Source organism: Daktulosphaira vitifoliae, unplaced genomic scaffold (assembly GCF_025091365.1).
Source record: "Daktulosphaira vitifoliae isolate Bord-2020 unplaced genomic scaffold, ASM2509136v1 Scaffold_1, whole genome shotgun sequence".
Classification (NCBI taxonomy): domain Eukaryota; kingdom Metazoa; phylum Arthropoda; class Insecta; order Hemiptera; family Phylloxeridae; genus Daktulosphaira; species Daktulosphaira vitifoliae.
Genome location: NW_026099572.1, coordinates 77,941,604 through 78,056,405, shown reverse-complemented (window position 1 = coordinate 78,056,405; position 114,802 = coordinate 77,941,604). Strand labels below are relative to the sequence as shown.

At 24.6% G+C, this 114,802-nt stretch overlaps 6 protein-coding genes and 1 long non-coding RNA gene across 11 annotated transcripts; 2 read left to right on the top strand and 5 right to left on the bottom strand.

The window, feature by feature from the left end:
* Positions 1-1,217: 1,217 nt before the first annotated feature.
* LOC126896013 (ankyrin repeat and death domain-containing protein 1A-like) lies at positions 1,218-35,528 on the bottom strand. 2 transcript variants are annotated; one of them, XM_050668421.1, is made up of 14 exons: positions 35,138-35,528; positions 22,378-22,508; positions 21,082-21,185; positions 16,248-16,346; positions 15,649-15,747; positions 11,916-12,119; positions 8,278-8,475; positions 6,139-6,237; positions 5,936-6,034; positions 5,694-5,792; positions 5,207-5,305; positions 4,930-5,146; positions 3,353-3,481; positions 1,218-2,150 (listed from the first exon to the last, which is right to left on the bottom strand). In XM_050668421.1, exons 2-14 carry the CDS (start codon positions 22,481-22,483, stop codon positions 2,065-2,067), a joined length of 1,638 nt encoding a protein of 545 aa, XP_050524378.1. In that variant the 5' UTR covers positions 22,484-22,508; positions 35,138-35,528; the 3' UTR covers positions 1,218-2,064. The 2 variants fall into 2 exon arrangements, with proteins under 2 accessions (XP_050524378.1, XP_050524377.1); XM_050668420.1 differs by having other exon boundaries at positions 1,219-2,150; positions 35,142-35,528.
* LOC126896015 (uncharacterized) lies at positions 18,541-20,656 on the top strand. The gene is made up of 3 exons (XR_007701756.1): positions 18,541-19,381; positions 19,541-19,622; positions 19,718-20,656. It is a non-coding gene; the product is annotated as an uncharacterized LOC126896015 (long non-coding RNA).
* Positions 25,971-28,508, top strand: LOC126895616 (nardilysin-like). Its single transcript, XM_050667710.1, has 3 exons — positions 25,971-26,628; positions 27,282-27,610; positions 27,800-28,508. The coding sequence occupies exons 1-3, from the start codon at positions 26,173-26,175 to the stop codon at positions 28,506-28,508; spliced, it is 1,494 nt and encodes a 497-aa protein (XP_050523667.1). The 5' UTR covers positions 25,971-26,172.
* A 5,464-nt stretch (positions 35,529-40,992) lies between the features above and the next one.
* On the bottom strand, positions 40,993-63,207 carry LOC126894017 (neuroendocrine convertase 1-like). 2 transcript variants are annotated; one of them, XM_050664639.1, is made up of 14 exons: positions 63,099-63,207; positions 59,763-59,859; positions 59,519-59,635; positions 59,355-59,459; positions 57,980-58,096; positions 57,189-57,338; positions 56,548-56,713; positions 56,230-56,402; positions 53,160-53,372; positions 43,397-43,497; positions 43,054-43,272; positions 41,638-41,798; positions 41,445-41,578; positions 40,993-41,179 (listed from the first exon to the last, which is right to left on the bottom strand). In XM_050664639.1, exons 2-14 carry the CDS (start codon positions 59,856-59,858, stop codon positions 41,084-41,086), a joined length of 1,848 nt encoding a protein of 615 aa, XP_050520596.1. In that variant the 5' UTR covers position 59,859; positions 63,099-63,207; the 3' UTR covers positions 40,993-41,083. The 2 variants fall into 2 exon arrangements, with proteins under 2 accessions (XP_050520596.1, XP_050520597.1); XM_050664640.1 differs by lacking the exon at positions 57,189-57,338.
* A 676-nt stretch (positions 63,208-63,883) lies between these two features.
* Positions 63,884-71,523, bottom strand: LOC126893713 (neuroendocrine convertase 1-like). Its single transcript, XM_050664151.1, has 14 exons — positions 71,402-71,523; positions 70,561-70,737; positions 69,952-70,056; positions 69,402-69,545; positions 69,010-69,159; positions 68,641-68,809; positions 67,907-68,079; positions 66,038-66,247; positions 65,539-65,639; positions 65,242-65,463; positions 64,996-65,159; positions 64,775-64,908; positions 64,575-64,700; positions 63,884-64,120 (listed from the first exon to the last, which is right to left on the bottom strand). The coding sequence occupies exons 2-14, from the start codon at positions 70,726-70,728 to the stop codon at positions 64,076-64,078; spliced, it is 1,911 nt and encodes a 636-aa protein (XP_050520108.1). The 5' UTR covers positions 70,729-70,737; positions 71,402-71,523; the 3' UTR covers positions 63,884-64,075.
* A 14,804-nt stretch (positions 71,524-86,327) lies between these two features.
* Positions 86,328-102,051, bottom strand: LOC126910293 (synaptotagmin-4). Its single transcript, XM_050692733.1, has 9 exons — positions 101,885-102,051; positions 91,753-92,006; positions 91,572-91,681; positions 91,249-91,365; positions 89,637-89,853; positions 89,142-89,300; positions 88,161-88,290; positions 87,579-87,772; positions 86,328-86,956 (listed from the first exon to the last, which is right to left on the bottom strand). Exons 1-9 carry the CDS (start codon positions 101,958-101,960, stop codon positions 86,834-86,836), a joined length of 1,380 nt encoding a protein of 459 aa, XP_050548690.1. The 5' UTR covers positions 101,961-102,051; the 3' UTR covers positions 86,328-86,833.
* Positions 102,052-104,557: 2,506 nt separating this feature from the next.
* On the bottom strand, positions 104,558-112,739 carry LOC126895641 (tropomyosin-1). Of its 3 annotated transcripts, XR_007701687.1 has the most exons (12): positions 112,588-112,739; positions 109,576-109,715; positions 109,385-109,510; positions 109,194-109,327; positions 109,020-109,137; positions 108,887-108,957; positions 108,745-108,820; positions 108,620-108,682; positions 108,477-108,546; positions 105,653-105,818; positions 105,546-105,578; positions 104,558-104,813 (listed from the first exon to the last, which is right to left on the bottom strand). XR_007701687.1 is itself a non-coding variant. In XM_050667766.1 (10 exons), exons 2-10 carry the CDS (start codon positions 109,687-109,689, stop codon positions 104,731-104,733), a joined length of 855 nt encoding a protein of 284 aa, XP_050523723.1. In that variant the 5' UTR covers positions 109,690-109,715; positions 112,588-112,739; the 3' UTR covers positions 104,558-104,730. The 3 variants fall into 3 exon arrangements, 1 of the variants encoding a protein (XP_050523723.1); XR_007701686.1 differs by having other exon boundaries at positions 105,546-105,818; XM_050667766.1 differs by lacking the exons at positions 105,546-105,578; positions 105,653-105,818.
* Positions 112,740-114,802: the final 2,063 nt, after the last annotated feature.

Below are 114,802 nucleotides of genomic sequence, written 5' to 3'. Positions count from 1 at the left end.
AATTCCTAACAAACATTTAATTGCTAGTTGGTGAAATTGACGGTCAAATCATTTTGCTATGGGAGGGGAAGAAAAATACTGATATAAATCATCATAGAGACTGTGTCCCCATATCACAATTTTATTTGAATTTTATTCAAGATGTTACCATGTACTATTAGATTATTATTAATTAAACAAATATCAAAGAAGAAACATTATTTTTTTTGTATATTTACTCTTTTTTTTTTACATAAATTACTTTGAAATATTTATTTAAAAATTCAAATTTTAGTAATCATAAAACATTTGTGAAAAAAATTATTTTCTATGCACTGCATTATTTACAATGGAATTTCTAAAATAAACTATGACAGAAAATTGATTCTATTTTTTCTTGTATAAGTAATATTTCAACGTCGATTTATATAAAAATGAATAGGCACATAAATAAATATAAATATAAACCATAAAATATTTATATATTTTACAGAGTACGAGAACATCATGAATGTAGGTAAACATTTAAAGGATGGAATAGGTTTGAGTGAAAATGGCACCTCTGAGACTATAACAAACGATGTACAAGAGAGTTATATGTATAACGTAAAACCTTACAATATAATAGAAAATATAAGAACTTGAAAACGAAGTGTTAGTATTTTTATTACGTTAAAATTTTTCGTATGAAAAAAAATAAAACTTTTCAGTGCGAGACAACTTTAAATAATTTACAGTAGACATTATTAACTTATTTAGAATTATTTTTAGAATCAATTAATCATTTTCTAATGCTTATAATAAATAACAGTAACATTACAACATTATTCTATTAAATAATTATAAAATAATAAGGATTCGTAAAAAAATGTATTATAGATTTTTTTAGTATTAATAAGTTATATTTTTTGTTAAGAAACATTATTTCCATCCTATAAGTCTCTCTTAAGAGAGCTTTGATTTTCAAAAAATCAGACATCAATAGTATTTTTAAGATATTTTTTTTTTTTTAAAGAAAAATTTGAATATAATGTCATAATACTCATAAGTTTATATAAATATTATTGAATGCTAGAAACCTCAATTTATTATATTGTTTTAAATTTAAAGTAATAATTTTTAGAAAAATATGAAAAAAAATTGAATAATATTTTAATAAATTCAAAAATTGAGCAATCGTAATTAAATATTATTGTTATATAATATTTTTTTAATTAATTAATGCTTTGAATTGCTAAATAAATAAATGGAAATCTATTGGTTTATACAAAGTGGTTAATAAATCAAAAAATAAAAATAAAGAAATTTTTTTTTCTATGTATGATTATGTATGGGTTATCTTAATTTATCAATCATAAGCTATTTTCATGTACATTCTTTATATCTTACAAGGACGTTAACTTTATTTTTTCAAATAAAAATATACATTATTACTAGATTAGTTAATAGATTATAATTTATTTAGAAAATTATTGGCTGATAACAATGTTTAAACTAATATTTCGGAAGTTATTAACATTTTTATATGTCAGTGAAAGAAAGACTTAAGCATCGAAATTTCTAGTGATAAAAATAATTACACCAGCGACTCCGCTATCATTTTAAAATCTTAATAATTTCCGAAATAATGGTCTAAAAGTTGCTATCAACCAGTCATTTTCTTAATTAATTTATTATCTATTAAAGAGGCTTGTTTATTAAAATTAAAAATTTAAATTATATATAATATATATGTTTTCATTTGAAAAAATGTTACATCCGTATAAAAGTATAAGGGATGAAAATAAAAAATATCTTATGATTAATAAAAAGCATGTACCTAAAAGATACAAAAAAAAATTCTCTCTATCATTTTTTGATTAATCAAGTGGTTCATGATGAATAAATCAGTCTGTATAACACCAAAATATTAGATATCGATCACACACAAGTATTTTAAAGAGGATTGAACATTTAATTCAACGCTTTAACAAATAATGAAATAAAAAACAATTTTTTATACATTAAAATACAATAAATTCTTTACAAAGTCAAATTAACTTTCTGTACAATAATAGTGATTAGATAATTGTAGCGTTTATTTGATTATGAGATATTGCAAAGCTTATCTTCAAGCTTGGAGGCAGTCTTTTCTTTTTCTTTTTGTCGTAAAAGTTTTTTATATATGGCATCTGTAAAAATATAATTTACATCAATTATAAGTTATTTTTTATAAAATAATCTCAACATTCATTAACTTTCGAGTAGTTGTTACATTAAAAGAACCTCTCTAAACATCTACATTAACTGAAAGTTTATTATTATTACTATTATTATTTTTATTGGTTAAATTAATATCTTGATATTCTTTAAAACTAACTCGCAACAACGTACTTTTAAATTTTTATTTTCATATCCCATAAAAACCATTTAAGCATCAACAAAAGTAAGTATATTTTCCATAGATAAAAAGTAAAAAATGTATTTATTATTTCTCAGTTTATCAGAGAATTGTATTTAAAATGAAGATGAATATCAAAGATGACATAGCCTCTACTTTTGTACATTTGTTGTACAAAGTTCTCTCAAGGGACTAATACAAACGCAAATATAACATTTCATACTCATTATCTTTCAAAAACGTGGATAAAATTTTAATTTCATTCAATATAATTCTAATGTAAAATTTAAAACCGTCGGGAAATCAATTGTTAACGTTTTTTAAGTTAATATGAAATATGATTCTGGATCACTTGATAGCTCTCCGATTTATAAATGAAAACCAATATACTGTTATTGATATCCATACATATTTTTATTGTAATTCGAGTTAGAATTAGTGTAATTTAATAATTAGAACAATATACATTCTATTAAATTATTCGTAATACAAAATCTAAATATAAAAATTTATTGATTTGATGGTTTGAGAGCCATAATTTTAGTATGTTACATGGATACGTCCTATATATTTTAATCTTGGATATTGGGGGGGGGTAAACTATTAAAATAATGAAATTAGTATGTCACAATAAATAAAATTTTTAAATTAATCTGTAAGTTAGCAGGAAAAATGTTTCTATTTCTCATAAAATACTAGTTTACGGGGATAGTGTTATTATAATAGATAGATCTAAATTTTATACTTTTTAATAAATAGGAGGAAGTCAAAATTTACTTATTTTAGTATAAGCTAGTTCTATTGACGTTTAATCAGAGACTTGAAATTATTTGCCTTTACAGTAGTTAGTTTGTAAACAGTAGTTTAAAAATATCCTTTATAAACTACAATAGCGTGTATACAATTAAATATGACAAGGTATAGTACCACACCCTAATTTTATTTCATAAAAAAAAATATATATGAAAATATACTACATAAAATATTTATTACCAGCCAGAGTTTTTTTTTCTATAGTATTAAGACTGTCAATGAGTTCGTCAATTGGATCAAGATCCGGGCCCAAACTATCAACCCAAATTCTTAACATTCTGTAACCATGTTGTTTATAACTAGATGGCCCTGCAAAAAAAAAATTAACATTTTTAGGAAAAGTGCAGTAAACATGCTTGGAATCAATAAATTGGATGTAAACATTTTATGGAGCTCTTATTTGTATTTCTTTAATAAAAAAAATAATTATTCGTAAATTATACATGCGATGTTTCTTGAAGCACGATAATATCCCTAGTGCAAAAACATAGTTCCAATTAAATAATAAAAATCTTCTTTATATTGATTTGATATTCTATTAAAATTAAGTAATTTAAGTCTCTATTTAATGATCAAACTCAGCTAGATAATAATCATGCATGTAACACTTAATGCTAATTTTCCATCAATAATGATTATAATTGTAAAAAGTTTAATGTGTAATTTTATGTTCACATTGATTGAAAACCAAAGAACATGTACTCTTAACGGTTACATATTATTTTTCAAATTTTTTTAGAAGCAGTTAGATTGATTATTTTAATAGATTTATGTAACTGAATAAGTACAATACCACATGTACTCATATGGTATTGAATTCACCCAATAAGTTTACACAAAAAAAATGTCCTCAGATTTTATAGAAATTGAATGTATTCCTTTTATTGCTTTCTTTTGTGCAATAATTAATTAACCATTACAATTACAAATATTACAGCGATATGTGACAAAACTTAAATATTGGTCTAAAAGGGTAGGAATATACAGAAGATAACAGTCCAGCACCTCTCTTTAAAACAAAATTGTCTTTATCTTTTTGACTTTCATTTGATTAATTTTGCAAAAAATATTATATAATTCTAAAAGGTGCTTCATTTTTATTGACACAAAGTACACAAATACGTGTGTACACAAGAGGGTAGACAAAACTGTGTCATTCTCTTTATTGTCTTTTAAAAATAATTTTTATATCGTATAGTGTATGAAAATAACTTTGGGAAAATACATTGTTGAGGCTACATTGACTATAATATAATATGACCCTAATACAGATAGACTATAATATGCACCTGCAAACCTACAAGTCTTTCGGGAACAATAATAATGATAAAGTAACGAAATTCGACATAAATAACTTCAGTATAAATGTTATATAATAATCAAAAATTGACCTCACATCTCTATTTGTACTATGTAAATCATTAATTATTGACCAATGAAATTTTAACGTCACGCAATGTTACGAAAATAATTAAGATGGGTGTATAAATTAGACTTATTCCAACACATTTATTTAGATAAGATAAAAGATAAATAAAATTTATATAGAAGTCCTAACACTGGTAATAACAACACTATTACACTAACACAGTTTTTATTTTTATTGAGTACTGCAATAATAGAAGAAATTATATCATGATTATAACTACAATAATAATTACATTATAAAAAAACAATTACACTATAGAAATATTTTTTATCTAACACTCTTTTATGTATTTTTTAAGTGTTTCCGCTGATCGTCACGTTATACATACCTATGTACTGATGTTCTATTGCTTTGATTTGTTCATCAGTAAATGCCCACAAATGAGCTAATTTTTTCCATTCTCCTGGTCCCAATTTTTTATGTGCCAACTTTTGTAGTATAATGTCCAAATTTTCGTCAGTCTCTTGCAACGTTATAGAAACATCTAAATCTGGATTACATCTCCATTTTCTTCTTTCTTCGGGCGTTTTGAGGCCAATCCCTTTCTATTTTGGCAGGAAATAAAAATTTAATAAAAAATATTTTATAAAAATTTAACATGATACCTTTTTTGGCGTGTATTCCAGGCGAGCAGTTTTTATAATCATATCTACTATAGCTGTAAAACTCCCTCTAGCTGCTATGTACAATGGCGTTTTTCCACCCTTGATAAAAAAATTTAATTTAATTAAAATTTAAAAAAAAGTTTAGAAATAAAAAAAAAGAAAAAGTATTTTTATTTTTATTTTATTTTTGGTCTTACGATTAGTTAATTTTCTATTAACTATACTAATAATCAAAATGTATCAAAATGCATTAATATACTCAAAAAAAAAAAAATGTATATATAGATCACTAAAGGGTATCACTACTTTTGTTGTAGTAGGTGTCTGAATCAATTTTTGCTCTGAGACAGTTGCTTTTTTTCAAGATATATAAAAGTTACATTTTTTTTGTACAATTTTGGAAATATTTGCTTGTTTTTTTTAAATATGATGAATAACACTGATATATTTTTAATTTTACAAAGAAATACTATAAACATTAATTTACTTGTTCTCTTTGTTCAATGTTAGCACCAGCACTTAATAATAATTTACATATTTCTGAATACCCTTGTTCCGCTGCGATATGTATTGGCGATTGTAACCTCTGTAAAATTAAACATCATATAGTAAAATAAATAAATTATATTATAGTTTATACATAATAATCCGTTTTAATCAGATCGTTGTTTTATATTATTTGGTCAATGTTTGAATCATTAAACCATTAAAAGAAATATAAGGTAATACCGTATTCAAGGCGTTTAAATTTGCTCCTTTATTGATTAGTATTTCTGCAATCATTACATTATTGGACAAGCAGGCCATGTGTAAAGGTGTGTTACCATTCTATAAAGTAATAAACATGATTGCATAAATATTAATTAAAATTTATATAATGATAAAATTGCATAGTTTTTATGCATTTTAAATATTAAAATAACAAACTTTACTTTGCTTTGTCGGTCGATATCACAGTCTGTCGCTAAAAGCATTTCAACTATCCCTCGACATCCGTGACTACTAGCTATATGCAGAGCCGACAAACCTTTCTAATTTTACAAAAATAACTTTATTAGATACCTGTTGGATAGTACTATTAAAATATCACAATTTATTGAAAATATATATTTTGCCAATAAAATTTTTTATAAACAAAGTAATTTAAATTATTTAAAAATAATGCAATCAAATCAAGTAAAAATTGTACTGTCACATAACATTTATACACAAATATTTGTTTTGTAAACGCATTGTTATACAAATATTTTTACATATTATGTTATTCAAAATACATATAAATTTATTTACAGAAAAATACTTCCTTTTTTATCCTTATTACCTTATTTCATATTCTTGTTTGATGTCAGTTATTATTGGCGTATTTTAATAATAATAAATATGGTTCAAAAATTATTTATATTAAAAGTTCAATATACTATTTTATTGGCAGTTAATTTTAAAATGTTATGTAAATAACTAACATGAATAATTTTTAATATCTATCGATTATAAATGTTTAAGATTATAATATAAATACAATTTTGTGTTGTTAAAGAAATACAATAAAATGATTGAGAGGCTAAATGGTATGTCAGAATAATTCCACTTTTTTTTAAAAAATTACTTTTTTATTGACTATTGAACGACAGAAACTATTTAATGTATAGCTGAAACAAACAATTACGCCTAAAAATTATGTTACTGAGTTGTAGCAAAAAAACCATAACATTCTATGCATATTAATATAAAACAAATTAAGAATGTTTTTCATCTAAAAAGTTTTCAAATGTGAAATTGTTAGGTATTAGCAAAAAATTCTTCAATTTAGGTTAAAGAACACTTTATAAATTAATGAAATATCTTAACATGATATACATGATAATCAAAATAAAAATAATTATAGTGATTACTGTAACAAGCATACGAGTAATTCAGGACATATTTAATTTATTTTTAATTATCCAAAATAAACATAAATTATTAAAATCACTTTTATAAAGTTTGTGCTCCATGATACTCTATGTCTACAAATAAATTTTATTAATTATAATTTTTAATTTTAATGGCCAATTTCATATAAACAAATCATTGAAATGATTTTCATTTTTCAACTTATAGTACATTGCATGGGCGTTTACACGATATGGGTTTTAGAATTCCCCATAAAGAAAATAAATATAGTAAAAATGTATTTTGATAGGGTAGTAAAAAAAATTCTAAAATTTATCCCTCCAAGACAAAAAACTTGGAATTACCTTTATATATTGAGCTATACAATGTTAAATTATATAATATGAATTTTTTTAACAATAAATTTTGAAATTTCGTCAATTTTATCATCATATAATTTTGCTTGTATTGTATTATAACTCCTAAAAAAGTTATTATTAACATATGGCATTGATTAAATACAGTAGATAGATTATGTAATAAGAAATTTTGACAACGCTTCTTTTAGATTCCGGCTGTAAGTATCGATTGGATAGTGTTAGGTTTCGTGTTGATTCGAAATTTCCTAATGAATGGTCAATCTATTCTCATTTAATCAATGCCTATAGAGATGAAACAAAAAACTCCAGCATTTTTGAATTGCAAGGAAAAAAGGATATTGATTATTGTAGTTAAGCAATGTATAGGTTAAAAGGACTCCTCTAAGTACTTAGATTAACTATTTGTTTTTCAAAAAAATAATGTTGAAAACAAGCAAAACATATGAAATATTTTTAATAAATATTTCGTTATGATCTGTACAGAGTTTTTAAAAATTTGTTTTAGTAGAAAAAAAAGAAAATATAAAATTTAACAGTTCTCAACGACTGTATTTTTTTTTACATGCATTTCTTTAATATGGAGGTTTGAGGTAATTTTATCAAATTATAATACTAATAGTCTCAACTAAATTAGAACTGTCATTTTTTGACGTATCGTTAGCAACATTGGTTTACTAAGACCGGAATATAAATAAAGACAAACATAAAAAAAACATGGAATAGTAAAACCACACATCAAGCTTGATAATTAATTTGTAAAATAAGAAGTCGACAAAAGTCATAAGAATCTATTTTTTAGATGTTTGTGGCTTAACTTACATTATTTTCTAGATTTGTAGGGTTCCCTGCTTCTAATAACATTTGAACAACTAGAGTTTGCTTATTTTCCACAGCAACATGCAACGGACTATTTTGTTCTTCATCCCTTGCGAGCATATCGGCACCATGACCGAGAAGAAAATCAACTACATCTACATGTCCTTTTTCACAAGCCGAATGAAGGGGCGTTTTACCTTGCTGCAAAAAATATATGGTAATTATTTACTATTTTAGTTGAAATATTATAAGATTATTAATTAATAATAATTTTTTAAAAAATAGAATAATAAAATATTATTTCAAGAACGATGAAATTTAAGTTTATAAATTATTTTAATAGTTTATTAAGTTATTTTTATTATTTTAATGTATACTAGTTTTATTAAAATATTAGCATTAAAATTTTAATGAAAAACAAATTTAATAAAAGCTTTTTATAAAAAAGTTTGAACTTCAATAAAATATTAAAGAAATATAATTTTTTTTTTAATGAACGTCGCTAATTAAAGTTCATTTAATACTGAAACATTATTGAATTATAGTTTTGACTTTAATTTCAGAAGTATATAGAGTGCATTTAATTTTAAATAAATTGCATTCAACAATTTTAACTAAGGAAAGTAATGAAATATAAATGTTAAAAATTATTGTACAAGAAATTAATTTAATTTTTAAATTAACAAAAAAAAGAAACAGCAAAAATTAATGGTGTCTGGAAACTGATGTAATTATTGTAGCATTGAGTTCTATCTGATAATGTACAATCAATTTTTTTTTTGCATTCATATAATAGAAATCTAATTTGAAATATTGCTTCAGCTATATAGCACCAAAAATTCAATACTTGAGAAATACATATAAAATATATAAAAAAAATCTAATTTAAATTAACTAGTTATTTATGATCGAATGCTATATATTTATATGTACTTAGCTTATCACATTATTTATAGTACATAATTACCCTAGACGCTTGTAAAGTATATTTTATATCAAAGCATCGCCGTTAAATTTCATCAAACTCTACAAGCAAATCGTTTTGAATTACAAAATTTATAATTACTGTTAGTCTAACATTTGCTGTATTATCTACGGTAGTAGGACTAATTATTCACCATTGTGTGGGTCATATTACTTTCTTAAATTTGAGTGCTCGTAGAATGTGTTGCATCCCTTTAGTATAAGAACATTTTGACCTACTTTCCTGTGATATAATTATACTATTATATAGTATATTTATAGTATACTATAATTATGTTATACACATCTATAGTTATATGTATTTAATTATTTACATATTTTAGTCTTCTAAAAAAATATCATTAATTTGATATTTATTTAAATATCAGTTATTTTGCTAGGTTTATTTAATCGAATAAACCTACATATTTAAATTTCTCGTTGTCTCTTTTATTTTTGAATATAGTCATTCTTACCTTATATTTAATTTTTTTAAAAATTGTATTATTTTCAAACTATAATGTGTATTCTGGTATGTAATTATTCATTATATTATAATGAATAATTTAGAACTATTTATAAAAAAAAGCTACAATCATAAAATTATCTTCCCAAAGTTTTCTGGGGATTTTTAAATATCATATGATACATGAAAGTTCTGAATTATTTGGTGAATCTGATTATTTGTATGAGAGGTATTTTTAAATTTAGTATTACATTTTTTAAGTGTTAAAATTTTTTTATTTTTCTACCAATAATTTTTTTGATTGATATTAATCTAAAAGAATTCAATATTAAATGTATTACTGATAGGTGTTATTAATTCACAATGATAAGTTTTTATGAACATTATTCTTTTAATTTTATATTTTTACATAAGTTAGTTGCGTGTTAAATGCGAGGGTTTTTTTTTATCAGATCTTATTTTTACTGACCATCTTTTATACTTTATAAACACGAAACTTTAAATTCTCGAAACTATATGACCTAAATCATGTTTTTCATAGAAAAATTCACCACCTTTTTGTTGTATATAAATGTATTGTTACGAACACGGTGTAACGAAAAACAAAAAACGTTTAATAAACACAATAGTGAAATAAAGAAAACTATTTACAAAACAAACGATATATATAATTATAATATAAAATGTAATATACGTGGGATTAACACTATATAAAACGCTGTTGAAAAACTTCTCTCACAGTTGTCTCGCGAGAAACTCTTCTCAATAGGATAGTCCCAACCCTACTCTTTACCCCTTAAGGATATTTGCCGTTTTATAGTGCACAAAACTACAATTGACTGTTTCGTAAAAAACTCAAATTTTTCCTAATTTATGGTAAATAGAATTATTTTATTTTTCAAAATAGGTAGGTGTTCCCTATTCTAAGATTTGTTTTAACTTATTAGTGGCTTTGAACAATACTTTTTTTATGATAAAATTACATTAACATTTTAAAATTAATAAATGACCGATGGAGTGTCTAATGAATTGTTTTAAATGTTAACCTAATCTTTAAAATAATATAAAAGCATTACAGTTTAAAAAACGACTAGTTTTACGATTTTTGAATAAAAATAAATCATATATGTAAGAAAAACAAGGCATTTGAAGATAAATTGGTAAAAAAATGAAATAAAAAAACCCAGCACAGGGGGGTCGCGGAACAGTGGTGACGTGGCATAGTTGGATTGAGTATAATGATATCTGACAATGATTAAAATCGCTATCAAAAAAAAAAACGCTTCGATGCAAATCTTTAGATAGTGTTTAATTTTAAAAAATTGGTGGATTATTCCAAAAGCTACATGATTTGCTAGTTCCTTATTAATATCCTGATTAAGATAAAGTATGTCGAATGAAAAAGGGATTATTAAAAAATATTATTTCTCATAAAAAAATTATGTTGATCCATACACTTTTCAATATGTTATAGCATTATAAAGTTAAAAATGTAAAAAATAAAATCGAGAATTTTCACGGTGAAGACAAAATAAAGTCCGAAATTTTTTTTTTTTTCATAATAAAGTATATTACATTAGCTTTAATTTAAGATATATATAAAAGTGTCAGACTTTCCGGAACACTTTCAAAATTTAAGTTGAAAAAGTAAATTTTTTGTGAAAAAGTTGTCATTTTGAATGCCTTCCTGTAGGCAGGTAAAGAGTCAGATATAAAAAAAAAATATACCAAATGATAGGTAAAGACATCATGCATCTATGTAAAAAAAATTATATTAATTTGGTTATTTTTAAAAAAGTTATAGCATTTTTAAGTAAAAAAAATTAAAAATTTAGCGATTTTTAAATTTGTAATTTTTTTGGAGGGAAATGGGCATTTACGGGGAACGAGAAAATTTTTTTCAATTTTTGAGGGTAATGTCTTCAACTAGATACGATTTGTGATCTTTTGACGTATCATTGAAAGAAATCGGTTCGGTGAGAGCTGAGAAAAAGTGGTAACAGACACAAAAAAAAAACACATCATAGTAAAACCAATACCTTCTTAGCTTTGCATCGAAGCTTATACTATAGTGAATTTAATCATTGTCTAATATCATGATACTTGACCCAACTATGCCACGTCACCACTGTACCGCGACCCTATGTGCTAAGTTTTTTTTTAATTAGTAGTAAAAGATTAATCTCATAATTGATTAAAAAACATTTCTTACTTTATTTGTGGTACTTGTATTCGCTCCTGCGTGTACCAATCTTCTAACAACATGTGTATGACCAGAAATCGCAGCATGATGAAGAGCAGTCTGATGATCTGTGTCAATCGCATCTATGTCAACATCTTCAATTGTGTCCAGCAAATAATTAACAACAGATAGTCGATTATTCCTTGCAGCACACATGAGAAGAGTATAATGTTTCTAAAATTAAAAAAGATAAATTCAATTATAATATGAAAGTATTATAATTAAATTATTTAATTAATCAAATGATACAAAAATGGTTGCAGCATAGGTGAAAAGTGTAGGTGATATTTAACATATTAATGTTACTATCGTAAAAAACGTATCGATGCAAATGTGTAAATAGTTTTTAATTTTTTGAAGAATTTTTTCAAAAGCGACATTTCATCCTTAATTATTCTGATCATAAATTTTACAATATAAATAAAAATTAAATTATTAAGTAATAAAAACATATGATGAAGTGGAGTAATTGTAAATTTATTTTTTCTCTTAGAAAATAAAGCAGATTTTACTTTAGATTGAAAAGACCTGCTAATTATGTATATCACTATCATATTAAGTCCTAGTTGGAAATGAAAATTTTTTCATTTATCTAAAAAAAATGCATTAACAATAACACCAATCAATTACAATTAACTCATTTCATCCTAAAAAATATGTTTTATAATTGTAATGGATAGGGAATTCTTTTTATCATATTTTATTTAATATAATTAAAATATATTTATAGTAAGAAGATATTTTTAATTTTTATCTGAAAATAACTATAATTTATGATTCAAAAAACAGAGATGAAATTTAAATTGATATATTTTTCTTTTAATTTGTAGTCAATGTAAAGTTAAAGGAATTGATTTTTCTCTACAAATAGGTTACTACATAAACAAATTTACTTGTGAATAAATTTTGCCATTAGATGTTTTATCAATAATAACAATAAATATTGTTTAATTTATTTTTACTTAAAATCTATTAAACTTAGATAGTTGAGTTTTAATTTTTATGAACATAATGTTATGTAATATTTGATATTATTAGCATAATAATTAATGCTTTTAATATATAAAAAATATTTTGTACAGTCTTGAAAATGAAAGACTGCAGGCCTGCTGTAACTTGATAGTGAGGTGACAGCTGTTTACCCGCCCTATTTACTTGGAGACATTGGCTCGTTTCTATATAAATATATAAATATATATATATATATAATTTAAATAAAAAAAAGTTAAGTATAGTCAGAAATGTTTACTTAATGTAACTTGTTTATTAAAATAAAAAATAATAATAAACTTATAAATAATAATTTTTAGCACGATAATAACAACAAAAATGATAAAAACAAAATAATAAGACAAAAAAGAAGAAGAACAACAACAAAAATGATAAGAACAAGTAAAAAACAAGCTAGTCGTCAGTGTAACTCCCACATTCGGTCTAGTAACTTGAACCTACGAAGATCCTCTCTTCAACGTTTTATTTTTACTTTTATAAAAATATATCGGAAAGTATTTTTAATGACTCAAACATAGTTTAATGATAAATTAAAATATTATTATTTTTCGATAGAACATAACAACATTTTTTTTAAAGAGGCAGTGTTTTCTTTATTAATATATTTAAATTACTATAATTATCACTATTCTAATTTGTTTGTTATTTATGAATGTATATAATTATTTTTACAATACTTTATGTTAAAATATTTTTTAAGGTCAGGAAAAATGAAATTGAGCTATACAAAAAATGTATTCTAGATCTATTTGTAATAAAACTCCAGAGGTCAAGGATATATATGTCAATGATAGTCCCAGTCTGTCCTATTTTGTTAAAAACCAATATAGGAGGTAAAAAAATTGAAATATTAAGCAAGGGTACAATTAACTTAGATTTTTTTAAAAATAACTTCTAAGTAAATAGCAACAGATATATAATATTTAATACATATGTATAGAATATTTTCAAATGATAATTTTGTGTTGTTGATCAATTTTTTTCAATTTAATATATAATTGAAAATAAAAGAACAAATTTGTTTTATTTAAATTATAACCATAAAATATGTATCTTAAAACCGGAATATAGCTTCAGAGAATATTGTACTATTAATTATAGGAATGCACCTAATGTAATTCGAATAGGTAATAATTTCATTTAATGGAAGACTGCCAGTGCAAAATAACTATAAATTTATTTTATATAGGACAACAAATTAACTTTGCCAATGAATGTTCTTTTATACATATAACTAGAATTGAATTTTTCATTATGTGTATGTATTATGGTGTATTGTTTGGGTCATTTATCAGTTCAAATGTCGTAGTTAGTACCTGTGCATATTTAAATGGCCTCGTTTCGCATAGAAATAAAGCTAACATGATACTCCTTATTGGACTATCGTTGAAATTAATGACATCATAAAACAAACCATAGTGATCAATCTTCATTTTTTCTACACTTGATTTATTCTGAGGAAATCTTAAGATATGGTTTTAATTTAATAAAATACGTCAACTAATTCTACATTTCTTTGTCTTTATAAAACAACAATAAATATGTAAATAAGTTTATTCGTGGTACATATTTTTATTGATGAAATACAGAATTTCCACACAATATTTAATATTATTTGGCTATTAACGTTTTAAAAAGTTACTTTTTTATTAGATGAAACAATAAAAAAATTAACAAGTTAAAATAAAGCATTTGATTTATACTGTCCAACATTAGTTTATTCGCAATTACTGCGTAATATTTACTTGTATCCATATCGACCGCCTTTTAAAGTTTATCACGTGGTGTGTTTATAACCGTTGTGCTAAAGATAAATAAAAAAAACCCATACATAAAATACTATTAAGCATAAAACTGAATTTACGAGTTTCATCAATTTTAAGCTTATTTCATAGCAACAAAATAATAACTTCTGTGCTAGAAAATATTTTATTTCTCGATCAATTTTTAAAGTGATATTTAGATGTGTGTTCGGATAAAGACTCATAAAGCTACGAAAAAAAAAACGCGGTTTTCATAAAAAATTAACCAATGATATGACTATTATTATAGAATTTTCAATTACTAAACAAATCAAATGTTTATACAATCTCTTCATCAATATTGATAAACATGTGCATTTTCATTCTCTATTTGCTGTGTTGTATAACTTTAATTTGCAAAACAGTTGTTAAATAGTTCAATTCCAAACGACTAAACCTTTACACTTAACAGGATTATCTAACAATGTCTGGTTAGTTCCGTTAGAGCGATTAATCTATTTGTTAAAATTGACTTCCATAAATTACTCAACATAAAATTTTTTACCAGCATATTGTATTTTTATCATACAATCTAGAAATTATTTTACACGCGAATGTACTTCTGCTTTAATGGTTACATTTGATACTACTTAATGTTATAGTCTTTTTAAAAACATACTGCATTATTTTATCTTCTCAAAAATACTTTTTTTATTCAACCTAAACTAGATTACTTAGTCTATATTATTAATATAAAACAAAATTCGAATAAAAAAAAAAAACAAACAAAAATTGTTTGAATGTAGTTATATTTCATCTTAAAATTAAAGACTTCAATTATTTTTCATACATTTAAAATTATATTATATTAGCTATTTCTGATTACGAGAAATAATATATAATATAATACTTATGCTTTTAACATAATAAAAATAAATAAATATTCTTACTTTATTTATTGTATTAACACTAGCACCATAGTTGATAAGCATTTGTACTGCGTCCGTATGGCCATGCCACGCTGCCATTAAAATTGGCCGCATACCATACTGTAATATAAATAAATAAAACGTTATTTTAGTAATATAAAAAATAAATTTTCTTCAGTAAACTACGACAAGTTATATATTTAAAATAATAAATTAAAAAAAAGAAAAAATTCTTTTGCCGTTTAGGGTATTTTTTTAATAAGTACATAATTTATTTAAAACATGATAATATTTTGTTTTAAATATATTTACGTATGATTATGATTTTAAGATCTGACATAGAATATTCGTTAATCTTCGATTAATAATTTTTAACTGTGCGAAAAATATTATTTAACTTTTAATAATTCATGTTAATCAATTTCAAAATCATAGTTACTTAATGAAATATTATTTATAATAGTTTAAGTGTTTATTTGTATAAAATATTGACACAAATTTTTTCACCTAGTAACAATATTAACATTTTAGAGAAAAAAATGGTAAAAATATACTTGATAAATAACGATAATACTCGATTAGGTATGTTATTTATGTAAAAATATTGTGATTTATATTACTTTGTCTTTAGCTTCAATGTCACAATTTGCATTGATAAGTGTTTCCATAATTTCAATATTTCCCCTCGAAGACGCCCAGTGAATAGGAGCTCTGCCATACTAAAAAATAAATAATAAATCATGTTACATATAATTTTTTTCGTTGGTTGAGAAAGCTTGGATAAGTTATTGAAGCGTATGCCGAAAAAATTTACATAAAAGTCAATAGTTCATTCAACAACTAATAAATACAAATAAACGTAAATTATTAACTAGAAAGTCATAAAGGAGTTCATATTTTTAATTTAAAAAGTATTGATTTATATTATTACATCCTCGTGAAAAAAATGGTTTAATAAGTTTTTATAAAAACTAACTTTTATCAATAAGAATTTTTTCAGAAAACAGAAATGTTTATAAGAGTTTTGTCGACACATTTCAAAACAGATTCATCAAAGAACAATTCATAAAACACAAATGTAGCAAAAATTGTATTGCTTGAAGTGTTCCTTTTTACACATTACTAGAGCTATAAAAAACGAATTACATCTAAAGACATTTGAAAAATTGTTCTAAATGAGACGAAAAAACGTTAATATTGGATGATTCATAGGTACTGGACGGTTGATTAAGATTAATTACTATAATTTCTATAAAACAAGATAATAAACCAATAGTTAATGTAAGTAGCTTAATAAAGTCATTTCGCTTACAGCGTTAATGTTAAATTTAGTTGACTGTTATCAGAATTACAAAAATAGAATTGTTACTTAGAAATTATAAAATAATATTCATTGTTATGTAAGCCTTTGTTGGTTACAAAATAAAATGCTATGAAAGGATTTATATCAACAATAAACTGAAAAAAATCTCAACAGACTTAAATTATTTAAATTTATTAAAAAAATTTCAAATTAATTAAAAGTTATTAGAGAAATATCATTCATGTGAGATTTTTTATTAAAACGCCTTAAGAGTTTCAATGTGTTTATATTAATTTTTTTTTATAGTTTTTTTTATTATTGTTAACTAACTAAAAAAAAATACTTTTTTATATTCATAACTATTATAGTTCCACCACCATCGCTAATTTATATTATAAAAAAATCGAAAATCTCTTTACGGGCCTATTAAAAAATAATTAATATCACATGTCTTATTTGGTCTCATCTTGAAAACTCATTTGATAATTAACATTTTAAATTATAACTATGTAAAAATAGCTTTTTTAAATTAAAAGAGCCTATTAAATTAAAACAAAGCCACTTATTGTGGTTTTTTGAGTTAAACATTTTTAATATATTTTGGTTTTAAATATAGTTTAAATTTTAAATGATATTAGCCACAAGTGATCAATTTTTATTATATGATATTAAATATTATGGAGGGCTATAAGAAAACGAAAATGCGTAAATGATACATCACTTAAATGATAAAAATATTTAATATTAACTATGAAAACGTTATTTATAATACACTATTAAAATATCAATTATACTACATAGTATTCATTTAATATAATTGCTTAAAAGATGTAATATCGACTTATATAAATCCAAAGTTAATCGCGAAACAAATGTTAAAGCGTTTTAATTTTAACCATAAGATTTCAACTTTTGAAATTTGATTACAAAATGAGATGATACTCTTTTAAAAAATGTTATGATGATATCTCCTAAAATAATCGTAAAAATTAATGAAAATCTTATTACTTATACAATTGTTGACAATCTACGCTTTTTTTTTTATTTTCCGGAATCCAATTAATTAAAGCAAGATAATATTCTATGTTTTGTACATTTAAAATAATTGAACGACAATATTGTGCGTCAGACAAAAGTAGACATTTATTTATAGCAACGCGACTTTATTATTTCATTATTGTTGCGGTTTTTGTTACAAAATTATAGGCACTAAGATTCTACTTGAGAGTTATTGTATTTAATGTTGTAATTAAATATTAATGTCGGTATTGAAAAAAAAAACTCTTTGTAACAAATTTTACAAAATATAACGGAATAACAATGTAATGAAGTTTTTCATTCGATGTACAAAACGTTGAGTAATACAACTAATTAAATCATATTTTTTTATTAATAACTTTTTAATAATTGTACAGAAAAGCCGTTAAACATTTTTAGTTTCCTGATTCGTTCAACAATGTAAAATAATAGGTTCGACATAAATTATTAACTTTCCTTGTACATAAGTAATAATTTTAAAAAACACTATATTTTTCAGTGGTTTTTAATAATTCACTGAAAATGTATAGAGTAAATTATTGAAAAACTATTACATAATAGTGGTCTTTTAATATAGTCTTTATATTATTTTCAGTTCAAACGGTAAATAATAAATAGCACAATTATTATTGTTGACAAATTTAATAAATAATAATCTAGTCAACTATTCTGTTGTTCAAAAGCCTTTGTTGAACGGTTCACGTTTAAATGCGCACTTTTCAATTAAAATATTAAAATAATTCAAATTAGAGATTTTTGTTTTTACCAGTAAATTCTTATCAAAACAGTTCGCTTTTGAACAACCACAAAAATAATAATTATATTTTTGCTGTAGTTTTTAATCGACATATTTGAAAAATTATGAGGGTAAAGTAAATCGATACAAAGTGAGTTCTTACATGTTAAAGTTAACATTAACGTTTTTAATTGCGTAAAAAAATAAAAATAAACCTGAGCAATAGAATTAATGTGCAACGCCTATAATTTTCTCTACCAGCTGTGTGCGTTTATAAATTATTTAGCATGCATGGTGGATCAATAAAAACACATTAGTAATAAATTAGTAGCATTAAACTTATTTTTTCATTTGAAACGTAAATCATTCGATGAAACAAGAGAATTCATTAAAAAATGTACAATAATGTACGAAAAATGTGAATACAACCACAATGTTATAGTTTATAAATTGTTTACATTAGGATTGATGTGATTTTTTCAATGTGTTTACTGGTGTACACCAGGAAAAGGATGCTGCTATATGATGAAATTCCGAAACAAAATCAACCAAATATGAATTTCCGGAAAGTCAGTTTATTTCAATTTTATATCGGATATGTCGGCTAGTTTTCTGTCTAAAATGAAGTATTTTCTGTTTGAGCAGTAGTAAATAGCACCGATTTGTCCCTAAAAATGGTAATATAATACTCTGTCTCTAAAACACTTTATCTCTAAAAAAAAAAAAGTGTGTCATAATATACGCCAATTTCCATCGATTTTCTCCTACTCAACTAGAGCTTATTTATTACAAATATCTGAAAATAATTTTCACTTCGGTTTTCCTTTTTTTTTTAGGTAGTCAAAATCGATTGGCGTTATATCACAAGTTCCGTCCGTTTATTTTTCTTTGAAACTAAAAGTATCTTATGTCATTTTGGTAAGCCCAATTCGCCAAGAAAATATATTATTATTGCGATAAAAGTTTGTCTATAAAACCCCTATACATTTATGCCTGTATCCATATGTCCATAGAATCCATTGGATTATGTAACGTAATTTAAAGTCTACATCGAATACGATAAAAATATATGCATAAATCATTTTGTGAATTACACGTATGAAACGTTTTCAAGAAACTATTGAAAGTTAGAATATTTTTTCAGGTAAGAGTAAGTATTAAATAAGAGTAATACTAAGTAAAGAGTTAACTACTATTTAAGCTAAATGAATAAAATAAATTTCGTATACGAATAAGTTATAAACGATTTACTTTTCAAATAATTACTATTTGAAAAATCATATTAAAACATTATTCCCTATTTCAGTAATATGTTTTATGCAATGCTCACTTAATATATTGTGTACCTAAGATGATTTTAGGCATACTGTCAAAATCAATATTTGCAATATCATAATAACTGTGATATTACACTAGGTCAATATTTATTTATTTTGCATGATACTAATTCTAGTAGCTCAAATTTATTTTGACCTGGTTATTTAAATTTTTAGTTAAAACGAGTTGTGTATACTGACGTGTTATTGTTCCTCTATTGGTGTTGTAGCCCTAACACTGTTGCAATAACTTTTTATGTGCAGTCGTTTTTTGTTAATTTAAAGCATATTTAACAATATTTTACCAACACACATTTTAAATTCACTAATTTATGCATAAAAGTACATGCTTCTATTTTTTTTTTTTTTTTTGTTAAAATCTCTTCATTTGAATTTCCTAATCCTCTGTACAACAATATTAAGCACGTTTCAAATTATTCAATTATTTTTTATACAGCAAATCCACAATGTTGTGTTGATTTTAAACTTCTCATAAATGTATTATCAGTATAATATGTTTATGTAGTATATTCACTTGAATAGAAGATTTTTGAAATTTTTAATGGCTCATTAGTATAATAATTCTTTAATATTTAGTGAATAAGATATTACTGAATAATTTTTAACAATTTTAATTGTATACTTAGGTTCTAATATTTTTTATCATGACATAATATTGAATAAATTTCTATAGTGATTTCATTTCATTTACTGCCATCGATTTAGTAATTTAAATAATTATATGATAGTAAGTAATGTTATTTTTATTTCCTGTTTTTATTTTTATGAACATACGATAATTTCTTTTTAATAGGGTAAAAGAGAAATTAAACTTTTTATTACCTCTAACTTGCGTGTTTAATATCTATAAGTAACATCTTACACAAACAAATTTTATAACAATAGGTATATTTAATGTATGTTTCCATCTATTAATCTTGATAAAATAAATATAATAGAGAATACTATTTTGTGATAATTATATTTAAAAAATTGGTTAAATTTTTTTAAAAGACATTTATTTTATTAATAAAATAACTTCTTTTAATTGATATACTTACATTGTTTCTTGAGTTTACATCAAGTGGCTCTTTAATTACTTTTTTAACTGCTTCTAGGTCATTTTTTATGACAGCTTCATGAAGGAGTAATTCATTTTTTAAGACTAAAAAAAAAACAAGAAAACAACGAGTAATTATTGTGTTTTTATCCCTTACATTATATCTATAACTTTTCTTGGTATTATTACCACAGCTTTCGAGATAAAAAAAAAATGTATTTTGTTATAATTTCTTATACAATATTCAACAACACAATAAAAATATTATAAAAAGTAATTGATTTATCTTGATACACTAAATTTCTCCTAAATGATAACAATGCAAATATTTTTTTCCATTTTTAAGTGTTTAAATATTTTTGAAGGCCATCTCTTATCCCATTTTAATGTAATTACTTAATTTTTTTTAAATATTCCATTTGCATTTAACTAACTCGTGAAATAGAAAATTATTCAATTAAGTAATTGACTGGTCGATAATAACTTTCTAATCAGTATTTTCGATGTTATTAACACTTTAATATATAAACTAGTGAAGAGGTATGGAGGTATATTACTTTTATTATCACGTGTTATTTTGCCGCCCAGGTATAAAAATATTTATAACTACTGAGCAACTGATTCAAAAGTTATTTTAAAGTTATATTTTCTTAGTTTTATAATTTTGTGTTATATGAGCTAGATTGACATATATGTAATCAAGGAAAAAAATTAAATTAATACCTTTACTAGGAATGGACCTAAAAATATTTAATCGCTTATGAATCGAGATATTATATTATAGTAATATTAAAATGTTTTCTACAGCTTAGTTGAATTTTCCAATCTTTTGTGCTAACAATATACGTTTACTATTATCAAGCTTTCTAAGCCATCAGTTTTCAATAAAACAATATAAAGTGTTTCTAAAACTTTTTACTTTCATGAAATTACCCTTAAAGGTTAAAAAATCTCTTCTACTTTTATCGCATCAAATACAATTGAAAGCTGTGCTGATTTATAGCTAAAATAAAATTTATATTGACTGTTTTAGTCCTATTCAATAATAAAAATAACTACGTTAATTTTTCTTAGTAAGTATATTAATAAAAATAAATAATAGTATGGATTTTAAAGATACTATGCCAAGAATATCTTTTAGATTTTTGGTTTCAGAAAAATTTATCCTACATCTTATATCCTCTGCCTTGACACAATCCTATATTAGAGTGTATCATATTTCACCTTAATATAGACAATGACTTTTGTATTATCAAAAAACAATGATTTTTATTTTATTAATACATAAAAAACAGACCACTGCTTGCGCGTCTATTTCCTGCCTCAGTCGGTGGCTCAGGATTTTCTTCTCCTCCTCCCATTGACACTCGCCTAAGGACTACACAATCGTCCACTCTCAGCATGTTGCCAGCATTACTTTGATTCAACCTAAAAGTAACAAAAAAAGTATTAAATGATTTATACGTCCATCATAACAACTTTACAATAATTGTTGAAGATAAAATTTGGTTATATTCACGAAGGTCAAAATTTATGAATATTTTACGAAATAAGACACTTTAACGATTGAAGAGCGAAATTATTTAAAAACTAAAATAAATTTTAATTTTATATTGTTTGAATAAAAATTAGCCACGTATAATACAAAAAGTTAAAAATAGCTGCTTTAACTTTTTACTTATTTTAACTTTTTTTTGTTTACAGTTAACAATTTATAAAAGAAAAAATGAAAAACTTTTATAAAAGTTTTTTGATGATATTAAAGTTTCTTCCGCATTCTCGGAAATAATGAAAAATCATTTACCGTAATTTGTAGAAAAATATTTATCCAAATTAAATTTGTTTGTGTTTTAGTCATGAAATAAGTTATTACCCTGTCTACTTGATAAAATATTATTGTAATGGTTGATTTGTTAGATTATACTACATATTTTTAGCAGTAAAAATTAACATCGAAATATAAAAATTCTCTCTGAATATTGTAATATTATTTTATAATTCACTAAGATGTTTAATTTTAGTTTACCAATGGTTTTTTTTTTTTTGCTATCATATAAACATGTCAGCAGATTGACAATAATACAAATATGAGTTTACACTTGTATTTTATTGTCATAATCAGAAGTTTTCCTATTATTTTTGTAGCTGCTAATGGGTTTACGCTTATTCTTTTGAATAGTCTTAGTTATAAATCTTTTTGAAACATTAAAGTGTATAATCATAAAAAAAGTCAATGAAACAGTAATAAAATCAAAGCTATGAATTCAAATGAAACGAGCTGATTTTTTACAACTCTTTTTCAAAAAGAATACCGATAACATCCATTTGATGTTCATAGGCGTTCAAGAAAACTTTACAGGGACATCTTTGCCTTCTGAATTTATTCAGCAATTTTATATTTACAACTTGATAAATTTCTTCATGGAAAAACTCTGAAGGAGACTTAATTTCATAATACTCCCTATTTTTCGTCTTCTTCTATAGTACTCAAGTAAAAAACATATTTAGTCTAAAATATGTTTTAGCATTATGCTAAGCTGAAAAGTATTTTTTTTTGTGATGATGTGTGTTTTTTGTCTTAAATGTCTCAATTCTCACTGGATTGGTTTTAATGACCACAAAATAACATGATTTTAATTAAATTAAATTTATCGTTGCCAAAAAGGGGGAAAACCATCAATTTTAGAAATTAGAAAAATATTTCAAAGTTACGCTACTGTAATGATATTTTCCATTTTTTTTTTTGCATATTAATATTGCTATACCCTTAGCTCTGATCCTAATATAATTTTAGTAGGGCATACTAAAAATAAATTTACTTTTAGTATGATTTTATAAAAATTCAATGAAAAATCAAAGTTAGTAATGGTTAAAAAAAACCATACACGCGTGTAAACAATTTTTTTCAAATACATTTTTAAAAGTGTTCCGGACATTTGTTCTATTTAACCTATATTAAATTTGAGCTCTTAAAGTGATCTACAGTATTAAAAAAAAAAACTATTCCTCGAAAGTTGGGAAAATTATAAATACGTATACACATTATTGTGAAATTTAATAAATACGCAACGAAGCGTTTTTCTGACAGTGGTCAATAAAATGACATGGTTAATAAAAAAAATGTTTTATGATTGAAGTAAAACTTCAGATTCTTTTGAAAAAACTTATCTTTATGTCGAAGTAAGCATTATTTGAATAGCGGAAGAAAATTTTGTATATTACACTTGACATGCTTTGCTGTAATCAGTAACTTAAGTTAAATACATCACTTATTTATACTAAAAATCAAATATTTTAATAATTTTATCTAAGTGAATACATAAATCATTTTGGAGTAGATAAAATTGTTCTTGAATTTCCAATCCCTTATTCTTAAATTACTTAAATTTAAACATAAACTATTTTGAAAATAATGGTAAAATAGCTTATAAAATTTAAATTATATGAATAAATTATTCTCTATTACAAATAATATACGCAATTGTTGATATAATATTTTAAATGGAAACGTCAAATTTAATTAAATAACTGAATACGTTTTATGATTAACATTACTTCTCAATATGTTTCTTGGAACTTAACGTGATAATGTCTTTTCTTCGTTTTACTATAAGTTTTTCTTTAGTGCCCGTTAGGCATAGAAGTTTTAGATTTAAACAATTTGGAACTGTAATCCTATAACTTAAAAAATCAATACTTAATGTTCTAAAAAAAAAAATCAATGTATTTTTATATAAAGACTTTTTTTTTGTAAAAGACAAGTACAGAAAATTATCAATTTATTTGAATATTTTATTGCAATAACACTTTTAATAAACTTTGACACAGTTTTTGGAGGAAAAAAAACCTTTAAAACTACACAGAACAAAAACAACACAAAAATTTAATTTGTTTACACCTATTACCAAATTCATGTTTTATGTAGAAATATTCAAAATTAGTTTTTTGAATAAAAGTTTATGTTTATAATAACTAATTTATTTTAAAAAATTTAATACTTAGCGACTTAACAACGTTTGTATGTAAGTGAAGTAAACTAAAGGTCTTCAATGTTCTTTATTAATTGTTATTAATTAAATAAATTAAGCCAATACAACATTAAAATTAACATGACATAAGAACAGTATTAAAATTATAAACTTCTTGACGATATAATGTTTTTGTTGCTAACAATTTAGTATTTTTAGATATAAACATTGAGAAGATAGCAAATTTAATAAAAAAAAAAAGTAAGATGAAATCTAGAAATGTTTCCCATTGTAAAACAAACACGGACGTAAAACGTATTTCAATTAAATGAATCTAGAATTTAAATTTAGATAAGCTTATTTTTCTATTTTGTCATTGTATATGAATTCAAGTTAATTAAATTCAATCCTAAAAAACATTAAGCTACAAGGCTTAAGATTTATTCAAGTTGCAACATTATTAAACACTAAATAAAAAAACCTTCATTATTGCAAAAATATTTTCTTAAAAAATCGTTACCAAAAACTTATTTTTCAATAGTAAAGAAAAGTTCACCATATATCTATTTTGATAATCCATTAATTATTGGATATAATTATTAAATATAATCAAAAATTATCTCACCAGTCTCTGTGATGAATGAAAAATAACGTAAGTACGGAATAACTCATTAATTGAAAGCAAATAAGTATTTTTTTTTTTGTAAAATACATACTAATCAAACTTTAAATATCTTACTCGTAGAAAAAAATATTAACTGATATTTTTTAATTGTGACATAAAAATAAACATTTTTTAATATTTATATTTCTTAGATATATTGTATTCCTGGATACTATGTATATCAAATATGAGTAGATTGAACTTTTTACTCCGTTATTTTTATGACAAGTTTAAATCGAAGACAAATTTTTAAAGTTATAGAACACTCAGATTAAACTTTCAATTTAAGCTGTAACTAGCTTTTAATCGTCACTATTATATCGTTTTCTCATTCAGCGCTATTTTATTGAGCACAAAGCAAACACGTTGGCTTAAATTTATTAATTCATTTCCTGTGTATTTCTATAGTTAAAATCAATAATGTTTGTTGTGTTGCATGTATAAATATTTTAAATCGTAAATGATACGTGGGCTTATGAAAATACGTTGTTATTCATTGGCATACAATGTAATTGATCCTCCAGTTAAACACATAGGTGATCCCAATTTGTACAGAAATATAATTTTGTCTAATAAATTGCGAATTTGTGTCGTGTCAAACGTTCAAGACGAAAGTTTATCTGCTTGTGCACTATGTGTGCGTGCGGGTAGCTTTTTTGAACCGGATCACATACCCGGACTATCTCATTACGTTGAACATCTATTATTTTTGGGATCAGCAAAATATCCGAAACCCTACACCCTACTGAATGAATTGGAAAAAGCTGGTGGCTGTTGTAATGCAACTACAGATGCCGAGCACGTCACCTATTTTATGCAAACGCCAACGCATCTAATGAGTGAATTTATCGACCAATTCGGTCACATGTTCATAGATCCATTAATTACTCCTCAAGCGTTAAAATTAGAAAGAAAGGTATAACCGATGAATAACGAATAAATTAGGCTTTTAAACTGTATAATCAATAACTATTACCTCCATTAGTACATCATTTATAATACGTGATGGATTGTTATTTAATTGAATGGTTATTTTTATTGATACGCGTCTCAAAAATAGAATTTAAAAACAAATTACTTAATTTATGATCGCTTTGAATAATATTCTATTAAAATGCATGTTTCATTGATTGACAATGATTTATTGTTTTACATATTGAAATATCTCCATTTCCGTCGTTAATTTATAAAATGATTTCCATAGAGACAGAGTCTGAGTTTATTTCCAATCATTTTAAAATATTAATATTGATAAAATCAAACAATAAAACACTGTTCAAGTATATCGTAAATTTGTGAACTTGTTAAAATGTTATTTATAACAGTATATTTGCATATTACTACACACAAGTAATAAAAACAAAGACACGTTTAAAGTAAATTTTAAATTATTTAAAACAACAGTACTAAAAATATTTTACCCATTATGATGAAATAATTAAATATTTGATAAAATGGATAGTGTCCAAAATCTCACGACAAAATACTTCATAGTTCATTATAAAAGTAACAATTGTCTTAAGACTTAACTTTTCATATTGTTAAAATATATTCATTGTGTTCTTTAAGCGAGTGGACAAAGAGTTTGGGCAAGTTATTTCATCGGATCAACTAAGAGCTGAACAAATACTGGCAACGGCAGCTTCTGTAGGTCATCCTGCTGGTAAATTCACTTGGGGAAATAGAAGTTCTATCAAACTTGGACCTATTCTGAAATCTGCTGTACTCGAATTTATCAGCAAATTTTACACCGCCAATAGGATGACGTTGGTCATTCATTCGCCGAAAAAAATCGAAAATAATATTATTGAAATAGCTATCAAAGTATTTTCTAATATAAAATCGAAATCTAAAGACAATGACATTTCCTTTGATCGAGCAGCATTTAACTCTAACAAGTAACCTTTACTATGACATAAAAATAATTCGTTTGACATATTATACTTTCTACGAATGTATTACGTTAAAAGTCCAATTCTAAGGACATTCCTAAATTACTGTAACTGTTTTAAACATGAAACGTTCTGCATCTTTATCTAATTTATGTTAAAACTAATTGAATTTAATACACTGATTTTGTGATATAGATTTCAAAAGTTGTTTACGGTTAAACCTGAAGCAAAGAATCTAAATGAAGTTCAGTTGAATTGGCTTGTACCTTCAGTTTATCCTCACTATAAAAGCCGTCCACTAGAGTTTGTCGGCAGGTTATTTAATTCACAATACTCGGACAAGTTAAACCGTGATTTCAAAAACCGCGGGTGGTCAGTTGTGAGCACTTGGGCAGGGGTAGCTCAACAGCAATTTCGTTCGAATTCTTGGTACGCAATTTTTACGATACACTTAACGTTGTTGGATATAACAGCCGATAACAAGTTGTCAGACATTGTTCGTCGAGTATTTGATTACATGGCGACAATACGCGTGACAAAAGCACAATCATCTTGTGTTTACCGTCGCATTATGTCAGACGTATTTCCGTATCCCATGCATTTGGTACCTCCACTAAACGCTGCCATTCGCATTGCAAAACATATGCAATACTACCAGCCTCGTGATTATCTCGAGCATTTCGGGGAATTTGTTCCTGATTTTAAGTCAATACAAAATTATATGGATGAACTATTAGCAGACAAAGTTTCTATCACAATACAATCGCACCGTTTTGCAAAACACTCCAATTTAAACATGATAGAGCCTTGGTTTAATACCGAGTATAGAATTGACGAAATACCACAATCGTGGTTGAGTCTATGGCGGAAAGCCGCTTTTGACGATTCATTTTTAAAAAAATAATTTATTTTTAAAAATTTCGTATAAAGAACTTAATGCCTTTTTTTGTAATATAACTTCTACGAGTACACTAGAATAAAACAACACCGCGTGAATTTATGTTCATTTTCTAAATAATTCATGCAAATTCTATTGGCATACCTAACCCGATTTATTTATCACTGACATCTAGGTCGGAGTAATCACAGTAGGTTATTACCCGCCTAGAATAAAAATCAAGCTGAAAAACTAAATCACTTAAGCCTTTTAAAGCTCACAATGACAGCGTTAGTTCTTAATGGATCGTTAAGCCGAGAAAGAATAATGTTAATTAAGTTATTATAGTACCAACAAAATTATATTTCGGGAATTTTTGAAATTGAAATTAAATTTCTTTCTGCTCGTGCGATTTTCCAATTAAACTATATACCACAGTAAATAGCAGAAAAAAATCATTTTTTTGCAATTTTTAATTTCTCACGCTATAAATAAATAATTAGAGTTTTATAAATGTGCATTAAAATAAATTCATAAGCATTAAAAACACGGATAAAATAAAATGTAATATTTTTCAATAAATAAATGATTTCTATTAAATTTAATTTGCATTAGTGAAAAAATTATCAATAACTGAATTGTATTACATTGAATGATAACATTTTGGTAATTTTGTAAATTTAACTCACAGTTAAGAATATAAAAAATTAATTAATTTATATAATAGTAATAATTATGTAGTTTTTATTATTCGTCTGAAGTTAAGGTGTAAAAAAGTCAAATCTAGGGCAAGGAGACGGTCAAATTCTCCTTGGCCATGAATTGTGAAGGTGTGTTTTATATAATTTATGTTACTAGGGAAATATTTTGGTAAACTAAATGGAATAATTTATAAATTTTAACAGTTTTTAAAATGTTCCTTTATTGTACTGTTTTTTAAACAAAACTTAATCTGATAATATGCAGGAAAATGCCATGCAAATTCTACTTGCAGCTATACTTGACGAATAAAAGTGTGACTAATTTTTAGTGACAGTGATTTGTATGTTTTGGAAAAATAAATTTTATCTATCCACTGTCAATGTTAAATATTTTTAATGATACCGAGAAACTCTAAACATTTTTATTCGAATCACCTTAATTGGGTATCGTTGTTCAATGTCAATCTTCCATTCGGTTGCTGTTTACATAAATTTATTGTAATGAAAAACACCTTTAAAGGATATTTAATTTAATTAACTTGATTATATCTGGGATAGTACGATACAATTTCAAACCTGCTAGCTTCACGATTCCATACAATCTGTATTCTGAAATATCACAATAATTTGTCATGACATATTTTTGACTTAGTAGTGTAAAAATCATTAATTTTTAATTTGATGATAATAATATTAATATAACAAGTTTTCATTAATGTAACAGTAATACACTCAAGTTGATAATGAATAAATTGAAATTTCACGCTTAATTTCGACAATTAAATTATTCAAAAATGAATAAATAAATCATTTGAATACACTTTTAATGCATTATATTTTCAATAGAAGATTATTTAAGGTTNACAATTAAATTATTCAAAAATGAATAAATAAATCATTTGAATACACTTTTAATGCATTATATTTTCAATAGAAGATTATTTAAACGAAATAAAGTTAAGTAAAAATAAAATTAAGTAAACGAAATACGGGAATAAAATATTTCATTTATGTTTATGTTTGTAAATTCGACCTATTATTATAAGAAAATCTTAGATTTTTTTTTTGTAATATTATTCATAATATTTCATAAGAATTAAATCCATATAAATATGATAATAATAAATGGTACATGTATTATTAATATGTATATTAATAATCATATCAATAATATTAACTTTCTGTACAGTCTCAAACTTTATTAATCCATTATTAAATCATAAAGAATTTTTTCATTTCTTTTTTGACGATCTAAATTAAGTAACATTATGTGTAAGAAAAGCCTAAGAATTTTAAATCACTTAATATGAGTAATAACACTGAATGAAAAATGTTGGAGTGTTTAGGACAGATGTCAAGTGTCAACAGCTGCTAGTGTATAAGTTTGACGTCTACACAAACAACTCAGTAGACATCTTATTAACACCGTAAGCTAAATACAACAGTTAAAATTAAAAGCACGTTCAAATTAGTTTTGGAAAATAATTTAAACTTAACATGTGAAAATTTCATAAAGTAAGCGTTTTGCTACTAATCAATCACTAAATGATTATTTTAAAAGTTTTCAAAAAGTTGTATACAAACTATTCATTCACTAAGTATTTCAAATTTTAAGTTTTTTATTGAGAAATTACAATAATTTTTTTTGAAATTGAACAAAACCATTGAGTTTCTTAATTTTGGACTATCAAAAATTCTTTAAACTGATAGAGTTAACTTAAGGAAATATTCGTGAGGTATACGTAGTATTTCAATCAGCCCATTTGTATTGTTGATGTTTTTGTGAATCCAAAAGCTCGAGACGGCTCACATCAAACATAATAATAGTCCCTATTTTGCTTTGTGATAAAATTGAAGTGGTTTATAAGAAAAAAAGTCCTATTTCAAGATTAGTGTCCTCTCTCAGGTATTAAACAAAACAAATTTATAACATCAATGATTAATGCGTGAGTATTTTTCATGCCAGTGGCAACAGTTGTTCCATTGGGAGATTCAAACAAATAGTATTTTGCCTTTCTATAAGTTATATGTAATAACTTTTTTGAACGTGTCCTACTTTCTAAAGAAATAATTCTTATCTTATTTCTTGTATTACATGTCAAGTAAATGTCAAGATTATCTTTCAATTGAATAAAGCACTCTACTTTTCTACTTTCTTTTTGTAAATATAATTCTATAAATAATTCACAAACAATTGAATATTCATTGATGTCTCGGCTATAATTTTTTTTAAACATATTCATTTAACAATAAGTTATGCATCTCAGGTTGTTCTAGTATAATTCTAAAATTATATAACGTGTGAATAAGTTTTATGAACATTATTTCGAGTGGATAGATTTTAAAACTAATATAAATATAATCAGTGAATACTTAAAATCTAGTACATTAGTTTTTTTTCTTTAAAAATATAGGACTATACGAGGGGTATTATTACTATTATTATGAGGGGTACTAGAAACAAATTATTCTTAATAATAAACCTAAATTATTTTAAATTAAACTTTCAATATATATCTAAAACTAATAAATCAATTTAAAGTAATACAAAAAAAAATACTAATATTTATAAAAAGCTAAAATTCAAAGAAATGGACAGAGTACAGTTTACTATTTTTTTTTATATCTATTATTAGCATTTTGATAAGAATAGAATTTGAGAGAAAAATTAATTTAGAGTTTATTTTCGAAACGCCCTTTTTCCATTTTTAATAATTAGTTATTTAAAAAATTTTTTTCCATTTTTAGTCAAAAATTATAAAACTTAACGTCGCCTGAAAAGGGCAATTTTAATAAACAAAATGATCATACATTTATGGAACCTACAATTTTTTTTATTGAAGTTTTTTTGTTGTATTATAAATATAACAAATTCATTGATCGCTTAAAAGAAGTGTAATTAATTTTTTTAAATATTTATAAACAATTTTTTTTTTAATTGCGTTAAAACTTTATCATTTGGAGGTAACGATAATAAGTAGATAACAGTGTTAATTTATCAATTACATAGTGTAACCTTTATTATATGAAAAAACCTCAAATTTTTTCCATTTAAATATTACAACTAGACATGAGTGGGTTTTTTTTTATCATAAAACACTTACGATATCGAAAGTTTATATAACCATTAACTGAAACGTGACAAAACATAAAATCAAACTTTTAGAAAACTTAATAATACCGACAAACGGGTCAATTTGAGACAGTTAAATGTTTTACAGATTTTATTACTTAATTTTTGTCAACAAATATTTTTTTGTGTTCCTTAACATTAAACATTTTGCTAGTGCTGTAGATTATTTGGCTGAAATGATAATAAATATTTAACTGTCCCGAGTTGGTCCATTTGACGATACCTCAGAATTCATAATAAAAATATCATAGTATTGCTCTATCAACTCTGTCTCATAGTAAATATTTCATTTTTTTTACATTTTTATATTATATTAAAAATCAAGTATACACTATATTCTTTTTTATTGTCACTGAGTAAGCAAAAATCAACTGCTCTAGGCAGAGTATAATAAAACTTCGATCAAACGAAAAAGACTATGTTACGCAATCTCATGTAATAAAAATGCGCGTCATGTTGTTACAAATTCTCTTATCCTTTGAATCAAATGTTGACAAATATAATCTATAGACCAAAAATCGTAAATTAAACACTTCACATACAGAAACGACCACGCAAAGAGAATATTAATAAGGTAACATTATACTAAAAGTGAAAACGGTTTATGTGGGTTAACAGGTAAATACGTTCAAAGGGCATCTCTTTAGACTAATACAGACTTAAGCTCTTGTAAACATTTATAATTGTTAACATTTATCACGTTTATATCAAATTTAAACCTATCGTACAAAATGTATGCAAATATCGACATTGTTTACATGAGTGTTGAAGAAATGCCTACACGTAGTGCCGCGTAAAGACAACGTATTATTCTTGTGTAACAATTGAATCAAAAATCATAAATTAATCAATATACTTTTCTTCGTTCATATTTAAAGTATTTGAATTTTTAAAGGTCTACCGCTATAAAAAATACAAAACAATGATATTAAATTTTTCATTTGTATTTTCATACGCAGAAAATGTATTTATTCATTTTATATTTACAGGTATTGTAGTAATCAATAATAAATTTAAATTTCTTTCTTCAACAACTAAATAATCAATTAGTTTACCCTTATAACATGAATCACAAATTGATATTAAATGCATAATAAATTTTAGTTAAAACCCAGTCTGGTGCAACAGAATGTTAACTCAGTTAGACGATGCTGCACTAACGTAGATCTCTAGTATTACAAAAACACAAAAGAGTTTTTCAATAAAAAAATTGTTGTATATTGATAAGTCGAAACAATATTTTCTTAAATTCACTTTAGCTTTACGTTCTATTAGCTTTACACAGTTCAAATTATAAATAAACCGTTTATTTGAGAAACAATGTATTATGTTCTTTATGAACTAACACATAATTTTTAAACAAATGAAAAAATCTATAAGTTTAAAAGTTTTTTTTTTAAATTCCATATGATTACTTGTAGAAGATCGAACATAGTGTACATTTCATGCTATGTGATTAATGATAATATCTCAAAACCGAAATATCTTAAATGAATTTTGAAAACGTAGTCTGAAAGTGTGGTGTGATAACTAAGTGTAAGTGTAGTTAGCATCTGCGTGTAATAGTAATAAAACAATTGTCACTTTTTGAAATTTTAACATTTTGGCAATAGTGTTAATAAAAAAAAACATAATTATTATTTATAAAATAATTGTAAAATAAATAAAATAATAATATATTTCGAGCATATAAAAGTAATTAAAAGTTGTTGGCTTTATATATTTAATGATGTTTGTGTAATTTATCATCTGATATTATAGTTATAAATATTTAATTAAAAATCTATTCGGGTAAAATAAAACGTTATAACTTGCCAGGTTAATATTGTTATTTAAGTTAAAACCGCTACGGAGGTTTCTATTAATGAGATTGATAAAATAATTCTTAGTTTAAGACATATTTTTAATTTAATATTTGTTAATTTACATAGTTTATAATAAACAATGATAAAACTATTTTAATTGAGAATGAGAAATTTAGTAACCTATGCATGTAAAAGACAAAAATAATGTTTAGTGGTTTTAAATATTCAAATAGGATAAATTTTGTTGAAATCAATTAAAATATTTGCTTTAGTGGTGTACTCAGACAAAGTGAATAATTCGTTTTTTTTTTTTTAATTTTCTTTGATTAATTACCATTTTTTACTAGTTTCAGATTTTGGACTTGGGTATTTTCTCCAATATGTGGTTCAAATAATAACGCAACTGGGTCACCGTGTTCTTAATTTTACTGATTAGATAAACATAGGACATGGCAAAATATTTAATTAATTTTGTTTCGATTGCACGCGTTTAAAACATAATTTAATCTCAATCTTGCTGACACCGTATATGTATTCACTTGTACACAACATCAAAATATTGCTATCGAATTTATAAATGGCTAATAAATTGTGATTTTTTGGCAACTCCGATATTCATTTAATTACGCAACACCTTCTAGCTAAAATGGAAACGTCCATTATGCAAATTATTTTTCAAAAGCACATTACTGTCAATGCGTTGCACATTACGATAACTTTTAATACTACACGTCTAAGTCGTTCAATACGTTTTCAAACGTGTCGGATAAAATTAATGGTATGTGATTACTTTAGCAGTATTAACATTTAATTTCGAACAGTGTCGACGGTATTATTCCAGAAAATTAATTATCACTGAAATTTGCTCGCGTCGCACATGTACTGTAACTACCCAGCCAACTTGCAACGTTTCCATAAACTCAACTTTAATAACGCGCCAACATTTTAATATGCACACAAATACAACGCCATTATACAAACGCACAGTTCACTAAAGAGTAGCCAACGACCACATACTTACGGTGCAATCGAAAAGCAACTTGGTCAATGACGAGGCACACACATGTTGAGTAACCGAATCCTATTTCGCCTACATTTTTGTATCGATAATAAATGAACCTTCGTAGAAATAAGAAAACACGAAAGCCGTCACACGCACACAACACACACACGGGTAAGCGTTCGATGAATTGATACGCGAAAATTGTTTACTATTATTTTCTAACTGGACGAGACCACTCGGCGGAATTCATAACGTACCGGATCTTCTGTTCGACGCTCTTCTTTCCTATCTCGTCCTGTCTGTTTACTTTGGTCGTCGCTCGTACCCGGACAGGACAACGTGTACAATGGCGATGGGAGACGGATATTTGTTGTGCGATGACTGATGCCGTGTCCGAAGTAAAACGACGGCGTAGACTAACAGCGAACTCTGTTCAGCGCGACACGCGGCGGCGGTAACGGCCTAAGGGCTGGCAACAACAACGTCGTCGGAAAGGGAATACCGGCCGGAGAAACAAGGGGTCGTTTCCGCGTTACCGGCGTAATCAGAGTGAATGAACAAAATTTATAAAGCAATCACCATCAAAGAACGCGTTGCCCGAATACGTATAAATTACTATTACCGAGTTAAGTCACTTTTGATGGGCCCCGGTCTTAACGGTGAGATCGTTTTTAGAATTTTTTATGGCTTCAAGACCATAATCAGTTGGCCCGATAAGTAATTGTTAAATTTATTATTAAAATGTTAATCTGCTCGTTTATTCAAAGCCAACTCGGCTGGAAAGAACCTCATCTGTTGGTATTATATTGCGAGAGAAAAAAAAAACACACGCGCACACATACTAGTCATGTAATTAGAAATTGTACTCGTATTGCAATAAAGATGCGTTTCAAATTGTAATCGTGTTAAAAATGTATAGCGCGTTTTTTAAACGTTACACATGACGCGACGCTCTTTTATTAGGGGACATTGAAAAGCTGCAAAAAATATATATCAAGACTTAAAAAAATATTTCCTTCTTACTCGAGATTTAAGTTGAAGACGAACATTTCTAAAAAAAATTCATAACATCAAATCAAAAAGAACAAGTGGCTATTTTGAACGATATTTTGTAAAACTTCCTCGGCAATTTTTCAAGTGCAATAATTTGTTGTTTAAAAGCTAAGTAAAAAATATTATACCAAAAAGTGTACTATTTCTAGTGTGAACTATTTGATGACGTTCAACCATTTGCACAACAGCATCTGCAAGGCTCTTGAAATCACATTTGATAAGTACTTTGCCGAACCCATTCGTTGTAAAAGTTAACCGCGTTTTCTTTCTAGACATTGCTGTACATAACGACTACAAAACGTGTCGTTATCCATTAAAATAAATTGGGATGAACAATTTCATCTCTGTTTCCATTAAGGTGGATTTTTTATTTTCTACAAACAATAATCATAATAATATATGGAGCCTATTGAAACTTGTATTTATTTTTTTTTTATGTAAATGCAAATCTCGTTTCACGAGATGATACACAATGAAAAAATATCTACTTTTTGAAAACATATGAGCTTTTTATAATGAAATTTCTAAGCTACTTTCAACGTTGATCATATCAAGAAAATGGTCTAAAAATTTGAAGAATCACAGTAGAAACATATTTTGCTTATTCTATTAACTTTGTTTACATTACCTGTATTTCAAACTAAATAAAAAATTAAATATTAAAAAAGTAAATAAGTTCATATGATAATCTTCACTAGTAAAAAAAAAGTCTCAAAAATAATCATAAAAAGATTCCTTTAAAGAAATCAGTTACCCTAAAATATTCAATATAATTTAGCCGTACTACAATTACAGTTTGTAATTACTTTACAAAATAAAATTCAGTGATCAGTTAAATTATTTCAGGGTATCTAATTGATTAAGTAATGAAGGTAATTATTACTTTTCTCATAACTAATTGTGCGTGCCAGATTTTGATATTTTGTCAGAATAAAAAATATTACTATATATTTTTCACAAATGCTTTCGTAAATATTTTAAAATACAACTAATACATCCTTGTAATTAATATCTTGTACAACTCCATGCTTCTTTTTATTAAGGCAATGTAAATTATTCAAAATTATAATTTTAATATTAATAATTATAAATAAAACAATATTGAAACACAAATTATCTCATTTTATCTTAAATATTCAATACAATTAAAAGCAAGAATTGTACCAGCCCGTTAAATCTCTAATATGATCGATATCAAAATAAATTTGTTATTTATACTAAGTATTCAAAAGGCAAGGGAAAATATTTCCATTATTCATTATATTTGTTTCCTTACTTATTGAATATCATATCTTTATCATGCTTTTGTAATAAAATTGGACCGATGCAAATGTTTTCATAACATTGCCAATCGACCGTTTATTTTTAGTTCAAACAATTATCTTTGTATACAAATTTTACATAAGTAATTAACTAACAGTTAAAAAATAATAATTAACAGCAAGTTATTAAATTAATCCATTTTGATGCGTTTTCTCTTCGGCTTTCTTTAGCACTTAAAATTCATTATATTATATTTATAAAAGCATCTATATGTGTCGAAGTTTTAGTTGTTATCACCAATCTTCACGAGTTCGAACCATCAAAAAGTATCTCTANAATTCATTATATCATATTTATAAAAGCATTTATATGTGTCGAAGTTTTAGTTGTTATCACCAATCTTCATGAGTTCGAACCATCAAAAAGTATCTCTAGTTCAGGCTAACATAAAATATCAAAATATATATGAATTGGTTTTCTTAGAGTTTTAAAAGTATCACTTATTTACTCTCTCTAGTAAAAACAATCGAATAAAATATATTCAATTGTGTGTCTTGAATTATAACATTTTACACAATGAGGATTAAGTGTTCTTTTTTCAACCATTTGTGCCTTTGAGAGAAAAATACGAAAATTAATTCAAGAAATGTAACATCATTTTTGTACTTAAATGTACAACTAATAAGCAGTAATTATATTCCATTATTTTCATTTAATGATGACTGATGGTACAGAAAAAATATTTATACTAACGAATAAAAAAATTATTATTTTAACTATATATATATAATAAATATAAACCGATATATTAAATAAAAAACGGACAATTTTGTAGTTACGACCCTTCTTATTTTCCTAATATACGAAAATTACTGCGAAATTTTTAGGTTTTAAATTATTAAACATTAAATAGATACTAACAAAAATAACTTGTGTAGTATTGAAATGTAGTTTAAATAAAACATACCTAACAAAATTTAATTATTTATTAGTTTTTAAGTACATAAAAGATTGATCAAAGTTTATTTAAAAATGATTATATTTTTAACAGTTTATAGTATTCTAATAAGATTGAATGTTTAACTTTTTATCAATCAATGTTTACATATTAATGTTATTTTAGGCGAATGAATTATGTATAAACTTATTCAGCTGTTCTCCTTTACATTATTTTTCAAAAGTCATGTTCGATATATAAAATAAAATAATAAAAAGCTTTAAAGTTTTAAATTTTAGATAAATACCTTTTTTGAAATCTGCATGTTTTATTTTATATGTTATTGAACTAAAATAATAAACTCAATAATACACAATCATAAATGGATTCACAAAACAGTTCTAAATTATTGAATAAATAAACTGGTTTTTAAAGACATAATTATAACCTTAACTGACTGAAAAGAAATGTATTCAATTTTAACTTGTAATATTATACCATTGAAAGGAAAATTAAATCCCAAGAGTGTTGGAGGCGGCAGTTTAAAACCTATGATAATATACGTTATAGTTTGTAAATGACATCGGGGATCACAGTATTACTTCATGAATGTGCTATGTTTAATAATGTGGTATATGCAAAAGTATTTATGACATACTGCTATATTGTTTGTTGTAATATTTATGTAAAATTACAGAATTTTATCTTCATTTTCAATTATAAAATAAGCTAAGTTAATATTTTAAAATTCTTTAGAAATATTAGATCCCGATTTTAACTTTAGAGGTTATGTGTTTAATAAAAATTAGGCATTGATATTCACATTTTAATATTACAAAGACAAAAAAAAAAATCAAATTAGAACATTGACACATTTTCCCTGAGTCAAGAAGCTTTTTTTGAATATAAATTGAAACTTGATCATTGTTGATATTACATTGTTATCTTTAACTGAAAAAGCAGTTTCCATTTTGAAATAAAATACAAAAGACATGATTCAAAACTGATTATGTTAAAGGAGCTTAAAGATCATAAAACCAAATTCTTAATTAGATAATTTTTCAATTTATTACTTTATTACTTTTAAGTATCAGTCTAAACTGATTACACGGTCTCATTTATTATTGAGTTTAATCCTTTAAACCTTAAATAGATAAGTTAATATAAATAAGATATCTTAATAATTATTTTTAAGTTAGGGTGAAATATATTACTCTTTAAACATCTCAAGTAGATGAAAGTTTTTATGATTATAATATAACGGCAAAAAATATTAACCTGACTTGACCATTTTTCTGTAATAAATTTTATTAATCAACTTTTCAAAAAGTTTTTTTAATTAATTTAAAATTAAATAATACATTATATAATAGTGCCTTTCCGCTTAAAATTAGTAAGACAAATTTCAAGATATACACAAAAAAAGATATCCACCTGACAAGTATACTATATTGTAATAAAAATGCAATTAATTAATTAACTTAAGAAATAATTTATCTAAGTATCTGATGGTACTCATAAATCAGGGTATCATTTTTGCACCGATTATGAAAATATTGCGTTTGAAATACGCGTATACACTGATTTCTCAAGTGTATTTTGTGGTGTTGACTTAATTTTATTTATTTTTTAATTCATTGTCCACAAATAATCAATTATAAATGTTTTGGATTTAACTTGATTAATTATTTTTTAATAATTAACTTAGTTGAAATTTTTTCTTTTCATATTGGCGTCTATTAATAAACTGGCACAAAATAAGTTTTACAAAGTTTATTTATACAAACAGACTTAATTAATAAATTTCTCAGAAAGTCTTAACGTAATCGTAATAATTTATTTTTACAAACTTTTTTCTACAACAAACAAGAGAGACAATGTATTATTGTTGAATTTACAATTAAATAAAAACTAAGTTTACGAGCTGAACTAATGTAATTTACTAGATCGTTGATTGAATTAGTTAAATTAGTGATAATTTCAAAATTTGTCCATTTTCAATCTAAGCAGTAACATTGGTACTTATAGATTTACATAATTTTACATCAGACAAAATAATAGTAATAATATCGCGATTATAGAATATTTTTTTTAATATAATATCTTATATATATTATGTTGGTTAATTATATTTACGAGTCAATATTAAAATTTTAACATTGTAAATATTTCTATAAAACTTGCAAATGTTCAATTTTACAAAAATAGGTTCATTTTGATTACGTAAAATATAAAATGGAAATTTAAAAAGTATATTTCATTTTTAGATTTTATCAATGTCTATTATTGAATAATTTCTATTATTATCAAAATAAATAGAAAAAAAAAATCATTCCACACTATAAAACTACGCTTTCTATAAAGCGCAAGACTTTCAATTTGAATGAATTCAAAATATAAAAACTTAAAAAAATTAAATGCCATCATACTGAAGTTAAACGTACTATCACATAAGGTAAAAAAAATCATCATAACTTTTAAATAGTCCCTCCGTTGTAAATATTAAGAGAGCCTCAAAAGAGAGCACGCAATTTTTAGCAATTGTCATGTTTGTATTTATTGGTAACTTAAATAAAAGCCGTAAAAATATTCAGGTGTGACATTTTTATACGCATAGTTTAAAACAGAGTTTATTATGATTATTCTTTACATTACATTTATATATATTATAAGTATTTCGTGTGTAAATTGACCACCGTCACATAGATCATTTATCAAAGTTGTAAGGGTATGCTTTTGTTCCGTGTAGTATTATCGTGAGATTTTGAACGGATCCGAGTAAATCTCTATTTTTATTGGAATTCTAAAAATAGAATAAAACTAATCATAATCTATTTGGTATTTTATATAAAACATTAATAGTACTGAAGATATGTTTGATTCACGTAAAAATAATTCATTGACTAGTCGTAAATAAAAACTACAATATATTGTATTGTTTTTAGCGACCAAATTTCTTACTCTTTATTATGTTTACATTTAACATAGTTTGCTAGTTTGTACAGATTTGTTTATTGTTATGAAATCGAAACTTATAATTATTATAGCAGACTTAATACTGTTATTACCTGATCCTTAATTGAAACTATCCAGAAGCCTGATGGATTTTCTCCCCAAAATTGAAGAGATTTTATTTTCCATTCGTTAAAACCACAATCCGATGTATCCAATGGTCGCGATTCCATCATTTTACATTGCGTACCTACACAAGGTGTAAAATTTCATCATAATTTGATAATGAGTTGAAAAAACGTCATTTACCATTCGGCGATATTAGATCCACTTCAATCATACCTCGAATTGGATAATTAATGCTAATACTCAATTGAACATGTTCCAAATATTTAATACATCCATTACACCCGTTAGACATTACAGAAGAAGTAAAACTCACGTTCCGTCCAATATTGTTTTCGTTGTTACTGAAATCGGTAATTTCGTTAATTAAATAAGGATTTATATAGATTAAACATTTAAGCTCTGCAAATACATTTTAAACATTAACATATAATGAAATAAAGCTTTACGTAATATTAGTAATAGTAGTAAAACAATGTCAGTGATTAATGAATTCAAATATTTCATTTACGATTTCACTACCAATATGTAGTGTTTTAAATTTTTTTAATAATACAAGAGTACGTTATTTGTAAAGATACTGCATATAATATGAGGAAATTATTCACGATTTTTTTTTATTAAATTGTCGATGAAAAAAATGTAATATTACTATAAATACCATTGTAACACATAATATTTCATTCTGCATTATATTACAAATAATTTTTACGAAAACAAAAATAAAGAGATGTTTTTTAAATATATTTAATGATACAAAAAAAGCAAACAGATCAAAGGAAAATAAAGTACCATATTATTTGTAAAATCTACCAAAAGAAAACGTATGCCTTGGAAAATATTTAAGTAAAACTTTCAAATAATATAGAATATTAGAAAAAAAGTCGTTTAATATACCTTCTTACATGAATATAACAGTTATAAAATAAAAGTAAGATATAAAATATCATATAAGGTTAAACGTTTTAATATTACAGTAATCAACTAAAAAGGTAAAAGTATATTGGATCCAGTTCTTTTATTAAAACTTTGAGATCAAATTGAGTGTTTTTTATTTTTTAAGTTAAATTAGAAAACTATTTATAAGTTTCATTGCCTCTTTTACTATTTAATTTATTGTTAACATTAATTTCATAATACAATAAGTCAGAAGTAAAAATGACCTAATTAAAAAAAAACATTAATCCATCACTATAAAACAATCGATTTTTAATGGAATTTTGTTTGTTTATGTTATAAATAAGCAAAAGAAATAAAGATTTTTTGAAATACTATAAACATCATTTAGCGTTTTGTTAATATTACGAAAAGTTAATTTGTATATAGTTTATTATAAATATTTAAAAAGCCACTGAACTTAATTGAATTCTTCTTATAAACTTAAAATAATTTAACTGCTAATTTATATTTCGATCTCGTAAAATACCAACTCGAGAATTTTCACAGATTGGCTATCAGTACAGCTTTATATTTCTATTAGCCTTCAAGTATTTAAACCACACAAAAGATTAAGTATTTTAAAACTAACATAATCAATTATAGCACATTCATTCAAAACGCTTTCCAAAAGTATACAGAAAACTTTTCGTTTATGTTTACCTTATTAAAAAGTCAACTGCGCACGTAGTTTTTTCAGGAACATTTATCCAACCCATTGCTTCTTTTACCAGCTTATACGCATTTATCAATCCAAATCCAAATTGAGGATTAAAATTATATCCCGCAGCATTTTTCAACCAACCGTCATTATGCAATAATGGCGTGACTTCGCAGTTTCTTACTATCAAATGTTGAACATCCCTCCAAGTCAAATTACCACTGTACTGACAAACAAAAATATAATATTAATGATTGTTCTTTAACTTAAAATAACTTATTTACTAGGTGTAACTGTCTTTTTTTATAATGATCAAACAGTATAACATTAATAAAGTTAGTTTACTTGGCTTCTAAGGCCAAAGCAACAATGCCAGAAACCAGAGGCGCTGCAGCAGAAGTTCCAGTATGAGTAGTTGTACATGTGTTGTTCAAATCCGATGTTATCTATATAAAATATTCTGATAAGTTAATTGTAATATATTTTACTAACATATGATGATGAATGTTTAAATTCAATCAATACATTATTGTAAACTCATTCCAAGATTGAATTAAATATACATTAAAACTTCATCACAATTTATAAGTACTAACTGTATAATAAATACTTATAAAACAAGTTTTATAATAATTAAATAAAATATTCATGTAAGTAAATATATATCACTGGGTTATTGTAATAAAAGTTGTAAACAAAGGCAACCTTCGTGTAATAAACCAAAAAAAAAATAAAAAGAAGAGTTAAATAATATACGATAGGGTGTAAAGGGTCAAATGTAATAAAATAATATAAGTAAAAATGGGGTTTTAGGAAGATGAGTAAACGATGGCTGAATATATAAGGACAATAGTCAAATAAATAAAATAAACATAAACGTTTATGGCACAATAGTAGATTGATCTCGGGGGTGTACAATATTGAATAAATTATGTTAAATATCTCTACAAAATTCTATAATTTATCTTAACAGTTTATTACGCAATAGATTTATTTGTGGTTTGAAAGCAAAAATAAAACTTATACTTAACTTAAATCCTATGTCATTAAACGATATTTTAAACAATTTAATGTTGATTCTGAATTTCACACGTCGTATACTACGCGCTGTATTGTAAATAGACTATTTAGAAAAACGATTTAATCTTAAATAATATGAGATCGTACACAATGTCTATGACTTGTTTTAATATGTAAACGATTCTAAATACTCTATATTTGTATTATGAATATAAATTTAATAATGTACCCTTATTTCATTTTTATTGAATAAGTATCTTTTCGAGAAAGTACATTCTATTGAGAGATCGACACCAATATTTATTTAAAACTTCTTCTGACCAAAACAAAATTCAAAAATATTTATATTTATGTAAAAATTGTATCAAGGCGGTATTGTGGTGGTACAATGTGTCCCGGTGTTGACGCTTTTAAAGGATGCAGCACAATAATCACTAAGACAAAAATTAAACACTAAAAATATATCAGTAAGTTCTTTTGCGTTGTTTGCTGGCGCAATGTTCGTTAGAACAAAGTCATTATCAACGAGACTATCTACTTAGTATGAAAAGCTCATAATGAATATTTAAAGTTGGGTTGGGTTTATTATAAAAATAAAATAATTTAAAAATGTTTGAGGTTTAAGATATTAATTGACATTTATTCCATGATAAGAATAATAAAACATTGTTATTTATTGAACAAATAAATTTAAAATTATAGATTCATGAAAGCAAACTTCACTTAAATTTACTCTAAGTTTCGTTTAATTTGAAAGAAATATTTAAAATCTAAGGGAAATACTAAGTGTTTTTTAATTGAAAAAAATATTAACAATATTATTATAAATCCAAATTAAATGGAAAATAATTAAGTATAGAGAGTGAGAATATTCAATAAAGTGCCACAAATTTTTAGTATTTTAAAATTATCGGAAGAATTGATAATAGTAAGATAAAACTAAAATTTAATCCAATACTTTATAACTTGTTAATATTATCAATTAAATTATTAAGACATTTATCATGTCCAATATTTTTTACATCTGCAGAATTAAACAAAGGGTATCATAGTGTGGCACAGTGTGGACGTTGCATAGTTGGTACAAGTATAGATAATAACTGCCAATGATTAAAATTACTCTCATAAGAAACGCTTCGATGCAAATCTGTAGATAATGTTTAATATAAAAAAATCGATGGATTATTAAAAAAGCAAATTGAACTCTTATTTCCTTATTTATACCCTGATACAAGGTTTATGATTTATTAGTATAAATAAATATTTATTATAGAATTTAAATAATTTATGAAATTGAGATTTAATAATTTTGTATTGTAATTTTTATAAAGAAATTATAAATTAGTTATTACTTTTATGACAAACGTGTATAAAAATTTAAGGGCTTGACACAAAACTTTTTCGATAATAATTTGTTGTTAATAAATTAATAAATGGTATACAAAGTATTTTCATTGGACTCAAAAATATACTTTTCTACCAATTTTTACACCACTTCAAATCTGCCATTAGAGATTTTCATATTGTCTAAATAATAACAAGATCTTTTAATTTATTATAACAAATATTTATGTCTGATTATTAGGTTACGTATGAATAACCAATAATTATATCTTAATTAAATGAATATGTAACAAGCAGAATGTATCATGTGTAGTATATCAATATAAATAATTATTGAAACATCAAGAATTACATAGAAATGATTACTAAGAATTCAATTTAAATGATTTATTACAATAAATATACAAAAAATGTAATTTTAACGAGATTTAGAGTTTTCCTCATAAATTTTATGTCAATAGTAATTATGTAAGTTTCTGATCACATATTTAAAAAATAAAATATCTTATTCCTCATAAAATTTTCTTATTAATTATATGAATTCTAAACTTGCAAGTTGAGTTAAAATTGTGTTCTTACACTTTTATACTTAGTCAAGAGAAGGAATGCGACTGAAAAATGTCTTTTGGATAAAAATAACATAGCCTGCACCCTCACCACGAATCTATGTTTAAAAATATTAACTTTTGAAATACTTATTAACTTCTTTAAAACAAGTGTTATTTTACAAGTTCGTATGATGCTTTTCATGTATAAATAGCTAATAAATATCTATTAACATGAATTTTTAAATTATTGAAATGACATTTGTATGTAATTTTATAATAGTAAATAAATTGTTCATTACTAACATAATTTTTTTAAAAATTCCATGTTTGACCATATTTTTATTTAATATTTAAGTGTCTTCAAATTATAAAATAACTAAATTAAGTTGCTATGGATTATTTAATATAAATACACTAATGTTTATTTTCAAATTCATATTTGTTCGTTGTTGAATTTTGGTCGAGAAGAGTTAGTTTTTTGTGCTTTTATACTATTACTGACAGTCAAAATAAATTGTGAAAAAAGTATTTTGATAAATTGATTTCTTTGCAAATAATCACATTACAATGAAAGTAAAAAGATTCTTTCGTCGATTGGCGAGAGTCTTCACGTGTTGTCTCTTCAAAAAGGAGCATATATAAATAGTTTAATATCTTAACTTAATCTAGCCTAGGTATTTTTTTATTAAAACTTAGCTTAACACGATAGATAACAAAAATTCTCTAGGTATCTAATGTTTTAACGCGTACAGAAAATCAATACACTCATTTATTTGAACATATAAATGTAGTGTAGATTTACATAATTAGTATTAAAAAAATCATTAATAATTTTTTTTAAATTAACTGTAATTAGACTAATTATTGTTGAGACGAAAAATATTATTGCAATTTACTATGTAATTAATTAGAAGCTGAGGAGTGTTACTTAAGTCTAGTTAGTAATCATGAAATGAAATCTAACACAATGCAGAACAAGGATTCAGTAACTAAAATCATGACGGCGTTATAAGATACAAGAAAACAAAGAATGAATGCTGAAAACAATAAGCTTAACAATATTCATGAAGGATGTGAGAAGTTCGAAGAAAATGTTCACGAACTTGGTATGGCAAAGCCTAAAATAGCAGCTATTGAAGGAGTAGCCTTCGTGGAAACTCATTGACTTAAAGAATGTGCTAATGCTTCTTTGGGAAAATGAGTAATTTTGGTAAGATTATTACAGATAATGGGGAATGCTATAAATTCTATAAAGTAAGCACATTATTTTTTTGTCTTTACTATATGACAAAACTGGGTAATCAACATTTTGATATTTTATTTTGGTTTTATATATATATATTTGATATTTACATTTATTTTAACAAAGTGCTTTAAACTTTGAAAGATTTTAAAATTTTATATTCTTAAAAAATCTTTAATATTATTTGGCGTATAATAAAGAATGAAAAAAAAGTTCTATTTTAAGGTATACAAAATAGTGTATTTTTGTTTACCTCAGAATAATTAAAAATATCAAGATACACAGGTAGGCACAAAGAGGACCATATATTAATTAAGTAGATCCTAAAATTTAAAATTATCTTTTTTTCAGAAAGATTTAAATGTAGGTGTTGATCAACATTTTAGATATCCACAAAAAGTGAAGTTTATTGTTGATGATTCAGAGCCTATAAATAGGCCTATGAAGTAGCAATAATTGGAGACTCTTATGTCCAACGGTAATATAAAATGTTTTAACAGCAAAAATAATCAAATTAATATTGTTTTTTTTTATTACAGGAACGATCACCTTGATTTAGAGAACTGTATGCAGTTACAAATAGATTCTTACAATTTTTATTATACTTATATATACTATATCAGTGCAAAACAAGTAGTTTGTAGTATTTATTAAGTTAATGTTTAAATTTCATTATAAGTTCTTAAAATTATTAATACAAATTATGTGTTATAAAGTTAAAACTTAAGATTTAACGTACTGTAATAATATTCTATATTATTGCTAATTCGTGATCAATATATTGTCATTAATTAAATATTCTTTTGATTAACAATATAATATAATAAATATAGATAGATGTATGTTAAAAAAAAAATATTTTTTAAGAGAAGGATAAAATATATTTTCTTTAAATTACAAGTTCAACACTTTTAAACTATAAACTTTCATAAAAATTAACTTATTCTGTCGGGTGTAGTGTGTTTGAGATTAATTTTAATTTTTGAATTTAACAATTTTTTTTTTTTTGAACTAATAGTATTTATTATAATCTTTAATTTGACATATATTTAATGCTCAGAATATTTGTAAAACATTTTCAAAACTTAAGTTGAAAAACTTATTGTGCAGAAATTATTATTTTGAATCCTTCCCTGTGGGCAGGTAAAGTGTCAGATTTTCAAAAAAATTATTTCAAATGAAAGGAAAATATCTAAAGTTTTAATGTAAAAAAATAATTTTGATTTGTTTATTTTTCAATATGTTATGACTATTTAAAAAAAAAAGGGAAAAAATATCGAAATTTACCAATTTTAAAAATCGTTTTTTTTTTTCTGAAATTTTCACCATTTACGGGGAACGAGGGCAACATTTTCAATTTTTGATTTCAACAATTAACAACTAGATTTTTGATCTTTTGACGTATCACTGAGAAAAATTAGTGACAGACACAAAAAAAAAATCACATCATGGTAAAATTAATACCTTCTCAGCTTCGCATTGAAGGTAAAATGGGTTTTTATATTCAGAAAGGGTAGTGTAGCGATTCCTAGCGTGATCTTGAAAGCTAGAGCTATTAATTAATTTATAAATTCGATTGGCTGGATTTAATTGAGAATCTATGTATAGTCGTTACTTTAAATAAGTACAATAATCAGATTGTATTCCCTAGTTAACTGGTTATTTTGTATTAAAAAAAAAGACAGTCCTATTTTGATGATCTTATAAATTCATAATATGTGATTTATATGTACAAACTATAACATCATATTATATTCTAATATTATAAGTGATAACACATTATTACATTCGAATACAGAGTGAAATTTATCTAGTTGAACATATCAAGAATCAAATTGTTGAAAGTAAATTGCTATCCAACCAACAAGTTTTAATCGTTTTAACTCAATTTGCGGCATGTACAATTTAATTTGTGCGAAAGCGATAAATTAGTTTTTAGAGAAGTAATTGTATTTTGGCGAAATGCTAGAATACCTTTTGGTGATGAGTAACATAGCATTTCAAACTTGAAAAATTGCATGCAAACTTAAAAGTACTATTAAAAAAAGTAAACGAGTATAGTGAACAGCAGCCCGATTTATTTGATATATTACACTTAAATGTCCTGGATATGATCACAATTGAGGAAAACAAACAATTTTTACTAATGCAAAGAAAGAAAGGCCTAGTTGTAAGCTTAGTACAGATTATAAATTATTTTTAAAAAAAGCAGAAAGATTTTAATAATTTAAAACTAATTGAAAAACAAAAAACTCTCTTATTCTTACAGTTATATATTTTATTTATTTTTAATTGTACGCTTTATAATTCATCTGCTTTAAAAGTAGATAAAATCGTAGAATTATAAGCGACCAGCAGTCGATACTTCTTATGATGAGATTTGCAATGTCGATTACTCTGAAGAATTAGAGTGTATCCTGGTGAATCAAGATTACTACAAAACAGATCCATCAAAAATATGCAGGAGAGGAACTTCAAAAGTTTTTACTTGTAAACTACTAGCTGCGTTGGATAAGTGCAAACTCAGTGATCGTGATGTGATCCATATAATTATAGGAGCTGCTGAAGCGTTGGGTAATGATATTTCTAAGTTAGTAATAAATAGATCGACTATCTAAAGTGACAGAAAGTTTTTTAGAGAAAACAAAACTAGTGAGTAAAAAAATTTTATTGTTTGATAAAGATAGTCTTGTTTTACATTGGGATAGTAAAATAATCCCTGATGTAAGAGGAAGAGTTACAATAGATAGAATACCAGTTTTAGAGTCATTCGAGATAGTGACTCAGCTGCTCAGTGTTCCAATCTAATGCAATGTATAAAATATTAAATGAATGGGATATTCCTAACAAAATACAAGCATTATGCTATGACATAATATTTTTTGATGATCGAGTTACATCAGAAATAAAAACTAATATACTACAAACAACTAAGGAACTTATAGATTCAAACGAAATTAATACTTTTACATAAAAAGAATTTAACGATTTTGTAAACATAGAATCGCTAAATTTTATTTTTAACATTTAAAATTTCGTATGATTCTTTAGAACTTCATCTTAACAGTTGAGGTGAAAATAATGCTTAATTAAAAGTAAATTATATTATTAAAGTTACTTGTTGTCAATGATATTTCAAAAGGGTAGTCAAATTAATACAAGAGTATATTAACTAAAGATGAAAACCAAAAGCATATTTTACTACAAGTTGTTAATGATTACTGCAAATGTTATAATGATTGCAAAAAAAAGCACATTGATGAATCAATAATATTAATTTAAAATTATTCTTATAGTTGGATGTATTTTTTTTTTTGCTGTGAATTATAGTTTTTTTTATACTTTTAATAAAATAACCCAGTGATATTTTTTTAACTGCAAAAATATTTTTTATAATTATTATAAAAAAAGTAAAGTTTTATAAGTATTTATTATTTAGTTAATATCTTCAAAATGTGATACAGTTTTAATGTATATTTAATTAAATCTTGAAATAAGTTGAAGATTGAAACATTTTTATTGAAAATAAATTTAAAAAAATAAAAGTTTAAACAACTTTTGTATGAAACACTTTTCTGTATAACGAAGTCAAATATATTAATTTGAATAAAATAACCCATCTTTCTCGTATAAATAAAAAACTGTATAATTTTTATTTTTTATGGAAAATTAATAAATTTAGAACAAAACATGATAATATTTTTTTTTATACACAAATATTATGTTTCCTTATTATATCCTTTTAATTTTTGTCATAAGAGTCCTAGTTTTTGAGATAAACAAAAAAAACTAAAAATCCACCCTCAGGGTATAATTTTCAAAGTTTGAAAAGCCCCAAGAGATTTGAAATTCAAACCTCTCGGGGCTCGTTTTAGAGTTTATCAATTTTGACCAAATTTTGTAAAACTTATTTTTTTTTTATATTCCAACAAAGTAGGGGATGATTAAAATTCATATGATAATAATTAAAGGCCACCTTATTACATATATTATTTCACTAACTATAAAGTAGATACCATTTATTTAACTTTAAGGAAACATACTACTATACTTCAGTAATTTGAGTAATATACTTAATTGATATAATTCTCACAATCATAAACCAATTAATTACATTATTATACAAAATATTTACGAACACATCATAGTAAATACTGGGTTAATTCAATAGTAACAGGGATACGAAAACCACAAACCATATAATTACAAACTTGAGTAAATAAATACATGCAAATATGAGAATTAATGTACTACTTAAGATTAAATAATACAAATATTTTTAATAATGTTTATTAATTTCGAGATAAATTAAAATCTCATAAATTCTAAATGTAATGTTTTCGTAATGATTTAGGCCATTAGTATCACTAAATATTTAATGTGATGTAGTTTAGCATGACAGTAAAAAATCTGTAGTAAAAGTTGATAAGAAAATTTAAATTTCCAAACTTATTTACATAACTCGAAAAACGCAAGATTTTAAACAAGCAAATTGTGTCAATAATAATAAAATCACACTCTCAACTTTAACGAACATAGTAACACATTCTTTAAAAATAATTGGTGACTTCTTCCAAAACAATATCAATACTACAGTTGAAATTTATAGATATTGAAAAAAAATACAATACTAATAGCGCATTTAAGGAGCTTGGGAACTAGGGGTTAAGACACCACTTCAATTGGTGTTACATATCTTTTTAAGTATTTTTTAGATGTTTTTTCAAACTAAAATTTGTTATTTTTCAAATAACTAAATTAAAGAAATTATTAAATTATAAATTTACCGGATAAATTTTTAAAAAGCAGCAATGTAAGATAGCGGCATAGTTGGTACAAGTATAGATGACCAAAGGGAATTAAGGGGCCATTGCACCCAAAGAAAAACCTCAATCAATTTTGATAGAGAAATTTTATCAAGGGTTTATGATAATGTTTTATTAATACGAACAAAATAATTATTCTTATGAATAATTATTGTTCAAGACAAGAAAAAAAATTATCATATTGATAAATATATCATAGATTCAATAGTAATGATATATTTATCAAATTGAACAATGAATTTATTATATAGATCGAGGTTTTTTTCTGGGTGTGGTAACGGGTGCAAATGATGTCTGACCATGATTAACAACACTATCATAAAAACCACTTCGATACATTTCACAATGATTTGTATATTTGTAATTTTACTGTGTAATTGAACTGATGCGTTAAGATTAACTTGGTAGGGTGCATTTTATAACCAGGGATCTTTGTCAAAACTAAAAATCGGAGGCTTTTTGTTTTTAGTAAAACCTATTAAAATGTCATTTTGTTTAACGTATTTTTTAAAGTGTTAAACAAATTGAACAAAAACAATGAATTTTACGGAAATTTTGCTATTTTCGACAATAAAGTCAAAAAAGTTTAAAGTTATAATGTAACAGTATAATGTTGGTATTGTTAAAATATCACAGACCGGAGGGAATATTTTTAAAAGTCGAAAATAAAAAAACATTCCTTTGTAAATATCGCTAATATTTTAACTTTGACGGCCAAATTTTATAATAAAACAATCATCGGGTTATTTTTTTTGATATTATAGTACATTTTAATAGTTTTAGTTTGATATAAATTAAAAGTGTTTAGTCATTCCAGAACAATTTTAAAAATTGAGTCGACATTTTTTATATGCATGGAAAATGTGTTTCATACATTTCCTGTATATAAGCTTTTCAATAGATTTTCATAAGAAGTATACTAAAAAATGTTTTTAGTAACTAGTATATTATATTAAAATCTGTATCAGTATTTTTTAAAAATGTCAGAACGGTCTCACATGCTTTAAGGTAGGTTCGAGTAATAAGACCTAATTTGTATTAGATATTGAATATAGTCTATCTAGGCATCTATTTCATACATGACATTTCTTATTTATTTTTTAGATTAAATATAGTAAATTTCTTACGACTTGTATACTGTCCTGACTACCTCCAGAATATGCTGTGGCTATAACAGCTGCACAACGCTCAGCATAAAAAGGAGCTTTTCCATCACGTGTAGCACAAGCTATGACTAAAGAATAAATACTTCCCGCGTAACCATCTGCAGAACAATTGTCAAGTAAATGTCGACCATTACCTGCAGCAAAAACGTATATTGATCCCTTTCCACAGCGACCCTTAAAATGAAAAGTAAAAAAAATTAAAAGCAAATAGGAGCATAAAATAGTGAAAGCATTTTGTTTTAAAAACATACGATAAAAATAAACATTTTAATTTGTTTTACAAACAAATTATATAACATCATTTATATACCAAATGTTCATAAAACTTTATTCATAATTTTAATGTTGTATTTATTAAGAAAAATTAAATCCCAGTGTTATTTAAAAAGTACATATTTATCTTTATTTATATATAACGCCTACCTTTATACAAACAATATCGTAAACAATGTAACTATGATAAATTTACTCATTTAAAAATATGCTTATATTTTTTAGCTTAAGAATTCTATCTGACAAATTATATTTTGTAAATTTAATTTAAATGATAAATTTAATACTTCTATCCAAGTAGAAATTAATTTAATATAATTTTAACGTGCATATTTATTAAATTACAATCTATTTTTGAAATCTTCCGAGATCCGGCACTTTTATTACCATAATAAGTATAAAAATAATCGTTGGTTAATTTAAAACCAACCCGATAATAATTACATATGTTTATGTTATAATTGTCTATTTTAGATCAAAGTAACAACATTTAAACTGAATAACACAGTTGAAGAGTGAATGTGTCAAACGTTCTATGTGCTAAAAAAGTGAAAAATTGTTATATTTCTGATTTATGTTCTATGTGCCAAAGGCCACAATCTTGTATGTGTTTCAAATGTCAATTAAACTTTTTACTTGTACAAAATTGCATTCATAGATGGTGTTCGTTATGTGAGACATGCCCATATTACCATTGTTTTTTGTGTTTTCTGAACAAATATGTTTTTGGCACATAGAACGTTTGACACATTCACTCTTCAGTTATTCTGTGGTTGATGTGCAACATAAAAATATGTATGTAAACACAATTAATGTCGGTCAATGATAAATCCACAAATATAATTTCATGTTAACTACACTTATTATGACTAATTTCTAATGTAGACAAAAATATTTCTAAGATTTTTATGACAATAGTAATATAAAATGCATAAACAAAACCATAATTCTTTTATGCATTTATATAGCTTCTTAAAATTTTGAGCACTTTTATGGCTTCTTGAAAATTTTGCATTTTTATGGCTTCTTGAAATTTTTGCATTTCTATGGCTTCTGGAAAGTTTTTGCGTTTATATGGCTTCTCAAAATTTGTGCATTTCTATGGCTTCTTGAAATTTTTGCATTTCTATGGCTTCTGGAAAGTTTTGCATTTATATGGCTTCTCGAAATTTGTGCATTTATATGGCTTCTAGAAAGTTTTTGCATTTATATGGCTTCTCGAAATTTGTGCATTTCTATGGCTTCTTGAAATTTGTGCATTTCTATAGCTTCTGGAAATTTGTGCATTTATATAGCTTCAATGAATGTATATCATTATTGAAAAAATGTTTATAAATTACTACAAAACGATTAATGAAGAAATAATGAATGAATAATAATGAATCGGTGATCACTTCTTGTCTTTGAAAATACTTTCAAACTTAATATAAAAGTTCAAAATAATGAGCATTTTGCTTTAAATGTTACAAAAATGGTGGTCAGAATGCTCTCACTTCACTAATTTGATCAATCTCACTCATTCAGTCGTTCTCAATTTACACTTTGTTTTGAACTCATCATAAATACGCGAAAGATGTTATTTGCCGCATTCATATCGCATTCATAAAGAAAAAGAACGTTTATTTATTTCAGAGTATTTATTGGAAAAATCAAGGTAGGAAAACAATAATTTCATCAAAAATATAATATAATATATAAAAATCAAATGATAATCAATAATAAAAAATATACTAAGTAAATTTAATAAATCAATAATGTTTGTACAGAGTTAGTTGTCATTTTTATCATTTTTATACGTATCTATTTCAATACCATACTACTCTGGGTACACCCAAAGAAAAACCTCAATCAGTTTTGATAGAGAAATTTTATCAAGGGTTTATGATAATGTTTTATTAATACGAACAAAATAATTATTCTTATAAATAATTATTGTTCAAGACAAGAAAAAAAAATATCATATTGATAAATATATCATAGATTCAATAGTAATGATATATTTATCAAATTGAACAATGAATTTATTATATAGATCGAGGTTTTTCTCTGGGTGTAGACACACGAGCTGACTCAATCCCACCTATCATTGATAACCGTCAATATTCGTGGCATAAATAATATTAAAGAGTATGACAATTTATTACAATAAATTTAGTATTAATAAATAAAGATCACTTTATTTTTCAATAATTTCTTTTATCATTCTAACAAACCTTCGTACTCATACCACGAAAAATAATATTATTAAAACAGCAAAATAGTAACTTAGAATGAACCACTAATAATTTTTATTAATATTTTCTTTCTTTTTGAGTTACTACAATGGCTTCTTATATTTTGTACATTTATATGGCTTCTTGAAATTTTGTGCATTTTTATTGCTGACTACAATTTGTGCATTCCTTTTTTCCATTACTTATTATTGTATTAAAAGTTATAAGCGTTGTTAGTTATGTATTAGACACCATGTACACTTGTTTAGTTCAAAACAGTTTTTTAATTGCTTGAATTAATTTTTAATGAATACCATTTACTGTATGTAAAATGTAATTCTTATTAAGCTCTTAAACAATTTTTTCAGTATTATACAGGAGTTATTTTCTTTTTAAACAAATAGTTTTTTTAATAATAAAAAATTGTTTTATTATATATAAATTTATAAAATTAAACAATAATAATTAATTGTACCCATTAATAATGTTATTTTAATATAGCTAAAAATTAATGTTGAGATGTTGAATTAAAAATTTTACCTTACCTTTGAAGCACCTATATCGAATGCCAATTGTCCTAAAACTCCAGGGCCATCAACAGTTTCGCCATTATCTAATGGCCCCCAGGATCCGTTATAAATATCAACCAATTCCAATGCATAATTTACAGCCTTTGCTTCCATTTCATCATTAGTTTTGCCATCAAGCAAAACTATTCCTATAATAAATTTAGTTTTCCAAATTATATATTTTATATAGTAATTTTAATTATGTGTTTATTATTATACCGAAACTCCATATTAATTCTTTCAACAATTAAAACATTCGTTATCAGTAAAATATATTACTTAGCTTACACTTACCTCCTACTTTTGCATTATAAGCAACTCCTACTCCACACTTATTATTATTTGCTGCCATAGCTATTTCTCCTGCGCATCTAGTTCCATGTCGATTGATTGTAGAACTACAATACCTGGGCATTGGATCTGTCGTATTCCAATTTAAGTTGATGCTTATTTTTTCATCCTAAATTAGATTATTTAAAATTTATTTAACTAATGAAAAAATATTTATGAATATTGAATGCAAGTATTAAATTATTAACATCATTTTAAGATGATGGTAGTGTGGCTTTTCCCACCTTACCATCCCAGATTAGATTTCCTAATCTCCAAGTTGGTCAAAAGGTTGTAATTTCAATTCCCTTTCATTTCAACTGATCTACTTTTTACACGTGGCCTATATTACCATAATGCTTTTTTAGAAATCATAATATTAAATATAACTGAATATTATATTATTTTTTATGAGTAATAATATTACTCATAAAAGAAACACAGAGAGCTGTTGGCATATTATTGGATTTTTGGATTAAATTATATTATGTAAATGGTACTATGAAAACTATATGCGCTTTTATTTATGAACAAATTATTAATTGAACTGAAAAATACTAAATAAAATTTTTAATATTATAAGAAGGAAAAAATAATTCACAAACGTAGTTATTTTTAAGATCTTCATGTGTATACTCCAAACCATCATCGATAATTGCTACTCGAATACCTTTTCCGGTGAATTTCAGTTCTTCATATACTGGGACAAGGTTCATATTCAATAATGGTGATTCATTATCAGAACGATAGTCGTGCTAAAATATGTAAATCAATGTCTATTTTTCAATGCATTTATCCATAGTATGTATATAAAAGTACAATAATAATATCTGAATAAAATTAATATATTAATAGTCTTTTACATGAATAAATCATATACAAACAGAATGTGTTTTCAGAAAAAGACACTCTAGTTTGCTCAAATGACCTACATGTATTAACTGTAAATTAAAAAAAAATGTTTATCGAATAAAAATCATAAAGTTTGCACACATATATTACAATGAAAATTCTAATATTAAAAAAAAATGTCACGTAAGGTAATATTTCCAAACACTATGTTTGTACTTAATTAAACTTAATTATTACTTAAACATTGTAAGTACATGGATATAAAAGATTTTTCAAAAAAGACAAATAAGTTTTACCATTATGAAAAAGACAGTTTTATTGTAGAGTTTGCGCCAAAATGCAAATCCTATATTAAAAGTGATTATTAAAGTGAAAATAAAATAATTAATATTAGTGGTTAGGTGTAATTAATGTATGTACCATAAATTTAAATATCCAACGTTACTAATAACCCGAAAAAATGTAAATAATAGACAACCTCAATTCATGATTTATTGCTTCAGTGTGTATTTAACTGTACACAATGTCAGCTTTAGTTATTTACCTCATACCATTGCAAACTCCAAAGTTCGTCGTTAAAGTACCGTTCGTATCTGCTACGGACGCTTGTAGGTCCCCTTTTGTGTAGATACCTCATAAATCCTTGTTTGACCCAATTAATCTAGAAGTTTTAACTTTAAGATAAGTTTTTTTGAAATATTTCATATTACTTTTTATGAAAAATTAATTGTTTATCGATTTTATAGAAAATAAAATAAACAATAGGTATTATCATAATTGATCAGTTATAATAAAGGAGCTTATTTTGATGCTACGTCTTTCTTATTTCAAACAAAATATCACTGAATAACACACATATAACGTTTCAAGGTTGAATTTAGTAAATATTAATAAATAAATATATGTTATGAGCTTCAACTACCCACAACTTAATTAACCTTAGAAACTCTCTTATTACAACATTTGCATATACACACATTTTGTACAATTACTTAACTACATTGACATAATATCACAATTTATATTTTATAACCATTTTTGGTGGGTTACTTCATAAATTTTAAAGTTATTCTCTTCATTTATAAAATATTCAACATTAAAACTACCGTCACTGTGATGAAACAGTTCTATAAAAGATAAAACACTTAAATTATTCATCCAATGTTTGCATAATATTTTGCTACTACCAAAGTATTATACAAAGGGTATTTTTTAAATTATGTTATAAATGAAGCTAATATAGATTTAAATTATGTTACAATTACACTCTTCAAAAAATTTCTCATTTTACAAAAAATGTTCACACATTTTGAAAAAATACGAACAGTAATATTATATATTATATTACAAAATTTTGTAAAAGTGTATATTTAAAAGCTCATTTCAACAATCAGACAAGTTCAACTTTATCAGAAAATAATTTTTTGTTAATTTTGTATAAATATAATTAATCTGCGCAATTCAGTTAAAAAACGAGTTCTATTTTATTATTATTTTTGACGATATTTAATAAAAATAAAAATGTTATCATTAGTTTCAATGACAAATTGTTCAGAAAATTGCTCCTGAAAAATCTCTAAAAGTGAATTTACCGGGTTTCAATTTTGTTAAAAATCAAATAAAATGATCGTATAACATTTTCAGCGTAAACGTAATTTGTTTACAAATATAGTAAAAATTGATCACTTGTGGCTAATTACTGAAAATTAATTTTTGTGGAAGAAATCTAAAAATTTAAAATTAACTGCAGGCCTCTAAAAAAGAGCGAAGACTGGCAGAAATATCTTAATTAATATCTTAATTGATCAATCTTAGAGAAGATACAAACGTGAAATACAATTCATATGTAAATTTCGTAAACTGATTTAGCAAAAATAAGAACTCACTGAACCTAAAATAAAATTGTAAATATTCTGTACCTTATCATGGCTTCTTAATATTTTTGTAATTTCATGATTGCCATCGCTATTTTTTTCAGGATGATTTTCTTTTCTTAGCTTATAAACATTAGGAATTCCTTCAATCTAAAACAAAATGATTTTTAAAACCAAGTAGTTGTTATTATAAATTTATTCGAAATTACCTTTTCTAAAGCTATAAATCCTTGATCTTTTATTTCGTTAAATATTTGATCAGGTTCCTCAGTTGAATAAAAATACCATGTATTTGTATAATGGTCTATTTTTTGAATATCGTGTTCCTAAAAATTTAATTTGTAAACATTAGAAATTTTTAACTCAGAATTTATAATTAAGTAAAAAATCAATTTACTGAATACGAGACATTAATTAAATATTTATTTTTAAGTATAATTAATAATAACTTACGTTTAGCATAAGTAAATCGCTTGGCTGAATAATGTAATCGCAAATAAAAAATTTTATATTACCAAAGAGGCATAAAAAATTAATCAGCATTTGCATCCTACAATAGAAAGTAAATTTTATTTTAATATTATTTTAATTAGCAATTAATTTGAAAATGCAAGTTATTGAACGCATTTTGTATAAGATAAATGATGGAAGATAAGTGTTTAAGTGTCAAAAAAAAAAGATAACCACCTCTAACAAAACCTTCAGTAATTTTTGTATTACTATTTTTCAATTTAATAATCATAACTGTTGTTACAAGAACAGTGATTGCCATTAAGACAAGATAAATATGACACTTACAATACCTATTAAGTAAGTAAAATCCACAACCTACATATGAGATATGCGCTGTCTAATCAAATGAGTAAGAAACCAATAATTTTATAAGTAGAATTTTATGATAATACAATTTCTATTTTACAAAATGATAATCTTGCAATGATGTTAAAATTTTATTTAACAAGAACTATTAACAAACTTGGCCTTGCTTTGATTTAAATATTATTTTACAAAGATATTAACTAGTTAAAAAATTAATTTATTTTTTAACTTTTAAACTTAACTAGTTAATTTTTCTAATTAACTTTTTAAATCAACTAGTTTAATTTATATTTATAATTTTTGGCTTCATGTGGTTTTAAATGTAAATAATCTAATATTAAAATCTGTGGTTTATGTTTTTTGATTAAAAGCCATTACACTAGAATTAATTTGAATAAAATATGCATAATATTAATATAATATATCAACTATTCTTATTATATAATAATATTACTATTATAGAATAAAAATAATTATTACTAAGGCTGCTACCTAAAGTATTATAATTATATAACAATAAATATAATTCTTTGAAATTTTTCGGGCAGATCGAGAAATAATTTTTGAATTTGTAGGATTAGTCACTATAGTTACTAGTGTTACTTGTAAATTAGAGAATCAGAAAGAAAAAATAACAGTTTTTATGATATCTTTATTCCCATTTAAAAAGTGAATAAACTTTTTTTTAATCTATGTTAAGTTAATAATTTTTTTCGTTTAAATTTAACTAGTTAAACTTGTCCATCTTTATTTTTTTATATATCGATTTATTTATTAAGTATAAAATTAAATTATTAAAATAATTCTTTAATACTTTTTTAACTTCGTAAATTACTAAGATTAAAAGAAAAATTGTAACAAAATAATCAAATATTGACGTTTGTAAACAAGAATCTTACTACCAATGTTTAATAAAATTAAGTTAAAAAATTAACAAAGCCAATGATAATGTTATATACATTATTGTGGTAATAATACCACAAGTTTTTATAAGAAAAAATGAAGAAAACTATGGCAAGAATAAATTATACATTATTTCGAAAAATATAAAAATTTCCTTAAAGTATTTTATAAATCAAAAGTGTTTTATAATTTTTTTTTTTGCAAAGTAATCATATATATAAACTAAAGATATCATTTCTATATTTATTATTTAAACAATTTTATCTTTATTTAAAACCAAAGTAAATCTTCATTTAAAATATTAAACTGTAATAAAATAAAAACATATTCTTTGTTCTAATTTTAAAAACACTATAAAGGTTTCTCATTTTTTTTAATTAATAAAAACCTTATATAATGTTCCAAAACAGAAAAACTCAAGATATAAAAATCAGAAGTGTTAGAATTTAATTCAAAAAAAGAGTTATTGCAAAAATGAAAAAAAATTTAATTTTAGCTTCGATCCAAAGCTAAAATAAGAATTAATTTTACTATGCCGTGTTTTTTTATTTTACTTTTTTTTGTGTGTCTGTTACCACTTTTCTTCAGCTCTCATCCGAACCTATTTCTTTCAACGATACATCAAAAGATCACAAATCATATCTAGTCAAAAATATTACACTCAAAAATTGAAAAATTTACTACTCCGTAAATGGTGGAAATCTCCAAAAAAATACAAATATAAAAATCGCTAATTTTTGACATTTTTTCAATTTTGTTTACTTAAAACTGCCATAACTTTTTTTTAATTTATATAAAAATATTAATCCAATATAAAGATAAAAATTAAATTTTCAAGTAATTATAGTAAATACAGAGTAATTATTTCTTGTACACCTATACAGCTATAACTCATTGAACATTGAATAATATAAACAATTTTTCCAAAGAAATAATTTTTTTTTAACTCGAAAAAATATCCTCGGAACAAATTCCTTTTTTATTCAAAACATAAGCTTAATTTAGTATTGGTTTAGATTTATCTGACATTATCCTGGAACATTTTCAAAAGTTGAGTAAAAAAATAAAATTTTATATGCATGAGTTTTCTTATTGAAACTTTTCTTGTACTTAAGTTTATCATTGTATTTTCATTAAAATCATACTATCAATGTAATTTTAAAAGAATTATAATAAAATGAAAAAAAGTGACAAGTTTTAACAGAAATTTTGCAATTTTTAGCTTTAAAGTCAAATAGCTTATAAAAAAATATCGTTGAGACGATTTTTTTATCAACATAAAGTACTATTAAAAAACTTTAATTTTACACATGTTAATTTTTTAGATGTTCCTAAAATTTAAAAAAATTATTTGTATAAAAATTGCTAATTTTTTTTACTTTAACGGCAGATTTCTCATAGTAGAACAATCATCGGAAAATTTTTTTTTCAATGGTATAACCAATAATAAAATAATAGTTACCTCTAATATTTATAAAGGTATTTTGTGAAGCTTAATTAAGAAACCACTCTGTATTAATACAATGCATGTATTCTTAAAAAATTTGATAACAAATACACAGTAAAACGACCATATATACAATTTATTTACCTTAAGCCATGCTGTACTCCCTATAAATACCATAAAAATCTTTTTTCATATGCTTAAAAAAAAGGTATCATCAAATCGATTTAGGATTGTAGGTTTATTTTCAAGTTTCCTATTAGTTTTCCGGATTATTGAATTTACAATTTTCAAATAAAATAAAAACTCTCAATTACGTCATAAATACTCCAAATAAGAATGATTAATCTATTAAACAATTAGTACTTACGAGGCCTCACAAATTTAAAATATTTAAATAATAATATAAAATATACTTAAATTTTTACTAATTATTCAGTTAATTTAATTATTACTTTATATTTTTGTTAGATAAAATAAATATATCAATCTGTTTAATATATTCTATTTATAAAATTGTTAATGTATATCCATAAATAAATATATTAATCATTACTAAACAATACATAGTAAATTTAAATATAATGTTTACACTATAAAATATTTATAAAAAATATATTTACCTGTAAAAGGTTTTGTAGAATATTAATTTATCTAGATAACGAAGAGAAAAATGAACGTTTTTCTGTTAGCAAAACATTGATTGTAACAGCTATTCTCTATGTTAGCATTATGATTTTTGCTGGCATGTTGTTTATTTAGGTGTACAATAATTAGTATGAAGATTAACAAACATTTTGTTTGTATACATAAAAATTCAGTTCCTATAATTCAAAATTCTTTTATATACATTAAATGTTTAAAAAAACGATAGATACGTTAATTCATTCACATACTTTTAAAATCATCAAACGTACACACATATTTTAGTATGACGTCTTTACTATTGTACTAAACAAAGTTTTTTAGAACTTGTTATTCAAAAAAATATATGTTTAAACATTTTATACTTTGTTCTATTAACAATTATGTGATAAGTATAAGTATATTATGTGCAATAATAAAATTTGTTTAATCACCCCAAACTCATCTACAACGTGACAAATTTGAATTTATTTGTTTAAAAACTAAGTAAATTACTTAAACCAAAAACATGGTTATAGTGTTTTTAAGGAAAATTTTAAAGGGCTTCTACAAACGGAAAGGGTAAAAATTTACTACGAAAAAATTTAATATAATATTAAATGTATAAATTTATTTCGATTCAAAAGAGTCTAAAAATTCGTCAAATGCATATCCTTTTCCTGAAAAAATCCTCACCATACATGTGCAATTATTTCCTTCTTAGTAAGTTCTTTTGCCCACTAAGAATTTATTATTATTTTTATGGAACACTAATAAATGCCAATTTGTTTAATAAACACTATTATATTTAAAAATTCAATACACAGTTATTCAATAATGCACGTTAATTTATCAAAACGAGATTATTAATGATACTGAGAAAATATTATATTGCATTTTAACGATATATAATTATAATTTTCGCATAACATTTCATAAGTATTTTTCCATCCAGAAAAGCTGTTATCATCTTCAATTATTCAATTTTTTTCTTTGCATTAACAAATCTTGATTCATCGTTCTGAAATAAGAAATTTAATTACACCAACCAATTAATCTACTATTTATTACTTTATATTTTTAGTAATAAACTATTTTAATAATTTGATCAAAATACTGAATAACTAAAATATTCATTAATGTAGCTAAAATATTCAAAAATTAATTAATTATATTCTCAGAACGTTTAAAAAAATATTTAGAAATTTATGAAATATTTTGTAATATTATCGATTTTTAATCTATGTATTAAATTAAAAATATTTGTATATATATATTTTTAATATTTTTGANCGATTTTTAATCTATGTATTAAATTAAAAATATTTGTATATATATATTTTTAATATTTTTGAAAGTATTCTTAATTAAATATTGACATTTAAGGCACTTTACTACAAAATTTAATAAAATTTATAGCAAAAATATTGTAGCTACATAATATTTTTATATTTCCTCTATATTACAATACTAACAGATTTCAATAATTCAAATGCATCGTAAGAACGGTAACCATTCGAATAATGGCTAGGTGCTTCTTTTGTTCCGTGTAGAGCTAAATTAATTTCTTTTATTCTTCCTTTGTTAGTTGACACGCCCGACTAATAATATATTTAAATCAAATAAATATTTTTAATTTTCACTTTTTTTTATGTTTATTTAATATTTATCATACCTTATCAAAAACATCAATGTAAAAGTATCCTTTAGGTGATTCACCCCAAAAAGCTAGTGTAGTTAAAGTCCATTTTCGTAATCCCTGTACATTCCTATCTTTGCCTCGTTTTTCTAAAAGCTGGCTCGTAGTTCCTGTAATTATAAAACAAATAATGCAAACATTTAAAAATAATAAAAATTATTAGCTATAGGCTTAGTAAAAAATCAATATATTATTACCTTGGGGTGATCTAATTGCTACTTGTATGTCCCCTCGTTTGGGATAAGTTACAGTCAGTACTAGTTGTACTTGTTCTAAATAGTTGATTTCACCAGGCATATCTCTACAACCATCAACATATACTATAATCCGGGCACTTTTATATCTTTCCAATACCAGACTTCTATAAAAATTAATATAAAGCACATTGTGAAATACAACCAATACGAATTTTTAATGAAAATTAAATTATTTAATAAACTTACTTAATGGTAGGCATACGAACAGCACATGAAGCCATTTTGGGTACATTTTTCCAGTTTTGAGCTTGCTTAACTAACTGATAGGCATTAGCTAATCCAAATCCAAAATCGTTTGAATAATAAAAACCAGCTTGATTTCTGGTCCACCCTAAGTTATTAGCTAGTGGAGCAACTTGCGATGTCCAGACAATTAAATGCTGTACATCTCTCCATGTCAACGAAGGGCTGAAATAAAAAATTAAAATTTTTTTTTTTAAATACTAAATTTGTAAAATTATAGTTATTGTTATTAATTCTTACTTAGCTGATAAAGCCAGAGCTATTATACCAGATATTAACGGTGCAGCAGCTGAAGTTCCAGTATGTTTCGTAGTACACCCACCTCTTACATCAGTAGTCACCTAATATATTTAATTATATTAGTGAAAACTAAAAACATACCTTAAATAAGTTGTTAAATAAATAGAAAAAGTTACTGATGATTACAAATTTCCAAAAATTTAATTATTAAGTAGCTATTTTTTTTAACTAAATTGACTCATAATCTTACTTTTTAAGGACTTATCCCTTTTTTGTGACACTTTCTAAACAAATATAACACATTTTTACAAATTAGCCGTTCCGCTAACAGTTTAAGATATTTTAATACTTATCTAGTTTATCTAAAGATTTATTAATATTTATTTAATTTAGCTGAAGAATAACTTTGTTTAAAATGGCTTAGCAATTCGAATGTTCTATTAAACAAAGGTATTTTAACATAAATATATAACATATTCGATTTCTTGAAATCACTTACAATATTTTTAGAATTTCCAGCTCCACTATAAGCTGTAACCATCACAGATGGACATCTCTCTGAATAATGAGCGACACGGCCTTTATCATCACAACTTGCAACAATAATAGTATATATAGAATTTACATAACCATCCGCTCCACAATTGTCTTCTTCCATTTTACCATTACCAGCTGCAAATACATATATAGCCCCTTTCCCATTTCTACCCTATAATATATAAGAAACTATGGCTCAGCAGAAGAAAATGAATAAAACAAATCAATTTTTCAGTTATTCTACAAAATGGTATATATTTAATCAGAAAAAATAACTGTAAAAATGAACTAAAAACTAATAAATAATTAGTTAAAATTGTATTTTTTGTTAATTTTCGTTCTCTTGTTACTAATAAACGAACCAAAGTAGACATAAATTATCAGTACAAAAAATATCAAAGAACAATACATTCAAACGGAAAAAAACCCAGCACAAGGGGGTTGCGGCACAGTTGTGACGTGCTATAGTTGGATCAAGTATAATGATATCTGACAGTGATTAAAATCACTATCAAAAATAAACGCTTCGATGCAAATCTTTAGATAGTGCTTAATTTAAAAAAAATTGGTATTTTATTCCAAAAGCTACTTGATCTGCTGGTTCCTTATTAATATCTCGATAAAGATAAAGTATGTCAAATGAAAAAGGGTTTATTAAAAAATATTATTTCTCATAAAAAAATTGTGTGGATCCATAAACTTTTCAATAAGTTATAGCATTATAAAGTTAAATATTATATAAATAATAAAATCGAGAATTTTCACACGAAAATAGCATTCGGTAGCCATTTTCGCCGTGAAGACAAGTCCAGAGGNAAAAAAAAAAAAAAAAAAAAAACACATCATAGTAAAACCAATACCTTCTCAGCTTCGCATCGAAGCTAAAAAATATTATAAATAAAAATATTCGCAATATATAAAAACTTAAAATAAATAACCTAATTACATTGAAAACAAAATTAAATTTTACAAAATTTATTAAAAAATTGACATTGCTTTTGAAAAATTATCGATTCCTTTCTCTAGAATTGTATTCGACACATAACTTATTAAACTTAATTTACAGATCAGTATATTTATCTTTTTTTTAAGTGGTCAACAAATTTCGCGTTAGATAAATTTTGTTGAAATAAATTAAAATCATTTAAAATATTCACTTTAATGGGGTACTCAGACAAAGTTGAATAATTTTCTTTTCTTTTTAATTTTTTTTTAATTAATTATAAATGAATTTAATAATAAACACTAAAAATATATAATTTCAAATGATTTTACAATATTATTACATATGAAAACATTTTTAATATGAAAACTTCATTCTTTTTTTTTATTGTTATACTTAAACTTAACCTATCCGCTTTGCACTGGCTTCTCCTACATTAGAATCAATATATATATTCAGTGTCTGATGAAGATTCTAGGTATGAACTTACAGAAGTTATTTGTGCATTTATACTTCGCGGGGAATTATGTACTGATAAACGAGTAAGTTTTGAACTTCCAAATATCTCCTTTAAAGTTAATATTAGGTACTTCTTATGATTTTTGTATTAACTTGGTGTAACTCAACAAATACTTTCATTGGTTAACTCAGTTAAACGCAACACACCAATGGTCATTTAAAGATAGTTTTTTACTATTTTTTATTAGTTTTATATATTGGACTTGCATTTTTTTGTCTAATAAGTGATTCAAATAATAACATGGCAATTTTTTTTAATTGAAAACAAAAATTGTTTTAGTAAACTTTCAACTTTAACTTTTACAAATAAGCTAACATCTGGAAATGTTCAATCCCTTATACACACCTACCATTAGATATTATTTTTACCTGATGTATTCCTTTAGAAAGTGAAATTTTAGAATAATCACTTAAATGTTCCAAGTAATCGCCTGAATCTGAAGGTCCCCAAGAATTACTATAAATATCTACCCACTTCAGAGCATGTTGAAGAACACTGCCTTCTCTTATATCTGTAAGGGTATTGTCTAAAAATTTAACACCTAAATAAACACAAAAATTGAAAATTATATTATGTGTGTTTAATCATTGAAACAAAATAAAAGTACCAGATAAGAATTAAGTATTTTTGTCGAATTAATTTGTAAATAGAACTCACAAATTATAGACAAGCTAACAAACCGGTAGGGTAAATGATAGCCATTCCCTAGTAGAAAATGTTGTTTATAGCTTAAAACATGAAGTATTAATAATCATTATTCTGGTAAAGGTATTTCTAATTATTAGTTGTAACTTGTAAGTTTTTAAATGAAATATTTATTATCTACGGTAACAAGTATTGTAATATCTTTACTTATAGCTCACATACATATTCATATATTAAATAAATTTGTCTTATATTATATTTCATATTTATAAAATTTTTGTATTTCAAATTCAAGTAATTTATTTTCTATTAGAAAATGGTAATATAAAATTTTTTTCTTTCTAGTAATACAAATTATTTGCTCTTATTGTATAATATCAAGAGTTGTCAAAATATACCTGTATTCTATTTGAAATAAATCTATTCTAAACACTAATTAGTAGACTAATTGGTTTACCTCCAAGACTAGCTCCATAAGCTATTCCTACGCCACAAATATTATTATTGGGCTGCATTATTATTTCTCCGGCGCATTTTGTACCATGTGCTCTAATAATTCCATCTTTATCAACGCGAGGCAAAATATCACTAGAATCCGTTATGTAATTCCAACTTAAATCTGGATTCTGTAACAACCAAATTATATTTACTAAAATATAAATTATATTTATTTATAAAATCGAATTATTTCGCGTTGATTATTAACGAAATTTTTCTAATATTATTTTAAAAATTATAGTAATGTACATTAATTTAATAACTCTATATGTTTACAGTTATTTAGAAAATAAATTTTAATAAGTTGTTGTTAAATCCTAATACTTACAAATTGTGGAGCTATATCTGGATGATCGTATTGTAATCCATCATCGGGAACAGTAATGTTAACACCGGCACCAGTAATATTTAATTCAAAAAACACAGGCACTACATTCATATCACGTACAGGTTGTGAACTGTCCGTTCGATAATCTTGCTAGATAATATTAATTACAAACACACTTAATAGTTACAGTGAATAGGTTTACAAAATTATGCATAGTTATGATTTTTTTGAGCATATTTGAGTAAATACTACCAAAAAATATGAATTTTTGAGAATGTATCAATCGATTTTTAATTTATTGAACAATTTTCGATAAATTATTAAAAAACTATATAAAGAAATCACTGCTAAATTATGGAGTATAATAGTTTGATTCAAAGTCATTTACTTACTAAGTACCACAAATCTTCCCAATACTCATCGTTAAAAGCATTTCTGTATGAACTTTGTCTTTGTAAAGTTCTTCTCGGTTTTGAACTTTTAAATAAACTGCGCGTATCTCTTGTTTTAAAATGCTCTTGTAATGCCCACGAAATCTTGAAATTATTTTTTAATTAATTACTTTAATAAGATTATTTTCATAAATACAGATTGTAATCTAAATTTTATGAATATTTACAATTTTGTTGTAGATAGATGTCTTTTTATGTGACGATTAAAAACAAACGAAAATAAATAATTATGAAATTTAGGATGAAGCGCTTAAATATATATTTTTTTAATAAGTAATACACTGGTTAATTTCATTGAAAGTAATTGTATTTATATCCGATATTGAACATTTTATTTTTTCAAATATTATATTTTATTAAAAATAATTTTGATTATTATATTTTAATTTATAATAATTTAATTTTCATCAAAAATAAACAACGTACGTAAATTTAAGAGAAAAATAAATTGCAAAAGATAGAAAAAATATAAAATAAGAAATTATCTTACATCTGAATGCTCTTTTAAAGAATTCGTTATTTCTTCGTTTTTTTCAGGTGTATTTGCATGACCATTTTGTTTCACGAAAGCAAAAATATGATCTTTTTTAGTAACCTGCGATAAAAACATATTATACTTTTGAATATAATGTTTAAAAATTTTAAATATTATACTAAATATTTTAAAATTCTCAATGAAAGAAAATGATTTTAGGGGAAATAACATTTTTTATTTTTAAAGTATTCATTTACATGACTTGTTGCAATGTTTGTGAACATAGGGTGGTCCAAAAAGTTCCGAAGAAATTACAGTACTAACAAAACATTTACATACAATTAAGTTTAACATTATAGACCCAAATTTTATTAATTATAAGGCATTTATGATCTCATTTTTAAACAATAGATTTTTAGTAAGAAAAATTCAAGTTTAAAGTGCCAAGTACAATGTGTAACAAGATAATTTCTTCTAAAGGTTTAGTTACAACTTAAACACAATTTGTTAAAAACTAAATAAGTTTAAAAAATTTTAATTCAAAAGTTGACTTATTATCAATTGAAAAAAAAAGATTGAAAAATGACACTGTTATAGCCATTTTTTTTACTAAATGGTACTTACAGGTCCTATATATTCCATTTCAAATTCTTGTGCAATTAATTTAGCTGATTCTTCCCCAAAAGGTACATGTACTATCCATTTATTTGTATATTGATGAGAAGCAAAACAATCACAAATTAAATAGTAAAAGATTATTTCAAACAAAATAAATTGTCGTTTGAAGTCCATGTTTTTAATCTGTTAATGTAACGAAAAAATTATACATAGTCAAAATTAATACAGAAAGGAAAAGGCATGATATCAATTATGGCTATTAAAAATATTTTAATAACTAAACATTTTTAACACTAGTACATAAACACTAGTATCCTTTTTGTATCTCGAAATAGAATTTTAAATTAGAATCAATACTAAATTGTATATTCAAATAAAAATTATATATATTATTACAGAACATTGTTTCTCTATTCTCGTTTTCAATATGATAGTTAAATTTTTAAACTTTGGTTAGCCATGCATAATATATATTTATAATAAATAAAATATAATAGTGATTTTCAAAAATACATTATCATTAAGGTTTGGAACTATATGCATTTATAAAATTTGTTTGAACCTTTTCCGAGACACCAAAACACCATATAAATTGTTCATAGTGATAACAATACCACAGAAACTTTTTTAGTTGTAAAGGAGGATTGATGCTTCCGAGTCCCCCAAAAACTATAATCCTAATTAATACACATGGAATAAGATTGAAAAAACAAAAAGGAATATTTATTTATCACAAATGTACTCGGAATGACTAAAATAAATTTAATAAATACATAAAGTCCTAAACTCTAATTATTAGTAACTTAATTGTAAAAATAAATAAATTTGTTATTCTATTCTAACAAACCTTGAAAAAGTCAACGAACAATATTTTTTATGTTAAGTAATAACACTCCCCACTGCATGAGTTACATTTAAACTGAGTTTGACTTTGATCTTGTCCCTTATATTATACCAAATTTATAAAAACACGCCATTGTGTGTGCCTTTTAAAGTATGTCGTGGATATCGTATAACATGTTAATTGTTACCTTACACTTGTCATTAATTATTATTTAATTATCATTATTTCATTATTGTATGTTTGTAATTTTATCGCGTTAAAAACACATAACACGAACGTGTCACTCAATTAACATGAATTAACACGAAGTCATTCATATTTTATCATTATTATTAACAAATTGATAGTACCATCTAATAATTACAAGTTTATTAATTATAATTTTAGAGTAAATACAATAACACTACCAGCTGTTAACATTTTTATTTGTCACTATAAAGTTTTAATTATAAATTCTTTACTAGCTGAAAATTAAAACTTCACTTTACTTTTTTTTTACGCGCCATTGATTTTTATAGTTTTTGTTTTTTAAACCATACTGTATTATATATATATATATAAATATGCAATGCATCATTGTCATCAACATGATACGCTTAACATTATACTATATTACTAGTATTTTCTTGAATATTCAGTAATATATTGATATTTCACTGAAGTATTATGTTTGTTAAATTTAATAATTTTTGTTAAAAACAAACAAAAACAAAAAAAAAATATTTACAAACATAATCTTTTAATTTTTCATAAATCATAAATAATAATCACTTTTTAATTTCATACGAAAATTTAGTATGCCAATAAGTAGACATATGAGGAAAATAGACCTAGAAAATTCATAATTTAAACACAAAGTATCTGAGTACAATAAAAACACCAAAAAAAAACCAAATGTATTACGAGGGGATGTTTTAGAGGATACTCAACACAATTAACAATACGCATTTTTTTTCTGAATTTTTTCCCCCTACTTTGTTTAGTAATAATATAATGAAAGCATTTTTTTATAGGAGGGTTGGGGTTATTATATTGAAAAACTATGGCACAAATAGCTTGTATATATACGGATACTTATCTACATCTTAAACCCTTTTTCCGCTAACCGCGATTTGATATAATACACCGTTACATAGTTAAGTGTAAAAATATATAGAGAAATGAGTCAATAGTATTCTTTAAGATCGACTTTATTTTTATTAAATATTACTATAGTAGTTTTTGATGTCGACTTCCTTGATTCACTCTCTACTCATTTTTCTTAATACTTTAATTAAAAATTAAAAAGAGCATTACAATCAAGAGTAGGAATTAAAGAATAATAATTTTATAATACAAAGCATTATTGTTTTGAAAATGAATAGCGTGTTTGTTTTTTTTTAGAATTTTTATAACTATGTATAAAAGAAAGTCAAAACTTTCGAAACTATATTTTCTCAAAAACATAGACTTAATCGTAAAATATATTATTTATTTAACCTTCAGAAACATTAAAGCTTATTATTATTCAATAATATCAATTACATGGAAAAATTAATCATATATATAGGTTATAATTACAATACATGTCTTTTGGTAGTACATACATATTATAAAATGTTGAAAAACTAAGAAATATTAACACAGTTTTTTTTTTATATTAATTGTTTAATTATAGTTTTTTACACAATTATTTTAATTTTAAATTCGATGCGAAGCTGAGAAGATATTAATTTTAGTATTATGTGTGTTCTTTTGTGTGTGTGTCAATTACCACATTTTTTGAAAATGTTTCAAGAATACTGACACTTTTACATATATCTTTAATTAAAGCTTATTTAATATACTTAAATATAAAAAAAAAAATTGGAACTTAATATTGTTTTCATGGTGAAAATGGTTACTATATTCAAAAATATGCTATTTTTAAGTTAAAATTCTGGATTTCATATTTTTAATTATATATTTTTATAACGTTTTTATATTAAAATACCTTACAAGGGTTTGCCATAATAATGAGTCTACCGATATCTATAAAAGTTACATAACTTTAATTTCAATTGAATATAAATTTAAACTTATTTTGAATATTTTGACACCGAAATAAAAAGAAACGACTTTTCGAACTAGCTTAAATTGTCAATTTTATCAAAATGTAAGTTTGATGTGCGATTGTCGAGTCGATCTCACTTCATGTTTCACGCTCGAGGTACGTGTTCAAATACCGTCCGACGAATGGCTTTTTATTGCATTTTTTTCTTAATTCTTTTAGAAATGGAAAAAAAAATAAAAAATAATTTGATTTTTATCTAAATTTAGATTGAATAATTGCAATTAGATTTTTTTCTTAGGTTTTTTTTTTTTTTTTTTGATATCACAACTAATTTATAAAAACAAGTATTTAAATTTAAACATTTATTTTAATTTTTAATATGTTAAAAATAATCCGTGCAAAATTTCGACAAAAAATGTCATGTTTAATCTATTTTTGTGTTCCTTTAAAAATAATTTTTATGAAAGTTTATTATTTCAAAATGTTGAACTTTAGACCTTTTTTTTAGTTAAACTTGCAAGTTTAAATTTATTATCATTTAATACAAAATTTTATGAAGATTTTAAAATGGTTTTATTTAAATTGATATATGGTCAAAAACTTATATTACTATTAACAGTAAATTTATAAAGGAAGCCCAAAATTTCGTTGAAAGAACTTATATTTTTTTATTTAAATCGTAATAAATCATTTCAATAGAAATTTTAATTATTTCTATGTAACTCTTCGTATTTAAATAGATGATATAATTGAAATATTCAGAACTATATATCCTATAAATATATATTCATCCTTATACTTATAACCTATAGTTTTTAACGAATTAGTAATAATATCAATCATTTAAGGTGATATAGAAACAATCTAAATACAGACTTAAATTAGCTTAAATAAATGAATAATAAAATTAAATTTTTGAATCTGATGAATATTTCTGTTAAAACCTATAACTCATAGTTAACAATAAATTATTTTCTGAAAAGTGTTGTATCAAACCCAACTTTTATACACGTTTGCCATAAAAAAATGACTACTTCGTAATTTTTTAAAAATTCTCCGAAAAACTAACAATGCTAAATTATTAAATATCAATCTCATACTATATTTAATTGCTATAATAAATATTTATTTGTATATTATACTTCTAAATCAAAGAACTACTAATCAGGAATATGAAAAGAAATAGGAACTCATTTTGCTTTCCGTATATTCCACGAAATTCTTAGAATTAAACACATTCTAAAGATTTGCATTGAAGCGTTTCTTATGAGAGTGATTTTAATCACTGTCAGATATCATCTATACTTGTCCCAACTATGCCAAGTCCACACTGTGCTGCAGCCCCACTGTGATACCGTTTTATTAATTAAATTTCGTCGGATTAAGAAACAAAGAAACGTATAATCAACCAAAAAAAATTATTTTATTAAACGATTTTAATCAATTATTTTTGTTAAATTATATGTTTAACAATGCAGCTATAGAGATACTTAATTAACGCTATAACTTCTAATTTTAAGAGTTCTATCGTCATATCAATGAATTATATGAAAAAATAACCAGATAATTCAATTTTATGCGTTTAAAAATAATTTTGGTTGATCCATTCCTTAGACCGTACACTGACTATTTATCCGATTAATTTTTTACGTTAAAGCAGTTTAATTATTAATGATGAATGTACTTTTGACATTGAGTTAAGTTTGAGGTTCTCAGGGTTTTCCTTTCGGAATCTCAACACCAGGGTTGAATACGTTGAGGGGGAAAAGCTCATCGGGGTTGTTTGGAAAATGCCTGCATGAAAATTCGTTTGAAAATTACATGGGCTCCTGGTATCGAAAGCTCGAATGGTTAAAAGGAAATGGCGGCGGGACACTACGGGATACCAAATGCGATATAGAACGTTGACCTCACTGTTTTGCAAATGAGCGCGCCCTGTGGTGGTTGATGATAGGACCCTGGTACTCGCGTCCTCAGTCGGGGTCGAGGTCACAAGGCCACTTGCGCGCGCCTCAGCTGGACGACGCGGCGCCCGCGTAACGACAACATTTTCATCGACCGTATTTTTACATCCTTGAAATAATAAAAAAGTTTAACTTTAAGTTTTTTCGCTATTTTCAGGTAACTGAATTTTAATCTTTCTGAATATGTTTAAATTCTATAATCAATTTCTTAACACTTTTTGACTATTATCACAAAATATTGTTATAATTTTCTACTCTTAAATTCTTGAATTGTCGGAACGCACTTAAAAGTCATGAGCCAAGCGAATGTGTGCGATGTTATAAAATTTGATTAATCAGTTGACAAATTTATTATGACTGCACATAAATATTTTTTTATTAGTTATTAGATAATAACTCAAATATATTGACTTTTAACGTGTTAATAATACATAAAAAATGAATAAGAACAAAAAAATATACAAACATGGGTTACATGATATTGCACAAAAAGTATCACATTTATATGAAAAACCTAGCAACATGTACATATATATGCATTACTACATGGGTACGTGGTTCTTTATAAAAAGATAAAAAAAAAGAGTTAGCTTATTTGATTATCACCGTAAAGAGTAAATAATAAAAAAAAACGTAAAAAAAAAAGAAATTTTATTTTATTTTTACGCTCTCATTTAAATGCGAAAATTATACTTCTTAAAAAGTAACAATAATATAATCAATTCATTCCCCGGATAAATACATAAATACATTTTGATTATCCTCTTCTAATCAAAAGAAATGTGAAAATGTGTTTTCATTTTATAATTATTACACAACGTAAAACTAAAATATTTGTTTTTTTAAACCTATAAAAACCTATTGCCTACTCTTCCTTTACGCTTCTAACAGATATAATTTGTGTATAAAACTATATACATAGACATGAGTATTGTTTTAATACCTTGTTAAAGTTAATTAAATTAAAAAAAAAAAACATTTCGAAAAACCAGCTGATTGAACATTTTTATTAAGTGTTGGCTCTATTGTAATCTATTTTTTTTACGAGATTCATAAAATATGCAATATTTATTGATTAATTATTCTGTACTTTCAATATTCAATAACAGTAAAGTAAATTATTTAGTTTCATATTTTTCTAATAAAGCTAAGACAAAATAATACTATCCTTTTTTTAATGATAATTTCATTAAAAGAATAAACAGTTTTGTAAATAAAGTAGAAATGGAGGATTACCTCCCTCAGAAATGTTTACCTCGTATTAAATGTTATCCTTAACAATCTCTTTATATTAACTCATTCGTCCCTCCTAAATGATAAACACATCCAGATACAAATAAGTGTTGAATAATATGATTTGTAGTGTATTGCAAGAGACTATGCGTTCAGTCAACAACTTTTGAAAGAGTACTTTAGAATTTATTAACATATATTTACCAAGGTGAGAGATGGAGAGCAACTAATGAATGTCTAATGATAAAAATGGTTATACAAGCTCCTCTCCCCTACACTTTAAAATCATTATATGATATTTATATGTTTAATTTGTTCAACAGTGAATTTTTTTTTACTTAAATTCACGTATAATACAGAAAAATATTATTTAATCTACTTGTTATGAACTTTTAAAATTTACCGCTTATTTTCTTATTATTTAATAAACATTGAAATTTATATAAAAAAAATATCATCATTAACTATCCAAAATATTCAAATGTTAAAATAACTCTAGGAAATCACTTTTTGAAATAACAAGTACTTAAAGAAGAAAATAGAACGGCTATATATCAGTTCAGTAACTTAGGTTTAGCCAATTAATTAAACAAATAATAATAATACTTTATGTAATTATTTGCAGTAATTGTAAAATAACAATAAAAATTTTACAAATTACATGTCATAACAACAACAAAACAAAAATCAGAATAATGACAAATAATCATATAAATAATCAGAATATGATGAAACATAGAGAACACCACAAAGAAAAAATTAATTGCTAAAAAGAAATGTTTAATATATTCTATCGAAAAATACTATGTTAATTTATGATAAAATTATGTTTAAGTTTTATTAGATTTTTTTCAAATATATCTTATATATGTATACATAAATAACTCGTTGAAGAGTTCAATTTCAGGGTGACAGGCACTAGTTCAATGTTGGAGCTATACTGACAACAGTTTTTCTAGTTTTCTATGATAATGATCTTATCATTTTTATTGTTATCATCTACATTATTTATGTTATTGTTGTTGTTGTTTTTCTTCTTTGTCTTATCATTTTTTTATTATTGTTATTCATGAGAAAAACTGGTCAAAAAATTATTTATATCTACATTTACAAGATTTTAATCATTTAATTCTTGAGCTAACTTTTTCTTTAACTTCACCCTTACTCTACTATTAGCTATTACGTTACAATATCTAGTACGTTTGGCATTTTTTTAAAATTTATATTAGGTTACATGGTGATTTTTTTTAATAAAAATAAACAAGTTTAAATTTGATTTATTTTTGTAAACCATTGTAAGTTTTAAGATTATTGTAAAAAAATTATTTCAAAGTATAAATTTTTGGAGGCAACTTTAAAATTTAAATGGGAACCAATTATAATTTTTCTACGTTGTACACTTCTTTCGTCAATATCGCTAAAAATTATATTAACTCAAAAAGTAATGCTAAAAAATTGGTTATCGACCAGATAAATTTTATTTAGACGATTCTTTATTAATAGTAAAAATAAATATAGATTCTATTTAACTCTTGAAAATTTTCCTAAAATCTAAAATATAATATTAGAAATATTTTTTTAGCTTCGATACGAAGCTGAGAAGGTATTAATTATAATATGATGTGTTTTTTTTTTTGTGTCTGTTACCACTTTTTCTCAGTTATTACCGAACCTATTTCTTTCAATGATACGTCAAAATATCACTAATCGTATTTAGTCAAAGACATTACCCTCAAAAATTGAAAAAAATTTCCCTCGTTCCCCGTACATGGAGGAAATCTTCAAAAAATTACAAATTTAAAAAGAGCTAATTTTTGAAATTTTTCAAAAAATTGAAAAAATGTGATTTGTGATATTTTAACGTATTTTTGAAGAAAAAAACGATTCGATGAGAGTTGAAAAAAAGTAGTAACAGACATAAAATAAAAAAATAAAAACATCATAGTAAAATTATACCTTCTCAGCTTTGCAACGAAGCGAAAAATTGAAAAAATTTCGATTTTATATATTATTAATATATATATATTTATGTATTCATATTTTACACTTATAAATCATAAAACATATAATCTGGATAAAAATAAGGAAATAGGAGATCATGTAGCTTTTAGAATAATCCACCAATTTTTTTTAATTAAACAATATCTACAGATTAGCACCGAAGCGTTTTTTATGATAGTGATTTTAATCACTGTCACATATCATTATACTTGACTCAGCTATACCATGTCCCCACTGTGCTGGGTTTTTTTACAATAAACTTATTGCAGACTATGGATCATAAGACTAAATCCGTACACTTTTAATAAAAATATATATTTCTTATCGAAAAAATGGTAGATAATAGGGGAGGAGGCCATAAAATAATCAGTTTTAATACGTGACAAACATATCAATTGGCAAAAACAAAAAAATGAATATTTTATGTCTAATTTTTTCTTATTAAATAATTGCAAAGTCATTAAAGAGCCATTTTTATGAAATTTTTATTGGTTCAGTATTTAAAACCCCCTAGATAAATACTTCATTATTGTATATCATTAAAAACTCTTATAATTTAGATAAGGTATTAAAATATCATTTATCTCATTGTGGCTCCTTACCTTTATTCTTAATAGATTTACATTGTAAATAAAAATGGTAATATAATATACGAAATACGTATACGCGATTTTTTAATAATTTCTGTGGCTTTTTGAGTTAATTTAAAAAAATATTTTTTAGTTTTAAATTAATATTTTTAATATACTTTTAATTTTAAATAATATTAACCAAATTCTTAGTATGCATGTAAGCAACCTAATATACACCTGTCCTATATGTCGTAGTTAACTGACGCGCGTGATACCACAAATAAAAAATATGGTTATATACAACAAGGAGTAATTACAAAACTAAATGAAATTAGTTACTTATATGTTTACACGGGAAGAAAAACGTTCAGTTTAGTTAATTCTAGAGACACTTATGACCTGCCTGGTCATAAGTGTTCATAAGTCTGCAATGACTACAAGACAAATACTTAAAACCAAACGATCAGTGCACAACTTAACAAATAAACTTAAACTTGGGCTTGATTGATGATCAAATGTTACATGAGAAAAATTGACGACTTTAGCAGCCGCGCAACATACTATTGTGGACTTACACGTACTCTAATGGATCAAGCTCTCACAATAAAACGCCTTAATGATCCAACAAATTCAAAAGATCATCGGCAGTAAAATATTTACCGTAGAAGGATGATCCAAGTCAATCAAATGGTAGGTGAAGACCCGCTGATTAATAAATAATAAAAACACCGAGGTTTTGTTCAAATTTGAAATAAAAAATTGGATACTTTTTAAATATGCGCACTGTTTTTAAAGTACGGTTTCATTAAATTTACTATAATTATGATTATTAGATAATTTAACAATTACAAAATTAGAGTTAATGTAATATTAATTTTAAACAACGAAAACAGTTAGCACATAGGAAGTAGCACTTGCTGAGAAAAAAAACAAAACGATGACGAGAAAAACTATTTTTTTGCAATAGTTATAATAATTACTTTGAATGACGGCTTACAAACAAACGAATTTTAGAGAGGAAAGGGAAGAAGCCAAAAAGATACATTCGCGATGTCACTTATTTACAGATAATTACTGTTTGGTCAACGGTAATAACAATTTGAAAATGATAATTTTTATCTAATTTACATTATGTACATTCGGAATCGTACAAATATGAAGGCGCGAACATGATGGACTATACTTAAAAAAAATATTTTCATATTTAAAATGTGTGCATAATTTAGTAACTTTACGCAGTTTTAAAAACTAAAATGATCAATTTTATTATATAGAACATTCACAAGTATATTATCAATCTTTAAACTCACAGATATAACTGTAAATAATACAACGATTCTAAAATTTTAACTCATTCAATCATAAATTTTATTACATTTTACTGCAGTGAATAATTCACTGTAGACATAAGTAAAACTCAATTATTGCGTTTTACTTATTACAAAATTTTATAAAAACTTTTTGATTTGAAAAATTTCTAACTTTTTCTATGATCAAATAAGTTATAAGATGTACGTGAAAAGAATATAATATCTAAGATGATTAAACTCTATTAATTCTAACCGCTTTCAAACGATCATAAGCGAGGACACAGTACGGATACATTCTAATAGAGCCCATTAAAAATATAAAAATAGAGTCAAACACAAAAAAATGTAAATTTTTCAACGCAACTGGAAATAAAAAATTTATTCAATCCCAACAACTGTGTTGAAATAAATTTTGAAAACTCCATTTTCCGAAACTTACATATTTCCTCTACAATAACTATACTCCCAAATGACTAACGAATAGTACTTTATACATAATGAATCTGAGTGAACTATTAATGAAACAAACAGTAATATCGGGAGATGAACCTTTTAAATAAATTATAATCCAATCCAAACTACAAAAATAAATCAATACTTAAACCATGACTAATTTAGTTTGGATTTGTCCAACTATATCGACTGAACCTTAATTTAAAGTTAGCCGTTATTGCGAACTTTAAACAGAAAATATTCATTCTGTTTGCTAAAATGAACATAAAAACTCAAATGATCCATTTACTATACAGCAAACTGAAATTTTTATCAACGTTTTACTATTTATATGATGATATATAATGTAAATGCGTTTGAAATTTCCTTGTCATTTTTCATCTGTATATTGCTAGTACGATACAAATAAATTGATTAAGGAATCCCAATAGAAACTACATATATAATGCAGTCTTCTTGATATGAGACCGAGCTGTCAGAATTCAATGATAATACTGTCCTCAAAACTCCGAAATACGTCGATGTAACTTTAGGTAGAGACTCTTAACATGTAAAACGTTTCTAAGAATAACTAAAAAATTAATTTTATAAAGGTACCAATGACAATTTAGTATCGTGAGTTAGAGACAGTCAAGCATAAAAACAAAACTCTAATCTTATTAAATTCTATTATTTACTTATAATTTTAAAGGAGTAATCGATTATTATTATTTTTTTTAGCAAAGAGCTAGTTATGACACTTTTTAAACCAACTTTTTTATCAATTACATAAGTTGTATTATACAACTTATATGCCTAAGAAAAAAATCTTTAACAAATTTAATTTCTTAGTGATTAAGATTAAAGTTATACAAATAATTTAAAAAATGAAAACTTAAAGGTCAATGAGAGTTTAGACGGAAAAATGTAAACTCTGACAAATTTGGAGATTCCTAAAGTTACTGTATTTTATTTATATTACCGTGAAATTTGTATAGGCAAATTTAATAACTTTAATAAAATGACATTTAATGAATGAAAATTTATTTGCGGTAAGAACTAATAAGATTTACATATATTTAATATAATAAATTTAAAATTTATATTAAAATAATTTGACTAATATCTCGTTAATTAGAATATTTAATATTAGAAAAAAATGAATTTAATTAAACTTGAAAAAAATTGTAAATGATTACTTGTTGGGTTGGGAATCGTCTAGCGATTTTAACACCTGTAAGAACATTTAATATTATGCTCTTACCACTTATATACGTTATGTCTTCATTTACTCAATTCGTTATATATATTAATTGGCACAAAGAGAAATGCTGACAATTCTTCTTGTTAGTAGCCCGAAGCTACTGACGTCGCACTATCGACGGGCTTTTGTGTTTGAATGGTCGATATCACCATTCCGTCATATTTATTTAATTACTTTGTCAATAACTCAAATCAATCTTTATCTCAAGTCAAACCAATTATTTGCCTATCGCCAACCAACTCCGTCTCATTTGAATATAAGTACTAACTAATTATGTTAATTTTCAAATCAGACGTATTGTACATTATACATAACTTATATTTATTGAACATCTAAAATATTACTTCTTATTTCTGACCAAGATTCTGAATATAAATCCTAGCCTAACAAACCATCGCCCCTCTTTTTTTTCTATTTATTAACTAAAACCAGATTACATAAGTTACAATAATAAATATTACAATTAGGCTAAATCCCAATTAATCAAGTTTTATTTTTAAACAACTCTATTGTCTCCCTATATGAAGTTGCTTATAATTATTTACGTTTTTAATTAATTTTAAAGTTTTTATGTCGTTATTATGTACAAATAAATGCCTGCTACAGGAGATTTATCAACTTTTTGGTTTTTAATGTTTTTAAGTGTTCTTTATACATCAACCATATGTTTCTTTTTGTTTTACTTTTGTAACATTTTTTAAAATATGACCCTTTACCTAAATACCCACAGAGGTGATTTAAATCAGCAACTTTTGCATGAAAAGTTTATTTTTTCAACTTAACATTAGAAAATGTTCCGGAAATACTGTGTCTTTTAAACATATATTATGCTAAAGATTATGTTACGTACTGTAAGTTAAAAAAAAAATTGTTTCGACGACCTATTTTTTATGTGCAATGTCTGCCGTAGTTAAAAAAAACATGCTATTATGATGTTCAAATTTTTTTTTAATTTTGACGTTTTCCAAAGTCAATAAAATTAAATATGAAATTGTTTTCTTGTTCATTATATTTTTATCAATTTCAATTTTCTCAGTTATTACATTTTAAAAAATATACAACTTGTCGATTTCTTTATATCATAATACCTCACAAGGATTTTCTATAGTAATGAGGGTACTGATTTTCATAAAAGTTACATGAATCTAACATACATTGAAAATAAATTTAAACCTATTTTGAATATTTTACCTCCCCTAAGTTAAGAAAAACGTCTTTAAATTTTTGAATTAAATTAAATTGTCCTATTCAACTACCAACATCTACGAATGATTTACGGTTGCCAAGTCGGTAACATTACATTCTTTCACGCTCAGTATAAATCGGGTGAATCACCCCGTCGGCTTAATGACTTTTTTTACATTTTTTTCTTAATTCTTTTTGAGTATAAAAACTAAAAAATTGATCGATTTTTATCATATTTATATTGAACAACTTCATTGAATATTAAGGACCTCGCTGTAGTCTCGTCTTCTAAGAAGGAATTTCTTATTCATATTAAAATTAATTTACTATGAATTTTTTTTATGTCTGTCATTCATTTTCCTCACCTCTCACTTGACTAATTTTTTTCAACATACGTCAAATGATCACAAGTATTATCTAATTATAGATATTGCCCTCAAAAATTGAAAAAAAAAATCCACTTATCAAATAAAAAGTTACTTAACCTACTCTCTCTATATAAATAATTAAAATCAATAAATTATATATATATACCTAATTATCGAATTAGGTTTAACATGATAAAATAATTTATTAACTCTATGTGTGTGTCTCAATACCATTCTATAATATTCTAGTCTATAATTTTTTGATAATTCATTACCAACATGTTAATTATTTCTAAAAATATGATTTTGAACTCACCATAAATTAACAATGAATTTCTTTAACAACTTTTTGATTTTTTTTTTTTAGTTTTGCAATTTAACTAAGAAGGCATTGGAGTTGTGATACTGTGCGTTTTTTATTTATATCTTCCCAAAAAAATTCTCAGCTCTCACTGGACCAATTTTAATGATCAACACACCAAAGAACACAGTTTTAATTTAGTTGAGCTTATTATCACCAAATAAAGGGAAAAAACCCTTTGTTTTAGAAATTTAGACAAATATCTCAAAATCATGCTACTCTAAAAAATAGAAACTTCAAAAAAAATTTTTTGAATTAAATATCTCTAAAAATTATAGGAGTATTATACAGTAAAATCATATCTCTAAAATTTTAATAATAATAAACCAATATATACTTTGCTATGCCAAATTTTTACGCTGATTTCAAACCTAAAATTAATCTATCACCTGTTTTTTTAGATTATTAATAATTTTTAACACAAAAAAAATGATTATAAAAAAATTTCTGTCAAGTTATCATTGATAGTTAATATGTTAAAATAATCCGTGTAAAATTCCAAACCAAAATTTCATTTTAACTAATGAGATTTTTTCTAATTTTTTTGATCTTTTAAAGTTGATTTTTATGAAAATTGATTATTTAAAAATGTTGAACTTTTAAAAACTATTTTAGCTCAACTTTCAAGTTTAGAATATACACCATTTAATAAAAAAATTTATGAGGCATAAAAATTGAATTTTTTAGATTGATATGTGATCAGGAACTTATATAATTACAATTAACAAAATTAATTTAATTAGTATTAATGTATGAGGAAAAATCATATAATTTTTATATAAATGGATATCAACAAATAAAATAAAATAATGGCTACCTAATTTATTTTTAGTCCTAATTCTGTCACAATGTTCATTGCTCTGTGAGGGGGGTTGGCGAGCGGTGTTTCCAATCTTGGAAAAAAACCAGAGTTGTTATAAGTAATATCTTATCGTCTATCAAATATTACAAGAATATTATATATATTTTTATTATCATTTTTTTTTTTTTTACTAACAATAATATAAAATTCTAAAAAATCGTATGTATCATTCAAATCTTCATAATTATAAACTTTTTTCTATCATTCAAGAAATTTACTAACATGATTTTGTCATATAGATATCGATGTGTTGTTTCATACAATTTCTTTTGGAACTACGAAAAAAATTAATTAGAACATCTTACTTTTTTTTTCAAATTGCAACTATAGTAATTAGTTTAATATTATTTAATAATGTATAAATAACTTAATAGAATAATATAAAGGAGTACTTATTTTTATTAAATTCTACTATCATCAATAAGTCTAGTTTATAAACTAATCATAAAAGAACTTCTAATTTACTGATTTAAAAAAAAATAAATGTCATTACCCTGATTATTCTACCATTAAACTAAATAGCAAACACGAATATTAAAAATATTAAAACTATTTATTCTTAGTTAACATTAGACGGAAAAAAACATTGACTTACTACATATTAATCTAATAACTAATAATTATATTGTCTATTTCTATTTGTAAACTAGATAATTATGACAAAAAATAAAAATACAGAAAGACATAATTTGTTCAATAGTATAATTAATTAGTAATTTTACAATTTACTTCACAAAAATCTTATTAAATAATCATAATAATAATTTTATACCTTTTAAATATTGTAATCTATTAAAAAATACTTAATTCATGATCACTATTTTAGATTCTACAAATAAAAGCATAAAAATATAATGTATAACAAAATTACTATGAAACAAGTGAAATAAATGAATTTGGTATAATCATTTATTTAATATATACGTTTAATTGTTTATCATTTTTATGTTATAACTCAAAGATATACATGTACACAGTTTTTAAAATATAATCTTATACATATTTATTTTCAGTACTCCTATTAAGTATAATTTTTTTTACAAAGATTTATTGGTCATCGAAACATTAGAACTTAATGTTATTCGGCCTTATTGATTAATACTAATAAAATAATTTAATTTAAGCAAAAAGAATACAAATTTGTGCAAATACATTTTTATAAAGAATTACAATCTAAGAATGCCTTAGATTTACATCCTATAGCAAATATTTATTAAATAAAATATTTTAGGTATATAATAACTTAATAAGCTATAAGTAGTAATATTAATTTGTTTATTTAATAAGCAATATATTGTGTATAATATAATAACTATAAATAATATTATGTAAATTATACAATATATAATTCACAAATATTACTGCAAAATATTTTAATTAAAATTTTCTTGTATGAAAAAAATAATTAAATAGAAAAATAAAACATTACATGCACTATAGGTTAGGTTAAAAAAATATTGACATAATTTTTATTTCATAGTAACCATTATTTTTGTATTTATTTTTATCGCACCCTGTCATACGATTTTCAATTCGCTTGGATGTCAAGACTTTACAAACATATTTTAAAAGTGATTTGGTAATTAACGTACAGCTTGTGAAAATAAGAAGTTTATCAAAAAAATAGAATAATAAAAATTTATATTTATAATAAAATAAATGATAGCGAGAATCGTTACTTGTTCAAAACAAATTAGAAATCATTCACATAAATAAACAATATAAAATATTATACAGTAAATTGAAGAAAAGATATCTGAAATTATAAGTTTCCGTTGATAAAAAAAATATTAAACAATGAATTGGCGGTTATACAATTAAAGTATAATAATACTTTTTATTGTTCACTGCTTAAACAGACAATTTATGCCAATCTGCGATTTGTCTTCGAGGTGCACTCATTACTTCTTTCCAGTGGCGTTCAGCCGTTGCAGATGGATTATTTGAATTGCCCATCAACACTCGTCCAATAATCTAAATTAACGAAAAAAATCAATAAAACTTTATAAATAACACACATTTTTTTAATACAGTTGTATGTTTATAAGAGTGTAATTAAATCATAACCTTTATTTTAAATATAAAACTTATTAGGATGGTTTTGAAGTAGCTAAGTCCCTTCAAAAATATTTACGTATAAAACTAGTAATGTCTTTTTAGCGTTTACTACATTTAAAATTTTAGAAATTATAAAATAATAAAAATAATGAATAATGAAAATTAGTATGTAGTATAATAATTTTATATAATATTTCATTATTTACTATACAAAGAAAAAGGAAGTATAATATTAGAAGAGTTGATATGATAAGTATTTTGTATAAAAATCTAGAGATCTTATAATTGAAATGGATTGTATGTATAGCAAAGGCCTCCCACACACGACTATTGGTCGTACATATTTCATACCGTTTCTAGGGAAAATTTGAAATTGAAACTATCAAAAGAAAAAAATAATTCCTTATATATTGCCTCAATGTAAAATCATTTTTGTCTAAAAATGATTATAAATTATCTACAATTGTAGATTAAAAATTGTAGGTATTAAATGAATTATTGATTTTATGCCTTAAACAAAAATCTAGCATAATCTTACCTCGTTTTTGGTAACTCTATCGTGGTCAAAAACGCAAAACTCTATACAAACGTTTTGCAAATCAACAACAGATGATGGTAAATCGAATACAAACGATTCATTGTAAACAGGATTTAAAGTGCGTTTTTTCATATGCGTTCTTTTTTTCGATATACGTGTACCATCAACCAAAAAGTTAATTTTTACAAATGGATCTGCAATAAAAATACAATAAATAATATTTAAGTTATAATATTATAAATTCAAAGAAACTCACGAACAAAATAACTAACAAAAAAAATCTTTATAGAAAAATAAATATCATAATTAGAGAGCGCATTTATAGAGATTTATAAGTTTTGGTAAGTTATTCCAAACACATCATTACCCAGTATAAATTTTTATAAGTAGGCTTGGAAGCTTAGTAATGTAATCTAACTGGGTTTATGTTGTTAGAGGGGTTAGGAAGATGAAAATGAAAAATATTTCTACATTACTGTATATTCTAATAACAAATTTTAACAAACTTGGGTTATTTTAAAATAACTCAAACAAAATTTATTAATTCATACAAATCCGCTCTATTATGATTTAAATACTAACCAGCTAATCCAGTTAAATCCATCTTGGGTAAATTTCTGGCTTTCAACACAACTACAGTGACCCTTCTTGTAGCAGGTTGCCAACATAAAGAAACTAATAACTCTCCACGATTAGCAGCAACTTGAGTTTGCTAAAAATGAGTAAAATTAAGAAATTCAAAACAAATTTTTTTTGTTTTATTGGTTTTTTAAAATGAGATTTATAAATCAATTTATCGACCATTTAATAAACATCTTAATATTGCATAATATGAATCATGTTTTGGTTGTTATTATTCTATTGGATTTTTCGTTTTAATTTTATGATATCATGTTCAATAAAATAAACGTTTATTTTGATACATTTTTTAAATTATTAAAGTAGCAATATAATGTATTTTTGATACAGAAAGTATCTAATAAATTGAATTTAAGTTATTTTACTAGCGAATAAAATACACCATAGTTACATAAATAACTCAACGAAAATAAAGAAATCTTATATAAAAGCATATGGTTTCCATGAATAGCCAATATTACCTTTTGAACGAGTGATACACTAAAACTATCTATCTATGTGGTATATAGCGGTTTATGACTAGCGAGGAGAATAGCAACTTATTTTAACATAGCCAATCGGCTGCTCGTGATCGAAATTCGAACCGATGACAATGTGTGATTTGCTCTATAGTATTGTCGAATAGGCCACGTCATATTTTACTAAAATAATTTAAGAAAATAATATGATTTGATAAATATAAGTATGATTTTAAGATTTTCAAATTGGAATTTTTTGATCACAAAATATTCATCCAAAGTGTAAGAGAACATGAAAAAACAGTTGTCTTTATAGAAAGTGTGTTAAATGACAATTTAGAGCAACTTCTTAATGAAATCTATAAATTAAAATTCGAGAATTTCATATTTTTCTAGAAAAATATATAAATTGTTACATAACACGTTATTTCCGCTCTAACGTCATATATATATATTTAATGCTTACTTTTAAATTACGCAGAACAATGTCTTTTTGAAATGAAACTTGCTCTTTTTCGATAGCTTCGTGGACATCTTTTTCATTTAGAGTAAAAAATACTTCACCAATTAAGCTATCCCTTGAATAGCGATCAAAACTAAGTATGGCAAAGTGCAACGTCAAAGACTAAATAAAATTAAATATACAAATATAACGATTTTATTATACATAGTAAGTTTTTTACTTTTATGCCTATTAAAATATACTCTATTATAGTTTTTATATAATACAGCTAAAAGTGTCTTTTACATAAATTATTTCATAAAATCAATAATATAATAAATATTATAATGATTGCGTAATTCATAACCTAAATGTAAATTATAAAGTTGTAAATGTCTTTGACATGAATGTAATTTTTCAAAAATACAAGATAAATAAAAAATACTCAAAAGATATATGGTAAAAATATTATACGACTTCTTGAAGTTTTTTAGAAAACGATAACAAAAGAATAATTACTTGAAGTTTATTTGATTGTATTCCGAAAAATGTAAAGTCCTCATCAAACACCGGATTTCTCGATTTTCTTAGTACTCGAGTTTTCACTTTGTGTTCTTTATCAGGCAATAATTGTAATTTAACATACGGATCACTTGTACTGGAACTTTTATCTTTGGGCTGTAAGTCCATGCATTTGTTGATATTAACTAGAAGAACTTTTTTGTCTTCTTTATATCTATAATAATAAAATTACTCGTCCAGGATTGAAAATTAAATAAAATTTACTTAATTTCACAACAATGTAAAATATCATGAAAAAAAGGTTAAAAATGAATCTGTCGTTAATTATTAATATATGTAATAAATATATTTGGTGTACAATTATCATGGTGCCAAATTGTCCGTCGTATACCACGTCGTGTCGTAGATCTCATAATACTAATTTTGAAACCCTTTTCATATTTTTTTAGTTTTTAACTAATTTTGGTGATTTTAAAAAATAAATTTTAAATATTTTATAATGTATCGAAAAAAAAATTAGAAATTATAAAAATTCAATTTTTATGATTTTTAATGATATAGTATACGTTTATGATACAGAAACCGTGTAATGATGGAAAGAAAAATAGTGATATAAAAACTTTTTATTTACATCATACATTTTTAATTTTTAACGCCTATGTTTGATAATTTTATCGGTATTAAATATTTTAATTTAATTCCGAATGTTATTTATGAATGGCCTAACATATCTATTAATTTTAATATTGATTTTTTCATGTTTTTTTTTTATTAATTTATCACACCGGTTTTGATAAAACATTGTACAGAGAAATTCGTTTATCAAAACCCACTTAGTTTTTCGCAATATAAATACTATATTGAAAAAAATTAATTGGGTTTTTAGTTTTATATATTTCATGATTTATCATATATTAATTATCTTTTTAATTCATCCCTTGTACCTTATAAGGATGCCAATTTTATTATTTTAAATGGCAACGTACAACTTTGACTTAGACATAGAAAGTTATCTAATGAAATAAATGTTTGGTCAATCACAACTTTTAGACCCGTATTTAAAATTTATTAATATTTTTATATCTAGACGACAGGATAGGTGTGGCTAAGAAATGTCTAGTGATAGAATACCCAAAACTGTATCTTTTCGCCAGTCCACTTTTATAATCGATTTAACTTACTGAAGTATTGATCTAAAAATTTTTATCGACCAGTCATTTTCTTAATTACATAATTTTCTATTTTATACATCCGTGTATGCTGCTATTTGAAATAAATAAAGTTAACACCCTTATAACGTATAAGAGATAATCATAAAAAATATTTTACAACAAATAAATGGAGATATAATATAAATAATTAAAACAAAAAATAAATTACTATTTTAATAGAAATTGAGTGTTTAGTGTTAAAAGATTCAACTTGTATATGAAATTATGAAAAGTGCTTCATGGCTACGCAATTCCATAATAGATAGAAAACAACTTTTTCTTAAAGCGAATATCGTATCTTTATTCCAATACAAACTATTACCTTTTTTCCTATTAACTAAGTTTATTTTTTATGCGCATAAATAATAATTTAGTTTTATTTAAAACAAATTGCGAACCTTAATTTGAAAAATAAAACTCCATTCTTGCCATTCGTGTCATTTGGACCATTTTCGATATTTTTTGTATTGTTTTTTGATAAAACTTTATTATCTGTTTCATTCTCGTGCACAACTCTATAAAAAAATCAACAAATTTAAAAAGGTTAATATAATTCTAAGGATCAGAGGCATAGATAAGGAAAGTTTAAATCTCTCATCATTTCTAAATTTTTTTACGTGTAATCGAATTTGATTAATAAAAAATAGGTTAGTATATTATGTATTCAACCCCCTTCTCACTCCATTTATACCCATGCTATATATACTACAAAAAAACTTACGATAAAACATGTGTTGGCGGTTGTACGTTCTTTTGTTCACAGGTTGGACTTATACTTGGAGTTATTTTTGATATTTTTTCAGATTCTTCTGGACTAAGACTTCCGTCACCCTAAAAAGATAATATATAATATTTTTATATATCTAGTTAAAAAATTATAACTTATTCAATATAAACTATACTATAGGAGTTTTATTGCCAGTTGGACTAGGACTTTTTTTCAAGTAATGCGTTCCAGAAGGATTCTTGACTGCTTTCACAGCTGTAGTAGGCTTTCGGTGATAAAAAGCCAAATGCGGCTCTGATGCAGCAGTAGGTAATTTGCTTTTGTTATTGAACCATAGTAGTTTCTTTTTGGCACAAATATGACACGCTAACAAAATTATGGCAAAACAAATAGCAGCACTAGCACTTATTAATATAATACTTCCATAACCTGAAAAATAAATTGATAAATTGAATACTATTAATTAAATATTTAAGAACTGTAATGAAATAGTATCTGACATACACTTTAGTTTTAATTATTAAAAGGGTGAGCATAGTCACTCCTCGTGCACTCAGACTTTGTAGTCCATTGTGAGCGACACATTGTAAGAAGTGATATAAAAATTCCCATGCATCAGTATAATATTTTTTATACACTCAAAATTTTACATACAAGTAATTTTGATGTAATCTTCTAATACATTTGTATCAAAATTTGGACTTTGTTTTAAGAATGTAAAATTAATTAAACATTTTGTAAAAATAAAATTGATATATTAAAGAAACAGTATCATGATCTGCATGTTTAGTAAATCTAATTTTTTTTCTTGATTTTATCAAAAATTTACTCTTAGCCCAAAATACATTTTTATTAAACAAAATTTTTGAATAATTTAATTAAATTTAGAAATATATTTTTTAACTTTTGGGGAGACAATAACGAGTTTTAAGCTCTCACCCTATTTACTCCTGTGGTTCAACTCACAAACATTAGTTGTAAATCGAAAATACATTAATGAAAAAATGATTCTGTTGAACATTTCAAATATTTTAATTTTATAATAATGTTATTTTTAATAATCAATATCGTTGATTTTTATCACGCTATGGGGTGATAACATACAATAATGTTTAATCTATTAATATTTTTATAAAATTGTCTAATATTTTGGTTTAGTGTGTAATTGTATAATAATTAACATAATAGTAAAAAGGTTTACTAAGTATTTTACTATTCGTCTAATAATAATTGCATAATACCACTACTCATTTCAGGTCAAACCTCATTTAAATGTTATATGTTGATGATATTTTTACGAACCAAGTCAATTATCTTAACCTGTACTTAAAGAAAATTTTACTAATACAAGAATTAAATATTTTAACGATATTTGATCTATAAATATCATAATTTTAACTCGACGCAAAGCACGAGAAGGTATCGATTTTACCATAATGTGTCTTTTTTTGAAAAAATACTCAGCTTACACTGTTCCGACTTAGTTTTTACGACAAAAGAAAAACCGGTACAAAGGCGAGCGTGCTGAGTATATGCTCCACGTCCTGCGGATAGCAATGGCTTAGATAGGTTTTTTTTTTTTATAATTTATTATACTAGAGAAGATAATTTTTTTTTTTTGGTATACTTTTTAGGTGAATACAATTTAAAAGCTAAATATAGAAAGGGTTTAAATAAAACAAGCAACGCAATCAATTTTTTTATCTTTTAAATTTTTGAAAATGTTCCAGAACGTCTGTCAACTTACAAATTAAAATAAGTGTACTATAATATTAAAACCAAAGTTTGTCCCGACATGGTTTTACTACGCTAAATTAGCCACCAAAGTAAAAATCTCGATTTTCCCAAAAAGTTTTTTGTTTTTAATTGTAAAAGAGTTTTGGGAAGACTAACATATCAAATTATAGCTAATTAAAAAACTGAATATCCCGACTTTTTATTTTCTATTTGTATACGACTGCTAAAGTCTAAAATGTTGGTTAAAATTTTCCATTTTTGTCTTTTTTTATATATACATAATCGTGTCAAATCGTTTTAAGATAACGATGTTAATCACATTTAGATATCAATCTATACTATATTCCACTATGTCGGATCTCTTTTAAGATGAGTCTCAATTATACTGGGTTTTTTTTATATACTTATAGTATATTTAAAAATGATCAGCGACCCACAGTAAATTTTTCGATGATTCACTACGACCACATTTTTATGAAATTAAGAAAAATCTTTTTTTCTTTTAAGTACAAATGAAAATAATAAATTTTTCTCATTACATGCGATACGTGTATAAAGAGTAAAATAATTATATATTTACATTTCTTCAACAAAATTTTTTTAATAGTCACTATTATCATATTAAATAATTATAACATTATGGGTGTTTCAATTAAATCATAATCAGTAAAACAACCTAAAGGATAATGATTTAACTAAAAACAGACAAAAAATATTTCTAAAGTGACTATTTGAATACTTATTATTTTAATACCTTTCTAATAAATAAAGTATTTATTTCTATAAAAAGCATCCAAATAATAGTGTATTTATCTTTTTCCAATAATAAATCATTGATTTTATTTGGAAATTTGTTGAATATTAAAATTGTAATATAATAAATATTATTATCATTTGAACAACTTAAAAAACAATAATTGTAAAGAATATGTATTTTAGAGTAACCATAAAATTAGGACTTTTAAAAATTTGACAATCGTACACCCCAATTATTTCAAAATGAAAAAAATAAGTTCAAAAGAAAAATAAGTCATACATTTTTTTTAAAACAGATCACTTCTAATAAATAGTTAAGGTTATACTTCTAATAAATAAATGGGTTGATGGATAATTATCTAGTTTTCTGTATTTTTCTCTCATAAAAGTATGACTTTTATAACAAAATTGATTAGAATACAGTTTATTAACTAATTTACTACAAAAAAGTAAACTATAAATTTCATCGAAAATAGCTTTTTTTATCAGTAAAAAAAAATTAGCTATTATTCATTTTTAACGGAAATTATAGTTTTTTTTATTTATGATTATAAATAAACAATTTATTCAATAAACAATTCATTTTTTAATTATATAATACAATCAACATTTTTTGGTATTAAATTTAAAAAAAAAATTGTATGGCGTATTTTTTTACGTATCTTATTCTTTTTATTATAATATATTATAATGACACACGTAACACTAATATAGCTTTTTTTAATAACCACACAATTGAAAGTCATTCAAACGTATATAAGTCAACTATAATAGACATGATACATTTTATTGCCCTTTAATACCTTTTATAATTTTCCCATTGAATACGATGACTTATCAGATCATATCAAATAACCTAATTAATTGTCGATTTAACAAAATAATTGTCAGTGTAATGAAATTACTCGGAGAACCTAGTTATTTAGTGGAACATAGGAAGCACTAGTAAACATTAATTTTGACTTGTTATACAATTGGAATATTGTAGGTAGAACATAAAAAATAGATAAATATAGATAATGTAGAATGAAAAGATAGATAAGATTATCAGAATGTATAAAAAAAAAAAAGCATATAGTATTTTGGAGTACAAATAACCCAAAAAAATACAAACTAATTATTTTAACACTATCACTTAAATTATTTTATAATAATTATTATGTTCAGAAAATCCTTTTTAGTATTTTTTAGTTTCATAGACTTCTTCATTTATCAGTTATTATTTACTTTTTTTAATTTATCCCTTATACCTTACAGGGATGTCTATTTAATTTTTTTAGATATCAACGTATATATTTAAATAGCTTAGAAATTAAAAAAATAATCTAATTAAGAAAATGATTAATCGATAACAACTTTTGGATTAGTATTTTGGAATTAATTAAAAATTTTATACCTAGGCGAGAGAAGAAGTTCAACCAAGAATTGCCTAATGATATAAATAGTCATAACTGGTTTCTCCTTCAAATTTTAAAATCGTTTTAACAAGCTCATACAATAAAAAATAATTCAGTTAACGACTTATGGCCTATCATTTCAGAAGTTCTCAACATTTTAAAATATCATCTGGATATGTGTAGGTATGATAATATTTATCATTAGACATTTCTATGTCGTATATCTCCTCTCGCCAAGGCACAAAAATGTTAGTAGCTTTCGAAGGACATTTCTTAATTAAAATTATTTTTTATTTATAATCTAGTTAAATATGTATGTTGGTATTTAAAAAATAAAGTTTATATCCTTATAAAGTGTTAATATTGAATATTGTATGTATTGAAAAAGTAATGAATACAGAAAAAACATGAAATATATGTAACTAAAAAAAATACCAAAAATATTGTTTTTAACATAATTATCATTTTAATTATAAATTTAGTGGCTAGTATTAAAAGAATAATATTGTATAAATAAAAAAAATATGTAGGTATGATGACCGACAATTCAATTCCACCAGTGTTAGAAAAAGGCAAATATATTGCAACTACTTTTCTAAACTTTCATTTATAATATTCCATATAAGAAATTAAAAGAATAAATTAGTTATAAAGAACTTTAGAATCTTATTTTTTCTTGGAAATAATACAAACGAAATTAAAGTGTTTGCACCCTGAGCTTTTCATTAACTTAGATGGATAAAGAAGTAATTTATTGTTTTAAAATGTATTTATTCCGGTAACAATTCAAATTAAAAAAAAAGTTCTTGAGAGATTAAAAATATTTAAAATAATATTTTAGTACGTCATAATTATTGAGTATTGTGTCATTTTTATCAAAGAAAGATTTTAGTGCTCATTTTAATAAATAATTTTAAATCAAAACTGAAAAAATATACTAAAATACAATTACCAGATATTGTACCAAGAAAAATTATGACATTATTTGAAGAATTGGACATTAAAACCAACTTTTTAAGGTCTGATCCAAAAACATGGGATACAAATGATGAATTTACTAACAGTAAAAGTTGTTAAGACTTTTTTTAGTTAAAAATGACTTAGCTGAATGAGGAGTGTCAATAATTTGATTTAAATAATTATGATTCATCTCTTAATATACTAAATTTTGTATAAATTATAAAATCTATACAATCTATTATAAAATTTGAAACACTATGTAATTTGTATTTATAGCTACATTTTTATATTCAAATATTTCGATAATTGTTTAATCAAACAATAATTAAAGTGATCTCATAAAAAAATAATCTTTAAAAATATGAGATAATACCAGATATATAAAAAAAACATTATGTATAGAATATCAAAAATGAAAAAAAACATATCAGTTACTTGTGGATGTAATGTTATTTATGACAATTTATAATTTATCTTGCATAATAAATAGTTATATATTATAAATTCTTATTACGTTTAATAATAATAATAATAATAATAATTTTTAAATTATTATTATTATTTTTTATATTATTTTTAATGCCAATAAAAGACAACTTAAATAATAATAATAATAATGACCAACATTAAAAAGTATTTGATAATTTTATTTAGTTTAAGCAATATTTTGGCGAAATCGTAGAATTTTTCCTTCTGGCCCTTGTATCTTATTATATATTTAATGATAATTTAAAATAACTGTTTTGTCATTTTCAAATAACGACAGATCTTAGAAAATTGTGACATCCTTCTAAACATAAATTTCCATGAGTCTATAAAAATGTTAATATTGTATTATAATTAATTATACAGACGGCCTACTTAACTCAGTCGCGAAACTGTCAGTCCTCAATGCATAAGTACCTGGATTCGACTCCGGTGCAATAGGTTATGTATACTTCACGTCCTTCTTTAACACAAGCCTAGATTTTCAGATATAGAATAAGATCTACTCTATTGTAAACATAATTGACGTATATTTTAAAATATATTAAAAAAACAATTATTTTATGCAACACTATCATTTGTCATTAAGTTATTTTGAAGATATGAATATACTATTTTAGAAAAAAAAAATATGGTCTAAAGAGTAAAATATTTTACATAGTTCTAATTAGATTTATAGTAATTTGAAAATAATTAGAGTGAAAATAACAATAATAATAATTTAAAATAATTTAAAAAATAAAGATAATAGCTATTAATAATCATATAATTTCTGAGTTGATGACAATTATTTGTTAGGAAAATAATAATTCATGATAAATTGCATCATTGGAATCAGTAACAATTATTATTAATTAAGTTATTTCAAATAACTATAAAAGTAGCAAATATAGAAGACCATAGTGATAGATACTAAAAATAAATTATCAATGTGTTACAATAAATTATTGGCCAATAAATTTTGTAAGATAAAATACCTTTGTTAACTTTGAATGTTGTCCTTATTTCACAATGTATTAACGATTACGAAAACTGTTGTAAAGTGTATATTCAAATGGTTTTTACAATTACATAGAATTAAAAATAGCTCTACTAAATAAAATATACAGGACCGGATTATCCTATTTGGGCACAAAGGCCAGAATTTTTAAGAAACTCCAAAAAATTTTTTTTAAAAACACTGCAAACAATGTTTTTATTATAACACAAATAAATACTGCAGTTGATAGCAAAAGTAATCATAATAATAATAAGAATATAATTTTGAAATTTTTAGTTATTTTACTAATTGGGCAGAATAGAACAGGTTTTTTTTTTTGGATGCACCCATTTCTCCTGGGCCCAAGGGCCAGAGCTCTCCTTGCCACACTCCTTAACACCGAGGATATAAAATATAATTATTTACTACCAAAAATTAAACAATACAATTATCTTACATTTTTCAACTATTTAAAGCACTGTTAAAAAAAAAGGTTAAAATACATTCATTTTATTTTTATGAATTTTTTGTCTAATACACCATTTAAATTAATTTTTATTTAAATAATCATTTTTTAAATGTAAATTTCTTTGATACCGCGATTGGCGTAAATCGGCTAAGCAGTAAAAGTAAAGTATCAAAATATCTTTTGTTATAGGCATTAAAATTTTTTTTGAAAAATGATACAATGCCTTATAAAATAAAATATGAGAATATAATAGTCACAGATAAATTTNAAATTTTTTTTGAAAAATGATACAATGCCTTATAAAATAAAATATGAGAATATAATAGTCACAGATAAATTTCCATGCTGGTTCATTTGAGATTTTAAAAATCTAAACTTTAATCATACCACATAGAAAAAATATAAACATAATTTTTGTCATCTTATTATTAACTTGATTGCTAAAAAAAACTGCTGTAATATTACTTATATTTGTTTTAAAATAACATTTTAATAAGTGCAATATTTGTAAATAAATATTTATTAAATAAATTTATTTAATGATTAATATTTAATTAAACATTTTATATTAGTCCAATTATATAATCCTTTTTTATTTTCTGAAATAATTTTAAATTTTATACTTAAGTTAGCAATATAAGTTATATTAAAATTTCAAATTCATAGGAAATTGGGCATGTTTAACAAAAACCACGTAGGAAGAAGTTAAGCATGAAGAAAATCCTACTAAATTATTTTCCCATAGGAATTGAAAACTCCAGTTACATTGCAGACTTTAATGTTTTATGCATTAAAAGATTGAGTAAATGTTATTTAATAAGAAAAAAATAATTGGTTTTTCGGTCACAAATGAGAAATTAAATTAAAATCTCAGGATCACAAATAATCACGTCTTTAGTTTCTGAGAAAATTTTAAGGAAATTCTCCAAATTTTTCAGAAGAGCACTTTAAAAATTGAATAATAAACACGTATAAATTACCAAAAATATTTTATCAAATCCTTTGTAAAAATGTCAAAATCGCCCAATTCTTTGACTTAAGATTACGACATTTAAAATTTTATATTACAGCAAAAATAATAAAATATCGGTATGAATGCAAAATTTGAAAGCTTACAGCTCTTTCAGATATTAACTTAAAAGTCTGAAATTTGTCCGATGCACTGAAATAAATATGTGACATTTTTAGAATAAGATTTACAGCAGTATAAGTTTGATGTTATCAATATTAGAATATTTTTTTTCGCGAGTTTTAATCTTATCTAAATATAATAATAATCATAATCATATCTTCTTTAATATTAAAAACACCATATTAAAACTTTGCAAATTTTATTCTTAAGTTTATATAAATTTATGAAATTTTTTAAAACTTTAAATATGACGGTAATTTGTTTCTTGAAAGTTCAAACTTCAGAAAATTTGAATTTGAAAATTTTGAAAGCTCAAAAAAGATTTTTCACGTGTTTTATAGTTTTAAATAAAAGGAGACACAATGACAAAAATAACAATTTTTTTTTATTTAATAAAAACAGTAAAAAATATTTGAACGAAATTATAAGACAATCTTGTAGATTATACATGGAGTGGTGACTCACATACTTAAAGAAAAAATGTTTTATTGTTAATTACTTAAGAAAAATTCTAGGGGCGTGAATTAAAGAGAAATTAATGGCATAAATCGTTCTAAAACAAAAATATTTACGTGATGAATATATAATTATTTTTATTTGAAAGGGTTAGTAAATAATTTCTTATGTATATCACTCGTAGAACAAAACTCTAATTAGTCCACTGAGAATTCGCCTACATGTTATGCTATCTAGATCATAATATGATCTAGCTATATTGTGGTGAATTAAAATATGAGCAACAATCTGTAATAAAATTAATACGCGAAAAAGTTACTTATGTCCCTTTTCTTGGAAACCTAAAATATTATTATTATACTATTCTAGTTGAGTCCATAAATATTTCGAAAATGCATGTCAATAGTTTATCTTCAAATATATTATTTTACAATTCGTTTCACCTTAAATTTTTTTTTTAATAAACTTCTTATAGATTTTTTTTTATAATGAATTATATTTTTTTATTCAATCGGATATAAATAATAATTAAGTACATAAAATTGTACTATCGTAGAATAATAATACATTATAATACAAATAGATTAAATTCGTTTATATACTATTATAAAATAATCGGGGTACAATTCTATATTTCACCTCCTGGAACAACATTTTTACTACTACTGAAAATTTATCGAAAGACCTTTGTTGCATAGGAATAAACAAAAAAAGAAAGTCTTTTGCTTTGAAAAGTGTCAGCAATTGCTCATCCGTGCTGTTTTAAATGCGGTCCTGGTCCATTTAACGTAGAGTATAAATGGATGAGAAATGTCCTTTTTGAAAAAGATAATGATAATCCTTAATGTTTAAGCATTAAACTTCTTTATATTATTAAAATATATATTTATTTTTATTATTGAATTTATCAACGTAGAATAAAATGTAAAATACTGTTATTTAGTATACTCTCACAATACTATCAACCATTTTATGATAATATAACTAAATTAAAAACTATTTAAACTAGCGATTATAATGACTTTTCCATTACTACAGTTAAAAACGAATATTCTTGTTATTAGTTAATTGATTTTAAAATACTCCATTTCTGTTGATTTTATCTTAATTTCAATATTGAATTTCCATTTTTTCCAAAACAAAATGAAATTTTAAAATTTCTAGTTAATAAAATTAAAAACTTAAAGTTGCCTTTCCATTAAAAATAGTCTACATGGTTTTCCTCTATAAAATAACCATCTGGGAAGTATACTTATGGGTGGATGGCAGTGGGTGGTCGGGTTTCGGAGTAAGTAAAACTAAACAAAAACAATAAATGATAAATTAAATTTATATTAAGTGAAAATATTGTTTCAAGTGTCAAACAACATTTTGATAATGAATTTTTTTTAAATCAAATTATAAATATATNAAAATATTGTTTCAAGTGTCAAACAACATTTTGATAATGAATTTTTTTTAAATCAAATTATAAAAATTAATAATAAATAAGCATCTCGGAATTCAAATGATAAACCATAAAACATTAAATGTATTACTTTTCATCTACCTCGTTTTGTTTTTTAACGTTTGTAACATTTGTTATATTTAAAGATTATGATATAATAACAATTTTTATTTTTTAGCCATTTATATGAACAGATATTTTTATACGCACAATTATGTTTACCTACTAATCCTAATTAGTAAAAATAGAACGATTTAAATCTATTGAATCATTTTTTTGGTTAATAATATAAAAGAAACTATTGAAATAAATTACTGAAGGTGTAATTAATTCTTGAACAACTTATTGTTTAGCGTAAATTATACCCAGAACTTAAGTCACTAATACACAACGATTAAATTGGTAAAATGTGAAAACGAACTATTACGTTTAATTTTGAATTGTTTTTTGGTAATTTCACTCAAGCTTAATTAATATAGAAGTCTTACTCGTCAATATGCCGAACTCGGTTTTCTTAGCCACAGGCTGCTCAAGGTTTTGATGCGCGTAACCCGTGGCAGGCATAGCGGACAAACACAGTGAATAAACGCGTCTAGCTCACTCAGAAGCTATCCAGCGACTACGGTACGAGCTGTGTACAATGGCGGTCTACGGGCGGGGGTGCGTTCAATAAAATGAATGATTCTAGTAGTTGCACCCGGCCACCACCTACTAAAACAGACACGCGCATCACATGCTTAACAGTAAACACACTTGTTAGACCTTTGAAGGTTTAAACGTGGACACCGGGAATGAAACAAATTAATTTAAAAAAAAGGACTTCACGACAATCATTGTATGATTGAATAACAACAACAATAAACTTCAGCAAAATCTGAACATTTCCGTATATTTATGTTAGGAAAGTTAAATTCATTTGGATTTTTAATACTGTTCAGTCTTACGTATTCAATAGTGATAAGTATTTATGTTGTTGAATATTTAATAATTTATTTTTCTAAATTAAATAATAAATCTCGACTAAATTTTTCATATTACAGTAGGATTTACCAAAGTATTTTATTTTATAAGTGATTTTGTTATATTTATAAATTAATTATCAAAAATTTTAGCCAGTAAAATTATACTTCATTTTCTGCCATAATTAAAAGTTTTACTAACAAATTTCCTTACATATTGTATTTAATTTAATTTCCCGATTCATTAAATAATTTTTTGTTTAAGGCTACTCCTTGGGCTAACAAAATTCTACACAGAAGTTTTAATTAAAAAATTTAATGAGAGACGTTACACCTAATCCCTCTTCCAAAACTTGATGTTAAATTAAGGGTAGTCACTTTTAAATGAAATAGCAGATTTTTCGATGAAATAAAAATAATATTGATACATTTTTGTTTATTCTTTTAGTTATATGTTTTCTCAATTTATCAGTTAGTTATTATTTACTTTTTTAATTCATCTCTTATACCTTATAAGGGTGTCATTTTTTTCTAAATATCATCGTGCATATTTAACTACTTTATAAAATGAAAATATTTCAGAAAATGATTATATGACGAGTACTTTTAGATCAATATTTCAAGTTATTAATTTTTTCGACCTAGACAGGATGAGGATTGAAGCTGAGAAATGTCTTGTGATAAAAATAACATAATAATTAATAATAATAGCATAATACATAATAATTATTATCTAATAAAGAAGTTGTATAATTATATGTTTTTATTTGAAAAAATATAGTTAATAACCTTATAAATTCTAAGAGTTGGACTTAAAAATACTTCATAGTTAATAAGTGATGAAAAACTTATATCCTAGGCTTCAAAAAAAAAAAATATATCAATACTATTTTTAATGTTATTTCTTCGAAAAATCAGCTGATTAATTAATTTGTTCTTACAGCAATATAAATTGTATTATTAAAGAGTGTTCAGAACATAAGGAAACGGGTTTCTATTGTTCTCATTGTTTGCAATACTTGACCTGTTTCCTTACTTTTTGAACACTATATATCTGTATTTTTTTTTTTAATAATTTAAATAAATACATGCATATTTTACAGTATAAATAGTATAACACATATTTATTATACAATTTAAAGTTTCAACATATACCAACAAACCATTTGATCTTATAGTATAGTATAAAATTCTAATCTTATTAGATTAGCACGACAAATTGTTTCTAATTCAACGTATATCAAGTATAATAGTCCAATAAAGACCCATACCAACTCAATTATTATACAGCAATAAGCTCATCTTTACTTTCCACAATTTAATTTCGAATCACATGTAATATAAAATTGTATTATGGAATAAAACTGTGTATATTTCTTACACGCGTGTTTAAAGTAGTTATTGAAGAGTGATACAACTTTTAAAGTATGAAAATATTTATTACCAACAACCAAAATAAACATATATTTATTCACGCAAAATTAATTTTTAAACAAACTATACGTTTAGCAAGAATAAAATAAAAGATAATAGTAACAATAAAATTTAACGAAACAAATTGCTAATTAAATTGACATCGCCTTTCAAGTCCAGAAAAACCATAAAACGACTGTCACTTACTTAAGTACAACAATAAAATTGTTTTTCCATAAATATATGACTAGTTACACTCTCTTTCATATTATACACGAATAAATAACGTAAATTTAAAATAATATATCAAATTTAATAGTTACAAATTTCCGATCAAAACTTGGTGACATGATATATAGATATCACTCTCATTTGTATGAGGCATTCACGTTGAGTGCTTTTTAAAGCTTCCAACAGGCATACTACTAACTTAGTTATACAATATCTTTCTTGTGAATACTTAACACTTAACGTATACATAAATCTAATATTATTTTAAAATTAAAGAACTTAAATATTATAGTTTAACTTAATTGAATTACATGCAGATTATTACTGGTATGCACACCTAGAACTGATAATAGTTGCAATATCTACCTAAATTATGAAACCAACGCTTAAAAAATAAAGTAACATATACTTTAATTTAAAGTCAAGTATTTGACAGACTTTAAGTTAAATTTTTTATAATAAATGTACATAATTGCAAAAATTAACTGTTTAATGTATGTTAATGTGTTAATTTTTCACGCGAAATATATATTATTTCATGTTTATGATCAAACTAAATAAACAATTTAACAATCAATTTATTATTTTGTAAAACATTTTGGTTTATTAACAATATTGTTGATGGTAATATTATGTATTTTATTGTATATGTAATATTTTGATAAAACTTTTGTAGATAGTAATATAATTCATTAGAGGCGTAGACCAAATTAACAAGTAAGTCTACAAATTTAATATCCAGCCAATTCAGCAAATGTGGAGTCCATTTCATCAGCCAAAGACTTGTATCGGTCTTTGTTGAGGCCGAGTTCGTCTAAAAATAAAAAAAAATTATTATTTATTCATTTCAAATAAAAATCAAGGAACAAAAATAGAACATGATAAAAATATATTTAAAATATCACGAAATTCAAAATAAACACAATAAGAAAATTTATTAACAATTTTTTATAATTAAAAAAAAATAGTTAAATTTTTTATGTTGAAACAGATAGAAACTTAAACCGAATAGACACCCTACTATATTTTTTCCCGATTACTTCAAAAAAATTATCTGCACAAAATAAGAAATATATTAATGTTAATTGATAAAACTTTTTATTAAAATGTAGCATCTTACTAAGAACATTTATTTTAATATCAGACTTACAAAAGTCTGATATCAAAAGTGTATTTTTCAGTAATTTTATTGATTTAATAGTAGAACTAAATTTGTACTTGAGCATATATTGTATGCAACAAAAATTAAATTATTGGTCATAACTGATTATTTAATAAATCATCAATTATAAACTCTAACTAATTGAAAATTTCAATAGTAAAATTAAACTTAAGAATTTGCAAAATAATTATTTAGTCAGATATTGTTAAATAAACTTTTATTATGCCTTAAAGGAAAAATTTTGAAGATAAACAATTTAAAAGACTGATTTTTGTATGAATGATTTTTTTTTCTAAAGCATATCATAATTTCAAAAATCTTGTATATTTATATTTCGAAGTTAACTTTTCAAATTTTAAAGTAACAATAAATATATTATAATACCTGGTATTAGAGAAGCAATTTTTACAGCGACAACTGAAGACAAATAACAATTAAATGAAGAAAGCTTAATAAAATAATACAAATTAAAATTAAAAAAGCATTATTACTATTATATTACAAAAGCTACTTTGTGATTAAACATATCTCGGTGTATAAAAAAAGATAAATATGGTTAGATAATCATATTTGGTTAGTAGCCTGTAAGTTCAGCAAATGTAGAATCCAAATCATCTGTAACTTCTTTAGATTTTTCTTTCTCTTTGAAGAGATCATCTGAAAAACAACATATTTAAGTGCAAACAAAAGCATTTAATTATTAAACAAGCGTCTTGTTAAGTTCGGTTGGGAAAGCTTTGTGTCTTGGTTATAAGTACCGAGGTTTAATTTTATTTTACCGAGCTATGTATATTATACTCTGAAATTGGGAAAGTGATACCCTCATCTCCCAATGCATCATTGATGCATTGCAATAGTCACCACTTTAACCAGAAATGGTTGCTGTGATTTGGTCCTCTAGGTTGGGGTTTGAGCTCAGGGCTAAGAACCCTGCCTTGTAAAAAAAAACTGTTATGAGACCATCACGGAATCAGCCTCGGATCCAGATAAATGGGATTAAGAATAGACGCTTAATTTGAAAAACAGAATTTAAGATCGTGACTTAGAACACACTGAGCCTTTATAGAATTGGAACGTGTCAAACTCTTGCTGATGTGTTAGAAACATATGGAATATAGTTAGTTGCTCACTATCCAAAATGACCAGGAAAAGGTGAGCTAAAAGTGGGGAAGTATGTAATGTATTTCTCTTGTATGGAAGAATGACACTCCTTATGATGTAGCTTTGCTATGCATGAGACTCTAGAACCGTATATAAGAGAATTTTGTCCTATATCAGAAAGGAATACCTTACTACGAGTTAATACGATACCATTGAATATAATATTAGTATGCTTATATGAGCGGACGGAAATACGGGAAAAGAACAAAAGGGATATTTTCTATGAAACTATGTCACAAATGTATGATGAACTACCAGGTAATACAATATAAAATATAAAATTGTGGAAGAGAAACGCATTTTATGCAAATGATAGAGAGAGAAAGTTTACATGAACCAAGTAATGGAAATGAACTTAGTCTTATATCCTTTGCAGCCGCAATATATATAGTAATAAGCAGCACAACGTTTCCACACAAAACCATACATAAGGCCACTTGGAAATCATCTGACGGGACAACTTGCAATTAGATAGAACATACACTTATTCAAAAAAGATTTCGGTTATGCATTAAAGACATACGTAATATCAGAAGAGTCGATTGCGACTCAGATTACTTCATAGTAGTAGCAAATTTTATGCTAAAGATCCAGAGTCACAAGAGTTTAGTGAATAGGAATAGTTATGAAATTAACCTAGAGATGTTGAAGAATGAGTAAGTACAACAGAAATATGCTATATATGTGGGCGAGTATGTAAACAACGTTAAACTAAGCGATATGGGTGGAGACTGGTTCACAGTTAGCAAAGCAGTTAAAGAAATTTTAATGGAACGCGTAGAAAAAAAAATTTGTCTAAGAAAAAGTGGTACAACGAAAACTGCCAACAAGCAGTAGAGAGAAAACGTATAGTCCGAGAAAATATTCATCAGTATAGACACAAAAAAGTTATATACCTTAGAGAGGAAAAGCTGCAAATGATTCATTCAGAGAGAAAAAGGAAGTATTTCAATGAGATATTAAAATAAATGGGTAAAAGTTGCTCACAGGGTAACGCTAGTAATTTTTTCAAGATGATAAAACAAATCGTTGAAACCAAATAATCATCAGAAATCGTAGTAATGATATAATGATATAATCATGGGCCCTAAAGAAGAAGCGACAAGATAGAAAGAATATTTCATTGAACTACTAAATGCAGATAACTCAGACAATCTTACGGGAAGGGAAAAACAGTATGGAGCTGAACCTCTGATAAGTGAACTGACTGAAAAAAAAACTAGGTGAGAAAGTCAACATTAATACAGGATTTCTAGCTTTCGAAAAAGTTAAAGAGTTTCGGTACCTAAGTGCAATATTGAGCAAAAACAATAACTGGGCTACGTTCTAGGTTAACAAAATCAGAAAGAGCAACTTTCCCATTTAATAAATTTTTAAAGTCAAAAGTATTTTCCAAAAAAACTAAAGCAAGACTAAACACAGCCAAATAGGACCTACTTTCACATCTGGTTGCGAGGCATGTACTACCATAAGCAATACGGACAAAACTTTTGAGGACAAAATATGGAGAGTATGTGTGGGTAAATATGTGGACCAGTGATAATGAAAAAAGAATATGAGAGAAAGTATAACAAAGAGCTGTAGGAAGATATGGAAATTGCATTAATAGTAAGTTTCATTAGGGGACAAAGAATCCAATGGCTAGATCACATGTGGAGGCGTAACAAGAATGTTATAAGCAGGATAGTCCTGGAATGGTAGAATACTGGAAAAATAATTCGAGGAAGGACAAGAAAAAGATGGTTAGATGTAGAGGAAGAAGACCTAAACAGAATTAGAGTGCAGGAATTGTGAGTACTAGCCCCGGACAGGGAAAAATGGAGAGATATAGCAATAGCGGTGAAAACTCTTAGAGAGTATTAAGGGCCAGCTGAAAAAAAAGATAAAACAGTAATCTACAAAAGAGAACATTAAATATAAATCAAAATAAATAAAAAACCTCTGTATAATCAACAACAACACAAATTAATTTTAAAATAAAAATCTCTGTTATAAAACAAAAAGCCAATATTTACTCATTTTAATAACAAAAATTATTTAGTTAAAATAAATAATAATTGAATACTGTCAATTCTAAAAATATTCATAAACAATTCACAAGTGTGTAGGCGAAAATTATTTGTTGCTGTATATTTTTTGATATCCTGTACTTACCTTCAAGTCTATCAACTTCTTTCTGCAATTTTTTAACTGTCTTCTCAGCATATTCAGCACGGGCTTCAGCCTGAAATAATGATATAAAAACATTAAAAATAAGGCACATATTTAATAAAAATTATATATTTCATTATATTTACCTCCTTCAATTTTACAGTTAATTGTTTTATTTGTCGCTTATATTCTTCTACTCTTTGATTAGCCTAAACAAATTAATTAAATTATTATTTAGGTTACTTAGAATCTCAATTATTTATTAAGTAACCTTCTCTTCGGAAACTTCCAAAGATTTCAAACTGTTTCCGACAACTTTGAGTTCCTCTTCCAGTTCCATAATTTTTCTACAATAGATATTGTTATTTATCTTGTGCATTATAATTTTTACACCAATATAAATTTGTACTTACGAATCTCCAGATTTCACTCGGTCTTCAGCTACTTCAAGTTCATCTTCAACAAATGCCAATTTTCTTGAAACCTATTAAAATTAATAAAAAATGCTATAAATTTAAATGTATAAATTTGTTTAATAATATTAACCTCGTCTGATTTTCCATCAGCATCTTCAGCCAAAAGTCTAGCTTCTTTCAATTGGTTAGTCAATTGATCCATACGTTCTTCATCTTGTTGACTACGATTTTCCAATACTTTGCACATACTATAAAAAATTTCATTAAGAAGATATCATCAAAATAAAAATAAATTAAAATTTACCGTTGAGATTCATCAGCTGCTTGAGAAGCTTCAGCTAATTTAGATGCAGCTGCTTGAGACCTTTCTTCAGATCTTTCGAGATCTTCTTCAATCATCTGAACTTTTCTGTTTAAGGCAGCGACTTCACTTTCAGCCTTAAAAAATTACAATATTTTGAATAATTTAAGCCAATTTTAAATCAGCAAACTTACAGTTGTCAATGATTTTTCTCTTTCTTCCAAGTTCTTAATAGCTTCCTCCAACTTCTTTTTGTTTGTTTCCAGATCGCTTTCTACTTGAGTCAGTTTCTTCTGACATTCTCTTACATCTTCATTAACCTATAAACAAACAATATTATTGTGAATTAATTTTTTAAAAATGTACATAATATATTAAAAAATACCTTATCTGCGCGAAGATTTGCGTCCTTGGCCTGGCCTTCACAAGTGTCGGCCTTATCCATGGCGCTATCCTTCTCCATTTTCATCGCCTGCATCTTTTTCTTGATGGCGTCCATCTTGTATGTTTGTTTTTTCTACTTTACTAAAATTAAAAAGAATAAATATATAACACAAATAAAAACTTTTATGAAAGTATTCCAATCACTTGTTTTTATTATTTATTTTAATTATTTATATTACAAGTATTATTTTACATTAAGAATATAAACATAGCAAAAACTTTAAAACTATGTAATATAAATAAACATTCATGAACTTTGTAGTCAACTAGTTGCAAAATCACCCTGAGAGTGGGGGCGGGGTATTATAACTCCTCCATTTGGCAATATTTCAATATTTTAGTCGGCAGTTTTTTAAGATAAGAGAATGCTACCAAAAAATAATTATTAAAAAAATTCACATCATTTTGAAAAAATATATTCAATTTGCAAAAATAAATTTTCATCCTCTATATTTTTAACTTTGGGATGACCTTAGTTAATAGTATTAAAAACACGCTAGACCAGCACTATGAGTGTTAGAGAAATATACAAATTCGTCAGAAAACGGCGAATATTATATTATTAAATAAAAAATTATTTCAAAAAATGTGTAAAAACTAGATAATATATACCATATTTTTTAAAATTATTTATTTTTCATCATTTATATCGTAAAATTTAATGTTAGTAAATAGTTTGATTCTAAAACCAATTTAGCTTTAATGCGTAAAACATAAAAATCCACTTTCCAATTCTGTTGAAATTTAAAAAAAAATAAATCATAATTATAAAAAGTCAGTCAGATTTAAAAACCCCAATTCAGCCCTATTTATGCTACTCGATTAAGTCATTGAAATGTATGTTATATGTGTTAAAAATTATTAAAACAATACACTTCAAGAATCTTAGCTGTACAAATATATTTTTTTTTGGTGGTCAAATTTTTTGGATTTAAGTTAACATGAAAATAAAAATGTTTTAAAAGAATTTTAACTACTTTATATCTTATGTACAGTTATCCAATAAAAATAAAATAAAATATTAGACACTAAGATCTTCTAACAATTATGATAATACAAATCTGATTGAAGGTCAAATTATTTTTTTAATACAAGCAATCTCATGTAAATGAATCTTTGCGAAAAAAATAATGAATTTTTATTTTTAATTAACAATAAATCATGATTAGATTTATTATAAAATAACTCAAATTTATCAATGATTGTTTAATACAGCAGCGATCCTAATGTACGTCAATTAGGTCATTTTTTGTAAGACTCCGCTCATAGTTGAAGAACTATTGAAATATTTTTTCAAAATTATAAAAAAAAAAAATTAATACCTACACTAATAATTTTACAAAAATTAGTTATTTTTTTAAGTATAAGTATAAGTGACTCAGGGTTACCACTAAACTATTATAAATAAAATATAAAAATGTATTGGTAAATAATCAATTGAATTATTCTTTAATGTAATCTTAATGTGCAATTTCAAACAAACAGTTCTATAAGTTACAGTAGTAATAATTTCAAAAAAGAAAGGTCTTAAAGAAAATTATAAATATTTGATGTATAATCAATAAATAAAACATATTATAGTAAACATGTATACTTGTTTACAACCTTTTTGTTTATAAAAAAAATGTTAACGTACATAAGGTACTACAAAATTGTTTAAGATAAATTCGTTATCAAATAAATTATAAATTATACTGTTGTCATTTCATATAAATGTTGAAATATAATAAAAAAATAAGAATTTTCTAAAATTTGTAATTTAACCTCGTATATTTTGGAGAAGAAAACAAGTTTCCGTGGAATAGGACGAAAATAGCAAAGTTGCTAATGCCGAAGAGAATAAAATATAGTAAAGAACCGTCTGGTACCGCCATTTACAGCGGGTAAACCGATACCACTACACGGCACCACGCAGCGGACGTTTAAAAATAGTCACACACCATCGTTTTGGTATGTGTTAAGACGACCCAAATTCCTACTGCGCACCTCATCACCCTCACTCGTCAAAATTTATTCTTGCTAATTATACATGATTTTATTTTAACAACAATACCTTTTAAAATGTAATATGCCTTTGCGATCTATACAAAATTTAATTAAATAGATACGTTTTTTATTTTAGCGATTTACTCGGCGGTTATAAAAAAAAGTTACTCGTGTTACTACAACTACACATTAAACAAAACGCAAGCTAAATTTGTAAATTAGTTATTTTTAAAAACTACTTAAGATTAGTATTGCTTACTTATAATAGTCAACGATTAGTTTGAGAAATATAATAGCTAAACATAGGATGTTCATTATTCTATATGTCATCGCCAAATCTTAAATATAGACATGAAAAAATAATTATATTTTGCACAAAAGCCCACGCTTTGGACAAAATTAAACTTGTATGGCGCTAGTTCAAACTTTCAAAAAAATACAGTACAGTGAAACACTGTAGACAACGGATAAAATCTATGCAAATTTTTTTTACTATTGACAAAAACACAAGTCAATAAAATATCTCAAATAATTAAGCTCGTATAAAAAACACAAATCGATTAAAATTATTAAAATCAAATGTAAATATGCTTTTATAAACTGAACTTTTAATTAATATTTTACATTAAAATTCTTTTGAAATCTGTGTTTATTTCCTAAAACAAAGTATATGTTGAGATTTATCGTCATCCAAAAAAACTGTTTAAAAAATATAATTATGATCCCTAATATAAAATAATTCATAAAAATTTAATCTGAAAATCATCGCTATTAATTATTTTGCAGTTAATACTTAAAATAATAATAAATATGGTAATAAAAAATTGTTTTAATAACTGATAAGCTACTGTGCTATCGCATTTAATTAGATGACCGACAAAATCTATATCACCAAAAAAATTTCATTCTACTGTCAATAACATAAAAATTTAAATATTATTAATAACTCAAATAAATAAATAAATACCTCCAAATAAATAAACCAAATCTGGACGACACCACTGACAGCGGTAGGCAGCTGATCCTGAACTGTTGTTGTTCTATTTGTGTGATTCCAAATCTGTAATGTCCCTTCTTTTCAAGCTCTCATATGTATCCCACCTTAAAAATCATATGGTAAGAGTGGGGGAAAAGGGAGTAGGAGTACAAAAGACGAGCCAGGAGAATTTGATAGTAAAGTGATCTTTAAGACCAATGAGCTTTATATAGCTACTTAGAACTGGGGTTTGGGCTACAAAAAATTTGATTAGAATACTTTTTAATTAAAATTAAAATTAATATGTTAAAATAGAGAGAATTTATTTTAACTATTGTTGATAATATCTTAAAATATGACAATCAAACTTTATCTATGGTTAATTGTGCTATAATATTATTAATTTTATAGGAATCACTGTAAAAATTTAACATAATACATTTAACAGTGCCCAAGTTTAAAGAGTGAATACGATTTCTTTTCAAGGCAGCTAATATGTTAAAACTTAAATAATCATAAGATTAAAGTAATAGTTAGAAATTTAAAATATATAAGTACAATTATATGTTGAATGAAGAAAAAAGGACAAAAATGATTTACATCTTTACATTACAACTAAAATCATGTCGAATTCAATTAAATTTTTTATGTTAACATAATTTCATTAATATTTTTGTTGTATTTATGTGATTCTCAAAAGAAATAATGGAAATTGTTTAAAAATTTGTTGATAATTTTAATTTATCTTTAAGACTTTATATTAATTTCCTGAATTTCAAATCTATTACGCAAATACTTAATAGTTTTGCATTGACGCTTATATTACAAAGTGATGTACATATAGAACATATTGATTGAAATTGCTTTTTAAACTTCAATATTCATAAAAATTCTTTGCTCTCATTTTATGATTTTAATGATCATTACACCAAAAGAACAATATATTAGTGTTATTGACCCTATCAGCGTCAACAATTTGAAAACCTCTCAATTTTAGAAATTTAAAAAAAAATCTCAAAATTATACTACTGACAAAAATTATTTAGTTTTGATGATTCATCAGTCAGTCAAAAAGTAATAAAATGAAAACTTTGAAACTTTCCCATTTTGAAATAGCGTAATATTAAAAGCTAAAAATTCAAAATTTTATATGTTACTAAAGCCTAATTTATATTTGAAATTTCAAAAGCCTATCTTAAGAGAAAACAGAGATACGGTGGTTAGAAAACCCGGCCAAATGTTTCGTGTAAAGATACGCTAGCACTGAGTCTGTCACACTACCGTGCGTTCAAATTGAACATTAGTTAAATTAATATATCATACATAGTAAGATTTTATCAAACAAAACTATTTAATATGAATACATTTTATTGCCATCAAAATAAATTTTAATAATACAATTCACGATTCTCATTTATTGTAGTTCCACAACGCTAGAATGATAAAAATTCATTGATACCAACAAGGCCGAATTAAGACCGGTAGCTGTACCCTGAGATGAGTCTCTTCTATGGAAAATATCGTTGCCATAAAATAGTAATGAACAAAAAAAAAATAGAAAAAAACAGAAAAACTGTATATCATTAAAAATGATGGCTAATGAACTTTTTGATGGGTTCTTTAAACTCATGAGTTCCGAGGTGTTCGCCTTCCTTGTTCTCCTTAATCCAAGCCAATCATACTAAGATTTTTAACTGTCTCTTAATAAGTAAAATGGTTAACATAAGCACAATGTTATTTTTTTGTCAACATGGAATTATTAAAAATTTTATCTGAATATTTGATATCAATTACGTAGTAAATACTACATAGGTGTAATTTGAACAACACGTTTAGAAAATCTAACTTAATTTCTCTTCTCCTTAAAAATGTTTCAATATAAATTAACATGTAATTTTCATAATTTTGCGATAGAATTAGGAAAGCTACTAACCACCATCTAGATGCTTTAGATTTCACTTAAAAGATGCTAATATATGAAAAATTAAATTAATCTCAATAAAATTGTCCAATCCTAAACACATGTAAATATACTATAAGTACGATACTTATAAATCAAAAATATCGGCAAATATGATTAGCATGAGCTGACGCTACAGTATTTAAAAAATTGTGAATAGATCTATATATACTTTTCGGCACTTATCACAATATAAGATTTAAAGTCTTCATTTAATAATAATTTTTTGTGTTATATCAATGATAA

Excerpts from the sequence above, each read along its gene's own strand:
- LOC126896013 (XM_050668421.1), bottom strand. The coding sequence starts at position 22,483 with ATGCTGAGAGTGGACGATTGTGTAGTCCTTAGGCGAGTGTCAATGGGA. Across the intron at positions 21,186-22,377 it reads AAATAGACGCGCAAGCAGTG|TCTTAAAAAATGAATTACTC; the intron begins GTCTGTTTTTTA and ends TTTTTTTTTTAG. Across the intron at positions 15,748-16,247 it reads ACATTGAAGCTAAAGACAAA|TATGGTATGCGGCCAATTTT; the intron begins GTAATATAAATC and ends TTTATATTACAG.
- LOC126895616 (XM_050667710.1), top strand. The coding sequence starts at position 26,173 with ATGATACGTGGGCTTATGAAAATACGTTGTTATTCATTGGCATACAAT. Across the intron at positions 26,629-27,281 it reads CGTTAAAATTAGAAAGAAAG|CGAGTGGACAAAGAGTTTGG; the intron begins GTATAACCGATG and ends GTGTTCTTTAAG. Across the intron at positions 27,611-27,799 it reads GCAGCATTTAACTCTAACAA|ATTTCAAAAGTTGTTTACGG; the intron begins GTAACCTTTACT and ends TTTGTGATATAG.
- LOC126894017 (XM_050664639.1), bottom strand. The coding sequence starts at position 59,858 with ATGCAAATGCTGATTAATTTTTTATGCCTCTTTGGTAATATAAAATTT. Across the intron at positions 57,339-57,979 it reads GGAGTTTGCAATGGTATGAG|CACGACTATCGTTCTGATAA; the intron begins GTAAATAACTAA and ends TACATATTTTAG. Across the intron at positions 56,714-57,188 it reads AAGATCTTAAAAATAACTAC|GATGAAAAAATAAGCATCAA; the intron begins GTTTGTGAATTA and ends AATCTAATTTAG.
- LOC126893713 (XM_050664151.1), bottom strand. The coding sequence starts at position 70,728 with ATGGACTTCAAACGACAATTTATTTTGTTTGAAATAATCTTTTACTAT. Across the intron at positions 64,701-64,774 it reads ACATTGATGTTTTTGATAAG|TCGGGCGTGTCAACTAACAA; the intron begins GTATGATAAATA and ends ATATATTATTAG. Across the intron at positions 64,121-64,574 it reads CATTTGAATTATTGAAATCT|AACGATGAATCAAGATTTGT; the intron begins GTTAGTATTGTA and ends TTCTTATTTCAG.
- LOC126910293 (XM_050692733.1), bottom strand. The coding sequence starts at position 101,960 with ATGCCTGCCACGGGTTACGCGCATCAAAACCTTGAGCAGCCTGTGGCT. Across the intron at positions 92,007-101,884 it reads CGAGTTCGGCATATTGACGA|GTTATGGAAGTATTATATTA; the intron begins GTAAGACTTCTA and ends TTTATTTTTCAG. Across the intron at positions 91,682-91,752 it reads CTGGCAATAAAACTCCTATA|GGTGACGGAAGTCTTAGTCC; the intron begins GTATAGTTTATA and ends TTATCTTTTTAG.
- LOC126895641 (XM_050667766.1), bottom strand. The coding sequence starts at position 109,689 with ATGGACGCCATCAAGAAAAAGATGCAGGCGATGAAAATGGAGAAGGAT. Across the intron at positions 109,328-109,384 it reads GAGAAAAATCATTGACAACT|GCTGAAAGTGAAGTCGCTGC; the intron begins GTAAGTTTGCTG and ends TAATTTTTTAAG. Across the intron at positions 108,958-109,019 it reads CTGATGGAAAATCAGACGAG|GTTTCAAGAAAATTGGCATT; the intron begins GTTAATATTATT and ends TAATTTTAATAG.